The sequence below is a fragment of the Acinonyx jubatus genome, chromosome E4, assembly GCF_027475565.1.
Source record: "Acinonyx jubatus isolate Ajub_Pintada_27869175 chromosome E4, VMU_Ajub_asm_v1.0, whole genome shotgun sequence".
Classification (NCBI taxonomy): domain Eukaryota; kingdom Metazoa; phylum Chordata; class Mammalia; order Carnivora; family Felidae; genus Acinonyx; species Acinonyx jubatus.
The window spans coordinates 5,683,572-5,807,161 of NC_069395.1; the positions used below are offsets into that span (position 1 = coordinate 5,683,572).

At 47.6% G+C, this 123,590-nt stretch overlaps 2 protein-coding genes and 14 non-coding genes across 19 annotated transcripts; 8 read left to right on the forward strand and 8 right to left on the reverse strand.

Annotated features, from left to right (window-relative positions):
- Positions 1-25,202: 25,202 nt before the first annotated feature.
- Positions 25,203-25,275, reverse strand: TRNAV-CAC (transfer RNA valine (anticodon CAC)). Its single transcript has one exon. It is a non-coding gene; the product is annotated as a tRNA-Val (tRNA).
- Positions 25,276-30,898: 5,623 nt separating this feature from the next.
- Positions 30,899-30,970, forward strand: TRNAE-UUC (transfer RNA glutamic acid (anticodon UUC)). Its single transcript has one exon. It is a non-coding gene; the product is annotated as a tRNA-Glu (tRNA).
- An 814-nt stretch (positions 30,971-31,784) lies between these two features.
- TRNAE-UUC (transfer RNA glutamic acid (anticodon UUC)) lies at positions 31,785-31,856 on the reverse strand. The gene has a single exon. It is a non-coding gene; the product is annotated as a tRNA-Glu (tRNA).
- A 7,704-nt stretch (positions 31,857-39,560) lies between these two features.
- Positions 39,561-39,634, reverse strand: TRNAN-GUU (transfer RNA asparagine (anticodon GUU)). The gene has a single exon. It is a non-coding gene; the product is annotated as a tRNA-Asn (tRNA).
- Positions 39,635-46,532: 6,898 nt separating this feature from the next.
- On the reverse strand, positions 46,533-46,603 carry TRNAG-GCC (transfer RNA glycine (anticodon GCC)). The gene has a single exon. It is a non-coding gene; the product is annotated as a tRNA-Gly (tRNA).
- Positions 46,604-48,110: 1,507 nt separating this feature from the next.
- Positions 48,111-48,193, reverse strand: TRNAL-CAG (transfer RNA leucine (anticodon CAG)). The gene has a single exon. It is a non-coding gene; the product is annotated as a tRNA-Leu (tRNA).
- Positions 48,194-48,261: 68 nt separating this feature from the next.
- On the forward strand, positions 48,262-63,100 carry LOC128313107 (collagen alpha-1(I) chain-like). Its single transcript, XM_053209714.1, has 4 exons — positions 48,262-49,687; positions 49,785-50,525; positions 50,632-50,902; positions 62,929-63,100. The coding sequence occupies exons 1-4, from the start codon at positions 48,262-48,264 to the stop codon at positions 63,098-63,100; spliced, it is 2,610 nt and encodes an 869-aa protein (XP_053065689.1).
- Positions 48,791-48,862, forward strand: TRNAD-GUC (transfer RNA aspartic acid (anticodon GUC)). The gene has a single exon. It is a non-coding gene; the product is annotated as a tRNA-Asp (tRNA).
- On the forward strand, positions 49,671-49,742 carry TRNAG-UCC (transfer RNA glycine (anticodon UCC)). Its single transcript has one exon. It is a non-coding gene; the product is annotated as a tRNA-Gly (tRNA).
- On the forward strand, positions 50,055-50,126 carry TRNAE-CUC (transfer RNA glutamic acid (anticodon CUC)). The gene has a single exon. It is a non-coding gene; the product is annotated as a tRNA-Glu (tRNA).
- Positions 63,101-63,229: 129 nt separating the features above from the next.
- Positions 63,230-63,300, reverse strand: TRNAG-GCC (transfer RNA glycine (anticodon GCC)). Its single transcript has one exon. It is a non-coding gene; the product is annotated as a tRNA-Gly (tRNA).
- A 9,153-nt stretch (positions 63,301-72,453) lies between these two features.
- On the reverse strand, positions 72,454-72,536 carry TRNAL-CAG (transfer RNA leucine (anticodon CAG)). The gene has a single exon. It is a non-coding gene; the product is annotated as a tRNA-Leu (tRNA).
- Positions 72,537-73,151: 615 nt separating this feature from the next.
- Positions 73,152-73,223, forward strand: TRNAG-UCC (transfer RNA glycine (anticodon UCC)). Its single transcript has one exon. It is a non-coding gene; the product is annotated as a tRNA-Gly (tRNA).
- Positions 73,224-74,122: 899 nt separating this feature from the next.
- TRNAD-GUC (transfer RNA aspartic acid (anticodon GUC)) lies at positions 74,123-74,194 on the forward strand. Its single transcript has one exon. It is a non-coding gene; the product is annotated as a tRNA-Asp (tRNA).
- Positions 74,195-81,201: 7,007 nt separating this feature from the next.
- On the forward strand, positions 81,202-81,275 carry TRNAN-GUU (transfer RNA asparagine (anticodon GUU)). Its single transcript has one exon. It is a non-coding gene; the product is annotated as a tRNA-Asn (tRNA).
- A 1,443-nt stretch (positions 81,276-82,718) lies between these two features.
- On the reverse strand, positions 82,719-89,904 carry FCGR3A (Fc gamma receptor IIIa). Of its 4 annotated transcripts, none has more exons than XM_015084977.3 (5): positions 89,772-89,904; positions 89,056-89,076; positions 88,436-88,693; positions 84,837-85,091; positions 82,719-84,043 (listed from the first exon to the last, which is right to left on the reverse strand). In XM_015084977.3, the coding sequence occupies exons 1-5, from the start codon at positions 89,809-89,811 to the stop codon at positions 83,865-83,867; spliced, it is 753 nt and encodes a 250-aa protein (XP_014940463.1). In that variant the 5' UTR covers positions 89,812-89,904; the 3' UTR covers positions 82,719-83,864. The 4 variants fall into 4 exon arrangements, with proteins under 4 accessions (XP_014940463.1, XP_014940464.1, XP_014940466.1 ...); XM_015084978.3 differs by having other exon boundaries at positions 88,436-88,690; positions 89,772-89,899; XM_015084980.3 differs by lacking the exons at positions 89,056-89,076; positions 89,772-89,904 and adding an exon at positions 88,798-89,043 and having other exon boundaries at positions 88,436-88,690.
- Between the last annotated feature and the right edge of the window lie 33,686 nt (positions 89,905-123,590).

Consider the following 123,590-nt stretch of genomic DNA (forward strand, 5'->3'; position numbering starts at 1 on the left):
TTAAATCAGAAAAATCATTAGTAACCCCTTATGAGTAAAACTTTGGGCATCTTATCTATTACGATTTGACCTCCTGAATTACTGTCTCTGGTCCTACCATCAGCTCTCGAAGGTTTCTTCCAGATAGTTCCAAGGGTACCTTCATGCTACTTTACTGGGGCAGATGGCGGTGAGTCTTAGATGAGAAACCTGGCTTGTGGCTAATTTCCTGGGCTAACAGGATCTTATCCCACCGAGTACTGGCCCAACCTTGAACTATCTATCTCCCCTGGCTTCTGTATATTCCCTCAGAGTTCCAGACATAGTACAGTTCTAGACACAGCACAGAAGAAATGGAGGGCCCAAATACACAAGCTATTTCAAAGTTTCTCTATAGATTACAAATTGCCAATTCTGTTTTCTTCCTGCGAGGAATCTAAGGCTCCATCTATTGGAAACTATTACATCTCCCCACACACACCGGAAAAGAATATTGTTGATCAGAACCTTTCATGAGGAATCTAGAGAACAAACTGTACGCAACCAACATGAGCAGACACCGATATGTGTCACTAGTGGTGAGAGTTAAACTTACGTGTCCTTGCACCACTAAGAATAGCGACGGCTGTGATGGACACAGTGTGGCATGTGCTAAGCCATGTGCTCGGACAGCACGCGGGGTGGCCCTACCTTTGAGAACAGATACGATTATTCTCCAGCGTATTGAAATGTAATCTCCACAAACCATTAATATGTATTCTTTTATGTCAGGTTTCGTAACCCTGTAAATGTAGTACAGCCATCAGCGAGGAGAGTTCGGGGAGAACATTTAAGAAGTAGACTACGTCCTGATTGTCAGGTACAGACGTCAGCTAGGACTAGCAGGTATAAAAGTACTCAGCAAGAGATTTTTAATCTTTTTATTTTTTTATAATGTTTTAAATGTTTCCTTATTTTTGAAAGAGAGATCGGGAGCATGAGCTGGGAGGGGCAGAGGATCCAAAGCAGGCTCTGTGCTGACAGCCCCAACGCAGGGCTTGAACTCAGGAACCTCAAGATCAAGACCTAAGCCGAAGTCGGACGCCTAACTGACAGCCCCCCAGGCACCCCCTCAGCAAGACTTTTTTTTTTTTTTAAAGGAGAGACTCCTAGATGGGTTTGCTGTTTCTCCATATTAGGAGTTTTTCAAACACACTGCTACCACGTTCACACCACTGCCGACACCAGATGTGTGTGTGGGTTCCACACCAAGCAAATCTGTGGCCCCTCCAGCTGGGTGCCCTACAAGTGAACTCAGTTCTGACACTGTCCACCTAGAGATCGTATCAGGTCCCTGAGGCGAAGGGCTCAGTCCCACAAGACCGCGCCTCTCCAGCCACCCCCAGTTCAGGTGCCAGTTGCAAGGTCCAGATTGTCACCTGATAGCTCTAAGTGAGAAGTTCTCATGACGCCTTCCTTGAGTTTAATTTGGTAGAGCGGCTCACAGCACTCAGGAAAGCTGTTTACTTACTGTTTACCAGCCTCCCGTAAAAGGATATGATTAAGGACACAGAGGAACACCCAGATGAAGAGATGCTTAGGGCAAGGGATGCGGGAAGGGGTGTGGAGCTTCCCGCCCTCTCCAGGCAGGCCCCTCACCGGCACCTCCCCGTGTTCGCCAAGCTGGAGAGCCCTCCAAACCATGTACTGTTGGGATCTTGATGGAAGCTTCATCGCGTAAACATGATCAATCATTAACTCCACTTCCAGCCCTTCCTCCCTCTCTGGGAAATGGGGGTGGGCCTGAAAATTCGAGGCTTCTAATCTTGGCTCTTGTCTTTCTGGTGACCAGCCCCTCACCCAAGAGCCCACCCAGAGTCGCCTCATTAGAACAAAAGACACTCCTACTCCCCAGGAAATTCCAAGGGATTTAGGAGCCCTGTGTCCGGAACTAAGGTCAGAGACCACCTATTGGCACAAAAGATGTTCTTAGTGCCCTTATCACTTAAGAAATTACAAGGGTTTTAGGAGCCCTGTGCTGGGAACAGGGATGGGAGGGGCCGAGACCAATATATCCATTTCTTCTATATTCTCACACAGACAATAGCCAAAAAGAGAGAGAACTTACGTATTATATAAAAGTTTTAGGATCAAGGTGACCATTAGAACAAAAATATAAACTCTTCCTAAATGCCAGAAAGTATGTTAAAAAAAAAAGGTGGGTGGGGGGAGGAGGGAGAGGAGGAAACAAGTGAAAGAGATCACGTGGCATAAAACTAAAATATATAACGAATATAACATAGTAAGGCAGATCTGAAGTCAGACATATTGATCACGTTAATAAATATATTAACAAGTCCACCATGCCCATCAAAGGAAAATGATTTTCACGTCGAGTAACGAAACAAAATCCAACAGTATGCCGTGTAAACGAAACACATCTGAGATGAGGAAAATCAGGAAGGCTACAAATAAATGACAAAAACAAAAACAGGCCAGAATTTTTTTTTTTAAACATAAGCAGGGATTACAGTTGTAATTATCCAGGAAAAGAGAGTTCTGACTAAACTGTTTTAAGAGAGAAAGTTCTACCACAATTTTAAAAAAGGAGAAAGAATTAGATGTAACACAGGGAGAAACATAGGCATACCAATAATTGGAGATTTTAACAAATCTTCTCAGATGCAGCGAGCACGAAATTAGTAAGGGTGTAGAAAACCTAAATAACATAATAAGTAAGATTTAATGTACATGAAACTCTGAACCTTGATAATACAGGATACACTTTTTCCCCAAATGCATTCTCAGGCATTCACAAAATCCACAAGAATGTAGCACATTCACATCAAGAAAATCTCAGTGAATTTCAAAGGGGAAAAAAAAATAAAATCGTAGTCTCTGGCCACAGTGTAATATAACAAGGTATCAACAACAAAAAACCCAAAAGGCTCTTCTAACAGGAAATGTAAAAACATGCTGTGAAACCACTCCTGGGTCAAAGGGAAAATGCAACACAAATTGTAGAGTTTTTTTGAAAATAGTAATAATGAAAACCAGAATCTCTCGGAAATAGTTAAAACAGCTATCAGAGAAATATTTATGACATTAAATACCTATATGGATCAAAGTAAAAAGGAATGAATAAACATTACAACTCAAGAAACTAGAAAAAAAAGTAAACCAATGACAGCAGAAGGAAGAAATAAGTAAAAAGAAAGGCAGAGATTAATGGGCTCAAAAGCAACAGCAACGGAAAGTAACACTAATAAACGCAGTTTCTTGGGAACAATAAAATTAACTTCTGAGCTAAACTACTCAAGAAAAAGGTGAGACAGCACATATACATGAAATTAGAAATGATGAGACATAGAAGCGGAAATTTTAAAAATATCCTCTGTAAATATATTTGAAAATATTTTTTTAATATTTCAAAATTTAATTTCAATATTTTAATACTTTATAAAATTTTTAAAATAAAAATTTTATTTAAAATTAAAAAAAATTTTATTCATTTTTGAGAGACAGACAGAGCATGAGCGGGGAAGGGGCAGAGAGAGGGAGACCGAATCTGAAGCAGGCCCCAGGCTCTGAGCTGTCAGCACAGAGTCCGATGCAGGGCTCGAACCCACAGACTCCCACAGACCATGAGATCATGAGATCATGACCTCAGCCAAAGTCAGATGTTTTACCAACTGAGCCACCCAGGTGCCCCAAGGTTTTATTTTTAAAAGTAATCTCTACACTCAACGTGGGGCTTGAACTCATGACCCTGAGATCAAGAGTCACACGCTCCACTGACTGAGCCAGCCAGGCACCCCTGAAAATCTACATTAAGTGAACAATTTTGTAGAAAAATCCAATTTAACAAAATTGACCCCTGTGGGGACAGAAAGTCTAAACAGACTATTTAACGTTAAAAAAAAAAAAAAATTACTAGCTGGAGTTCCTACAAAACAAAACCGGTTCAGACAGTTTCACTAGGGGATTCTATCAAACTATAAAAAAATAAAACCTTCTTAAACTATTCTAGAGAATGATAAAAGAAGGAAAACTCCCAAATTGATGTTATGAAATGAGTTATGAATTCCCAAACCTGAATTTTGGAACCGTGACAAAGACTATAACAAAAAAGAACAGTATAGGTCATTTCACTTATTAATAATGATGCAAAAATCTTTTTTTAAAGTTTTGTTTAAGTAGTCTCTACACCCAACATGGGGCTTTAACTCACGACCCCAAGATCAAGAGTCTCACGCTCTTCTGACTGAGCCAGCAGGCGCCCAGATGCAAAAATCGTATATAGGGGCGCCTGGGTGTCTCAGTGGGTTGAGCTTCTAACTCTTGGTTTCCACTCAGGTCATGATCTCAGGGTCGTGGGATCGAGCCCCATGCCGCATCCGGCTCTGTGTTTATGCAGAGTCTGCTTAAGATTCTCTCACCCTCTGTCCCTCTCCCCCGCTTGCACTCTCTCTCTCTCTCAAATAAGAATAAAACAACAACAAAACCCCGAAAATCTTATATAAAACGTTGCAAACAGAATCCAACAGCACATTAAAAAAATATTTATCTATCTATCTATCTATCTATCTATCCACATATATTTATCATGACCAAATGGATAACTCCATGAATGCAAGAATGGACAATCAGGGGCACCTGAGTGGCTCAGTTGGTTAAGCGGCTGACTTCGGCTCAGGTCATGATCTCGCGGTTTGTGAGTACGAGCCCCACGTCGGGCTCTGGGCTGACAGCTCAGAGTCTGGAGCCTGCTTCGGATTCTGTGTCTCCCTCTGTCTGCCCCTCGGCCGCTTGCACTCTGTCTCTTGCATTGTCTCAAAAATAAACATTAAAAAAAAATTTTTTTTTAAGTGGACAATCAAATTAGGAAATCTAATATCTATCCTATTAATTGATCCAAAGTGAACCAAAACATATGATTATCTCCACAGATGCAGAAGGACAGATTTTAATACATAATAACAACAAAAAGCAAAGTGAAAAGTCAACTGAGAAAAATAGTATAAATTATAGACAAAGAGTTAACATCTCTGGTAAAAAGAGAAGAAAACCAGAAGAGAAAGACCCTGATAACCTAAGAGAAAACCGAGCTAGAGATACAATCAGACATCTCACAGAGAAAGAAAGAAATTGCTGTGAACCATATGAAAATGTTCAACATTGTTTACAACTGTAAAAAATGCACATTAAAACTACATGGAGATATCGTATCTCACCCGTGAGATTGGCATAAGTCCAAAATCCAAAATGTAGATAGCACGCTCTGCCGGCCAGGCTGTGAGAAAAACAGGCTCTCTGATACGGTGGGTGTGGAAATGCAAACCGGTACAACCTCCATCACAGGGAGTTGGGCGATGTCTGGCCGGCTGACCACAGCCAGCAATACCTTTTTATTAAGCAATGCCACTTCGAGAAATCTGTCCCAACGATACTCCAGCAAAAAATATGAAAAGAAGTGGGCACTATTAAACACAGCATTATTTGTAACAGCTGGAAACAACCTAAACTACCGTACTATGCAACTGTAAAAAAGCAAAGAGGGGCTGGCTCCGTTGGTAGATCATGCAACTCTTGATCTTGGGGTCTTGAGTTCAAGCCCCACCTTGAGTGTAGAGCTTACTTAAGAAAAAAAAAAAAAAAGCAATGAGGTGCGCCTCATCGGCTCACTCAGTTGAGCCTCCAACTTTGGCACAGGTCATGATCTGGCAGTTTGGGCCTGTGTGGGGTCTCTGTGCTGAGGGCTCAGAGCCTGGAGCCTGCTTTGGATTCTGTGTCTCCCTCCCTCTCTTCCCCTCCCCCACTCGCGCTGTCTCTCCCTCTCTCTCTCTCTCTGTCACTCTCTCTCAAAAATAAACATTAAAATTTTTTTTAAAAAAAGTAGGGAGGCAGAGGCTACTATGGAATGATCATCAAGAAATACTTCTAAGTGAATAAAGCAAGGTGTCGGACATGTGAATAGTATTTCTAACATAAAAATGATGGAAAATAAACGGTATAATTAAGGAGTGATGACCGGGGAGAGAGAAGAAATAAGGTGGAAAAGACAGGGACAGAAGATAAACTTTGACTATGCCTTCTTTTGCAGAGTTTGGAACCATGTAATTACATAATTATAAAATTAGTTTAAAAGCGAAAGCAACTCCTAAAATTAAAAAAAAAATGAGTTGCATTAACAAAAGAGGTTGTTTTTTTTTTTTTTAAAGAGAGGTGTCTACAGTACAAAAGCTGTATAGACGAGTTAACACCTCTGCTTCCCCTGGGTACAAAGTTCCACCTTGTCTTTCGTGAGGCGAAGTCTCCCCCTAGTGGAGGCTGGTTTTACAACTAGTCCCGGCCACCCCGCGCCACAAAGGAAGAAATCTGCCCACTTTCCCCTGCCTCCCCGTCTGTAAATTACGTCGGTAGCAGACTGTCCAGCGGGAGGACGTGGTGCAGGGTACTGAGCAAAGAGTCAGGGGCTGAGTCAAGTTTTAGAAGGAAGTAGGGGTCGGGGCGGGGGGACGAGGAACTAACTGGAGAGGCTCTAAGAGCCTTGATGACTTGGGGTGGGGAGGAACTTGAGCTTCCGGTGGGTGGAGGTTTCCCACCGCCTCGGGCCAGAAGGAGGTGATTAACATGCTGACGTCACTGTGCTCTGGGGCAATAGCTTTTCTGGGGAGAAGTGGACGGCGCGGGTAGGGATTCTCAGGAGCCAGGTTAGGCGTCATGGGGATGAATTCCCGACGTCCCCGCCGTCCCTCCGGACTCCCCCAGAGCCCCAGTGACGCGATGATCAGAGGCGTGAACGCTTTGCCTTCCCAGAGACTGATGGGGGGAAAGGCCGTGGTACGGCCTCTCCGGTTCCTGGCAGGGAGGGCAGAGCCTGGCCCACCCTGAAAGTGGCCCCTGGCGGGAGGGAGGAGGGCTGGGGAGGGGGATGGGAGGGCCCTTGCGTCCTGGCTACCCTAGCTCTCATCTGACCTCACCTACAGGAAACTACCCGGCTGGAAACTCCCTCAGCAGGGAAGCCTTTACGTGGAACTTCTTCGTCTTCCCTTCTTTTTTTTTTTTTTTTAATTTATTTCTTTGGAGAGAAGGTTCACGGGTGGGGGGAGGGGCAGAGAGCGAGGGAGAGAGAATCCCACGCAGGTTCCATGCGGTCATCGCGAGCTCCGCGTGGGGCCGGGGCAGAAGTGGGGCGCTTAGCGAACTGAGCCACCCAGGCGCCCCGCGTCTACTCTGGTCTCTAAGACTTAGGCACGCAGGCTTCCACATTCCGTCACACTGTGGCCCTCCCCTTGGTGAGGAACGTTGGGGGCTGCCACGTCAGTGCGTGTATCTCCAGTCCCCTTTGCACTTCTCAACCGCAATACTAGAAGAAAGGAAGACAGTCTGGTTTCCTAAGTTCGACTGCTGGTCCTACAAAACCTAGCTCTTCAATTCGGCTCTTTTGCTCTTTCGCATAGCTAGCTGGAGAATGCCGTCCAGGGAGCCACCCTGGAATAATTATTTCTGTCCATTCCTGCACCTCTCTTTGTCCTGCCTGCACTTCTCTTCATTTTTATTTTTATTTTTATGAGAGACAGAGAGCACGCAGCACGTGAGCAGCGGAGAAGGCCGGAGGGAGAGCGAGCCTCTTAAGCAGGCTCCAGGCTCAGCACGGAGCCTGACGTGGGTGGCCTGGGAGCAGGACCTGAGCCAAAGTCAAGAGCCAGATGCTCAGCGGCCCGAGCCACTCAGGCGCCTCCCACTTCTTCTCTTTAAAAGGTGACTTTCCAGGGGCTCCTGGGTGGCTCCTTGGTTGAGTGTCCAACTCTTGGCTTTGGTTCAGTTCATGATGTCGCTGTTGGTGAGTTCAAGCCCCTCATCGGGCTCTTCACTGACAGTGGGGAGCCTGCTTGGAGTTCTCTTTCTCCCTCTCTCCTCGCCCCTCTCCCGCTCATTCTCTCCATTTCTCTCTCAGAATAAATAAATAAACTTAAACATTTTAAGAAAAAAAAGGTGAGCTTCCAGGCACTGAAATTCTGGAGGGAAAAAAATTGGACTAACTAGCTGTGGCAATGCTTCTGGGGTGCAAAATGCAACATATTTCTCTAGGAGTCCATTGACAAGGAAGATAGCTGATGGAGAAAGGGTATTTCTTTCCCTGAGCATGTCGCTAAAGGACAGCCCCCAGATCATAATTCTCTTTAAGATGGTAGTTTTTAATATAACAAAAAGTATTAGGAACCCTATACGAAGGAGTGTTGTTCTGCCTTGAAAAGGCAGGAAACTCTGGCACATGTCACAACATGGATGAACCTTGAGGACATTATGCTAAGTGAAATAAGCCAGACACAAAAAGACAAATAGTGGATGATTGCATTTATATGAGGAACTTAGTCAAAATCGTGGACACAGGAGGTAGAATGGTGGTGGCCATTCTACTGGGAGGAGGGGGATGGACGGTGGTGTTTAATGGGTCCGGAGGGTCAGTGTTGCCAGACGACAGGACTTCTGGAGATGGAAAGACGTGACCGATATGCAGCAATATGAACGTACTTAATGCTTTTGAACTATACACTTAAAAGGGTTAAGGGGTGGCTCAGTCGGTTAAGTGTCCCGACTTCGGCTCAGGTCATGGTCTCGTGGTTCGTGGGTCCAAGCCCCGCGTCAGGCTCTGCACTGACAACTCATAGCCTGGAGCCTGCTCTGGATTCTGTGTCTCCCTCTCTCTCTGTCCCACCCCCACTTGCTCTCTGTCTCTCAAAAATGAATAACTGTTTTAAAAAAATTTTTTTTTTTAAACATTAAGATGGGGGGAGCCTGGGTGGCTCAGTCAGTTAAGCATCTGACTTAGGCTCAGGTCATGATCTCACGGTTTGTGAGTTTGAGCCCCTCTTAGGGCTCTCTGCTGTCTTCGCAGAACCCGCTTTACATCCTCTGTCTCCCTCTCTCTCTGCCCCTCTCAAAATAAAGAAACACTAAACATTTTTCTTAAGCGGTTAATATGGTAAGTTTGATGTTATGTGTATTTTAGCACAATAAAAAAATCGAAGAAAAACAAGCGGTGAGTACTGTGAGCTTCACTGCAGGCTGCCAGGGGTACCGAAGGAGGGTACCAGGGCCCGATGCTGGCAGAGGCTCTCTCGCCTCAGTTTACCCAGCACCAGCAGGAGCCCTTCTCTCCGGAGCCTCCGTATCCTTCCTTCCACGTGCATAGATCACACAGTCATCATTCAGGCCCCTTGTCTGAAACATCTGGCCTCAAACCACTCCCAAATGTTACCCTTTCCTTTTTATTTGTCAACGAACCGGGCACAGAGTCAGTCATTTCCTAAAAACTCTAGATCAGACTACTTTCCTCATTATCAATCCTCAGTTTTTGAGCAATTACAAAATGCCAGTGTTTTAACTTACTTTTCCAACAACCCCGTGCAAAATTGGTGAGGGAGAGAAGCAGAAAAATGTTCACCTTTAGCCCAGAAGACTGACCCACAGCCTGCGTCGTCCCGATAAGGATCAAGTGAGTGCCGGGTGCTGCGTTCTTCAAGGGTCTCATGACTGCCCGTGCCTCTCACCGATTGTTAACCTCGAGTTGAATGATAAGCACCACAGACATCTTGCGAAAGTGGTTTTAGGAGTAGAAATTCGGAGAAATGTTTATGATCCAATACTTCTGCATGTCTGTCGCCTCCCGCTTGAGCGTATGACCACCAGCTTCAGACAGCCAAAGCGTGGCTCTTTCAGCCCACGGCTCCTGTCCCCGTGCTACGTACTGAAATAAACTAAGTTGCGCAGTAAGGTGTCTCAAGAATTCTTTCCCGACTGCCGTGCTCAATGATCCCGCAAGAGAAAGAGAATAGCATTAGTACATTTTACATAGGAGAAAACGGAAGCATAGGAAGGTTAAATACTTTGTCCACAGCAGCACAGCTAGGAAGACGCAGAACCAGCTGTCACGTTCCTGGACTGGCCCGGCCCTGAAAGTCCAGACTCTGAAATCTGGACGCTCTAGCCCTCCTTGAATCTGATTGGGCTACTGAAGGGAAACAGGCTTCTCAGATGCTTAAAGGCACACGGACACTTCAAGGGTGGGACAGGGTTATACTATGCAGCGTCACTTCAACCTATTTGACCACTGGGCTTCTTTTTCACGAAGCATCTTAATGAACTCTCCCGGCTGCAATTTTGCAAAACTTTGCATCCGTTAAACAGTGTAATAAGCAACACTGCTTTTGAGAGAGAGGGAGACACAGAATCCAAAGCAGGTTCCAGGCTCCGAGCTGTCAGCTCAGAGACCGACACGGGGCTTGAACCCACAAACCGTGAGATCGTGACCTGAGCCAAAGTCAGATGCTTAACCGACTGAGCCACCCAGGTGCCCGAGAAATTTTTTTTTCTTGTGATAAGGATTTTAAGGTTTATTCTCTCAGCAACTTTTAAATATTACAATACAGTATTATTAACTCTACTCACTATACTGTACATCACATCCCGAGAACTTATTTATTTTATGATGATAAGTTTGTACTTTTTGATCTCCCTAACCTTTTTTGCCCATCCCTAACCCTCACCTCTGGCAACCACCAATCACTTCTCTGTATCTATGAGCTTAGTTTATTATTTTTGTTTTTTTAGATTCCACATATAAGTGATATCATATGATGTCTGCCTTTCTCTATCTGACTCATTTCACTTAGCATAATGCCCTCAATGTCCATCCATGTTGTCACAATGGCAAGATTTAATTCTTTTTATTTATTTTTAATTTTTTAATGTTTATTTTTGAGACAGAGAGAGACAGAGCATGAGTGGGGGGCGGGCAGAGAGAGAGGGAGACACAGAATCTGAAGCAGGCTCCAGGCTCTGAGCTGTCAGCACAGAGCCTGGCGTGGGGCTGGAACTCACTAACCATGAGATCATGACCTGAGCCTAGGTCGGACGCTCAACCAACTGAGCCACCCAGGCGCCCCAAGATTTAATTTGTTTTAATGGCTGAGTAATATTCCATCACACACACACACACACACACACACACACACACACACACACACACTCACCTTTATCCATTCATCCATCGATGGGGACTTAGGTTGTTTTCATGTCTTGGCTATTGAGTAATACTGCAATCAACATGAAGGCCCATATATCTTTTCAAATTAAGTGTTTTTGTTTTCTTTGGATACCCAGAAGCAAATTGCTGGATGATACGGCAGTTCTATTTTTAATTTTTTGAGGAACCTCCATACCGTTTTCCACAGTGGCTGCATCAACTTACATTCCCACTAGTAGTGCAGGGGGGTTTCCTTGTCCCCATATCCTCAGTAGTACTTGTTATCTCTGGTCTTCTTGAGGACAGCCATTCTAACAGGTGTGGCGTGGTACCTTATTGTGATTTTGATTTGCATTTCTCTGATGATGAGTGATGCTGAGCATCTTTTCAGGTACCTGTGGGCCATCTGGATGTCTTCTTTGGAAAACAATGTCTATTCTTAGATCCTCTGCCCATTTTTTAATTGGAATGTCTGGATTTTTTGCTATTGGGTTGAATGAGTTCTTTACATATTTTGGATATTAACCCCTTATCAGATGTATGATTTGCAAATATTTTCTCCCCTTTACTAGGTTGCCTTTTCATTTTGTTGATGATTTCCTTTGCAAGGATGAAGCTTTTTAGTCCGCTGTATTTCCACCTTGCTTATTTTTTACTTTTGTTGTGTTTGGTTTTGGAATCAGGTCCAAGAAGTTATCGCCAAGGTTGATGGTAAGGAGTTTACCACCTGAAGTTTTCTTTTGGGAGTTTTACGGTTTCAGGTTGGCACTAAATAATCTGAAGTGCTTGTTATGTATTCTTTCAAATTGTTATGTCTTCTTGTACTGTATACATTACTCGGCAACTTGCCTTCTTCATTTAACATATCGTTGAGATAACGGAGTCCTTAGTTGAAAGAAACACAAATGGGGTGCCTGTATGGCTCAGTCAGTTAAGCGTCCGACTTCAGTTCAGGTCGTGATCTCCTGGTCCATGAGTTCGAGCCCCGCGTCGGGCTCTGTGCTCACAGCTCAGAGCCTGGAGCCTGTTTCAGATTCTGTGTCTCTCTCTCTCTCTGACCCTCCCCCGTTCATGCTCTGTCTCTCTCTGTCTCAAAAATAAATAAAGGTTAAAAAAATTTTTTTTTAATGAAAGAAACACAAACTGGGGTGCTTGAGTGGCTCAGTCGGTTAAGCGTCTGACTCTATTTGAGCTCAGGTCATGATCTCATGGTTCGGAGATCAAGCTCCACAATGGGCTCTGTGCTGAGCGTGGAGCCTGCTTGGGATTCTCTCTCTCTCTCTCTCTCTCTCTCTCTCTCTGCCTCTCCCCCACTGGTCTCTTGCTCTCTCTCAAAATAAATAAACAAACATCTAAAAAGAAAGAAAGAAAGAAAGAAACACAAACTAAATCTGGCTAATTCAGCAGAAAAGTAGCTTATTAAAGGCCATTGTGTAGTTCGTACAATTTCTGGAAAGTAGGAGCATTAGATTTTGGATTATTAGATTTTAGGTTATTCCCAATTGTCCTGCAAAATGGCTACCCTGAACTGCCACTACCACTGGGCACAACCACCGCATCTTGCACGTGTGACTCACTGGTACTCTCTCGGCTGGCTCCGTGGACACATGACCTGTGCGATCGCCTGTGGCCCTGCACTTGGAAAGGCCATGCACTTGGTTGAATACTCTGCTGTTTCCATCTTGAAATTCCTAATAATTGTTTAACAAGGGGCCCCGCATTCTCATCTTGCACTGGGCCCTGCAAATCGTGCAGTCAGTCCTGGGTTCTGGACATTGGGTGCCTGCTATTAGAGTCACTATCCCCTCTAGAAACGGGACGAAGTTGCCCCTGTTGTCATTAACCCTCACCAGGATGCATTCACGCATTCCTTCCATGCTGCTCTCCCTGCCCTGTTTCCAGTTCAAGATGTGGGACCCCTGCTTCTAACCTGCAGGTTTTCCAGCTACAGTGGAGCTACAAGAACGAACATCTAGTCTTTTGTGGTGGGAAGAAAACGGTATCTTCTAAGGCAGAGGTGGGTGGTAGTCCCCCAAACGTAGGAAGTAGGTTCAGACGCTCAATAGTTGAATGGAACCACAGCTGCTCAGTAAGACAGAGCCACATGAGTATGTATAGATTTGTCACATCCTTTTAAATAGCTGTCTAGGGGTACCTGGATGGCTCAGTTGGTTAATCGTCCTACTCTTGGTTTTACCTCGGGTCATGATCTCCCGGTTCGTGAGTTTGAGCCCCGCATCTGGCTCTGTGCTGACTGTGCGGACCCTTCTTGAGATTCTCTCTCTCTCCCTCTCTCTGTTCCTCCTCGACTTGTTCTCTCTCTCTCTCTCACTCTCTCTCTCAAAATAAATAAATAAACTTAAAAAAAAAAATAGCCGTCAGGCACCAGGTGGCTCAGGGTTAAGCATCCGACTCTTGGTTTTGGCTCAGGTCATGATCTCATGGCTTGTGAGTTCCAGCCCTGCGTTGGGCTCTCTGCTGTCAGCACAGAGCCTGCTTCAGATCCTCTGGCCCCCTCCCTCTCTGGCCCCCTCTCTCTCTGCCCCTCCCCCACTTGCGTACACACTCTCTCTCAAAAATAAACAAACATTAAAAAAATAGCTGTCTAATATTCTGTAGTGGAGACATAGTGTAATTTATTCAGTCGTTGCCCTGTTGATGGGCATTTAAGATATTTCCACTTTCTTGCTACTAGTGTTTTCACAAACATCTTTGTACACTTGACCTTATGTACTTACGGTTTTATTTCAGTAAGCTGGATTCTTAGAAGTGGAGGATCTGGACAACTGTGAATATGTTGTGTCTATGTTTAGTATATGTTGCCAGATTTACTTTTGTAATTTAGGTTCCCACCAGCAAGATACAAAAGTGCCTTTTTCTTCCATCCTTTCAGTTTCTGAATATTATCACTCTTTTTATCAATCTGATGAGAGAAAAATGACATTATCAGTATTCTTTTGATTTCTGGTTTCTTGACTACTAGCACCTTTTCATATTGTTTATTGGCTACACGGAGTTCTTTTTTGATGGTTTGCCTATTCCCATCCTTTGCTCATTTTTCTTTTGTTCCTTTTTTTTTAATGTTTATTTTGAGAGAGAGAGTGTGAGAGAGCATGATAGCAGTCCTGCAAGGGGTGTAGGGAGGGACAGAGAGAGAGGGGGGGAGAGAGAATCCCAAACAGGGAATCCCAACATGGGGCTCGAACTCACAAACTGTGAGATCATGACCTACCTGATGCCGAAATCAAGAGACGCTTAACTGACTGAGCCACCCAGGCGACCTGTTTTGTTCCTTTTTCTTATCAAGTTGTTGGTACCCTATGTGTATTAGAGATACTCTTTATTACTCATATGTGTTGGGTTATTTCTCAGAGCATGTTTTTAATGGTTTTTTGTTTGTTTGGGTTTTTAAATTCTATTTATGATATGCTTGAACCCACGAACCCTGAGATCATGACCTGGGCCAAAGCCAGACACTTAACTGATTGAGCCACCCAGGGACCCCTGGCTTAATTTTTTTTTAAGGTAGTTAAATATGTCTTTTCCTTTGTGGCTTCTCTGTTTTTGTTATTCTTAAGAAAGTTTTGTCATTCATTTCTGTGTTGACTGGTTACAATAAGCACATGTTACTTTTGTAAAAAATTATATATGTATTTTTTTAAAGGAAAAAATGTAAAAGCCATGAAAGAATATCCTGAAGACTTGTATTCTTAGACCCAAATCTATTACCAGCTAGTTACAGCCTCAGACAACTCACCACGCCTCTCAGTATCTCCTTGTGTTAGTTTTACCAACTGAGAATAATAGCACCACCCTGCTGACTTCACAGGGTCACTATAAAGATAAAATGAGATTTAAAAAAAGTAAAGGCTTGAGGGATGCCTGGGTAGCTCAGTCGGTTAAGCGACCGACTTTGGCTCAGATCATGATTTCGCGGTCTGTGGGTTTGAGCAGCACATTGGGCTCTGTGCTGATGGCTCAGAGCCTAGAGCCTGCTCCCCATTATGTGTCTCCCCACTCTCTCTGCCCCTCCCCCTCTCATGCTCTGTCTCTCTCTAAAAAAAATTTTTTTTTAAAAATAAAGGCTTGAAAAGTGTCAATAAGGGTTATAAAAATATGATGTTATTAACATGCATTCCCTCATTACTTGAAAGGTAATGGGGTGAGTAAAAAGATCACTACATTAGGAACTCATGTTCCATCTTAGGCCAATTACTGAGCGGTACACTTCTAAGCAACTTATTTAACTTCTGTGAGATTAACTTGCCTCATCCCTGAAATGAAAGAGTTGGTCTGTACGTTCCCTTCCAGTGTTAAGGATCTGAAAATACTACAGCAAAATCCCTAACAAGAAAGTTATTTAAATTTCTTTTTGTAGTAAAGGCATATTCTTAGGATTCAGTGTTTAAATATGTATCTTAAAGATGCATCAATGGAGAATGGGTTGGAAGAGGACAGCTGTGGGTGCAGACACTCATTAGGAGGGTCTGCGGTAGTTTAAGTGAGGGATGGTGGAAGACTGAACCAGGATGAGAGCAAAGGAAATGAAGAACAAGTGAATGAGGCTTCAAAGTCTCACCTGATCTTTTGGTCCACCTTAAGGTGTTTGTTAAGTCACGGCAAGTACTGAAATGATGGATAGATGCAGGTATAAAAGCTTTAGCATCAAAACCAAAATTAATCTATTTCCCATCCTGATCCAAATTTGTTATCCAGTTTGATTTCTTAAGACCAAGACTCTTTCTAATGCATAATAGTATTTTGACATATGTAGTGGCTCACAATTTACTTAAAAAAATTTTTTTTAAATGTTTATTTTTGAGAGAGACAGAGACAAAGAGTGCAAGTGGGGGAGGGGCAGAGGGAGAGAGGGACACACAGAATCTGAAGCAGGCTCCAGGTTCTGAGCTGTCAGCACAGAACCCGATGCAGGGCTCGAATTCACAGACCGTGAGATCATGACATGAGCTGAAGTCGAACGCTTAACCAACGAGCCACCCAGGCACCCCCCCCCCCATTTACTCTTTATACTCAAATATGCAGGGGAGAAAAAGTGGCATATTTACAACTGATCTTTTTCATAAGCCTCTGTCCCACAAGATGGGGAGAAATAGGGGAAAATTTAACGCCCAATGAAATATCTCTGTTTTTTCTTGTTTTGCACAGTAGTGGTGACTGTGTTCCCAACGATGACCACATCAATATCTCCCCTCCCAAAAGCTCTTTTGCAATGGGACCTAGACAATTACCCTTCAACGGATGGAGTCTACTTCCTCTCCCTTTGCATGGGGGTTAGCCCTCTGACCTGTTCTGACCAATAGAACCGGATGGAAGCACTAACATGTAGCTTCTGGGGTGCAAGCCTTAACAGACCTGCAGCTTCTGTCTCTTTTGGTTGGAACGTTTCTTCTCGGAAGTCAGTTCCATGTCCAGTCACCTTGCCAGAGATCAAGGCCATCGTGGAGAGAGGCCAATGGCTATTTTGATCGTTCCAGCTCAAGCCAAACTCCCATCAGAACAGCCCAGCCTAAGCCCCAGCCAAACAAAAGAACCACGAGAAATGGTGAATTATTTCAAGCCACTAAACTCTGAAGTGGTTATGTAGAAAGAACCAAAACAGTGTGTGTGGAGGTTAACTCAGTCGTTCTTGGTAAAATGATCTCTCGTCATTCCTTTAAATCTTTCATGAAGACTGTAACAAGATATTCCACAATACGTGCTGTTCTTAAATGTGATGCGGACACTCCTCCCATTGAGGGCTGGAGTCTATATTCAAGTCTCCTCTTGAATTTGGGGGTGCCTATCGCTAGGAAGTGATACTAAGTTTTAAAAAAAGATGATCTCCTCTGCTGGGTTCTCTCGGGAGCCTCTCTCTTGGCATCCAGACACCCTGATGTGTGGAAGCTGGGAGACCCTATGGGGAGGCAGCCTGTAGGTGTTCCTGCTGAGATCCTAGCCCACAGCCAGCACAATGGAGGAGTGACTCCGGATGATTCCAGCACCGACCTGGCAAGTCACCTCTAAGCCTCCGTCTTCCCAGATGGAGTCCCAGAGATTTTGGACCAGACAAATGCTGTTTCTACTCCTTCCAAACTCTTGACCCTGTAGTGGGTTTGTTACACAGCAGATCATTAGAACACTCCCTAATGCCACTCAAGGTGGCACCTAGGTGAGTGTGGAACTACCATGGTAGCAGAGAAAAGGAGGCAACCTCAGGTCCCTGGGACTGCCCTCAGCTGTGTTGGCCTTGGGTACAAGGGCGGCGGATTTGGATGACCCCACCCGCGACACCCCGGCTCTGTTCCGATTCCCTTCCGCGGCGTGTTACCGGCACTGCCAGGAAACGACACCAGCCCTTCCCCACCCTCTGGTAGTGACTCAGCCTCGCAGGCGGGAAGCCTCCCGACCGACGGGGCGGACACACGAGCGGGGGCGGGGGCGTCCGCGGGCGTGACCGCGGGCGGGAGGCGGGGCTGGACGTGACCACGGACCCGGAAGCCGGGACTTTCGCGGAAGACAGGCGGGCGAAGCCGGACGTGACACGAGGACTGGGGGAGCGATGACGTCAGCCAGCGGGAGGCGGGGCCGGACGTGACCGGAGGCTAGGGAGGTGGGACATCCGCGGGCAGGAGGCGGGGCCGGGCGTGACAGGGGGCGGGGCGTGCGGGCGGAGACCTCGGTGCGCGCGGTCGTTGGGCGTTCTCGGGCTCCCGGGGAACGCTGGCTCACCTTTTCTCGGACCTCAAGCGTCTCATCTGGGATTTGGATTCCCGGGATGTTTGATGAGGCTGGCGAGGTTGGCCGATGTGCAGGGTCGATGTCCCGGAGAAGACACTTCCGTGTCCCTGGGCACGTGGGTGTGGCTGGCGCACTGCGGGCACCCGCCCTGAGCCTGGGGGAGAGGGGTCAGGGATTAGGCGCAACTCGGACGCCCCCAGAAGTAGGAAGGCGAAATCACCACGTGACGAATAAGTTTTGGGGAAATAAGCGTTAATGTGGCCCCGTTTGTCTTTGTAATGAAAAGGTACTCACAATCTCGCCTCTGCCTGACTCTTGCTGGCTCTTCCTCTTCCTGGCTCATTTGACATGATGCCGCCCGTCTTTTTACCGTACTCGCAATTCGGGTTGCACTGACCTTTCTTTTACGAACGTTTGTCATTTGGTAGATACTATGTTAACGTGATAAAAATAAGTTCATGGGAGTGCGGAACCACTTAAGAGAAAACTTGGCCTCCGTTTTCACAAAGGAAAAAATAGGATAGGCTTCCCTGGTGCGAAGGGGAAAATGGTTTTTGTTTTCGTTTTGTTTTTAAATGGAGCCCTGAGGCATCAGCTATTATACTTGGGACTCTACCTCTCACTCACTATATGCTACCTTAAAGCCATTCAACAAGGAGTCCAGTAGGTATCTGAAACTCAATACTCCACGGACTCCTCTTTTTCAGCTGTATTTTTCAGGTACTGCGTGGTGAACGCCCCCCTGGTGTCTCTTACAGGGCCACTCTGGTAGTTGTGTATCTGCTCGTGTATGTGGTTTGACAAACCAGTTTTTTAAAAAACAAATGGCTTTAAAAAAATAATAAGTTCAAACATTAAAGTACATGCAAGGAAAAGTAAATCTTTCCACCTCTGCCCTCAGTTCCCCATTCCCTTTCCCAGAAGCAACCAGTTACCAGGGTCTTGTAGGTACCGCACAGATAATCTACGCATGTGTATATTTCTCTATGCATATGATGTGGTTTGAAGGAGGGCTCAGGAGCCAACAGCCCAGAAGGAATTCTTGAGACATTGGCATAATAAAATGTCTATTATGGTTCTATTATAACAGGGGGACAGGACCCCTGAGCAGAGAGAGCTGCCCCGGGATTGTGAAGGCAATTGATTTTTATACTTTGGAGTTGGGGGTGGGGTGGGTAAAGACCAGATGAAGTTTCCAAAAGGATTTTCCGACCTTAGAGAAGATTTACAGGAATCTGGAGGCCTGACTAGGGTCAAGCTAAGATTTTTCCCTTTAGCAAGCCATTAACATAAAGACGGGGAGTTCCTCGAAGAATGTTATACTCTCCCTGTCTCAAGTATTTGTCAATGGGCTTTAAGTATAAGGAAATTTAATTTTATCTCTAGTTTCTTTTGCCTTGTTCTCCACATCACTTACATATATGTCCTCCATTTTTCCTTCCCCAAACACCACATATTACACACATGGCTCTGTACCCCAGTCTTCCAATTAACATAACTTGGAGCCCCTGAATGAGTCCAAAAGTGAGGCGCTATGCAAGATTCTATGGTTGGGCTTTAACGTGCTTTCAGCTTTTTGACAACTTAGGCAGGAGTCCCAGCTATGGGAATTATAGATGCATTTCCGGCCTCTGCCATGCACCGGCTGTTCCTAAACAAAGGGAAAAGGTTTGTTTAGTCTTCTCACTGGAGTTGGGCAGGATGGTGATGCCTGAGACTCCTGACTCAGCCACGTGGAGCCCATCCCCCCAGCAGTGTGTGCGGCTCTTACCTGAAGCACCAAAACTTGAGTAGAACGACTGGCCTGTGTAGCGTGGCCTCTTTGAAAGCCAAGGCTGCTTTTGCATCAGTGGGGGTTCCCTGGGGCCTCACCAAATAGGTAGTGGTGATGCTTGTTGCCCGGGAGGCCACGTTCAGGCAGACAGGCTAGAGCAATGGAATATGGAAAGGGCCCACAGTTAGCACTTAGCTGAATACAAACAGGCCCATCAGGCAACCCACTTCAAAATAACCCCCTCAAAGTATTCATAGGCTGTAACTAACCAATGGACGGACTATTTACAACTAGGCACTGTTACCAAAAAAGGGAAAATTAAGAAAGTCGCCATACCTCCTTACGTCCCCCCCTTATTTTTTTTTTCAACATTAAAAAAACTTTTTGGGGGCGCCTGGGTGGCTCAGTCGGTTGGGCGTCCGACTTCGGCTCAGGTCATGATCTCACGGTTTGTGAGTTCGAGCCCCACGTCGGGCTCTGTGCTGACAGCTCGGAGCCTGGAGCCTGCCTCGGAGTCTGTGTCTCCCTCTCTTTCTGCCCCTCTACCACTCATACTCTGTCTCTCAAAAAATAAATGTTTTTTAAAAATTAAAAAAAAAAGAGTCAGATGCTCAACCCAACTGAGCCACCCAGGTGCCCCTCGCTTTCCCTGCTTAAAAGAAGCCCCCCTCCCACTCTCTTTGCAGACAGAGTCTCCTCCGTTGTCCTGTCCACCACTCCCCTGTGGTGGATTCAATAAAAATCTCCTTTGTTCTGCCTCAGGTGAAATCTTTCACCTCTCATGCCACCAGCTTCGGCCCATCATTACCCCACATGTGGGGGCCCCCATCCAACCGGACAGACACCCCATTTAGGCAACGACAGAAGGTTCTTGGTTCATCATGAAAATGAAGTCAAGGACATGCACGCAGCACAGCGGATGGGTGACACAAGCTGGAAAGTTTATTAAAGTGAAAAGTACACTCTTGAGATAGGAGAGAGGCCAAGCTCAAGAGAGAGAGAGCTGCGTACCTTTGGTGGTTGTGTTGTGGAAGACGTTGGGGTTTGGAGTCAATGGCCAAGAAAGAATTCTTGAGATGTCTTCAGTGCAAAAAAAGTGGTATATTAAAGCACAAGACCAGGACCTGTGGGCAGAAAGAGTTGCCCTGGGATTGTAACGAGCAGTTGATTCTATCCTTGGGGGTTGGAGGAGGGAAAGGCAAGGGAAGTTTCCAAAAGGACTTTCATATGCTTTTTTTTTTTTTTTAATTTTTTTTTCAACGTTTATTTATTTTTGGGACAGAGAGAGACAGAGCATGAATGGGGGAGGGGCAGAGAGAGAGGGAGACACAGAATCGGAAACAGGCTCCAGGCTCTGAGCCATTAGCCCAGAGCCCGACGACGCGGGGCTCGAACTCACGGACCGCGAGATCGTGAAAGGACTTTCATATGCTAAAGAGGCCCAGCGAGGGTCCAGCTAAGGTGGTTTTTCCCTCTAGTAAAACATTAACATTAAGACGGTTTGGAGTTCCTGGAGGAATGACCTACTTTGCCAGCCTTTATAAGGAAATTTAATTTATCTGCATTTCTTTCTGCCTTTGTTCCCCACATCAGTTGTTTCATTATCTTTTTTTTTTTTTTTTTTTTTTTTTTTTTGACTGTTGTTAACTAGGGAATGGAATATTTGTTGCCTGAGGTGGGAAACAGGGTTTTGCACTTTTGCTTCGTAATTTGGTCAGGGGTTTCCTGTCTTGGCATCCGCCATCTTGGGCCTGCCTGGTTTGATCCGGCTTCCTGGGGAGTGTTTCCCGGACTGGCCTCAGACCTTCCCACAGCTGGCCACGACTTCTTTATTGCTGGCCCCCCGGGTGTCCTGTCAGAGCCTAACTAACTGTCTATGCTGACCTGCAGTCTACCCATTTCAGGCCCAAAACACACGCGACCCAGCCATTCCCTTATTTCTAAGCAAGCCTCGCAGATTCTATCCTGAAACTCCGCAGAAGGCTCATCACACTTTTCCTCGGACCTGGGGCGACAGCAGCCTGGGTTCTGCCTGACGGCAGAGAGGGGACTTGTTTGCTCCCGCAAAGAAGGTCTGTGTCCCTGCCCCCCGAATTTCCCTTCTGCATTCCACCAAGGATCAGACTTCGGAAGATGCTGACCAGTCTGGGTAGCACGGGCCTATCACCCTACTAATTCTTTGTGCTCTCCATAAAGCCCTGAAATATTCTGACCAACAGGGAGGGACTCATTTCAAGGTGCACAAAGCGCTGAGGAATTTGCCCTTCTCCCCGACTGGCCCAGGTTTCTGGCGTCTACTCAGAAAGCAGCTAGCGGAATGGGTAACCTAGGAATGCTAGGTTAGTTGGTCTGGAACAAGGGTGAAGAAGAGCAGTCGACCACTTTGGGCTCAGGATAGAGAAGAAAGCAGGGCCACTGAGGGAGCTGTAGTTATTCCTTCCGTGCTGCTGTTTGGCTGCTGTTTCGCCATGTACAGCCGCAATGGCCGTATATCCATTCTCTGCCCTATTGTGCATTGCAGGGACACGCATTTCCCAAGCTTGCAAAGCAAAAGCCAAATTTCTTAATATTTCTCACAGGGAATTCTACTGCCCCCTAGCTCACGCTGATCCAGTCACAGGGGTCTTTTTGCTATCTCCGGAACACAGTAGTGCCTGCCACAGGACCTTTGCACTTGCTGCTGCGCTTGCTGGAAGCTGGGCACCCAGATAGCTACAGGGCTAGTTTCCTCACTTCTTGTAGGTTTTAACTCAAAAGTCACATTCTCAGGACCCCTTCCTTGGCCGTGCTGTCTAAAGCTTCCCATGCTCCCCCCCCCACACACACACATATCGCTGACACTTCCTATTCTGCTGCCCTCTTTATTTCCTCTTAGTATTTGTTATCACTGAGCATACTATATATTTGATCTTGTTATTGTCTGTCTCACCCACTGGACCATAAACTCCATGCAGGCAGGGATTTGTTTTTGTCTCTCGTTGTCATTACCGAATCCCCAGGGGTTAGAACAGTACCTGGCACTTAGGCACTCTATACATATTTATTTAATAAAGAATGTATGATGGCACTGTTTGTCCTGGCAAGGAGTACGTGACAGCCTGGTATCCATCATGGGGGAAGGGGAAGTAAAATGGGTGAGTGCTCACTATAAAATTATTTACAGTAGTTAGAAACAAAGGACTAAATGTGCATACAACCACGTGGGTAGACCCTAAAGTTACAGTGCTGAGTGTTACACACCTATCAACTGCACACTTTACAAGGATACATACAAATCCAAGATACATATCAAACACATTAGAGGGGGTGGGAGTAAGGAATAGGGATAAAGGAAAGAAGATTAAGACAAAAATAAAGAGTTTTGTACCCATCCATGTGGACAGAGGGCAATGAATTGAGATTAACACTGTACCTGAGGTCCGCCCAAGAACTAATTAATGTTGTGAATATATATTTTTGTTTCATACAAACTGTTTTTTTAAGTTTATTTATTATTGAGAGACAGAGAGAGAGAGAGAGAGAGAGAGCATGAGCATTGGAGGGACAGAGAGAGGGGGAGACACAGACTCTGAAGCAGGCTCCAGGCTCCGAGCTGTCAGCACAAAGCCCGATGCGGGGCTGGAACTCAGGAACCGTGAGATCATGACCTGAGCTGAAGTTGGATGCTCAACCAACTGAGCCACCCAGGTGCCCCTTGTTTTTGTTTTGTTTATTTTAGAGAGAGAGAATGAGACCGCATGAGCAGGTGAAAGAGGCAGAGAGAGAGAGAGAGAAACAGAGAGACAGAGAGAGTATCTTAAGCAGGCCCCATACTCAGCACGGAGCTCAGGACCTGAGCCGAAATCAAGTCAGATGCTCAACCCACTGAGCCACCCAGGCACCCCAAAAGGTTTTTAATATTTAAAAAATAGTTTTTATGAAGGAAGTGGCCTACAAACGTCCAGGTGCCTATGGCCAATGAAAATCACAATATAGATCTGCTACAGTTAAGACAATGAGCATATTCATCACCCCCTTCAAATTTCTGTGGGCCCCTTTTTATTTATGTATTTAAAGTTTATTTATTTTGGAGCTCATGCGTGGCTCAATCAGTTAAGCTTTGGACTCTTGATTTCAGCTCAGGTCATGATCTCATATCGGGCTCTGTGCTGACAGTACAGAGCCTGCTTGGGATTCTCTCTTTCCCCCTCTCTCTGCCCCTCCTCTGCTCATGTGCTCCCTCTCCCTCTCTCAAAATAAATAAATAAACCTAAAAATAAAATTGAAAGAAATACATACACATTAAAAAAGTAATAAAAATACACAAAATACATTTGAGAGAGAGAGAGAGGTAGGGGCAGAGAGAGGGAGAGAGAGTGCAGGGCCTGATGCAGGGCTGAACAGTGCAGGGCCTGATGCAGGGCTGAACCCATGAACTGCGAGATCATGACCTGAGCTGAAATCAAGAGTCCGAAACTTAATCAACTGAGCCACCTAGGCACCTCTGGGCCCCCTTTTAATCCTTATCACCTGCTATCCTCCCATTTCCCAAGCAACCTCTGATCTGCTTCTGTCATTATAGTTTTCATTTTCTAGAATTTTACACAAATGGACTCCTATAACCCTCTTTTTTGGTTGGGCTTTCACTCGGCATAATTATTTTGAGGTCCATGTTGTATCACTAGTTCACTCCTTTTTGAGGAGTATTCTTTTGCATGGGGATACCACAATTTACCTTCATCTGCTCATTGGCATTTGGGTTGTTTCCAGTTTCTGGCTATTACAGATAAAGCTGCTATGAACATTTGTAGACAAGCCTTCGTATGGGCATTTATTTTCTTTTTGCTTGGTAAATACCGAGGATTGGAATGGCTCAGTCGTATTTTAGCAGTTTAACTTTCAAAGAAACTGCAAAGTGGACTTTTACATTCATACCAACATGTATGAGTGTATCGATTCCTCTGCATCCTGGACAGCCTGATACAGCAGGCGTTAATAACAGCGTCTAGTGAAATCCCAGCGTGTTTTTGATTTGCGTTTCTCTGGTTAACCACGTCGAACACCTTTTCGTGTGAGCATTTGCTACTCCTCTGTCTTCTCTGGTGAGGTGTCTGAGGGAGGGGTTGGATTGCGAGCATAACTCTTTAATGAGAAGAAAATGTCTCCTTTTCACCTGGTTGAGAACCGAGGGCCTTAGGATCCCCGTGGGGAGGGGCAGAGAAGAGGGAGGGAGGAGATCGCTGTCGTCGACTGAGAACCGGCGGGGTGGGGGCAGCGGACACGGGGGAGGGAGCCCAGTGAAGGCAGGTTGGGCTGGGGGCCCGGCTCCTGGATCCCGGCACCCGAGAGCCGGACCGTCGCCCAGCACTGGCTGGGTCCCCGCACAGCTTTGGCAGATTGTCCGCAGGAGGTGCGACCGCCGCGGCCCCAGCCGAAGGGGGCGGAACCGAGCAGAGTCTGAAGCACAGCCTGCTCATCGGGGGTCCGCAAAGGAACCGAGGGGCTTCGCTCACTGAGCAGCCAAGAACGCTCCCCCTTTCCCGGCCGGAAAAGGACCCCGCAGCGGAGCGCGCCGAAGGGCTGCGGCGGTGCCTGCCTGCCCACTCGCCTCCGGCTCCCCGGCGCCGGTGGTGTCCCCGCGGGCTCGGCGGACTCCTCCGCAGGACTCCCGACGGGGGTGGGGGTTTGTATAAAAAAAAAAAAAAAAAAAAAAGGTACGGTTGTTTCCGCCCGGTTTCGAACCGGGGACCTTTCGCGTGTGAGGCGAACGTGATAACCACTACACTACGGAAACCGGCCGGCAGCGGGTGCCTGGAAATCCGCCTTGGAGCTCTGCGGCTGGGAGCCGCTGGCCGGCCGGCCGCCGTGAACCCGAGTGCGCCTCCCCGGGGAGCCCCCGGCCCAGCGGGCCCCCGCAGGTGTCGCCGGAGTGGAGAGTCGCAGTCTGCGGGCCAGGGCCCCGCAGATGCTGGCCGCGCTGGCGACGTGCGGTAACTACAGGTGGGAAGGGACAGGTGACGGACTTGGCCAGGGTAAGGAAAGCCAGCTTCTATTCGAAACAATGCAAATACACTTGATGTTCGCCCAGCACGCAACTTAGAAGGCACTTAGGCAGGAAAACTCCGTTTTCTCTTTCCTATGTCTTTCCTCCTGTGAGTCTCATTTCTGCTCAAACACTTCCTGTCCGCTCCCCACCTGGGTGGGAGGCCTCCCCACGCCCAGCCTGGGACAGCAGCTCAATTCTGACACGATGATCGCAGAGACAGCGTCAGATCCCCCAGGTTAAGGGCTCGGTCCCACCTGACACCCCTTGCCCCCCTTCAGGTACATATCACAAGGGCACGCTGTCACCTGTGCTTCTGACCAACCAGCTATAAACCGGAGGTTCCCACCGCCTCCTTCTGGGATTTGACAATGTGCTAGAATGACTCGCTGAACTAAGGAAAACAGGTTACTTACCAGAGTGTCCCTTTATTATAAAAGGATGCAACTCAGGAATAGGCTGACAGAAGAGATGCATAGGGCGGGGTGCGGGAGAAGGGGCATAGATAGGGGCTTTGTTGCCCTTTCCGGGCCCTCCCTGTGTTCCCCAAACTCCCTGAACCCCCTACCTAAGGGATCTTTTGCAGACTTCATCAAGGAGGCATGACCCATTATTAACTCAGTCTCCAGCCTCTCTCCAGAGTGGTGGTGGTGGTGGTGGGGGGGGGGGGGGTGTCACTGAAATGTCCAAACTTTTAATCATAATGGTTTTTCTGGTGACTGGACCCCCTTCCTGAGACTATCCAGGAGCCCACCAAGAATCACCCCCTTAAAACATAACACATGCCTCTCCAGGAAATTCCAAGGGATTTAGGAGCTCTGTGACAGGAACCAGGTCAAAGAGCAAATGTTAGAACAAAAGATGCTCCTAGCACCTTTAAAAAGAATTTTTTTTAAATGTTTGTTTATTTTTGAGAGAGAGACAGAGACAGAGAGACAAAGAGTGAACAAGCAGGGGAGGGGCAGAGAGAGAGAGGGAGACACAGAATCCGAAGCAGGTTTGTTTGTTTGTTTGTTTTCCTAGCACTTTTGTTTCTTAGGAAATTACAACAGTTTTAGGAGCTCTGGCCGGGAGCCTGGGATGAAGACCAAAGTATACATTTCTCATTATGTCACAGTATCACATTGCCTACGCATCTGGGCGGGGCCTCGTTATTTTATAACACTGACTATTAAGTCAGGCAGATGCTAGCACCTTCTCTCTCTTTCACTCGGGGCCAGGAAGGAGTTGGGGCCCTCGGCAGAGACCAAAACTAAGACTCAGAAAGTTGGAGAACGAACGAAGGCAGGTTGAAACGTAGGGGGCAGGTCAACTCAGGATGAGGTTACAGGATGCTCACCTCAGAAAAGGTTGTCCAGGGACAGGATCGCACCCGCCAACCTGAGTTCAAAGCTGAAGGTGGCCACCAACGGTGCCACGTGCGGTCGCGGGCAGGGCTTCCCAGGTAGGTCTTGTCTTGTTCAGGTGCTCGCCACAGAGAGGGAAGGCTGTACTTCACACTCGGCCCTCCTGGGCCCAGCACCGGCCCTCGCCACTGCCCGGGGCCCAGCACTGTGATCCAGAGCCTGGTAGCAGGACGGACTCGGGTGATTGCAAAAGCCAGACGCGGAAATCATCACCACCACCTTCGGGAGCCCAGCACTTCGCTTCATGTCTCCCAAAGACCCGCTCCAGCTGAAAGCCACTCTTTCTTTTACCCAGAGTCGAGACCCGGGTCGAGAATTAGGCTGGACCCCGTGCTGGCTTGAAGGGACCCTTCCCTTGGACTGAGGGAGGGGGGTGCCAGGGCGGGGGAGGGAATTCCCATCCACCAGCCCTCAGCCTGATGATAACAGCTTCTCGGCAACCTCTTCTGTAAGCTAGTTTCATTACTTCTTTCTGAAATGTATCTTTTTTTTAAATTTTTTTAATGTTTATTTATTTTTGAGACAGAGAGAGACAGAGCATGAACGAGGGAGGGTCAGAGAGAGAGGGAGACACAGACACAGGATCTGAGGCAGGCTCCAGGCTCTGAGCTGTCAGCACAGAGCCTGACGCGGGGCTCAAACTCACGGACGGTGAGGACATGACCTGAGCTGAAGTCGGACGCTTAACCGACTGAGCCACCCAGGTGCCCCTGAAATATATTTTAAAGGTAGGGGTGCCTGGGTGGCTCAGTTGCTTAAACGCCCAACCCTTGGTCTCAGCTCAGGTCATGATCTTGTGCTTTGTGGGTTCAAGCCCCGCATTGGGTTCTGGGCTGGCAGCACAGAGCCGGCTTGGGATTCTTTCTCTCTCCCTCTAGCTCTGTCCCACCCTTGCTTGCGCTCACGCGCACGCTCTCTCAAAATAAGTAAATAAACAGTACAAAAACTTTTAGGGTCGCCCTGGGTGGCTTAGTTGGCTAAGTGTCTGACTCAAGCTTGGGATTCTCTCTCTCCCCCTCTCACTCTGCCCCCCTCCTCTGCTCGATCTCTCTCTCTCTCTCTCAAAAAATAAAATAAAACATAAAAAAATTTAAAGTAAAAATGCTGATCATTTACTCAAAAATGTAAATGAAGAATGGCAGTGAGCTCCTAGTCTCCCTAACTGTAATTCTCAAAAGAAACAAAGCACAGCATCCAACATCCGGCTGCTAGGTCCATTGACACCTGAGGGGCAGGGAGGCTGTGAAGATTGAAGATGTCCTTCAAGTAGTTCCAAAATGCGCCCCCGCCCCGTGGAGAATCATTGATTTGTGATTAAACTTTCACACTGACACGTGCACAGTATTTCAGAATCTGCTAAATCTAGAAAGGTTATGTCAATAGACGCACAGCATTATTAATGATAAAATCTTCTCTCACTTTGAAGTCCTAAAAATAGTTACAATTACAGTTCTAGGCAGCCCAATAATTTTACATTTTTGGTCTTTCCACTGGTGGCCATCACCAGGCGCTCAGGGTGTCGTATAGGGAAGCCCAGAGTCATGTAATGCACTTCCTGGACTTGCGAAGTCAGGAAAGTCACACTTAATCCCTTTGGATTTCTTGCAAAATAGGAATGTATTTCTCTATGGTAACTCACTGCTTGATTTTACTTGTGAGCCAGGAAATAAGATGAATAAGCCAAAGTGATGTGGTAACAGATTGGTTAAATGAACGGTGAATTAAGTCCTATTCTTCTATGACAGATGGGAATAAATCCCTTTCTTCCATGGACTCCCTCCCAACTTGTCGTGGTGTCGTTTTTACTTGCTATTTAATGTCATTCTGTGTGAAGAAAAATTAAAATGATTCGCACAAATGTGACATGTCATCTTTATATTGTACAAGGCCCATTTCTTATCCTCTACTTTATCTGGTTTTTTCTTAAAATTTTTTTAACATTTATTTATTATTGAGAGTCAGGGCATGAGCATGGGAGGGGCAGAGAGAGTTGGAGGAGACAGAATCCAAAGCGGGCTCCAGGCTCTGAGCTGTCAGCACAGAGCCCAACGCGGGACCCGAACTCACACACCAGGAGATCATGGCCTAAACTGAAGTTGGACACTTAACCGACTGAGCCACCCAGGCGCCCCTCTTCTGCTTTATCTTGAGCTCCTATAGTCAAGCTTCTCTTCTCTCCGTAGGTCCTTGGACTTTGACGTGTCCCCAAGATTGAGCAGGCACCTCTATGCAGAACATGTCCCATTTACTAGCTGATCCTGACAATCGGATGACCAAAGGGAAACACATTTCCTGGGAAACTGCAGCATCATCATGTTCTGTTCACTCTCCCTTGCTGCCTCAACTTCCCCTTAAAAGTTTCTGCTAAGCTCTGCTTACCTCACCCTATGACAGAAACGCCCTTTGCTGTTTGATTTTGAGATATTTGCAGGTTTCTGAGATTGGAGCATTCTCTCTATTGCGGTAGTCTTTTTTGAGAAGTCTCTCCTTAACTAAGTCCGGATTTGGTTTTAGTTGGCAGTGCAAATACCAAAGCATTTAACTCATAAGCAGAATCACCAGAATCACGCACATGAATTAAAAAAAAAAATTATTTCAATTCTAGTTAGTTAATATATGGTGCAATATTGGTTTCAGAAGTAGAATTTAGTGATGCATCACTTACATACAATACGCAGTGCTCATCACAAGGCCCTCCTTAGTACCCATCACCCAATTAGCTCATCCCCCCCCCCACCTTCCCTTCAGCAACCCTCAGTTTGTTCTCCGTATTTAAGATTCTCTTATGGTTTGCCTTCCTCTCTTTTTTTCCCCTCTCGTCCCTTATGTTCATCCGTTTTGTTTCTTAAATTCCACATATGAGTGAAAACCTACGGTATTTGTCTTTCTGTAACTTATTTCACTTAGCATAATACATTCTAGCTCCATCCACATCCTTGCAAATGGCAAGATTTCATTTTTTTGATGACTAATAATCCATTGTTTATATATATACACACATATATATCACATATCTCACATCTTTTTTATCCATTCATCTGTCGATGGACATTTGGGCTCTTTCCATAATTTGGAAATTTCCATAATTTCCACAGTTGTTGACAGTGCTATTAACATGGGGGTGCATGTGCCCATTCAAATCTGTATTTTTGTATCCCTTGGGTAAATACCTAGTAGTGCAATTGCTGGGTCAGGGTAGTTCTATTTTTAACTTTTTGAGGAACCTCCATACTGTTTCCCAGAGTGGCTGCCCCAGTTGGCATTCCCACCGGCAGTATAAGAGGGGTCCCCTCTCCCCGCATTCCCAGAACATGTTGCACAGACTTAACTCAACTGTTTTTATTTTACTCCTGAATATGCCCATCCTACCGCCATTTTCTGCCTTCAGCTTGCTGATAAGGAAGGAAGGACTGGAAGGAAAAGGAACTCTGGCTTGTGCTGTCTTCACCTTTCCTTCTGTGTCATCCTTTCCCCCCTAAGCAGTTGGCTAATACAGGAAGTAAGGGAAGAAAGGATATGGTAGGATTATTTGGTCTTTGGTCTTTTTGCTTAGAACGCCATCACCTTCTTTTTGCGTGTGAAGCAAATTCTGCTTGGAATGGAAAGCGTGGCCTCGGGGCTGGCAGGTCAGTTTATTCTGTCACCAAGACGACGTGCTTACTGTGCACTCGCCTTAAGTCTCTGAACTCCCATTGCGGCAGTGGGTCCATCCCGAATTTTGTGTTCATCAAAGGTAGCAAATGCTAGGTACAAATGCACCACGAGGAAGGTGGACACGAATGTTGCTGGTGTCTTCTCTGCTCATACGCAGGTGCCCTAGTTCCAATGGACTCTGTTACGAAACCCACATTTAAAGGTTATTTAAAATTTCAAGGACATTTCCCGGACATCCCCCCCGAATTCCAAGAGACCGAATCGGTCCTAAGCTCCTTTTCCAGAAGGCGCTGCTTACATTTGCTGAGCACCGCTCCCTGGTGGTCTAGTGGCTAGGATTCGGCGCTTTCACCGCCGCGGCCCGGGTTCGATTCCCGGTCAGGGAAGCCTGTTTTCTTTCTGATCACCACCGACATTCTGCTGTTGCGGCCAACTCGGTTTTAACCAAGGCTCACGTGCGCGCACCTCACATGCCATCCTGCCCCGAGGTGTGTCAATATCACGGGAATGGGGTACACGGGGTGTATGTGAAGAATGAAAACTTTCTCTAAGCCTAGCCAAACTCGCCTCTGCCTCACTCTATTGGGAACTATGGATTTGTTTTTTCCGTCTAAGAAAATTTCTACATGAAATGAGTTCTATCAAATGACTCTCACATCTGTTACGGTTTGATTGGCATAGGTACGGTTTTAGTAATGGATGTAATTTTTTCCCTGTTCATTGAAACCCTAAGGTACATGCGAGAGGTGTAGACAGCTCAGGTGATTTTACCAGATCTGGGGCCGTTTGGTCTTTTGTAAGCGCAAGAATACATTTCTATATGTTGATTAGTTCATTTTACCTGTAAGACAGGAACTATAATACAAAGATGAATAACAACTCATATGACACCAGTCTTTGGCTCCCTGGTGACTTTGTCCTGCGGTTCTCAGCACTGATTTCAGGATCACCTGGGAAAAGCTTGAGAGGCAGGCAGATTTTGCGAGGCATCGTCTTAATCCGGGGATCCGTGAGCTTGGCCTTGGCGGGCAGGAGTGGGGAGCCACGGGAACACTGGCTGGCCTGCAAGACTGCGTGCAACCGGCCTTGGGGGTAACCAGGCTCAGGAGCCGTAACAGTAGCAAAATGTCAGCGGTGGACAGAAAGGAAAAAAAAAAAAAAAAAAAAAAAGAGGGACCAAGGAAGGTGAGTGAGACCAGCTTCCCTGACCGGGAATCGAACCCGGGCCGCGGCGGTGAAAGCGCCGAATCCTAGCCACTAGACCACCAGGGAGCGGTGTTTGCTGTGCCTGAGCAGCAACTCCTAGAATAAGATCTTAAGAATGATGCAGCCACCTGTTAGAGGCCTTTAGAAACGTCTGGAGAATGTTCTGTAGGGGGGTGTGCGGTGCTGGATGCAGCGACTGCCACGTGGGTCAGAGGGTGGCAGGAAACTTTAGTGGCAGAAAAGTTGCAAAAAAGACTGTCACAAGTCAAGCCAGGGAAGAGGACACTTTTTCCTACATTTTTGTCATCGACTCCCTCTGACCACAGGGCTTGCTCGTGTTTCTTTCTTTTTTCCCCTCTTCATTCCTAAAATATTTGTGCCTCTCTCACTTCTAGTTTCCCCGTGGTTGATTGAGGAAACCCATGTCTCTCTTTTGCTCCCTCACCCCCCAAAAAGGATCCTGTTCCTGATCTTCTCTGATTATATCCCTCCCCTGTGCAGAGGGAGGAACATTCAGGGCCAAGGGGACATGCCCACCGGGAGCCGCACCCCTCTCCCCGGCCAGGCTCTGTTATTTGGGGCGTAGAATGACCTGCACAAATGGCTGACGTTTGGTTAGGGCGCCCCTCTCCCCCACCCGCGTGGTGGTAGTGGATTAGCCTCCGGTGCGTGCAAGTAAGGATCGACAGGTGGCCAAAGGAAGGCTGTTTGCAGGGGTTTGAACAGATCCTGGTGCCCATACACCTGCACAGGACCCCTCTCAGTGCAGGAAGGAGCTAGAATTGAGAGGAGAGGGTCTTTCCTGGGCCACGGTGGTCAGGCAGAACTATGAGGAGTCTCACAATTCTAAATGCAAATCTGGACCCACAGGTCCTTAAGAAAATATTTTTGTCAATGTAGATGGAAAGCTCTTGTTGTATGTCACTGCTGATGAGCTTAATTGGTCAATTTAAAACATCTCGACATATGGTATGTGGCCCTCCATTTGTACTGTTCCCCGCAATCACAAATATGAGGCACTAATACAGGGTCTTTTGGACTATTCCCTTTTGTATTCCGTTTGCACTGCTTCTCTGACCTTCCAGGCCCACCCCCAACAGAGCTCTCAGCTCTTTACCCCACCACTGGGAGGGTCTAAAGTCATGCTCTCCCAAACTAAGTCATCTTCCTCCATTCCCCCAACCAGGCACCTTTCCCACGGCCCCACCCCCACAGCACCCTTGGAAATGAGCCCAGAACCTTTTCCACCCACCATATCCGTTGAACGCACGGTCCTTTCTGTTTTAACCTCTGTGGCTCTCCCTCTGGTGAGGACACTGCCAAGTTCTTTGGGGGGTATTTTCACCTCAGCAGCTCAAGCAGCCCGCGTGTGGTTTAAGGTAGTGGGCTAGCAGGTAACAGGTATGCAGTTTCTCCTTAAAATTGTATTCAGTAGCATGTTTCCAATTAAAAAAAGAAGAAATTGTAAAGTTGTTTCTGTTTCCTGTAACGTGAGGAACCCTCAGATCTTCTGCCAGGAGTTAATGAGAGGAGGGAGAAGAAGACACCTGCTTGCGTGGTGTATCAGAGTTCTTCAGAGACACAGAACCAATCGGAGATCGACATCCACACGTATATTTGTATCTATGTCTGTGTGTATATCTATATCTATACCTGTTCCTATATGTATATCTGTATCTTTATCTATATCTATATATGTTTCTGTATCTGAAGATCACATGATCATGGAGTGTCGAGGTCTGCAAAGTGAGCAGGCAAGCTGGGGGCCCAGGAGAGTTGGTGGGTCCAGTTGGAGTCTGAAGGCCTGGGACCCAGGGAAGCTGCTGGTGTAGTTCAAGTCCAAAGACCAAGGCCAGTACGCTCGAGACCCAGGAAGAGCTGGTGTTCCAGTCCAAGTCCATAAGCAGGAAAAACTCAATATCCTAGTTCAAAGGCAGTCTGGCAGGAGGAGTTCTCTCATCTGATTGGATGAGGCCCACCCACATTAGCCAGGGCAATAAGCTTTACTCAGTCTACTGACTTAAATGTTAATTCCATCCAAAAACATCCGCACAGAAACACTCCAGGGGCACCTGGGTGGCTCAGTGGGTTAGGCCTCCGACTTCAGCTCAGGTCATGATCTCACGTTTGTGAGTTCGAGCCCCCTGTTGGGCTCGGTGCTGACCACCTGAAGCCTGCTTCCGATTCTGTGTCCCTCTGTCTGTGTCCCTCCCCATCTCTCTCTCTCTCAAAAATAAATTTAAAAAAAAAATTAAAAAAAAAAAAAAAAGAAACACTCCAAATAATGTTTGACCAAATATCTGGGCACCCCATGACCCAGTCAGGTAGACACATATAATTAAACATCCTAGAAGGTGATGCCTTATACTAAACACACAGAAGAGAGTACTGCCTTGGTTAGGCTTCAGTGTAGGACAGTTGCTTCTTCAGAGCACTTTTGCCTCTGCTCTCTCTGGATATAGTGCAAAGTTGCTTTCATCCGGTCACATAAGAGGGGTGAATTAAAAAGAAAAAGTCCGTTCTGACAGAGCAACAGCAGGGCTGGAGAATAGCAGGTTACCAACACACCTCCCCAAGGGGACTCGAACCACCAATATATTGATTTATGGTCAAACCAGCTGACCATTGGACTTCAGGGACTCTGCGGCTGAGGTTTTTTTTTGTTTTTTTTTTTTTTTAAGTGGAATGCATATAAGTTTAACTATTTTAGAGTGGAACTATTCAGTTACTGAGTACTATTCAGTTACTTAGTACATTAACAATGTACTAAGTAACTTTGTGTAACTACCTTAACTATCTAGTTCTAAAACATATTCATCATCCCAAAATAAAGCCCCACATCCATGAAGCAATTACTCCTCGATACACGCTCCTCCTGGAAGCCATCATCTTGCTTTCTGTTCCTATGGACTTATCTATTTGGGATATTTCATTTACACGAAATCATACAACAGGTGACATTCTGTCTGTGGCTTCTTTTACTTAGCTTGTGGTTGGAGTTCCTTCAAGCTGCGACGTGTATCATTTAAATGTTAATTCCATTCCTTTTTATGGCTGATTAACATTTCATTGTGTGTATATGCGACATGTTTATACATTCACCCACTGATGGAACTTTTGGTTGTTTCTCCCTCTTGGCCGCTGTGAGTAGTGGCGCTGTGAACGTTCACATGCAAGGACTAGTTTGAGTATCTAGGTTTTTTTTTTTTTTAACGTGTATTTATTTTTTGAGAGGCAGAGACAGAGCAGGGGGAAAGAACCGAGGAGGGATAGAGAGAGAGGGAGACACAGCATCTGAAGCAGGCTCCAGGCTCTGAGCTGTCAGCACAGAGCCTGACACGGGGCTCAAACCACCTGAGACACCCAGGCGTCCCTTGGTGCCCCTGGTTTTAATTACTCTGGGTATATACCTAGTAAGTAAAATCGTGGGGTCATTTACATTCTCACCAGCAATGTTTGGTGGTCCTCATTTCTCCTTCCTGCCAACACTTACTATTTTCTAGTGTTGTTGTTGTATTTAAAGTGACAGCAATCTTAGTGGGTATGGAGTTAACACCACATGTGTTCTAGAATGACTAAAATTAACAAAATTCATGATACCAAAGGAAAAAGAGGACCTTCTGTATGACTCCATTTATGTAAAATCTAGAGAATGCCAACTAATCTACAGTGGCAATAAGCAGATCCGTAATCACTCGAGATGCGCAGGTCAGTGGGGACGTGACTTAGCAAAGGGCAGAAGAGGGGAATTATCAAGGGCTATAAGGACACTTCTGGGGATGATGGGTACGCTCATTATTTTGATTGTAATCATGGCTTCAGTAGTACGTACATATGTCAAAACATCATACTGTATATTTTATTTATTTATTTTTATTTATTTATTCAACATTTATTTATTTTTGAGAGAGACAGAGAACAAGTCGGGAAGAAGCAGAGAGAGAGGGACACAGAATCGGAAGCAGGCTCCAGGCTCTGAGCTGTCAGCACAGAGCCCAATGTGGCTCGAACCCAAGAACCATGAGATCATGACCTGAGCCGAAGTTGGACACTCAACCAACTGAGCCACCCAGGTGCTCCTTTATTATATATTTTAAATATGGGCAGTTGGTTGTATGTTAAATACTAAAGTGTTAAAAAAAAAAAAAAAAGAAACAAGGTGAGGGGTGCCTGGGTGGCTCAGTCAGTTAAGCATCTGACTTTTGATTTAGGCTCAGGTCATGATCTCACGGGTTCCTGAGATGGAACCCCACGTGAGGCTTTTCACCGACAGCGCGGAGCCTGCTTGGGACTCTTTCTCTCCCCTCTTTGCCCCTCTCCCACTTGTGTGGGCTCTCTCTTTCTCTCTCTCGAGAAGAAAAAAAAACCACCAAAAAAAAGGATACAAAGCCAAACAGTTTTACATATACCTTTTGGAGGTCACTAAAGCCTCTTCATTTTAAACGGTGCCATGAATTGAAAATGTAGGGGACTGATTACACCATTCTCTTTTTTTAAGACTGTTTTAAAAGGAGACTTTTTGAGACTTTAAATTTCTCACACCTGTGACAAAGTCCTAAGTCATTAGCAATGCAGGTTCCCAGATGGCAACAGATGACCCTTCACTGCTACACAGCAGTTTTCTGGTTGTTAGAGTCCCTTTCCAGAGTATTCAAAATATCTTGCCTGCTTTCCAGCCAACAAAGCCCTTTCACCTATTTTGGATACCCATATTTTTCTGTTACTGATGTCTAAATATTAGTGGTCTTGGATAGAAAATGCATAAATAAGCTTTAGCAAATGAAGCAGAAAAGGAATTAGTTGAGAGATCACTGGGCGGTCATAGATTTATGAGAATTAACAACCAGACTCAGATAAAGGGAATACCCAAAGGGGAGCTAGGTGGCCAGAAATATAGCCAAACTCATGCCAAAGAAAGAGTCTGGGAAGGGATCTACAGAATCTGTCAAAACTACATGCTAGCTTTGACTTCCTGGATAAAGGAATTCTAAACTGTCTATGAGTCTACACATCACTGAATCAGAATCTGGGGGAGTACCTTATAGCTAAAAGAACCAAGAAGAATTTTTCCTCCTCTACACTGCCTATAATGAAACACTAGAAAGGAGACATGAAGTAAGGACTGAGTATTCAGTTTTCAGCTGGAATTTGGACAAAATGTAAGGCTTGGGACAGTTTCCATCCAGCAAATGCTTCAGGAAGAAAGGGGGAGCCAAGGAGATCAAACCCAGGTGCTGTCAGGAAACATGGTCCAGGGGAAAGAGGAACCTAAATCTGTATCTACAGAAGTCTTTATTAACACCTCAAGAAGATTGAAGGAGTGCCTCCTAGACTTTTTCAGAAAGAAAGAAGGCCTTTTATGAATCTTAAGGGCTTGCCTCAGAGACCTTCCTGTTAAGAAGGCTTTTAAGGATCTTAAGGACATTGACCCACAGCAACCTTACCAGGGGCCCAATGTAGAAAAGGGCTGATCTCAAAGAGATTTGTGAGTGTGGCTTTTGCCTAATAAGTGAAGTATATATTGATATATTTATAAGAAACTCTTCAAGCTTTTAAAGGAAGTATATCAGCTTGGACCGAAAGGGACAGAGGCAGTACAAAATTAAAAGAAGCCTTTGGACCTGCAAACTCCTATGAGCAGGAAGCAGGCTGAGCAAATGATCAGCTGTGAACACCGACTATTCCTCTGGAAAAGTAAGCAGAATTCAGGAAGCAGAAGTGAGGAATTCCCAGAGAGTAGTAATGGGGCTTAATCAAGGAACTGGCCACATGAATCTGACTGGATGTCAGAGTTGATGCGGACCAGTGGTCTTCAATTTCTCTCTTTCGAATGGGAGTGTCAACAGAGGTTGACCCATGCCTGTCTCAACACTGTATGTTGGAGATGTGGGGGCCGGATGACTTATTCTTTCACTCAAAAGTCTTTTGACCAAGAAGAAACTACTCACGGGGCCTCAGGTATAGCAGGAACAACTCAGAAAGGAGATAAGGAGCTTATGAAGAGAGGGGAAACATGGAGTTCTGCAGGCAAAGGAAGCATGTTTGTGGCTCAAAGGACAGCAGTCTCTGGGTGGACTGTGAACCACCAAGCTTTAACCTAACAGCAGAAAGTCTAACTCATTACAAAGATCAGGCAGAGTCCACGGGTTGGCATTTCCTATTGAATAACTTGTGGCCAAACACCAGACTGTACTCCTGGGTTAACTGCCAGCTCCTGGGTGCAGCACTTTGGGGAGCTCAACTCTAGGCAGTCAGAGACCCTGCCCTGCTCTCCTGAGTCTGAAAACCTGGCAGTACAACGGATTTGGATGATTCCAGAAGCCAAGTTCTTTCGGCCAATATGGGGCGAGTACATAGAATAGCCTTGGAGCCTCCATAGCTTTGTAAATGGCAGGAGAAAGATTTAGGGACCATGGTGCCCCATTTGTTCTGGAAATTACCCCAGGGGGCACAGTTGGATCACACTGATCTTGGTAGGAATTTCAGAAAGTAGGTTATGAACTGAAAACGTATGGTAACTGTATCTGTTTTCTCACTCATCATTTTATTTACAGCTCTTTACAGAGTGCCTGGCATATAAGAGTTGTCAATATATGTTTGTTGAATGAACGTATGTGTGCATGAATAAATAGATGAATAACAGGTACATATTTAGAGACTAGGGACAAGCCAGGATTTTGTGTTTTTCGAAAAGCCTTCAGGGAGAAAGTTTGATTTAGCCAACAGTTTTGTTTCCGTGGTCTTCCTGTCTGCGGACTTCTGAGCTAAGAAGGGCATCTGAGAGATGAAAAAAAAGTCAGCTTTGGCTGAGGGGAAGGTCCAGCTCACAGGAATTCCTGGCATGAGAACACTCACAGACAGGAGTCCTGACAACACATTCCTTGCACTATAACAGGACTTCTCAAGGTGACCCGGGTCCAGTCCCCGAGGGAACCTGGCAGTGGGCTAACAGGAATGGAAGGCAGAGAAGTTAAATTGGAAGAACTCGACGACGGATGGATTTGCTGGGTGAGGGAAAAAGACTTGAAGGAAGTCCCCTTCCCATCTGGCTTGTTTCCCTAATGCTGGTGGTAATGCCATTCATTAAGAGAGGAAACACTGGAAAAGACTCTCATGCCTCGGGGATGAGGAGAAGATGAACTCAGCTTGGGAGAGGATAACCCTGAGGGCAACGGGTCATGTTGGAGGCGTGGGTAGGTTTAGAACTCAGAGAGGTTCTGGAGACACAAATTTGAAAGTCAACAAGATCACCAAAAGAGAGCACAATATGAAACGAGAAGCGTTGGAGCCCCAGTCAGAGCCTTGAAGGTTTATTTCTAGGACCTTCACTGCAGCCTTATATCTAAGAGCAGTGTCAGTTCTAAGTAAGTAGCAGGATAAACGTGAGAGCACATTAATGCAGGAAATGAAACTTTAATTCCTTTTAAACGCGGCCAGAGATCATTGGGTTTCTCCAGGTGCTTGCCATCTGCTACAAGAATTAACTGAGCTCAAAAGAGCCTTAACTGTTTTCTGTACTAGCAGTGCTCATTTGCAAAGGCCCACTTGCTGTGGAATTCTGCAAAAAAAGCAGCTCGAAAAAGGTTTTGATTTTAGAGGAAAGGGAAGTACAGATACCTCTAGTTTCTCCATAGAAAGCTCCTGATCCTAAGATGTGGCACTCGGAGAATTTCTCTTAGTAGACAAGTAATTCGCGGAATTTTGGATTGGAAATGGAACTCTGGTTTTTAAAATGAAGGAAAAAAAAAAAAGCGAGGCTATCACTTCAGGCGTCCCTGGGTGGGATCGAACCACCAACCTTTCGGTTAACAGCCGAACGCGCTAACCGATTGCGCCACAGAGACTACCCACAACCCCTAGCAAAATTTCGCACATCCTATGTATGTGTAGACCATTAACCAAACACTAGCGTTCCGCCATCTGGGTTCGTTTCTTCATCTTGAGATTGCAAGTAGGTTCCAAGTTATGTGATTCTAAAAGCCAGAACATTAAACCATCCCTGTCATACGACAGTAGAATCCTTGCTTCCTTTCTTCCCAATCTCTTAGGACCAGCGGGAAGCGACGTCCTCTTTCTCCCCAAGTGGAGATCTGGACACGAGTTAAGACCAGATTCACCACCGGAGGAAATGGAGAATGGTGGGATGGAGTGGAGGACTAGGCAGGGATTAATGAGTGCTGGGGAAACAGCTTGCTGCTGATTTGAACTGACATCCCCGCTTGGGACATCAGCCTGATGTTCTTACTTCGCTAAACTTCTATGAAACCCACTTACATTACCTCTCTCTGAATTAGAAAACCCAGATGCTGAGCGTTTATTTAAAAACGTAACTTCGAAAGGGCGGTGATCTTCAAAGCTCTTCCTGAACGTAATTCTCAAGTAATAGCGAATATTCCAAGGGGGAGGGAAGACAACCTCTGGAGACCGACATACAGACCAGGTTGAACACTTCCCCCAGGACTGCTCCCTCCACTCACAATTGTGGTTCAAAAATAGCGCCAATGGGCCCTGGCTCTCGGTAGAGAATTTAGTAATTTATAATAAGTAAAACTAAATGTTTTCTTAAACATTTTTAAATTTAATAAATTTTTTAATTAATTAATTTTTAAATTTTACATCCAAATTAGTTAGCATATAGTGCCACAATGATTTCAAAGGTCGATTCCTTAATGCCCCTTACCCATTTAGCTCATCCCCCCTCCCATAATCCCTCCAGCAACCCTGTTTGTTTTCTATATTTAAGAGCCTCTTATGATTTGTCCCCCTCCCTGTTTTGGTATTATTTTTACTTTCCTTCCCTTATGCTCATCTGTTTTGTCTCTTAAAGTCCTCATATGAGTGAAGTCATATGATTTTTGTCTTCCTCTGACTGACTAATTTCACTTAGCATAATACCCTCCAGTTCCATCCACGTAGTTGCAAATGGCAAGATTTCATTCTTTCTGATTGCCGAGTAATACTCCATTGTATAGATATACCACATCTTCTTTATCCATTCATCCATCGATGGACATTTGGGCTCTTTCCATACTTTGACTATTGTCGATAGCGCTGCTATAAACATTGGGGTGCATGTGCCCCTTTGAAACAGCACACCTATATCCTTGGATAAATACCTAGTAGTGCAATGGCTGGGTCGTAGGGTAGTTCTATTTTTAATTTTTTGAGGAACCTCCGTACTGTTTTCCAGAGTGGCTGCACCAGTTTGCATTCCCACCAACAATGCAAAAGAGATCCTCTTTCTCTGCGTCCTTGGCAACGTTTGTTGTTGCCTGAGTTTTTAATGTGAGCCATTCTGACAGGTGTGAGGTGGTATCTCATTGTGGTTTTGATACAATTAAAATGTTTTACATCGAAACCAATCTGCAAGTTACTTTGAATCAAGAAAATAAGTTTTAGTAATGAACGTAATTTGACTGGTTGGATGAAATTCTAAGAACAGGTAAATTTTCAGAATTTTGTACAGCCTGTGGGCATTTGGCGAAACCCTCTGGCATTTCCAGGGGTAGATACTGTGACTCAGAAATTCCTGGCTAGAGAAACACAGATTGTTCATTGCACAGACTTAGGCTCAGAAAAACACGAGTACAGGTACACCTCATATAGTTAGTCTTCTAGATGTAAACAGGTGGAAACTTCAGCTGCTTGTAAAACCAGACCAAAGTCATCTTCATGAAGTACAAAATATTAGCATGCCATTTCTCTGCTAGACAACAAAGCAGATATGACTGAAACACACTGGTTCCTCAGGGATACATCTTCAGTTGACTCAAAAGATTTTATAAAAATTCACAGGCCAAGTTACCTAGAGGTACAGGGGTCATGGCAGATGGCTGAGTCAACAGACCTGAAGGGCTTTTTCCCACCCATATATTTTCTTACCAGGCTCTGAGGATCCACGTCCTGTACTAAGGAAGAAAGCCCAGTAGCTTCAGAGAATACATGGGTACTGAAACGAAAGCCAGCTTTCCCATATGACCAGAAGCTAAAAGCCTAGGAAGAAAATACAGAAAAAATACAGAGCACACAACTGATTTCCCAGGATCAGAAACAATATGAGGCACTATTTACAATGTAGCCAGGACGCCGGGGGGGCGGGGGAAAAAAATCAAGGGGTGTGAAAAAGATTGGCAAAAGGGAGGAGTTCTGAAAAACGAAAAAAAAATCAAAATAAAAGGTCTTCAGAGAAAGGAAAAACTACAGAAGTCAAGACAAGCTAGTATAAGGAGGATACATTAAATAGTTTTAATGTAATGCACGTCGCACTGGGATACAAGTTGCACACAACGCAGGAGTGTGCGATTCAGCTTGGAGAGCACCCATAGAAGAACGGTACGGAGCTGGTGAGAAGGAACGGGAAGATCCTGGCTAGGTGTATGGTAAGGCAGGAATGGGAAACTAGTAAACGTGAAATCTTGGTGGCGGGCAAGTGGAATGAGGGACTCGGGTGGGGAGAGGAGGAGGAGGACGGTACTTCTGGGTAACACGCTGGCCGCTGGGCCATATGACGGAGGGTATCAGTCACGCAACTGGAAAAACACGCACACGAGAAGTCCACTCCGCCCTCCCGTGTGATGCACAGGCATCCACCTGCTTGAGGTTGCATCTTCCTCACCGGCTCCACCTGTATCTGCGTGCTCTCTCACCTTCATTGCCTGATGGTCCCAATGAAGGGACTTGGCGAGAATTTGCTTTTCACATCCAGGTTCGGATTCCACGGTCGGTCTCAGTTCTCCCATTCCCCCAAACCACCTCTCCCGTGGGACACAGTAATCGCCGCAGGGAGGACTACACCTCTGCCACGGCTGGTTCCGCCGCCCCGGAACCAACACCACGGCCAACCTTCATCCACACACCGCCTCCTCCTTTCCGGCGCGATGCCCGCTTTGCAGCAAAGAGGCAGCGTGCTGGAAGTACCGAGCGCCAAACCGGTGCGTGAGTGGATCTGGGCCCCACTCCGAGTCCGGGCCAGGAATGCCGTGCGGGGGAGGGACCGAGGCCGGGGGTGTGGAGTCGGCAAGGGGGTGGACAGGGCCGGGCGCCTGTGCAGGGCAGGGCGTCCACAGGGCAGGCAGGGCAGGCAGTGGGAGGCAGCCGGAGAGGGGCGGGCGCCGGGTGGCCGAGGCCGCCGCTCGTCCTCGTTAGTTATATTGGTGAGGTATCCCCGCCTGTCACGCGGGAGACCGGGGTTCGATTCCCCGACGGGGAGGCAAGACGCCCTTTTTGGTGGCCTGCGCAGCTCTGGGTCCCACCTCTTGCTCCCGAGGGGCAGGGGCGCTTCTTCTCGGCCGTCCGTCGTCCGGCCGGCGGCGCGTGCCCGGCCTGCCCACCGTCCACCGGCCCCAGCGCTTTGCGTGGCTCGAGGCCGGACGCTGGGTCGCCGCCGCGCAGCCGGGGCCTCGTGTGGTCACCCGCGGCAGCACTGCGAAGCTCTCGGCGACGTGCGCCCAGGGCCGCAGCAGCGCCCGTGGGTGTCGCCGAGGTGGGAGGCAGAAGGGTTCGGTTCCCGTCTGGATGCGGGAGGGCAGAGGAGTGGGAGGTGGTGTGGCCTGGCGCCCGCCCCCTCTGCTCCTTCCGGCGCCGGGCTGGGCCGGGCCGGGCCGGGCCGCTAGCTGCGGGCCGCGGAGGACGCGGAAGACGCCGGGCCGGGGACGTGGCGGGGCTCCCCAGCCGGCCTCCGAGGGCCCGAGAGCGGCCAGGCGGCCAGAGCGCCCTCCAGAGGCGGGCGGCGGTGGGCCGGAGCCGGGCGCCGGGCGCGGGTGCGAAGGGGCGGGACAGTTGGGCGTGCCGGGCGGGCGGGCGTGCCCGGCGACCGCCGGCGCAGTGTGTCGGAGTGAGCGCGGCTGGGGCGCGGGCGGCCGTGAAGCCCGTGGTGGCCGGTGAGCCGTGGTGGCGGGCCGCGCGGCCGGGCGGGACGTCGGGGCAGGGCTGCGCCGGGCGGCGGCGGCGGCGGCAGCGGCGAGAGAGCGCCAAGGCGAGAAGGCGACGGAGCGCACCCTGGGCCGGCCGCGTCGGGCCGGCCCGGGCCGTGCAGCGTTGGTGGTATAGAGTGAGCATAGCGCCTTCCAAGCAGTTGATCCCGGGTTCGATTCCCGGCCCAACCGCAAGCGCCCGACCTTTTTGGCGCCGCCCGGGGCCTCCTCCTGGTCCAGGCACGCGGGCGCTGGCATTGGGGGACGGGGTGCCGGCCCACTTGGGCGCTTGGGCGCTGGGCGCTGGGCACGTGGCCCCAGGCGGCGTGCGGGTGCGAGGGCGGCCGGCGCGCAGCGTTTTGCGGGTGCCGCCAGCGGGCCGGGTGGACTGCGTGGGGCCCGCGGGCGGCTGGACGTGCAGAGGCAGGGGCCTCGGGGCCCAAGCGGAGCCGCGTGGGTGGAATGGAGGCGCTGGGTCCAGGGGGCGCAGGCCAGGCGCGCAGCTTGTCGCTCCTCTGGGTGTCTAGTGGTTAGGATTCGGCGCTCTCACCGCCGCGGCCCGGGTTCGATTCCCGGTCAGGGAAGCCTTTCTTCTTCCTCTGGCCCTCCGGGGCCTCCCCTCCCGGCCGGCCGAGCCGAGCCACCCACCGTCCCGTCCCCAGTGCACCCGCAACTCCACCCCTTTGTAGCCCACGCCAGCACGCTCAGGCCTAGAGGCTGGCTAGCTCGTCGCGGGCGCCGCCGCACGATGGAGGGGTGGCACACAAGGCCACCCTGCCACGCCCCGACGGGCAGCCCCAGCCTCGCCCTGCCACCTCGGCGGGTCCGAGCCTTTTGGCCTGGCTGGCCCACCGGAGGCCCTTGGCATCGCCTCTCTCCCCTGCCCCCCCCCCCTCCCGCCCGCGCACGCGCTCGCCTGTCACCTTCGCTTCCACAGCCCGAGACGCGAGTGGCCGGGGCGGCCTCTGTCCCCGGCCGCGGCCACCAGTGTGCGCAGGCGCCCCTGACCCCCGAGTGTGCTCGGACCCCACGCCCCCTCCGGTTGGCGCTCCTAGCTGGCCAGGCTGACGAGCCATCCTGTCCTCCCTCCTGAGGTGCCCGCTGTGGCGGTGCTGGGCGCGTGGTTCAGGTGAGCCACGCGCAGCCCCGAGTCCCGTCACTGGCCGAGCCCCCCTCGGCCTGCGACTCTCTCGGGCGGCCTTCCTGCCCCACGCGGGGCGGGAGCGCCACGACCTGGCTGGCTGCGTCTCTCCCCGGGGACGGAGAGAGCGGACCCCAGGGGCACGCCGGTCTTGGGCGCCGATGCGAGCGCAGAGTCCGACCGCCGTGCCCGGGAGGTGGAGGAGGGAAGAGGCATCCGGGCACGGCCCGGACCCCCCCCCCCCGCCCCCCCGGGGCACTGGTGGTGAGACAGCGGGGAGGTGCCGTGGGAGCCACGGGGGAAGACAACCCAGCAGCCAGGCAGGTGGGTGGCGGTCGAGGCACCCCGGGGGACTGGGCGCACTTGTCGCCAACTTGTCATTCCAATTGCAGGACACGTCGGTCCCTTCCATCCTTTGCAAAGGGGGCAGCGTGTTACCCAGGTGGTCCGTCCCTTTCGCCACCTCCGCACCCCACCCCACACCCCCGATGAGCGGCGTCCTCCACCACCCCTCCCACTCACGCACACTTTTCACAGTTGCACTTTTCAGTTTCCCATCCCGCCTCGCCCTGCGCCTCGCCATGATAGGCGCCGTCCGTCCCTCTGTCCACCCCTGTCTGAATCCGTCCTCTTCTGTGGATGCCTCCCAAGGTCCATCGCACACCTCAGTCTCCTTCCCGCCCCAACTTGGACACCCCTGTCCGCCGGGGATTTGCTCTGTGATCAGAGGTGTCCCCTCTCGAGGCCAAGCGGTCAGCCGGTGCGCCGCGCACACCTGCTGGGGCACACTCGCTTCAACCGCACAAGCCCCCTGCAGCGGTGCGGAGGAGCCGCGGCGGCGTGGGTCTCCGGGTGCTTCCCGTGCCCACGGGAAGTTTCCTCGGAGTCCTTGCTTTTGCGTGTGTGTGTGCGTGTGGGTGTGTGTGGAGGGGTGGAGGGGTGGAGGTCGGGGTGGGAGAGGGATGGAGGACGGTGGTGGACTTTGGTGCCGTGGGTGGCTCTAGCGGTGGAAGAGGAAGCCGCGTTGGCACGGTAGCGCGGCGGCGAAGCGGGACGCAGAGAATCAAGGGCCTGCGTGGCCATGACGTTGGGCACGCCGGGGTCTTGCGGGTGCGGGTGCCGGTGCCACCTGGAGTCTGTGAGCGACCCTCCCGGACGATGGGATGTATAGCGCACCTAGGCGTGGCAGCTTGGTTTCTGCCGGTTGTGCCAAAGGGGAGGATTTCTGGAGTGTGGGTAGAGTGAGCCACAGCGTGTGTGTGTGTGTGTGTGTGTGTGTGTGTGTGTGTGTGTGTGGGGGGGGGGGGCTGGCGGGAGGGGCGGCGGTGCGAGGCGGTGCCGAGGGAAGGGGAGGAGCGTGTGGGTGGCAGCGCGAGTTGGTGCGTGGATGCGTTCCTCGCGGTGAATCGGGAGACTGGAGCGAGGCGAGCGTCGTTAAAGAGAAGAAGGGCAAGGCAGGTGTGTGGGCGGGCACGGATGGGCCCTTGGCTCCCGGGCGGGCGGAGTTTTGTCCCCAGGGCGAGCGAGCCAGGGAGGAGGAAGGGAATGTGCGGCAGGGGCGGGGACGGGATGGGGCGTGGGCGGGCCCCCAGAGAGGAGCAGAGGTGGCTTTGGCCAGGTGCTCTGAAGGTGGGAGAGAGGAAGCGTAGCGCGCAGTTGGCGCTGCGGGGCCAAAAGGGGATGGCGCGTTGCATGGGCCGGGAATCGAACCCGGGCCTCCCGCGTGGCAGGCGAGAATTCTACCACTGAACCACCCATGCACCCACGGACGTGGTCCACAGAGGGCTTCCCCAGCGGCGCCGGCCGCCTCCGTTGCCGGTTCCCGCCAGTAGTGAGCGTGAGCGTGAGCGTGAGCGTGAGCGTCGGCTCCGTGGGAGCAGGAGGCGGGCGGTCTGCAAGACAGGCTCCAGGCACGGGGAGAGCCAGCCCCTGGGGCGCGGCGCGGACGTCCGGGCAGAGGAAGGCACGGAGGCGGACTGGGCTCATCCCGTGCTTTGTCCCTCGTCCAGGGCCGCCGCCACAGCCTGCCCGTGTCCCCAGAGGCAGCCAGGAGCCGGACCCAGCCCGGCCAGCGCCCGAACCCCAAAGAGCCGGGGCCATCTGTGGCAGGTGCAGGCAGGCGAGGGACCTCGCCTTCAGCTACTCCCAGCCCCGAGCCAGAGTCCGTTTGGCGGATGGTTTTCTCGCGCGTAGTGTGTGTCCCGGCGGACGGGGTGGGGAACGGACCTCTCGTGTGTGGAGCCGTGGGGCCAGGGGCCGGGGCCGGGTGGGCTGTGTGTCTTTGTGTGTGTGTGTGTGTGGGTGGGTGGGTGTGTGGGTGGGTGGGTGTGGGTGTGTGTTTGCGCTCGCGCCGGCGTCTGTCGGAGTTAGAGGCCAGGTAGCGGCGCCTGCGCCGCTGAGTGCGTCTCGGGCCAAGAGAGCAAAGGCCTGAGCGCGCTGGCCGGCGCCTCTCCCTAGGGGTCCGGCTCGGTGCCTTGACAGGTTGGGAGGCAGGAGGGCGGTCTTGGATCCGGGAGGAACGCTGGGGCGGAGTGGCCGGCCGGCGGCCTCCCCGAGCCAGGAGATGCGCAGTGGCGCCCGGCTGGATGGCCTGGGGGGTCTAGGGCTTCCGCTCACTGCTCCCTGCAGCCACCTTCCCGGCTCGGACTCGTGAGCCAGGCCCACAGAAGGGAGGGGTCCGCGCCGCCGGCTGGCCAGCAGACGGCTGGGCTGTATGGCTCCCGGGGGGCAGACAGGCAGGCAGGTAGGTGTGGCCAGGGGAGGGCCCCTAGGTGGAGAATCGTGTGGGCCGCCTCGGGAGGGTGTGGAGAGGATGGACTAGGGCCGGGGGAAAAGCACGGGGTGACGGTGGGGTGGGTGCGTGTTCCCGGTGGCGGCGGAAGCGGACGGCTGGCTGGAAGAGCCAGGCGCTGTCCAGCGGCCACAAGTGGGAGCGGGAAGCGCGGGGAGCTTTGCAGCCTGGGCTGGTTCGCGAGTGCCGGGGTGAGGAGGGCAGAGGCGGGAATAGACGAGAAGGAGGACCAAAGAGCCTCCAGAAAGCAGCAGGTGCGAAGTCAGCGAAGCCTGCGGGTGTGGGAAAGGCGCTCGAGTCGCCGGGGAGTGCGCGCGCGCGCTCAGAGCCCGAGGCGGCGAGGGTGGAGGGGCTGGAGCTCGGTCTGGTCCCGGGCAGCGTGTGCTCGGGTGCGAGGCGGGCCGCGGCCGCGCGAGAGGGTGTGGTCCAGGCCCGGGTGGCGTGGCTGCTGTGTGGGGTGGGCCAAAAGGTGGGCGTGTCAGGAGTGGGATTCGAACCCACGCCTCCAGGGGAGACTGCGACCTGAACGCAGCGCCTTAGACCGCTCGGCCATCCTGACGGCGGGTGTGGGCGCGTCGCCGCTGGCCTGGCTGGGACGCGGCGCTAACGCTGGTGTCCTTGGCCGTCATGGCGCCCGGCTGGCGGCTGTGTGGGTGCGCAAGGGGCGAGACACGCGCGGCGGCCCCGGAGGAGCACGGCCAGCCGCCTCCCCGCCGCCGCCGCCGCCGCCGCCGCCGCCGCCGCCAGCGCGGCTCCCGTCGCTGTCGCACCCGCACCCCCAGCTCCCTGCAGGCCCCGTCCAGCGTCGGCGCCCCTTGCCCTGCTCCCCACCCCGCCTTCTTCGCCCTCGCAGCCCCGCTTGCCGTCTGGGGCCTTTTCTCCCGGCGCGATGCCCGCCTGGCAGACGAGAGAGAGGCAGCGCTCGTTGGGACTACTGAGCGCCGTCCGGGTCCGTGTGTGGGCCCCGGGTCCGGGCGGACTCCGAGTCGGGGCCGGGGGCTGCCGTGCGGGAGAGGGGGCCGAAGCGGGGCTGGGGTCGGGTGGGGCGTGGCCCGTGCCGAGCGCCTGTGCGGGGCAGGGCGTCGAGGGCAGGCAGGGGCAGGCGTGGGGAGGCAGCCGGAGAGGGGTCGGGCGCCCGGGTGGCCGGCCGCCGCCGTCCTCGTTAGTATAGTGGTGAGTATCCCCGCCTGTCACGCGGGAGACCGGGGTTCGATTCCCCGACGGGGAGGCAAGACGCCCTTTTTGGTGGCCTGCGCAGCTCTGGGTCCCACCTCTTGCTCCCGAGGGGCAGGGGCGCTTCTTCTCGGCCGTCCGTCGTCCGGCCGGCGGCGCGTGCCCGGCCTGCCCACCGTCCACCGGCCCCAGCGCTTTGCGTGGCTCGAGGCCGGACGCTGGGTCGCCGCCGCGCAGCCGGGGCCTCGTGTGGTCCCCGCGGCAGCCACAGCGAGCTCCTCGGCGACGTGCCGCCCAGCCGCGCAGCCGCCGTGGGTGTCGCTCGGGTGGGAGGCAGATGGGTCCGGTCCCGTCTGGATGCGGGAGGTGGTGTGGCCTGGCGCCCGCCCCCTCTGCTCCTTCCGGCGCCGGGCTGGGCCGGGCCGGGCCGGGCCGCTAGCTGCGGGCCGCGGAGGACGCGGAAGACGCCGGGCCGGGGACGTGGCGGGGCTCCCCAGCCGGCCTCCGAGGGCCCGAGAGCGGCCAGGCGGCCAGAGCGCCCTCCAGAGGCGGGCGGCGGTGGGCGCCGGGAGCCGGGCGCCGGGCGCGGGGCGAAGGGCGGGCAGGTGGGCGTGCCGGGCGGGCGGGCGTGCCCGGCGACCGGCCGGCGCAGCTGAGTCGGAGGAGCGAGGCTGGGGCGCCGGGCGGCCGGAGCCCGTGGTGGCCGGAGCCCGTGGTGGCCGGGCAGAGCTGCGGCCGGGCGGGACGTCGGGGCAGGGCTGCGCCGGGCGGCGGCGGCGGCGGCAGCGGCGAGAGAGCGCCAAGGCGAGAAGGCGACGGAGCGCACCCTGGGCCGGCCGCGTCGGGCCGGCCCGGGCCGTGCAGCGTTGGTGGTATAGTGGTGAGCATAGCTGCCTTCCAAGCAGTTGACCCGGGTTCGATTCCCGGCCAACGCAGCCGCCCGACCTTTTGCGCCGCTCCGGGGCCCTCCTGGCCAGGCCCGCCGGGCGCTGGCAGTGGGGGACGGCGTGCCGGCCCACTGGGCGCTGGGCGCTGGGCGCTGGGCACGTGGCCCCAGGCGGCGTGCGGGTGCGAGGGCGGCCGGCGCGCAGCGTTTTGCGGGTGCCGCCAGCGGGCCGGGTGGACTGCGTGGGGCCCGCGGGCGGCTGGACGTGCAGAGGCAGGGGCCTCGGGGCCCAAGCGGAGCCGCGTGGGTGGAATGGAGGCGCTGGGTCCAGGGGGCGCAGGCCAGGCGCGCAGCCTGTCGCTCCCTGGTGGTCTAGTGGTTAGGATTCGGCGCTCTCACCGCCGCGGCCCGGGTTCGATTCCCGGTCAGGGAAGCCTTTCTTCTTCCTCTGGCCCTCCGGGGCCTCCCCTCCCGGCCGGCCGAGCCGAGCCACCCACCGTCCCGTCCCCAGTGCACCCGCACCACCCCCTTTTAGCCCACGCCAGCACGCCAGGCCAGAGCTGGCTAGCTCGTCGCGGGCGCCGCCGCCACGATGGAGGGGTGCACACAAGGCCACCTGCCACGCCCCGACGGGCAGCCCCAGCCTCGCCCTGCCACCTCGGCGGGTCCGAGCCTTTTGGCCTGGCTGGCCCACCGGAGGCCCTTGGCATCGCCTCTCCCCTCGCCCCCCCCCCCCCTCCCGCCCGCGCACGCGCTCGCCTGTCACCTTCGCTTCCACAGCCCGAGACGCGAGTGGCCGGGGCGGCCTCTGTCCCCGGCCGCGACCACCAGTGTGCGCAGGCGCCCCTGCCCCCCGAGTGTTCTCGGACCCCCACCGCCCCCTCCGGTGGCGCTCCTAGCTGGCCAGGCTGACGAGCCATCCTGTCCTCCCTCCTGAGGTGCCCGCTGTGGCGGTGCTGGGCGCGTGGTTCAGGTGAGCCACGCGCAGCCCCGAGTCCCGTCACCTGGCCGAGCCCCCCTCGGGCCTGCGACCTCTCGGGCGGCTTCCCTGCCCCACGCGGGGCGGGAGCGCCACGACCTGGCTGGCTGCGTCTCTCCCCGGGGACGGAGAGAGGACCCCAGGGGCACGCCGGTCTTGGGCGCCGATGCGAGCGCAGAGTCCGACCGCCGTGCCCGGGAGGTGGAGGAGGGAAGAGGCATCCGGGCACGGCCCGGACCCCCCCCCCCCGCCCCCCCGGGGCACTGGTGGTGAGACAGCGGGGAGGTGCCGTGGGAGCCACGGGGGAAGACAACCCAGCAGCCAGGCAGGTGGGTGGCGGTCGAGGCACGCCGGGGGACTGGGCGCACTTGTCGCCAACTTGTCATTCCAATTGCAGGACACGTCGGTCCCTTCCATCCTTGGCATAGGGGCCAGCGTGTTTCCCAGCGGTCCCTTTCTCCACCTCCGCGCCCCACCCCCCACTCACGATGAGCGGCGTCCTCTACCCTCCCCCCCCACTCACGCTCTCTTTTTCCAGTTGGACTTTTCACAGTTTTCCATCCCGCGTTGCCGTGTGCCTCGCCATGATAGGCTCCGTTCGTCCCTCTGTCCACCCCTGTACCCGTCCTCTTCTGTGGATGCCTCCCAGGTCCATCGCACACCTCAGTCTTTCTCCTGCCACATCAGTCCGCACCGCAGGCCTGGCTGAATCGCAGAGCTCGACCCTGGGCTCAGGTAGTTGGTGGAGGGAAAGGGAATTTGGGCACTGGCGGTTTGCCAGCACCCAGGCAGTGGAGGTGAGAAGGGGTGCAGATATTGGGAATGGAGGGGGAAACCCAGCGGCCACGCAGCTAGGAGGGGGGCAGAAGTACCTCGGGGACAGGGAGGTCCTCTATCCATGATGTTATTCAATTTGAGGCTCCATACTCTCCCTCCTATGGCACCGTTGCCAACGTGGTACCCAGAAATAGCTTCCTCCCCCTGTGTTGCGCTACCCCCAATCAGCAGCACACCCCCCCCCCCCAACCCCTGGTTTCACTTTTAACAGTTTCCTCTCCCCACGTTGCCTTACACCCAGCCTGGATATGTTCCAAGTCTCTCCTCAGTCATGTATATATCTTCTCCTGATGTTCAAGTTTTTTTAAAAAGAAACATTTCCACCACAATCATGCATCAGGTTGGGAAATTGATTATTGAGTCATACATAAATTAAAATTCTAACAGCCAAGGGAATCGTGGGTGATACCAAAGCTTGGTCGCTCCTAGAAATAGTTTTTTCCCAGAACATTAGAGGTAGGATGCTCCTGCTGACACGTTGATTTATGAGTGGTAGCCCTTTAAGACTGTGTGGGATGAAATTTCTGTTGTTTTAAGGTCTCACTGTGATTAATATTTTTGGAAGCCCTAGGAATTAAATATCATTTGTGTAATTGCCATCTAGGTCTTGGAATTATTATTCTACGTTATATCTTTGACCTCATGCCTTTCTATATGGCCAGTCTCTGGCTTGTCATATTTTTAGCCTTATTAGGTTTTATCGATATTTGTTGGGGCATTTGTCGGTCCCAGCCAGTAGAGCACATGACTCGATTTCAGGGTAATGAATATTAGCCTGTTGCGCATAAAGCTAAAATAAATAAAACCCTCCTGTGAAATGTGCCCTCCTTGTATGCGGAGGAAAGGAACATTTTTATCTTGCAAGGCAAAGGGACACAGAGAAGAATCTGAATATTTGCAATATTTGAGAAAGAGTGTTGGTGAGGATTCGAGGAAGTGGTCCATATCATCCAGTCTTTTGGAAGTCAAATTATAGTACAAAGGTTTTAGAGAAAAATTTGGATGTATGTAAATTTTAAATGTGTTTATCATTTATCAAACAGTTCAACTGTGGGAATTTTTCTTAATATTTGCACCGGTGGGCAAAGTTGTATGTTCATTACTTCATTATTGGTGTCCTAGAAAACTAGGCAATATTCCCCATATTCATAGCTAAGAACTTGTTTATGAAATATACAACACAATATAACTGTTTAAAAGAGTCAGTAGGTAAGTACACATATTAGTTATACTTTTGTGGTAGTCAGCTTGTAAGATAGTTTCTGATGATCACCACCTCCTGGTTTCCAAACCCGCCACAGTCCTTTCCCACATTGTAGTGGGATTTGTCTTTGTGAATGACAGAACATAGCCAAAATCTAAGTATGTCACTTCTAAGATTTGTTTAGAAAACGCTATGGTTTCCACCCTGGGCTCTCTCTCACTCTCTCTTTCTCTCTCATAACTTTCTTTGGGGAAGGCCAATGAACATTTTGCACTGATTCACAGGCAGCCTAGGAGTGGCCCAAAGGGGGAGGAACAGGGTTTAAGTGAACCACCATCCACACGAGCTCTGAATTGGGCCCCCCATTGTAGTTAAAGCTTCAGGTGACTGCAGGCCCAGGCAACGGCTTGACAGCGACTTCACGAGGACGCGGAAGCAGAAACCGTGAAGCTAAGTTGTTCCTGGATTCCTCCCTCCAGAAGCTGTGACATAATACATGTTTCTTCTTTGAAGCTGCTAAGGTTTGGAGTAATATAACATGTGCTCCATAGAGAACAAGCTAACGATATATCAGTTGTCTGCAGATAACTAATACAAATTACATGCTAAAAAAGTAAATTGTACCATAGTGAATTTATAATATGAAAGATGATAAATCATGAAAAATCATAAATCATATAATTATTTTCATAGAAACTCTCAAAATTCAAAATACAATATTATGGCAAGTAGGGGCTCGTATCATTTGTCCCCCGGTCTTATTTAAATGTGCTTAGGGGGGCCTACATGGCTCAGTCGGTTAAGGGTCCGCATCTTGATTTTAACGGGGTCATGGTTTTGTGGTTTGTGGGATCAAGTCCCATGTCCGGCTGTGTGCTGACAGCACAGAGCCTGCTTGGGATTGTCTCTCTGCCCCAACCAAGCTCATGCTCTCTCTCTTTCTCAAAATAAATGAAATTTATTTTTAAAATGTTTTTAAATGTTTTTACAATTAATTTTTTAAATTGATGTATAAATGGCATGCAATAAAATGGACACATTTAAAGTGCACTATTTTGGGGGCGCCTGGGTGGCTCAGTCGGTTAAAGCTTTCGACTTCAGCTCAGGTCATGATCTCACGGTCCGTGAGTTCGAGCCCCGCATCAGGTCATGATCTCACGGTCCGTGAGTTCGAGCCCCGCATCGGGCTCTGTGCTCACAGCTCAGAGCCTGGAGCCTGTTTCCGATGCTGTGTCTCCCTCTCTCTGACCCTCCCCCATTCATGCTCTGTCTCTCTCTGTCTCAAAAATAAACGTTAAAAAAATTTTTTTAAAAAGTGCACTATTTCGTAAGGTTTGATGTTTCCTCACATCCCTCTGTAATCTCCCCCTTCTTGTCCCCTCCAGGCAACAACTGGTTTGCTTTCTGCCACCACTGAGTACTTTTGTTTTCTAGAGCACGCTGTCTGCTAGAATTTCTGTGATTATCAAAATGTTTTATATTTGTGTTTTCCACGATGGTAGCCACTAGTCACATGTAGCTACTGAGCACTTGAAAAGAGGCTCGTCCAAATTGAGAAATCCTGTAAGTGTGAAATACACACTCAATTTCAAAGACTCAATATGAAGACAAGAGTGTAAAACATCCATATATTTTTATACCAATTATACATTGAATTAGCATTGTATGGGATATATTGGATATTATGGATTACATTGTGTCCCCTCAAAGTCCATACATTGAAATCTTAAGTCCCAGGACCTCAGAATGGGAGCTTATTTGGAAACAGGATGTCTCTCTCCTATGCAATGAGGATGAAGTGAGATTGCAGTAGAGTGGGCTGCTAATACAATGTGGATGCTACTCACCCATATTAAAAGGGGAAATTCAAATACACAGACATACTCACGGGGGAAGAACCCCAGGTAAAGTCTGGAGTCCTGCTGCAAGCAAGGAAATAGCAGCAGCTAGGAAGGAGGCCTGGAACATATCCTTCTCTAGTATCTTCAGAAGGCACATGACCCTGATGACACCTTGATCTGGCTTCCAGCCTCTGAAACTGTGAAGCAATAAATTTATGTTGGTCAAGCCAGTCAGTTCATGGTACTTTATTATGGCAGCTATTTAAAATTAATATGTTGGGGTCGACTGGGTGGCTCAGTGGGTTAAATGCCCGACTCTTGATTTGGGCTCAAGTCCTGATATCATGGTTTGGGGGTTTGAGGCCCACGTAGGGCTCTCCACTGACCTTGAGGAGCCTTCTTAGGATTCTCTCTCCTTCTCTCTCTGCCCCTCCTTAGCTTGTTTTCTCTCAAAATAAATAAAAACTTTTTAAAAAATTAATACATTGGATTCAAAAAATATGTTATTAAATTAATTTTAGGGGCCCCTGGGTGGCTCAGTCGGTTAAGTGTCCAACTTCGGCTCAGGTCATGATCTCGCAGCTTGTGAATTCGAGCCCTGTGTCAGGCTCTGTGCTGACATCTCAGAGGCCTGGAGCCTGCTTTGGATTCTGTGTCTCCCTCTCTCTCTGCCCCCTCTGCTGCTTGCTCTCTGTCTCTGTCTCTCTCTCAAAAATAAACATTAAAATTTTATAAATTAATTTTATATGTGCCTTTTTTTAAATACTCCCTTTTGGAGAAGGCCCTGAATCTGCCCTCTTCAAACACCCTACAGAACAGATGTACGAATTTCTGAAAAATCAAGCAATCCCATTTTAAACAAAACAACAAGCATATTCCTTATTTTGTGGCATGGCGGCTAAGGTGATATAGACCCCCAGAGGAAACTTTTCCACAGTTAAGGCAACAAGAATGGAATCAAGCTCCCCACACCTATGATGGAACAGATACCTATTCCTACCCTTGCCCCTCTGGAGTGTGTATTGTGACCACATAAGGAGTTGTGATGAGATCACAGTAAAGAATTATGGGGGGGTGCCTGGGTGGCGCAGTCGGTTAAGCGTCCGACTTCAGCCAGGTCACGATCTCGCGGTCCCTGAATTCGAGCCCCGCGTCAGGCTCTGGGCTGATGGCTCAGAGCCTGGAGCCTGTTTCCGATTCTGTGTCTCCCTCTCTCTCTGCCCCTCCCCCGTTCATGCTCTGTCTCTCTCTGTCCCAAAAATAAAATAAAAAACGTTGAAAAAAAATTAAAAAAAAAAAAGAATTATGGTGGAGGTGAACTGTAGCACAAGTCTGTAAGAATAAATCATTTATTTGACTTTTTCTCTGGTTTTTTTTATACGAAGAAGGAAATAGCTATCCAATCATCAAACGTATGAGGTGAGCCCTCAGCAAAATTGTCAATTAATTGCTTTTTATTTCTCTCCTTCCAACCCTTCCCTGAGCTGCCCTTTCTTCTCACTGGCCCTCTCCCTAATTGCTGGCATTCCCAGCATTCTGGATCTTTGTCTCCTCTGATGAAACCACCAGCCTGAGAAGGTGATTCTCCCTGTGGTGTTAAATGACTGTCCTCAGCTAGGGATGAAGGTTGGTTATAAGAAAACAAAACCCACTCGAACTAGATTAAATAGTGACTGTAAGCCAATGAGAGGAAACCTCAAAGCTATTTAAAGACGGGAGAAAAAGCATGACGTGAGCCGGCTGAAAGCGAGACTGGAAGTGTGTTTGGCAAGCCACAATTCGAAGACGTGACCACTCGCGTCTGCTTTTTTCTCTACTTCTCTCCAGTTTCGACCAACTCCCTCATTCTCTCTTGCTCTCTCACTCTCTCCCCTTTCCGACCTCCAATCCTTCCCGTCTCCTTCTCTCAGATGGCTTGTTTTACTTTCACATGACCTAACATGGATGATTTGAAAAGCTCTTTCAATTAAGGACTTGCCATAACCTACCTGAAGCGTTTGCAACGCAGTTCAATTTCAAAGAGCATCTGATTGGTCGTTGGTCATCACGTGAGCTCCCTCCTTCCTGGGTAATGATAGGCCCTGGCCGCCCTGAGGTGGGAGGGGAGTGAAGGAGTTAGGAGAGGGCTTTTCCAACCTGCAAGACAGAGGGCTGTCTCTTCTATCTAGGAGCGGGGCGCAGGGAGTGGAGCACGTGTGTCAGGTTTCTGCTGACGTTGCCTATTGAAAATGGATATTGGCATTACCTATTGTCCCCTGTGGGTCTGGATGTATTGTGAAAAATACTGTAAAAAGTATATACGTACAATTTCATAAATGCTAGAGAGATCATCCCCATTAGGGAAGAGATGATTTTTTTTTTACCTTCCCTTTTTTCACTTCTTACTTTTCAAAATGCTCTATTATATATGTGAATTTAAATATGCGGCTCACATTACATTTCTACTGGACAACACTGCTCTAGGGGTATACTTAGCAACAAATGGATCCCATCAGGTTTACCGGAGAGCTGTTTCTTCTGCTCCTAGTCCTTTATCTGGTGATGCCTATCTACTCCACATCCCTAGTAAATACGGAAAGTCAATCTCTGTTTGGCAAACAGCAACTGGTCCTGCCTTTGATATTTACCTAGAACACTCTCCCATTTATATGTAATTTAGCTCTCAAAATCTCAGGTCCTCTTGATGATCTATTTGGAAGAACTCTCTGACTTTGACACTTGATACTCTCTTCTGAGCACGTTTTTAAATCTACCCTTCAAATCCACAAACTTCGAGCCATAGACATTTTTGCTGGCAACATGGATGGTTATGCGCCCATCCTGATCCCATGGGAGCTATCCTATTGGGCAGGTGTGCTTGATTTTGCTTTAGGAGAACTAAACAATGCCATATTATTCAATCATGAACAATGACATTGTTCTAGGAATTATAGAGAGCATCTTACTACCATTATGTAGTTCAGCAAAAATAAGTGTTACATTAGGATCTCTGCCTTGGAGAATTCAGTCTGTTGAAGTTACTCTTGAGTTGTGGAAAGAGACAATTAGAGAAATGGACAGGATAACCTATAAGTGGTAAGTGCAGATGAGAGAATGAGACAGGGAGGTATAAGGGGACCTAGGTTTTAGCACTGAAGAGAGAGATGCCCTGGGGGCTCCTGGGTGGCTCAGTCAGTTGAGTGTCCAACTTTGGCTCAGGTCATGACCTTTCAGCTCGTGGGTTTAAGCCCCTCATTGGGCTCTGTGTCGGGCTCTGTGCTGACAGCTCAGAGCCTGGAGGCTGCTTCAGATTCTGTGTCTCCCTCTCTCTCTGCCCCAACCCACTCGCATTCTGTCTCTGTATCTCTCAAAAATAAATAAACATTAAAAAAAAGAGAGAGCGATGCCCTGGGTCAACTCACAGCCCTTGTCTGGACTATGGTTTCCTTGCTTACACAAATGAAGGGTTGGACTTTAACTCTTTAGTCTTATGATTCCTTTTTTTTTTTTTTTTTTTTTACATATATAGTAGGAAAAAAAGATACTCCTTTCCATGGACAAACAATCATGCTCAGACATTTCAACTTTCCTACCTCAGAGAGAATTCCGAATATTCGTGAACAACTTTCTGAAATGGGGGAAGATATTGTATCTCTTATTATGAGCATGAACCACACCACCTGTATTCCTGCCCTTGTTCACAGGTTGTCTTAATCCTCAAACCACTGTAGATCTTGCATAGACAGAGTGCTCTCTGATGCCTCAGAAATGCCACTCCCGACCTTGGAATGCTGAATAGAATTTTCTATAAGTTCTGATAAATGTGTTGGGGTAGGTGGCCAGGAAATCTTATAGGAGGCATTATTAAAAATTCAAGCCCAGGATACACACAGTTCTGTCTAATCTGAGGCAACAGAGCAAGGCTCTAGGAGATATGTGCACATAAAGGCTCTGGATCTTCTGGAAGGGATAGATCTCTCTTCCTCTGCTCATCACACACTTACACATTGAATTTAGCACATATACCTTTAAAGTTCTACCGGAGGCCGAAGAGCAAGTTCCTTTACTTTCTACACTGTCATGTCAAGAGTCTGTCCCAGAAGGCTGCAAAAACAACCAATCTTCATAGGTTCTTTATCAATTCCATTGACTTCATTTCCTAATAGCAAAACAAAACACCCCAAAGCCCAAACCCAACCCCCCCCCCAAAAAAAAACCAAAAAAGACCAACCAACCAACAAAAAACCCTGGGCTCTCTTAGTATATGGGAGGAGTCATTGGTGGGGTGGGGATGGGCGTTCTTTTATTGACACTTGTTAACTAGAGAGTGGAATATTCATTACTTGGGGCAGGAATTTCTTGGATGCAGTGTTTCTGCCTCTCTTTCCTTATTTGGTCAGGTGTTGCCTACCGTGGTATCCGCCATCTTGGGCCTGTTTTCATCCCGCTTCATGTGGAATGCTGCCAGGACAGGCCTCTGACTTTCCCCCTAGCTGGCCACGACTTCCTTGTTGCAGACGTCCAGGCATCCTGTTAGAACCTAACTGCCTACTCTAACACGGTGACTGGCTTTGTTTCCCACAGTCGTTTGGCCTGATTAAAATTTTAGGTGCTTTCCCTTGACAGGAGGGAGTCCATCTTGTTTGTTAGCTGTTGCTGTCTAATCATTGGGGTCTTTTTTTCTCACCAGTGTTAGCCAGTGAGTACCACCCAGTCCTGAGCTCAGAGGACGTGGCAAGTGAATATCTGTAGATTTGGCCTGGATTCCCTAGTTCAGTGTTTTCCAAAAGCTGTTCCCCAGCCACATAACTCCTTGAGAGAGGTTTTTCAGAATGAAGGGCTCTGTGGTCAAAATAATGCAGACATTCTGCATACACTGTTCCTCTCCTTGTATATTCATAATGCCCATTAAACGCTCCAAGAAGCCTTATTGCAAAGAGAACTTTCAAACTAAATTTTATAAGGCATTTGCCAAACCTCAATAACCACAAATCTTTTTTCCTCTGTAACTTTTATCAGTGTCATTCAGACCAGATGTGGCCCACTGTCACCCTTTGGGAAATGCTGACCCAGTGCTTTATTTGGGAAGTCAGAGAGAAGAAGAGAACCTCTGAAGACATCCTGGGCTCCCTGACTGCCATTGGCCTTGGCCTTAGCCCCTGGCTTGAGTGACTTCACAAAGGTTCCCCCACAGGGGACCTGTTTATTCCAAATCTCTGACTTAACAACTCATTTTCCCCATCCCTCCCCTGTGAGGTCTAGCAATTGTATTCATTTTTCCACCTTGGTGTCAAATCACTTTCTGCTTGCTGATGGGACTCCTGCAGTGGCAGTGGACGTGGAACCATCTTTTTCTGTGCAGAGAGACTTTCAAAGCTCAAAGGGAAACTGGAGAAATTGTAAAGTCAAATGGAGCCAGGGCCCTCAGGGCAAACGGCCTCTCATCTCAAGGTGTAACAGCACTGGTCGTGATGGGGTTTTAGGGTGAGGGTGGAATTTGGAGCTGAGGGCCAAGAAAGGTTTCTTGAAGACATCTTTGGTGCAAAAAGGTGATTTTATTAAAGCACGGGGACAGGACCCATAGGCAGAAAGAGCTGCTCTGGAGTTATGAGGAGTGACTGGCCCTACACTCTGGACTTGGGGGAGGCAAAGCCAGAACGTAAGTTTCCAAAGGGGTCCCCACACGTCAAAGACCCACAGATCACTGGAGGCCCAGCCACTGCCAAGTCATGGCTGCCCTTCCCTCCCACAAAGCATCAACATCAAGACAGTAGGGGTTCCTGGAGAAATGTTCTACTCTGCCAGCCTCAAGTATTTGTCAATGAACTGCAAGTTATAAGGAAATTTAATTTTACCTGCCATTTCCTTCTGCTTTGGTTTCCCACACCACCTGGAGGGGAGGGTGATGTTAGGGCTCCAGGAAACTGAGTCTATAGGTTTCTGGAGATTAGGCCATTGATAAGATTGCCCCTCTCTCGCAATTCACCAAGATCCCCGTAAACTGATGGAGACTCTATCATCCAACCATATGTTCTCCATCCCCTCCCCTGTCCTGGGGCAGCCAGGAGTGCCCGCAGAACGTCACAAACATCCCACCTGGAGGGGGGTGCGTGCCAGCCTGTACTTTGCCCCCAGCCTGCCCCATCGTCCCTCATCAGTAGAAGCATCTGTTCAGGACATAGATTTCCTCCTCCTCTAGCCCCTCTTCTGACAGCAACCTGGCTAAGGAGCCTTCCACCACCCATTAGCCTCCAGAGGAAAAAAAAAGAGCCTGTGATCTCCAGACCTAACCGGTAACAGACCCCACCTTCACTGGGTTTCTGAAGATCAAGGCATGGTCTCAGCCCACCCGGTTCTGTAAGGACTCACGGCAAATGTATTTTCACAGATTTTAGACAGAGGCTCCTCAAATAGATGAAAATTCAGTACATTCTGCTTCTACTTTCAAAATAAGTCCAGCAAACTTACCACCAGCAAGTGGGTCCAAGCCACTGTCGTCCCTCGCTCAGATTACTGCACAGGCTTCCGACCGGTCTCCCTACACTCACCCTTGACACCCTACAGTCTGCTGTCACCACGACAGCCAAAGCGGTCCTTCTAAGATGTGCGTTGTATTTGCCGCTTCCTTGCTTAAACTAAGCAAGAGCTTGTCCCTGCACTTGAGAACAAATGCTAAAGCTTTGCAGGGCTCCACGACGTGATCCATGATCTTGACCTCACTGTCTGACCTCATCTACTGCTCTTCCTTGAACACACCAATTAGACCTCTGCTCAGGGCTTATGTTAACTTCTGTTTCTGGAATGTTCTTCCTTACAGATATCCACATCATGCCTCATCATGGCCTTGATTCAAATGTCACCTTATCAGGGAGGCCTCCCTGATCATTCACTAGAACTCCAACCCACCCCTTCACCATCTCCTAATCCCTGTCTCCTGCCTTATTTTCCCTCATTGTACTTCCTGCCAATCGACGTACCCTATGTTCCCTTGTTTAGCTGTGTATTGCCTGACTACCCTGCCTCCCATCAGAACGACAGCTCCAGGAGAGCAGGGCCTTTGAATTTGCTCACTGCCTTATGCCTTAGAGTGTCTGGCACATGATAAAGCACTCAATAAAAATTCTTCAGCGTTTGACATCAGAAATGTAAACCTAGAAAGTCCTGTATAAACGATATAGTCCACACTCCTCGCCGACGCAAGGCTCAAACCATGAGATCCTGACCTGAGCTGAAGTCGGACACTCAACAGGCCGAGCCACCTAGGCACCCCAACAACTTGCTTTTTGCGCTCAGTATTGATGGTGCGCTCAGTATCACAAGCATCCCTCCACTTCATGCTGTCCAGGTAAGTTATCGCTTAAAAAATCTGTTCTACGTCTAAAGACACTCAAGCTAAGTTACGAAACGTAAGTGGATATATTTCAGTGCGTGGGAGAAGACGGCCCTGCAACATACGCTCCTCTATATTGGAAACTTTCTGAATTAAAAAGTAAAAACGTGAAATGACTTTGGAAGAGTACCTGTGATGTACTGTGTGGGTCATGTCCAGGTACAGAGGTGCTTACTTTAGGCCTACACCTGGAACTCTGGGGGGTGGGTGGGTGGGGTTTTGAGTTGCTGAGGGCTGGGAGAGAGTGCTGGAGGAACTTGGACAAGACAGTCCCTGAACAGGCCAGGACACAGATCCCAAGCCAGGCCACCTTCCCTTCTAAGGTGAGGACCCTTCTCTTGCAGACCCTTGGCTACAAGTGTCCAGAGTGTGACAGCCAGGCCGGACTGGCCTAGACTCTAAGAGGGAATGAACTTAAAGCTGACGGCTTCTTTCTTCCGGGGCTATAGACTAGCTTTCTCCTTTTTGAGGATGGTTTGATTTTTCCACTATGGGAGGCATTCACTGCACACTTCTTCTCACATTCCCTTTTTTTCCTGGACCGATCACCTGGACTGATCCCAGTATAGCTGATCTCTCCAGCAGCAAACCTTGCTCCTTCGCACCACTGCACCGGGAGAAGGTTGACTAAGAAACCCCGTCCAGAAGCTGGACTGACCTCTGCATCCTGACTCCCACCTCCTTCCAAGGGCCCCCTGAGCTTTCCACAGGGTTCTCGGGCCTGAGGAGAAAATAGCCACTTATGGGACACAGGTTTTCAGTTTCTCTTTTTTAAAAAACTGGTTTCCTTTGAGTTAGGCAAATAACAATATGTTACCAAACAGCCAACTTTACTGAAGCTTAAAGCCCTGAGACGCTGCGCCTGTTTAGTGTAGCCGTTAGTGTTTCTGCCTGCCACCTGGGACAGTCAGGTTCCATTCGCCGTCGGGCAAATGACAAGGACATTTTGTTTTCTTTCCTCCATTTCTACCCTCACGTCTCGAAAAGTCTCCTTTTGTCATGCAGAGCCTTTCCAGCAGGCCTCTGGGACGTTGCCCCTCGGGACGCCAGCTACAAGGACGTGGCTCAAGAGGAGGGCGTTCCCACGGTTCAGGCACATCCTCCTTCCGGCGCGCCCCTCCCCCTCACCGGCCCCGCCCCTGCCCTCGCCCTCGCCCGTCAGAGAAAAGGGACTTGATAAAGGAGGGGATTCAAATCCAATCAATGCAGGCTTCAGCTAGCTGGTTTCGGTTATTTCAGTGTTGCAAATCCTAGAATAGAAAAAGACTGAACTAAAACGACTGGATCAGAAAACAAAAGGCTGCGTTGCATTGGCCGGGAATCGAACCCGGGCCTCCCGCGTGGCAGGCGAGAATTCTACCACTGAACCACCAATGCTCTTGGCTAACGCTTCGTGGTGGCATCCCTTAGCTTCATCTCTGTCCCGAGCTCCGTTCCACGATGTGAATCAGGCTCCCGCTTGAGTCACCGCTGACTCACCAGTTTGAAAATATTGTCTTTATGTTCCAAGACAGAGAACCTTAGGACTCAAAAAAGAACAACAACAACATAAGCTATTTAAAGTCCTGACTCTGAGGCTCTATTGGCATGACGATGACACGCTTTCGGCTCTCCCGGCTCATCAACCATCCAGGGGGCGCATTTGTCCTCGTGGGGAGTTGGCGACCTGAAGTGGTTTCGGATCTCGCTTCGGGCCGGCGGGGAGGAGCTGGAACTTTCCCCTCCACGCCGAGCCTGGAGCGGGTAACCCGCAGGCGGCGCAACGGCGCGGGATGAAGGGCTCCTGGAGGCCGAGCCAAGCAGCCCGGAGTCCCAAGGGCTCAGGCGTCCGACGCGGCCCGCGAGAAACCACCAGCGAAGTGGCCGTGGGCACCGACCCTAGCCCCACGTGCTCGTGGGTCGGCGTGCTGCAGGGAGGCGGGGTGGCGGCTGCCAGTCACCCACGACCAGGGCACGCGCCCAGCGCCCGGCTAGGTGGCCTTCAGGACCGCGCGCGGCTGGTGCGCGCGTAGCTAAGAGGCCGGCGCACCACCTGCTTGGACGCCACGCGCGCAGGTTCGCGGTCCCCGCGGTGCTGGCGGACCTGAAGCACTGACCCTTGCAGGGGGCCGAGGGAGGGCGGCAAGGCCTGGGTGCGCGTGTCCCCCCCGGGGGGCAGGAGACGTCCTCCTACCCCCAGGAGGTCTCTTCCATGGTGCTGGGCCAGGTGCAGGAGATTGGTCACGGTGCCCGCCTACCTCAACGACCCGCAGCGCCAGGCCACCAAGGACACCGGTGCCATCGTGGGGCGCCACGGGCTGCGGATCATCAACAAGGCCACGGCGGCCACCATTTCAGACGGGCTGATCAGTGCGGCGCGGGGGAGCAAAATGCGCTCATTTTCGACCTGGGTGGGAGCACCTTCGACCGTATGCATTCTCGCTGTCGACGCGGGTGTCTTCGAGGCTCCTGAGGCTGGGTGGGGAGGGCTCGACGACAGGTTGGTGAGCCGCCTCGGGAAGGAGTTCCGACGGAAGCACGGGAAGATTTCCCAAGAGGACAGGCACAGAGTACAAGTGTCGGGAAGTCCTTGCCTGGCCGGAGCACAACCAGCTGGCAGAGAAGGAGGACTATGAGAATCAGAAGAGGGAGCTGGAGCAAAGTCTGTCACCCCACCTTCCCCAGGCCCTACGTGTCCCTGGGGGTAGCCGCTGTGGAACTGACACTGGCCAGGGAGCCCCCCACCCCTCCCCGGTAGTGGCCTCCTCACTGAGCAGGTTGATTGAATGGTCCCTCCTGGCAGGTCATCTGTGATGGTAAGGCCTGGGCTTGTGGGCCCTCTGTCTTCTGTGATCCTGCCCTGAACTTGAAGAATGGGAGTGCAGAGGAATCTTCCAATCAGGGAGCTTTCTTCTCGCCGTGCTGTACCACTGAGGTCTGTGCCCGTGTCGCTTGTGAAAATCCTTTTCTCTCCCATTTCAGACGGGCAGAAGTCATCATTATTAACATTTGTGTGGCACTTCAACATCGCTTTTGCCTACTTTGGTGCTGTTGTTACCTGCATGTATGGATTTTGTTAATATATGGGTTTTGTGAAACATACATGGAAATAAACATTTAAAACTCCTCCTTAGTTTTCAGTCCAGTTAAATGCATAAAGAGGCAAGGCTTTCAGAAGCAGAAACTGTCAGGGTGGGTGCTGAAGGAAGTGAAGAAAACTCACAAGCCTGTGCGTGTAATTTCCACAGGGGAAAACAGGCTAAGGGAGAGTTTGAGGCAGACATGTCCAGTGGGTACTGAAGTCTGAGAGCTGATAGAAGCGAGCTGTGAGTTACCTGCTGCAAGAGGAAAGGAGATGAGAGTTGGAAAAGTAGAGAATGGAGAGAAACTTTAAGTCCCAGCAAGGTTCCCATGTGTGACCCTAAGATTAAAAAAAAATCCTGTATTGGGATTCTAGTTTAGTTTGTCTGTCTATATGTCCTAATACACTGACAAGATAGTTTATATGATAATTAGCTGGCTCTAATCGAGTTACTTTATCCATCGTTCCTTTTTTAAGCTTGTTCATTTATTTTGAGAGAGAAAGAGAGAGCGTGCGCATGTGGGGGAGGGATAGAGAGCGAGGGAGAGAGAATCCCAAGTAGGCTCCACACTGCCATTGCTGAGCCCCATGCTGGGGCTTGAACGCACCATCCATGAGAACCATGAGAACTGTGAGATCATGACCCCAGCTGAAATCAAGAGTCTGAGGCTTAACTGACTGAGACCCTTAGGCGCCCCTATCCATGTCGTGTTAGGGAATAAACCCCACGTCCTGGACTCTGGAATGTAGAGTATCCTGTCTCTGGAGAGTACATCTAGGGGTGTAATTAAAGTTACTATTGATCTTGTGTGTGAGAGGTTTCTGGTTTCTGCTGATGGGCCCTAAGGGTGATGATTAATAATAATAATAATGATGCCAGCCCTGTATCATAATAGCAATACTGAAACCAGATTGCTTAGGTTTTCAGCTCTGTTCCTTTATATCTGGTGGAAGTTAAACTTCCCAAGGTTTGGGGGCACCTGGGTGGCTCAGTCAGTTAAGTGTCTGACTTCGGCTCAGGTCATGACCTCATGGTTCATAGGCTCGAGTTCTGCATTAGGCTCTGCGCTGACAGCTCAGAGCCTGGAGCCTGCTTCGGATTCTGTGTCTCCCTCTCTTCTCCTCCCCCCCACCCCCAAATAAAAAAACATAAAAAAAAAAAAAACAACACTTCTCCGAGGTTCAGTCTCTCCTTCTATATAGAGGGGATGATGATGAAATAGGACCTATTTCAGGATTGGTAAGACGGTTCAGTTAATTAGTACATGTAAGAAACGATAAAGAAAGTTATGCATACAGCATATGAGCCACAAATATTAGCTATTACTAATTATTTTAGTTGAGCGTCAACTATGTAGCAGGTACTTGACATACACAATCTAATTGAATCCTCACGGCAACATCACAGGGTTTTATTTCTTTGGGGAGATGAGGATTCTGAGGTTCACCGAGGTTAAGCAATTTACTCAAGGTCGCATAGCTGTTAACTGTGGGGGAGGGGCAGGTTAGAACTGAGAATCCCGTCCTGCCTGATTCCAGAGCCTGTGCCTTGTCACCTCACAAACAGGCCATGACTCTACTTGTTATCAAAACTTCCCAGTATGTCGTGAAATTGGCTATGTTATTCCTTTAGAACACAGTTGGAGAGAAAAGGTGTATATTTTACTTATTAGTTATATTATTCACTGATACATGTTTTTTTACAGCACGTGGCTGAAGCTGGGAAGTATCTTCGGGCTCAATTTTACTGCCAGTTGAGCAAATGCCGACATAAGAGCAAGGATAAACTTGCATCAGCTAGTTCCCAATTAACCCAGTCCACACTGGGTCTCTCCTGTGAGCAACGGGAAGATAGACTTTTATCTCAGAACTGCAGGCGGGTTTGGCCAGAGCAAGGCTGCATTACAGTTGGTTCAGGGGCGCCTCTTGCGGGTGACGAGGAGATTGCAGAACAACCCACTTGACCCCATACTTGTCACTTCCCATTTTTAACTGCTCTCTTTTCCTGCACCTGGGCTTAGTGCTGGCCATGCTGGTTTCACAGTGAGAGAACTTGCCCAGAAAAGATGACATCACATACACATTCTATATTACACTTTCCCTTCCCAGAATTTCCTCCCAACTTCCAACTTGGACTTCCCAAGAGGAATGATACTCATGTTGCTGGGTGAATCGGGGAGACCCTGGGCCCTGGGGCCTTGACCCAGTCAGACCTGAAGGAGTCACCAAAATTTCTTGGTCTGGTCACAAGAATGAATCCAAGGACAGACATGCAACACAGAGGTCGAGTGACACAAGTGGGAAAGTTTATTAAAGCGAAAAGTACACTCTTGAGATTTGAGAGCAGGCTAGCAAGGGGGGGGGGGGGTGTGGAGAGAGAGACAGAGAGAGGGAGAGAGTGCCTTCTAGAGGTGAGGTTTGGGTTTCTATCTTTTATTTACAGTTGTGAACTAGGGGGCAGAATATTTATCACTTGGGGCAGGAAGCAGGGTTTCCCGCTTTTTCTTCCTAATTTGGTCAGGGATTTCCTGTTATGGTATCTGCCCTCTTGGGCCTGTTGCTTTGATGGGGCTTCCTGTGGAGTGCTGCCTGGACAGGCCTCTGACCTTCGCATAGCCGGCCACAGCTTCTTGGTTGCTGGCCTCCAGGTATCCTGTCAGAGGTTAAGTAACTTCCTATTCTAACACTCACAGGGTTAAGATAGTTTGTTAGCATTTCAACAACATATTCTCTCTCTCTCTCCTTAAAAACATATACAGGGTGTAAGAAGGAAAATCGTCTTGTGTTGTGAAAACATTTCAGATCCTCTCATTTGTATGGGATCTATTTTTCCATAGAGGGATTTAAACACACTACTTCATCTACTTTTGAATGAGTCTGTTGTTAATGGTTTAGTTTCTTTGGGGACTATTTCTTGTAAGCCTGATAAGGCATCTTTTTTTTTTTTAATTTTTAAAGAATTTATTCTTGAGAGAGAGAGAGAGAGAGAGAGAGGGACAGAGCACGAGCGGTGGAGGGGCAGAGCAAGAGAGGGACACAGAAGCCTAAGCAGGCTCCAGGATCTCAGCTGTCACCGGATCCCGATGAGGGGCTCGAACTCACAAGCCGTGAGATCATGACGTGAGCCAAAGTCAGGCGCCCAAACGACTGAGCCGCTCAGGTGTCCTTGATAAGACATCTTTATATTGTATATAGTTGTCAAAGGACAGAATTTTAACTGAGTAAATCTGAAGCTCTAATTGGCTTTTGTAAGTGATTCAAGAATTGGGCAATGTCCATTCTAGCAAGTCAAGGGGAACTCTGAGGCCTTTTACAAAAAAAAAAAAAAAAAAAATCTCTCTCTCTCTCTCTCTCTCTCTCTCTCTCTCTCTCTCTCTCTCTCTCTCTCTCTCTCTCGAAGGTTTTTATAGGCAGGAGGGTGGGGCGACAAGTTATTAGCAAAAGAAAAGAAAGGATTGCTCCAGATAAGGTCACGCTCCCTTAGGGGCAAGGGCGGGGTTTCTTACCCTAATTGGTGCAGACTGGAAAATTCCTGACTGACTGGTTAAGACTAAATTTCAGGGAGAGGTTTAAACTGCAATTAGGATTTAAGCCCCAGTTTGGTGACTTGGCCCAGCATAAGTGACTCCACCTTGGACCTGTCCTTTCTTTCTTTCTTTCTTTCTTTCTTTCTTTCTTTCTTTCTTTCTTCTTTTGATGTATGTTGATTTTTTCTTTTTTTTCTTTTTCTCTTTTTTTTTTTTTGAAATTTTACATCCAAATTAGTTAGCATATAGTGCAGTAATGATTTCAGGAGTAGAATTCAGTGATTCATCCCCCACATATAACAAGTGTCCTCCTTAATGTCCCTTGCCCATATAGCCCATCCCCCACCCACAACCCCTCCAGCAATCCTCAGTTTGTTCTCTATATTTAAGAGTCTCTTATGTTTTGTCCCCCTCCCTGTTTTTATATTATTTTTGCTTACCTTCCCTACTGTTCATCTGTTTTGTATCTTAAAGTCCTCATATGAGTGAGGTCACATATTTGTCTTTCTCTGACCAATTTCGCTTAGCATAATACCCTCCAGTTCCATCCATGTAGTTGCAAATGGCAAGACTGTTCTTTTTGATTGCCGAGTAATACTCCATTGTATATACATGCCACATCTTCTTTATTCATTCATCCGTGGATGCATTTGGGCTCTTTCCATACTTTGGCTATTGTTGATAGTGCTGCTATAAACATTGGAGTGCATGTGCCCCTTCAAAATAGCAAACCTGTATCCCTTGGATAAATACCTAGTAGTGTAATTGCTGGGTCTTAGGGTAGTTCTATTTTTAATTTTTTGAGGAACCTCCATACTGTTTTCCAGAGTGGCTGCACTGGTTTGCATTCCCACCAGCAGTGCAAAAATGTTCCTCTTTCTCCTCATCCTCCCCAGCATCTGTCCTTGCCCGAGTTGTTAATTTTAGCCATTCTGAAAGGCATGGTGTGATAGCTCATTGTGGTTTTGATTTGTATTTCCCTGGTGATGAGTGATGTTAAGCATCTTTTCATGCGTCTGTTAGCCATCTGGATGTCTTCTTTAGAAAAGTGTCTATTCATGTCTTTTGCCCATTTCTTCACTGGATTATTTGCTTTTGGGTCTGTCGTTTTCTTTTTAACATAGTTTGATTAGTGTAATAACAACCATGTCACCCAGTTCCTCCCCCAAAATATTACAACAAATTAAATCAAACTACATGCCCATTACTTGGAAATGAAATCTTGCTACAATCCCTCTAATGTAAAAACCAGCATTTTCTTGCCCTACTCTCAATTCCTCACAGGCAGCCACTTTCAAGTGTCTTTTGTTTCGGGTTTGTTTGTTTGTTTGTCTGTTTGTTTTTTAGGGCCTTTTCATTGCGCAATAACTTTTGATTGACAGAGAGTTGGGAAGATACTACAGAAAGTTACTATATATCCAGGGGTGCCTGGATGGCTCAGCCGGTTAAGAAAGTTACTATATATCCTTCACCCAGCTTCCCCTAATGTTAAGATTTTTACATAACCATGGTGCACTTATCAAACCCAAGAAGCTGACATTGGTACAATACAGTTAAGTGAACTATAGAGTTTATTCAGATTTCATGTTTTTCCACTAATTTTTTTTTTCCAGAAGCCAATCCAGGATACCATGTTGCATTTGGTTATCATATCTTCCCTGATGTGGAAAATGTTGGGGTTCAGAGCCAATGGTCAAGAAAAAAATCCTTGAACCATCTTTGGCGCAAAAAGGTGGTTTTATTACAGTATGGGGACAGGACCCGTGGGCAGAAAGCTGTCCTGGGGTAGTGACAGGTGACTGATTATGTAAGTTCAAGTTGGGAGGGGATTAGGGATAGCAGAAGTCTCTAAGGAATGTTGGAAACAAGGTTTCTAGGACCTTGAGGGGGCTAGCTATTTTTAGGAAAAGGTCATTTATTACTGTTTAGTAAAAAAAAAACCTCAGTCGTGAGACCCTTCGGATGCATATCTGGGGGCCATATGCCTGGAGGATGATTGCCAACATGTATCTTGGGGGGCAGCGAAAATGAAGTTTCCAAAAGAATTTTTGTATGTTAAACAGGATCCTGTGGGGTTGGGCTAAGGTCGCCTTTTGCCCCTAGCAAAGTGTCAACTTCAAGGCAGCTGAACTCCCAGAGGAAGGTCACTCTGCCGGTCTCAAGGCCTTATCAATGGGCTGTAGGTAGTAAGGACATTTAATTTTTTTCTTTTGCCTTTGTTTTGTACATCATTCCCGACAATCTGTGACAGTTTCCCAACCTTGTGTTTCATGACCTTGACATTTCCAAGAGCACTGGTCAGTATTCGGCAGATTGTCCCTCGATTTGGGTTTATGTGATGTTCTTTCATGATTAGACTGAGGTTTTTAAGAAGTGCCCATCTCCATGAATTCGATCTGTGGGACTGTGACCTTGATCACATGGTTAAGGTTACACTTTGTTTTTTTACATGTCTCTCTTGTGAATGCATTGCCATCGGCTTTAGCGTAGACTCCTTCTGTTCTAAGCGCGGTGTCTGACATAGTGTGAGTGCTCATCTGAAACTGCCTTGGTGAGAAGCAAGGGAAAGGGTAGTCCAAGTTCAAGATCAGCCTGTGCAAAGGCACCTAAATTGGATCGGTGCTGCTCAAGCTTTTGGATGCATGTGCATCACCTGGAGACCTTACGAACTTTGGATTTGGTGGGTCTGAGGTGGTGGCCTGCGACCTGCATTTTCTAATAAGCCCCTAGGTATTCACCTAAGCCTCCCACCAGCTCAGTGTACTTACTATACTGCTGGCAGCTTCCTGAGGTCACGGTCTGGTCTAGTAAATAACAAAAAATGCAGTTTGTCTGGCAAAGTTTCACCAATTTCACCAATTGACCTAAAGATCCTTCCAATCTCACACCTGTGAACCTCACACATTCAGCTTGACAGCTCGTCCCTCTTCCCCAAAGGGCAACAAGGTTTTTTTTCATAGCCACTTCCTCCTCCATCAGAAAGCATCTTATCTGTGACCTTCAGGAAAAAGGAGCTCTCGAAACACCCAACTCCACAAGTTTACCTTTCCTCTGTATTACTTTCCCAGATTTTTTCTGTTGATTTATTTTCCTGGGTTTTGGTGACACAGCAAACCTACTGAATTAGAGTTGGTGGTGGTTTTAGCGCAAGCAGGTAGTCGGGTTTCAACCCCATGTCTGGACGCCAGCAAGGGAGGAGTCAGGGTCAGCTATGGGGAAAGTCAGATACCTGTCCTGGCAACATTCCAAAACTAAAGCCGAAGAAAGCCGGATCAAATCAGACAGGCGCAAGGCAAAGAAGGCCTGCAACCCTGCTCCCAAAGAAATCCCCTCCCCAAATAATATTCCACCGCCTGGTAAACAACTGTCGATGAAACATAGAGACCCAAACCCTGGGCCCTGCTCTTCCTTGAGCGGGCTGCTCTCACATCTGGAGAGTGCACTCTCTCTCCCTTTAATGATCTCTTTTCTAGCACTACTCAACTAGTGTCTGGTCTGTTCTTGAATTTTTCTCTTGGGAGGAGCCTAAGAGCCTGCGATGACATCCCAGGGCGGGGCTGCGTGGAGGCCTCAGGGCCAAGGGGTCTCCCCAGTCCACCCTGCGACAGATGAACTGCCTGCCCTAATATGCTTGGCACATAGGAAGGGCTCAATATATTGTTGTTAGATAAAGGAGTGGATAAATAGGTACCAAGAGGACGGAGTCTAAGGCAGAAACACTTTTTTTTTCAGTTAGGGATAGATCTTAGTGTCAATTGTTTCCTGATTTGCTAGACCAGTCTCCTGCCTGTAACAGAAAAAAATTCATTGTTTCATATTTACAATGAAGCATAATATTCATATGTAGACATTCAGGACAAAGAGGTGTGGATTAATCAATACTCCCTTCTCCATGAATTCAATTCTATTTGTTGGTGGGAAAAAAAAGTAAAAGCAACACTCTGTCAGAAGTGGGATTCGAACCCACGCCTCCAGGGGAGACTGCGACCTGAACGCAGCGCCTTAGACCGCTCGGCCATCCTGACTTCGTGCTCGGTGCTGTCTTATTTTCCTTTAGTAGTATTCTACAGTACTGTATCATGACGTTAACATACATCAAAGCTGTATTTATTGTTTTATATAAAATTAGAACTCTCCATGGGATCCTTGTCAAAGCACGGAAAATAAAACTGTCTCCGACTCCTCTTTCCTACTTCACCATCCTAAACGGTAAGGATCCATTTTAACTTTCGCCCTTTTGAGCCCTCCAATCATTCCTCTAGCGCGGCGGAATCTCGCCAGGGTGGGCCCCTTGCCGGCCGGTCTCCTTCAGACCCTCCGTCCCAAATCGTCGGTACCGAATCCCACGCCCCGCGGATCCAGCGCTGGGACGAGCCCAGTGGCAGAGCTGGGAGCGCGGACGAGAGCAGGGCGCGGGAAAAATCCCTGGGCCGAGCGAGGCGTCTACTTTCCTGCTGGGCTCCGCGCTGCCCCGGCCTCCAGTCCCTGTCCGTAGCCGGAGGATCGGCTAGGAGTAAGGCCGAGGTCCATTCTCGTTAAGGGAAAGCTCCACGCACTTCAAAATCGTGGAACACCGTGGTCCGAGAAGCCACGGCCTCCATTTGCCTTATATAGAAAATTCCCAGATCTTATGTCCGTCAGCGTTGGTGGTATAGTGGTGAGCATAGCTGCCTTCCAAGCAGTTGACCCGGGTTCGATTCCCGGCCAACGCAACTCTTTTTTTCCCTCTTCCCGAGGAAAGCCACACGGGATGCTTGCTTTTTTTTTTTTTTTTTTTTTAAAAAAAGCCTAAACCCAAACTAGGAACCGCGGGCACTGCCTTCTCTCCCGGACTCATCTGTCGCTGCGGAGCCCCTTCTCCTCCCAGCCGCGTTTGGGTCCAGTGTCCGACTCGGAAGGCTTTCTTTCCTGTCTGCCGCTCCTTCCCCGCCTTTCTTTCCCCGCTGCCACCTCTGGAGGAACCTGCGCGACGCCGGGTGCCAGGTACCGAGTGCCGAGCACCGGGAGCCGGGTCTCCGGAGGGCCCTGCGTGCAGGTGCGCGAGGTCCGTGCGGCTGCCCTGCGAGTGCGTCGGAAGAAGTGCGCTTGCAGGTACGACAGTAAACTAAATAATTCGCAGAAGTCAATAAATGGACACCCAGCTCAGCCACTGAAGAAAGTCTAAGTACGCTGGGAGCAACTTGGGCATATGAATCCCCTTTTTCAACTGTAAACGTTATGAAATCTAAGTACGCATCCAGTTTTTCCGATGAAAATTTAACGCCCGAGTGTGCAACCTGCTGTCTGTTGAGTGTCCAATACATACTGGTTTGAAGACAAAGTATGAAAAAATTCTAATATCTTCATATTGGTTACACGTCCAAACAATATTTTGGAGATCTTGGGCTAAATGAGATGTGGTATTAAAAGCCACCCGTTTCTTAATTTTTAATGTGGCTGCAAGAAAATGTAGATTACATGTAGGGCATTCGGCATGCGTCGCTTGCGACGCGCCAGTCGAGGCAGGAAAAAAGGCACAGCGTGGCCAGCAGCCAGTAACGTTTCACGGAATTGTCCTGGCAAGTTAGAAGTAAGTTTGTAAACAATGACTTGGGCGCCCACTTCGCGGCTTTCCTCGTTAGTATAGTGGTGAGTATCCCCGCCTGTCACGCGGGAGACCGGGGTTCGATTCCCCGACGGGGAGGCTATGGAACTTTTTTTTTTTTTTTTTCTCCCTCCCATCCCACTTCCTTGTTTCTACACTCTCTCTTACTGGAGAAATAGAAGTTATTCCTAAATGATTTCAGATTCTCTCCAAAAGTATGCTCGTCACATGCGAATTTCGTGGATGATGGGCAAGAGTACGGGTCCTGCGTTTATTTTGACCCTGGTTCTTCCCTCTGCAAGCGAGTTTCCACCTGATCGACCACTGAAAGAGGCTTGCCACTGGGTGCAACTTTCTCCCATCCGCGTAATTTCGGGCTGCCCGCTGGAGGAGAATCCCGGGATCCAGGCTGTGCCTTGAGCTCTGTATTCCAAATGTCCACTCTCCTCCACCTTGCGGTCTCCCGCACCCAGGACTCAGGAGGCGCTCCTGCTTTCTTCCTCCCGGGCTTGTTGCTAGTCTGCGGTGGCCGGCCAGCGTTCTCAAGTGCACACTCTTTGCGCCGCCTTACTACGACCAACTTGTGCCCACAGAAGGGAGCACTGGCCTCAGAATCAGAACACCTGCTCTTTTGTCACTAAGAAGCTGTGTGCTTCTGCGCAAGTCATTTATCTCGGGGCTTCGGTTTCTTCATCCGTAACGTGAAGGAGCCAAGCTACAGTTTCTGAGACCCTTTGCGGCTCTACAGTCCTTTGATGTAGTGCCCTGCGGAGCACCTGGGGCACAGTATGTGTTCATTGTTAGAAAAGACAACATTTTGCCTGCATATAAGAGTAATATATAGTCCTTCTAGAAAATATGGGAAATAAGCAAACCGCAAAAGAATAAGGGGCACCCATATTTCCATCACCCAGGAAATCCCCATTGTTAATGTTTTGCTGTGTGCTTAGCTCTTTGGCATTTTTTAAATGCCAAGTTGGAATCACGGTGTGCGTACTGGTTTTTAACCTACTTGAGTGTTACTTACAAACCTGAGTATTTCTATAGTCATTGAATGTTAGTCTAAAGCGTTACTTTAATGGCTTCGTTGTGCTATATTAAATGGCCACATTATAGCTTCTTCAACGAATCTCCTAATTTTGAACATTTCTTTTCGGCAGTTTTTCTCTCTTCTGCTGGAGGAGCTCTTGGAATCTCTGCCTCATACTCTTTTCACCCTCCAGCTATTATTTTCACCATGGCCTCCCTGAAATCTGTGCTGGGTAGATACTTGGTTGGAGGGTAAGCCAGAGATAGGAGAGATTTATTCGCAGATTTGGTTTTCCGGAATCAGGCTATGTCTTCTCTGAGATTTGCTCCTTCAATATCCAGCCAGTCTAGCAGCCTTCAACTTTGCCTCAATGCATGAGGTATAAGACTGGTTTTCTGCCTGAATTTATGTGCCCGAGTCTCATTTCCTGGAGAGTGCCCTCAGAACGAGGATCCTGCCCTTATGATTCCTCCTTCCATAGCTTGAATCCTCTTTTCTTTTTTTTTTTATTTTTAAATTTTATTTATATCCAAGTTAGTTAACATATACAATGTTCTTTATTTTCTATCTCCTTTGATCGCTTTCCAGTGCCTTATAGATTTTTTTTTTAGTTTGTCTAGCGTTTATAATTATTATGGGCACAGTGGTTAGTACCACACAAACTCCCCCACCAGTATGGAAAGGAATTACTTTTTAATTGTATTCATAGCGTTTTTGAACAGAAGTTTCTAATTTTTATGGAGACAAACACTTTCCCTGGTAGTTTCTTAACTTTTTTCATAAGTAGAAAACTCTTACCCACCCCAATATCAGATCAGTTTTCAGCTTTATTTTCTTAAGTGTTTCCTTTTGCTTTTTTGGTATTATCCCTTTAATTCTTTTTGAAACCATTTTGAGCTGTAACATGGGTAAGCATAACTCTATTCCCATCCCTCCACCTGGTGGTTCTCCATTCAATTCATTGCATAGCCCGCCCCTCAACCACGGATTTGAAATGGCATCATTGATGGGTACTACCTCGTCCATCCCTCTCAAAGAAGACAACACAAAAACTCTGGGACACACTTGACTCCAGTACCAGCGTGGGTCCATGAGCTAAACGTGAAACCAGAAGATATCCAGCTTCCTCCCGGACACTGTGAATGACTGGGTGCCAATGGCTTACAGTCCCTTAGGCTGCTGTCCCTTGTTGTCTCTTCTTGCTCATGTTTTTGATACTTGGCTATGTGAGTGGTGCCCCGGTCTGATTTCCAAGACAGTTTTGACTCCATCTTGGATTATGAGCTGTTTATCCCCGTACCATTCTGGTTTGCTTTCCTGTGCTATTGAGGCTGGGAAGCTAAAAACTACATTTCCTAGATTCCTTTGCAGCAGGGGTTCTGGTTATGATTTACATTCCACCAACCAGATGTACTTTAGTGAGATCTGATTTGTAACTGAGTTACATGGGAGAGACACGGGGATACAATTTGGGTGGTGTAAATAGTGGCCAATGCAGCCCGTGTTCTGGAGCCAGAGACCGGAGACTGGGGAAGCTTTTTAATTTGTTTTATAGCAGGTTTTGCTGGGTAGTGTGGTAGCCCGATACACAGAATAGTTTGGGGAGCTATTCCTGGAAGTTAGCCCAGAGTCTGTTTCTTCAGGACTCTGTATTTCAGGAGGATTCTGTATTTCAACTATTCCCTACTAGTCCTTAACTGCACGTATAGATCTGTGTGTTTACGCGTCTCATAAAACCGATTTCCAGGCAACGTAAGTTGTCGTGCAAATCCTATTTAACCTTTCAAATCGTCTCCAGATTGTTTGATTTTTAATAATTGTTGGTTTTGTTTGATACAGCTGTCACTGGCTAAATGATGCCTCTATCTGAACCCTGCTTTACCTGCATCAAATTCCCCCACTTTCTGTCCAATACATTGATAGTCATGCAGTGACTTGTGTAAGCTGAAAATTTTTTCCTAAAATTAGGATACTGAATCCTTTGACATCTTCTGTTAAATTAACAGCAATCGTGATAAGTTTTTTTTTCCGGCCTTTGAAATACTATTTGAGGGTTGTTTAGATCTGTTTTCTCTATCACACAATAGTCACTTATTGGAATATGTGTCATCAGGCTGGATGAGGCAACTAACGGGATTGTGAGGTACATGGGCTCTGTTGTGCTTCCCGTGTTTGAACTTGGCTCCCCTTCTCTCAGTTTCCTCATATGTAAAAGGGGGTAATGATGACGATTATAATTCTCAGATGAGTTAATAAGCGTTTAGAATGGTGTCTGGCAATGAGCAAGCATTAATTATCTTCTTTATTTCTAAAACAATTACCCGCGGTGGGAGGATGTTTGGGGTTTGAAAAACAAACAAACCTGTTCCATGAAATGAAGGTGAACCACAATACAGATGGGGGAAAGGGGCACCTGCCCCTCCGTCACCTCTTAGCCCCCAATTTCCCCTATGTTCCAGTCTGCGTCCCAGTCTCCATCCTATCACAGGACGGCCAGCAGAGGCCACAACACGTGGCTGATACTTTGTGTGACGCGTTACCGCCTGCCTGTTCTCTCTGTTATTTCCTGACTCTCGGTACCAAGTTTGGGTGGAGGCTGTGGTTCCCACAAGTGGCCACAGGCAAGGGTGACTACTGAGTAGTAATGAGTGGTAGCAGACAGCCACAGTGTCGGGGAGCCAAACTGACACTGGGCCTTTGTTAACTGGACCAGGGTTCGGGTGGCCCTGTCCTGGGACAGGACAGTCCTATCACCAGGACTTGCAGTAGGCTGGCTTAAATTGGACCCGTAGGTTGGGAGGCATTGAGCTGCCTCTTGACAGTGCTCATGTAGAATTCTTTAGAGTTGGCCAGCAGTGACATGGGGACTGGCTTTCTGGTGTCTAGGGACAGCCAAAGCAGAACCCAGACGACGATTCTTTCTGAGGGGGAGTTAAGGGGTATGGCACTGACCGATCAGAATGTTACCGTCTATACATTTCCCTCCTTGTCACAGGATTAACTGTCTTCCAAAAGTTTTCTGTTGTCGTCGTCGTTGTTGTTTTTCTAGCAGATTTATTGACCCGCAGATCCCGTGCAATACGTATGCTAAGCATTGAAGGTCGGTATAGCGTTCCTTTTCCCTGGTGCACATGTAAAACCCTGAACAATCAACAGTTTGGGTATGTTATATATTTGTTACTACTCCATCTAAGCATTTTTCTTTTCTTTAATTTTTTTTTAGTGTTTATTTATTTCTGAGACAGAGAGAGACAGAACATGAATGGGGGAGGGGAGAGAGAGAGGGAGACACAGAATCCGAAGCAGGCTCCAGGATCCGAGCTGTCGGCACAGAGCCGGATGCAGGGCTTGAACTCATAAACCATGAGGTCATGACCTGAGCCGAAGTCAGTGGTTCAACGGACTGAGCCACCCAGGCGACCAGATCTAAGCATTTTTCAATTTCCACTCAATTTCTCTTTGATCCATGAATTATTTTAAAAGCATACGTTTGAAAATTTTCCACATATATGAGGGTTTGAAAAGGTTTTTTTTTTGTAGTTGCTTTCTAAGTTAAATCGCGTTATGTTCAAAGAATGTGTTCTAGATAGTGCCAATTCCATGAAGCCATGTTTTATGACTTCATAAAGTGAATTTTTGCAAATGTTTGAGAAGACTATGTAGCCAAAAATTATTGGTTACAGAGTTCTAATTATATATATTTAAATTTTTTTTAATGTTTACTGATTTTTGAGAGAGAGAGACAGCACGAGTGGGAGAAGGGCAGAGAGAGAGGGAGACACAGAATCCAAAGCAGGCTCCAGGCTCTGAACTGTCAGCACAGAGCCCAATGCAGGGCTCGGGCCCACGGGCAGCGAGATCATGACCTGAGCGGAAGCCGGAGGCCCAACTAACTGAGCCACTCAGGCGCCCCTAAATATATATATTTTAAACCAAGCTTATTAATTGTGTTCATATGCTTAATTTTTTTTTTCTCTGCTTGACCTATTGAATGCCGAGAATAGTAAGTTGAATTCTCTCACTGTAGAATTTGAAGAATCAACTATAGATGAATTTGTCAGTTTTCTCTCAGAGGTCTAATAATTCTTGCTTCTATGTTTTAACATCATCTTATTAGATACACATGTATTTAGAATTGTTATATGTTTATCATAGTTTAATCTTGAATCATCATGTGGCGACATCTTTATCCCTTATGATGCATTATTTCTTAAACTTTATTTTGTCTGGTATTACTTAGCTATGTGCCAACTTTCTTTTAGACTGTTCCTGTCATATCTTTTTCCATTCTTTTCCATTCAGTCTTTCTGTGTTTTTTCTTTCTGTTTTAATGTCATTCTTCTAAAACAGAATAAAATATATTTTTAAAAAATCCACTCTCACTGGCAAATTTTCTCCATTTATATTTATTGTGATTACTGATATATTTGGATTTATTTCATCATCCCATTTTGTACATTCTTTTTATTATTATTTTTTTAACGTTTATTTACTTTTGAGAGAGACAGAGACAGAATGCGAGTGGGGTGGGGCAGAGAGAGAGGGAGGCACATAGTCTGAGGCAGGCTCCAGGCTCTGAGCTGTCAGCACAGAGCCTGATGCGGGGCTCGAACTCACGAGGTGTGAGATCACGACCTGATCCGAAGTCAGTCACTCAACCGACTGAGCCACCCAGACACCCCTGTACTTTCTTTTTTAATAACTCAGTTTTTCTTGTTTTTTTTTTTTTTTTGCCTTCTTTTAGATTGTTGTCTTGTACTTGCAAAGCGAAACATGGGAAATGTGTGTTTAGAATAAACTGGAAAGTAATTTTTACTTTCTTCTGCCAATCCAATAAATAGGTGAAGGTGAGAGTAGCGGTTCCCAAACTTGGACTTTGCAGATAAGTAGAATTTCCCCTAAAATGTTGGTGACCAATATAGAGTTGCCAACTTTTTATTTTGCTGAATTAGGAAATTAATAAAACAACCGCAGACACTGCTTTGTATAAAACAAAGAACATTGTAAAACAAACTTAAAAGTGTAAAAAAAGGTAATCTCAATACAGAGTTCTTTTGGCAAACTTCTCTGAGATACACACACACACACACACACACACACACACACAATTTGGGCCTATATGGGTATTGTGTATTCTCATTCTCTGAAGATCATTGGACACCGACCTGCAACCACACTGGAATCCACTGAGTAGGGCGCAGAGGTGTAGAAGGAAGAGAAGGTTCTGGGCGGAGGGTGGGGACTTGGCACCACAGAGAAGGGCTGCCTGTGGGTGCCTGGGTGCGTCAGAGGTGTGGCTTGGTAGAGGGGTTGGGGGGGGGGGGGCCAGGGGCGGAGGTGATGTGACTCAGGAAGCCTGCGGCTGCGAAATGACCCAAGAACAAGAGAGAAGCTTCCCTCCAGGCTGCAGAGAAGAGGCCAGGCACTGACCAGGATCCCTGTACTGGTGATGTTGGATGAGGGGTCTCTGCCCTCAGATATTTAGATCTGGATTTGCCAGTGTGAGAATCTTTAAATTACAGGCAGTTACAAACTCTGTGTTCTGTCCCGGTGCCTAATGCACGAGTAGAAACCTTTCAAAAACAGCTGGGCTTGGAGATTAGTCTTGTTCTACTGGGCTTCCTTGCTTAGACGTTACATTTCGCGGGGCGTGATTGGACACGTGATACGGTATTTTAAACATTCACAATAGCAAGCTGATTGTGAGTTACCACTCGCCCAGGCACGAGCGCATAAATCGTCTAGATCAGCAGGAAAGTCGACTGTACCTCCCGGAGCAAAGCCGAGTGAACTCGCGAGCGCACAGAGAGACTTCGTTCTGGACTCCCCAAGGAGCTGGGCTGCTGCGGCTTCTCAGCATCATCTGGGTGCACACCGAGGCCTGTCCCAGGTCTAGGCAGGTGCCTCCGCAGCGCGGGGGAAAGGCCTGCTTGGCTGGGGCCACCCGGCGCGCCGGAAGGGGACCGCCCCGCGGGTTCCCACACCAGCCCTGAGCACCACTTCGGGGCGAAGCAGAAAGCGCGGCCGAGTTTTTTCCTTCGGTGAACTGGGTTGGCAGAGGCCCTGGCTTCCGCCTGTCTCTGTGGCGCAATCGGTTAGCGCGTTCGGCTGTTAACCGAAAGGTTGGTGGTTCGAGCCCACCCAGGGACGGGGCTTGACCGTTTTGAACCGCGGGCGTGGGTGTTCTTCCCGGAAGCCGCGGGGCATCCTCCGCGTGGCCAGGTTCTCGCTCGCCCCTCGTCCCTCGCCCCCGTGGCCTGGGTTTCCTAGCAGGAGGCCCGCCTGGGTAGGGTTATGGTCAGGAGTGAGAATTTTAGCCGCTTGACTTCAGTTCTGCGAAAACTGCCTCGTGAAATTGTTCTAAAAATGTTTGGCGACCAAAGGAAGCCAGCACTGGTAATCCGAAGGTGAGTTCGTTACCAAACCTGTGCCTGCCTCGCCTTTGACCTTGTGTTGCCTAACTCATCAAACGGGCTTGTCCGGAGCCTGGGCCCCTAGTCATGCCGCGTCCGACTGGTTGCCAGTTTTTGGAGAGTCTGCTTTCTAAATATCTTTCAAATAGGCACCTGCGTCCCCAGCCTCGCTGCCACTTACTTCCTCACTATGTAGTCCCCCACCCGCCACCCCCACCGCCCCTTGAGTTACTGCAACAACTACCTAGGTTTCTAGGCGGTTTCCTGTCTTCAACTCCCCTCTCCCTTCCTTGCACGGAGCTGCCTGAGAGGCTTCCTAAAACTCGTTCTGCCTGAAATCCCTCCACGGCTGGCTGGGGGCCCGGAGGCGCTCTCCTCTGCTTGGAAGGCCGTGCCTTTGATGATCTGGCCCCTGAACTCCCTCTTCTCCCTCACTGGCTCTTTACACTGGAAAAGAGCCGAACCACCTTCGTGAACCCTAATCTGGCTTTGGAATCTTTGCCCACGGATCTTCAGCGAACTCCTCCTTCACCACCACAAGAACACTGCAGCCTTTTCTCCACTCTCTCCTCAAGGCTTTTCTCCCTAGAATGGAGACTCCTCCCGGGACTGACCCTGTGCTCTACATCTCTGTCTTCAGCACTGGGACTCAAGCTGGGCATATTGTAGGCCCTAAATAGATGTGAGGTGGATGTCCAGGGTTTCCCAGTGCACCTGCCTTATGTCTGAATCTCATCCGATATTCATACATCAAGCTTGAATCGTCTTGACCTATAGCTCATAACTTGACCTATAGCTCATAACTCAGTTATGAGCTATGGCATATGGCTCATAACAATTAGGCTGCCCCTATACCTCTGTCCAGGCCCCTGGCTCCTTCCCAGGAGTGCCTTCTCCTGCCCAGCACCTGCTCTGGAACTACTTCTAACTTTCCCCCCTCCCCTACTCCCATCCCACACCACCTGTAAAAGTCTCCTGTGCCCGTTGCCTCAGCAGGACTGGTGAATTTGCCACTGGCTGATTCACATGAGCTGCGGTGACATGATTTAGTTTAGACACATGATTAGTTTAGACACTAATCCCTGGTAGAATGTCGGACAACAGGAGGGAAAATGGGTTTTTATTATCAGGTCTTCTTACCACGGTTTTTCCATCTCCTGGCTGAGAGTAGCACGCAAAATCTTGCAAAATGCTTTATTGGAATCAAGAAATGTGCTTAAAGCTTGTACAAAGAAATAAGATCGCTAAGCTTTCTTCCACAAGCAATGCTGGTGACCCCACCCTTACTCATTGTCACTGACAGGCGGAGGGATTTCCAACTGTCCTAGCTTAACTCAGCAGACCTGAGTGCATAGAGTCACTTAGCCAAGGTTTGTTTGGTGAGTGATGTAAACAAAACTGCACCTGAATTAGATACTGAAGCAGAAAGCTGGTTCGCTGTTCCCTGCCTCTCCTCTCTCTGACTGTGGCTTATCCTGGCCAAGTGTCCTGCCTCCTGAGCAGCTATAGTGGACTCTTTCCTGCCATGTTTTCTCCGTTCAGACCCGAGATAGCTCTGTTCACTGAGCTCAATCTGGGACAGTCATGCTGCCCTCCTTCCTGCGGACGTAGGGATTGTTCTGTGCTTTCTTTTCCAACACCCTCCAATCCCCAACCTCCTTCCAGGACCATCTTCGACTCATGACATCAAGAGGGTCCATCATTATATACCCACAGACCATCCCAATTCTGGCATGGGCCCCCCTGAAAAACTCAATTCTATACCACCCCTGTGATCTTTCTGCCACCCACACCATGGCTCATATCCTAGGAAGACAGGGGTCTTCTCTGATCTGTCCTGGACTGCCGTGCTCTTTCTCCGTCACCCGCTTCACTGGTTCTGCCGTCTCCCCTAGACCCTCCACAGCCCCCACGATCTGTCTGGAAGGAGTTTTAGTGTGCCTCACAACAAATGTAGACCATCAGCCAGCTGGCCCTCGGCCATAATTCTCTTACCTACCTATTCGGTTATTTAAGAGCAACGTTTGCATGTTGGGTCACCATCCAGATTCTGCATTGTCGCATTGCTGTGACAGGGCAGTCGTGCAGAGAGAGCATCTGTGTGGCTCTGAGACTTCAGTTCTGAGGGATGCAGCTACTCACTGGGGCATCACTGTGGGCACCTGAAGGTCGCCAGCCCTGCCTTCCCAGCGGAGACCGAGAGAAAATGGAGTAGGGTGAGGGACCCTCAGCCTGGACGCTGCCCCCAGAGCTGCCTGTTGAGGACGATGAGGTTGTGAATCCAGAGAGAGGTTCGGGGGTGCCGATTTTATTGCCCCGGTTTGTCCTATGGGCCCTGGCTCCACGTGACTTTGCCGTCCTTCCACTCCTTCACGGAGCTCTGAAGGTCTCTCTGCACAGCCACATGCAGACCTGTGTCCACTACGAATAGGAGTGCTGTCACCAGGAAGAAAGCGATTTGGTACCAATGTGGAAGGAACGTTGAGGTGGAAGGAACTGGCGGACCTAACGGGAGAAGCACAGGGATAAGAAAGATGACAGTTGTTAAGGCAGAAGTTTGGTGTCTTTCCAATTATTTCATTTCGTCCAGTGGTTAACTGCATAGGCTTTGAATCTTGGGAATGATCCTAGAGAAAAGTTCATTATTCCCGCTCCCTGCACCACCACCACCACCACCCCCCCCCCCCGGCTCCTTTTCCCCTCAGTCTCTGCATCTGTCAAGCAGACTCCAAACTAGCTAGTGATCTCCTAACGTTGTTGTCAAGAGTCACTGGGTGCTTGTGAGGAAGCACCTGGCACAGTGTCCAACACACCGGAAGTTGCCCAATCAATGTCAACTCGTCCTTGTTACAGAAGGGGAACTTGACATTCAGCGAGACTAAGTGGCTTGCCCACTGTCACACGATGAATGAGCCACAAAACCAGAACCCCGTCTCTAGGCCCTCTCCGTGAGGGGGTGAGAGGCTCCCACCAGGTGGGCTCGTGGCTAAGCCTTGGGCTTGGAGAGGACAGGAAGGCAGGTCAAGATGGCAGCATCATGTGCACACATACCCTTGCGGGCATGGTTTGACTGGCGTCAGTGAGGACAGGTGCATTTACGGGGAAGGAAACGCGGTTTCTGTTCCTGCCGTCACATTGCAGAGTGAATGACACCCCTCAGCACCCCTCGGAAAGAAGCCTCGGCAATAATCAGGACGCAAAGCAAAAAGCGTAGGATCCTCTGAACTCGTCTTCCCAGGGTGAACGCAGACCCCACGCACAGGGGGCTCTGGGCCCTCTTAGGGCTGTACAGCCTCACCTTGAACCGTGATGTTCACAGCCTCTGATGACTCATTTTTATTCCCGATAAGCCCCCTGCAGAAGTAGGAGCCACTGTGTTTGCTCGTTGCTTTTGGAATGTAGAAGTCGGAATTCTTATGAAAAAACATCTTGCCCCTTCCGTCCTGGAAATATTGAACCTTCTGTACCATCCTGTTCTTCCAGCTGTGGCACCTCAGCTGGATGGTGTCTCCCTCCTGGAACACCCAGCGAGGGGCTTGAAGCAGCAGCCAGCCTGAAAGACACGGAGACCACAGGCCCCAGAGGCCTCAGCGATGAGAGCAAACACCTTCCCAAGGAGACACCACCCAGATCCTGGGACGTCATGGAGAGCCAGACTGGGAGCCATCCCTGCAGAGCTCCCTTTGGGAAAAAGGCCACTGGGCCCCGCAGGAGAACCCAAGTCGCACCAAGACGTTTTGTCCAATGGGAAAGACAGACGCACACGTCAAACCATAAGGTTAGAGCTGAGGGACTTAAGTGATGAGGTAGGTGAGGAGCTATCCACAGGGTCCTTAAGGCCTGTGCTGGGGTTTGCTACGGCAGCTGATAAGCAGCCACCGCAGGTTCTAGATCAAAGAGTAAACGTTGCACTTGAACGTGATGATTTGCCCCATCCAAGGAAAGGTAGATTTCAGAAAGGATAGATAATTATAGGAATATTCGAAGACTCCTGCCAGTCAGGAGTGAGGTCACTGGATGGCCACGGGAGTTGCTACAGAAATCGTGAAGGAGAACTCAAAATAAAAGTCAAGGAAGGGAGGGGCGCCTGGGTGGCTCAGTTGGTTAAGTGTCCAACTCTCTCTCTCTTTTTTTTTTTTTAATGTTTATTTATTTTTGAGAGAGAGAGAGAGCATGAACAGGGGAGGGGCAGAAAGAGAGGGAGACAAAGACTCTGAAGCAGGCTCCAGGCCTCAACACAGAGCCCGATGAGGGGCTCGAACTCATGAACTGTGAGATCATGACCTGGGCTGAAGTAGGACGTTGAACCGACTGAGCCACCCAGGCGCCCCGTTAAGTGCCCAACTCTTGACTTCGGCTCGGATCATGGCTCAGGATTTGTGGGATCGAGCCCTACCTATATCAGGCTCTGCACTGACAGCATGGACCCCACTTAGGATTCGTTCTCTCCCTCTCTCTCTCTGCCCCTCCCCCACTCACACGCGCACCTGCATACACGTGACTTCTCTCTCTCTCTCAAAATAAATAAATAAACTTAAAAAAATTAAAATAAAAGCTCAAATAGCTTTAAAAAAAAGTCAAGGAGGGGAAAGAGGGGCATGAATGGTAGTGCTCATGGTAACTGCTACTTTCTGAAGGGCCCCAGGGCCCTCATCACTGAGCACAGCCTGCTCGAGAGAAAATTCGCATATCACCAGGATGCTTGTTCTCACAACTCTGTCACCAAGTAACCAGATTTCACACAGAGAGAACACGACAGTCACCGCCAGGCGGTTGACCTGAATAATGAAAAATGACATTGCAGATAAATTTTAAAATGACAGAAGAAAACAGTCACGAGAGAATGCTAAGTGAAAAAGACAGACTACAAAAAGCACAGAAGCACAGAAAAAAGGAAAAGAAAGAAAATGTGCTGAAATATTAACAGGGGTTTCCTCTGAGGGATGGGACTACGGTTATTTTCGTTTCTTTTACATAGTTTTGAGATTGAACCCAAACGACTTTTGTAATAAGAACGGGACAATAAAACTGCCTATGATTAAAAAAAAAAAGAGTCTGCTGCCTTACGCTACCCAAAATTGGTAGAACACAAAAATTCTCTGCTTGGGAGATTTGCCAAACAGAAAGTAACCTTAATTACTTATCAAGAGATATTTATCAAAAGACGATGTACCCATATATCCATTTACTTTTTCAGTGAAGAGATACATCATTATTATCATAAGATTATGGTTATAAGAATATGTACGTATATATGTGTGTATATCTAATTGTGTGCAGAGAGAGAGAGAGAGAGAGAGAGAGAGAGAGTGGTGATCTCCAAAAAAGTAAAGAGGACTTATCAGAGGAGGAGGTAAGTGGAGTGATAACAATCAATGATAATCAAGAGTTGGCCTGGTGAAGTTAATGCTCATAGTCTCATTTTCATATGGTCCTCATTGACAGGCCTTTTTTTTATGTTTATTTATCTTTGAGAGAGACACAGAGTGTGAGTGGGGGAGGGGCAGAGAGAGAGGGAGAGAGAGAGAGGGGCAGAGAGAGAGCTGAAGCAGCTCCAGACTCTGAGCTGTCAGCACAGAGGCCGACACAGGGCTCGAACTCACAAACTCTGTGTGGGATCATGACCTGAGCTGAGGTCAGACGCCCAACCAACTGAGCCACCCAGGTGCCCCTCGTTGACGGGCCTTCTAAAGCCAGTTTCTAGATCAAGGTTCAAGGCAAATTTATAATTCTCAGACTTGATTTTTCTCTTACGTCCTGTTGATAATTCCCCCTTTTTATTTGGTCTATGGAGGCCATCTCTCACCTCATTAGTAAGAGACATGCCTCCTTGTAATTCTGTAGTGTGACGACCATGTCAGCTGCGTGACAGGCAGGGGCTAAGGAACCACAAAGATCAGCTCCAGGGGCACCTGGGTGGTTCAGTCGGTTGAGTGTCTGACTTTGACTCAGGTCATGATCTCACGGTTCGTGGGTTTGAGCCCCACATCGGGCTCTGTGCCGACAGCTCAGAGCCTGGAACCTGCCTCAGATTCTATGTCTCCCTCTCTCTGCCCCTCCCCAGCTCGTGCTCTGTCTCTGTCTCAAAAGTAAATAACCATTAAAAAATTAAAAACAAAATCAGTTCCAGAGGCCCAGTTCCGTGAAACTCTTTGCGAGCCCACCTCCGTCAGGCCCTCCTTCCCCCCTCCAGCCTTGTTCCATCCACACACGGTGGGCAACTGAGCCTCGGAAGTAGTCAGGCTTGCGAGGCGACACTGCAGGCACCAGGCTAGGTAGTGTGATTCCAGGGCCACCAGGACAGATCCCTGGGAAATACCTCCCCTCACCTGCTTCCGATGCCTGGATTCTGTAAACAACACACAAAGACTTTCATGCCATGCTCAGTGTACATGTATCTCCACTAGGTGATTTGCACTGAAGAGTGAGTGAGAGAGGGGGCCCTGATGGGGGGTGGGGGGGGGGGCTAGATATGACCCTAGGCGGTTAGGAAGGTTAGGAGGAGAGCTTAGGGCGCGGTGTGTCTGAGAGTCAGAAGGAAATGGAGCTCACAGAAAAACAGATTCGTCACTTTATTCAGTAAATATTATCGAGCGCCGGTGTCAGGTGCCGACCTTCGGAGGACACCGTGGGTACCGGGCGCGTCCTACGTGAGCCGGAGCGGCTGGGACTGCGCCCCGCAGCGGTCCCGTACCCATGACCCCCCAGGTTTTGACATTTTGCCGGAGGCCCGCTTATGGTTAGAACCACAACTCTGATATCATTCAGGGGGACCACAGATGCTCTCATCTCAGTTGTAACCCTCAAGAATGACATCTTCTGGCTCTCCCCGAGTCGTTCAGCGTCTCGCCTTTCACCCTTTGTTGGAGATTCCCTCCTTTCCCTTCCCCTACTCACCAGTGTGCACTTCAAGCTGCACCGGGTCGCTGGCTTCGGAGAGGCCCGTCTGGCACTTATACTCGCCACTGTCTTCACTTCTGGCAGCTTCGATGGAGTAGCTGGGGGCCCGATGGGGGATGACGCTCTCGTTGTGCCACCACTGTGCGGAATTGTCCCCAGGGGGGTAGGCCCCCTGGCACCTCAGAATCACACTGTCCGAAACGAGTACCCTGTTCCATTCAGGTTCTAGGACCACCATGGCCTTCGAGAGGTCTGCTGAGGAGCCAGGAGAGGAGAAGGTGGGTCAGGGCAAGGAGCAGGCCCTACGCTGGCACTCCCCGGGGACGCTCGGAGCCAGAGCGAGCCCATTGCAAACCCACCGTTGGCGACTCAGCCTTGGCCTGTGACTCAGACTTGGAGCATCTTGGCTTCAGGGCGCTTAGTCCCATTTCTGGCCTCTCCTTATCTTGAGGAAGAGTAGCCACAGAAGCCTAGCGCCAAGCCCCACTGTGCGGGGGAAGTGCCCCTGACAACCCTCAACAGCTTCCCAGGCAGAAGGCATTTCCCAACACCCTGTGGCCATTACACGCCATATATGTGCCTCGCTTGATCAATCCAAGGGCACAAAGCCAACTCACCAGCTCGCGTGCCAGCAGAAACTGCAAGACAAAAGAGGGAAACAAATACTGATCAGGGGCAGAGAGCAGGGCGGCCGGAGCGGGTGTAGATTCCCTAGCCCATCCCTTTCCTGAGAGTCCAGCGTTGCCAGGAATCAAGGCGTATACGTGGCCAGCTGTCCCGCTGCCCGCCCTCTGTTCTCCCGTGTCTGTGCCCCCTGCTCTCCTCTCCAGCCAAGTCCCTGTCCTCAACACCATGTCCTTACTCCTTAGTCCCTAGTCAAACTCCCAAAATAAGGGCACAGCCTGAATTTCCCTGAATCAAGCCATAGAAACAACCTCAACCCGTGTCCCCCTCAAAAGGGTGGAAATTAAAAGTCTTAGCGGGCAAGCCCAGAATGTCAGAATGGAAGAGACAGAAATTAAAGAGCATCTATCTGGTCCACAGTCTTCATCTTACGGATAGGGAAGCTGAGACCCCGCAGGGTGAGGGCACAGGGACCTCACAGTCCCCCTCTACTTCCTGGTTATGCCCACCTCAGAGGGCTCCCATGTCTAGCCCCCAAATGTTTGTCCTGGGAACTAAATCTAGTGCTAGAGATGGGGTAAGGGGTCCTATTCCTTGGGAGGGCTCCCTTCCCCGGCCTGAGAAGTGGGATCTGCTGAACCCAGGGCGTCCTGAGCTTCTCCATCAGCCAGAGTGGCCCTGACTTACCCAGAAGGTGACTCTGACTTACCCAGAAGGAGCAGGGCTGTCGGGGACAGCAGCCGCCACATGCTGCCACGGTAGAATGAACAAGTCACTGCAGATGCACTGAGCTCTGAAGGGACGGAGCTGACTCAAAGAGAGGAAGTAAACAGTCTTTCCCTCACCCCCCTCCCCCACACCCCCAGTTCATTACTCTCTAGGTTCCTTTTCCCGGAAAGTCATCTGATTTCTGAATCTGAATTCTGACCAGTGAGCCCCAAGATAGGGCAGGAAGAGGAGGAGAAGAGCCTGGAAGAGGACCTGAGGGAGGCTCCCCCTTTGGTCCACATAGGTCTACAGCTAAGCGTCTAGTGACACAGGGTCTGTCCGAACGCACCCCGGTAAATCTCAAGGTTTTTCCCCCACCTGGTAGCTTTGGATCTACTCCGTGCCAAGAACAAGATATCGTGACCCTGGGGATGAGACTCCAGAGGGAGGGCATTCATTGAGGGACCTGGTGCTCTACTTCAGACCTTGTCACTCTCCTGCCTGGCCCAGACCTGCCTCCAGCCAGCCTGGACCTGCCTGCATACGGGAAGCAGGCATTTAAACCGTCAGACCCCTAGAAGTGTGTCCGTCCGTCCCCCCAGCGATCTCTCCACTGACGTATTTTTCAAAATTCAAAAAGCATGTGCCTTGGGGTCTGTAATGCGCTTCTTAGGGTGAATTTGACCATGAGATTCACACCTTCTGTTAAAGGAGACCCGGGCAGTGAGACAGAAACGGGGCCCTGGGATGCCGCTGATTGGTTGAAGGGAAGGCAGGAAAGGGGGACCGGTCGGGAAGGCAGCGAGGAGAGGAGGCCGGGGGAGCTGTTTACCTTCAATCCACCGTTACCATACCAGGGGTGGGCTGAGTCACAGCAGCTCAGGTGAGCTTAGCCCGTCAGGGACCCTCTGGGCTGCTCTGTGAGCCTGTAGCCACTGTCCCAGGGCTCCTGAGTGGAAAAGGTGGAGGCGCTGCGGCCAGGAAGTCGTGAGATTGCTAACCTGTTCTGCTTTCCCGAGCGCGCCCCACCCCCAACACCCGCGCCTACCTCTGTGCCCTCCCCCTCCCACCCCCGCTTCGCTTAAATCCTGGTCCCAGACACAGCCTCAGATGGCTCTGCTTAGCAGTGCCAAGGCCCCAGGGACAGGGCTCGCTTCTAAAAGCCGCGGGAAAGCCTGGGAGGTGAACAGCAGACAGATGCCATGTTTGACAGGGGTAGCGTGGAGGCGGGGCCGGCACAGGAGCCTGTGACCTCTGCTTTGGACCAGTGCCCCTCTCCGCTCCAAAGTCTCATTAAAAACCACTTCTCAGGACTTGATTTTCGTTTCCTGTTGCTCCCAGGTAGAGTTTACTGGTGCCGCCCTCCCATCCACCCGCCCCCTTCACGCATTCTGCAGCAACCTCTCCGCCACAGGCCCCGGGATTCGATGCGTGCTTAGCATCAACAGTGAAAACGCACCAGGCGGCGGGTCTGGTGCTCCCTTTCAGGTGCCGCATTTACACCTCGCAAAATCCAGATTAGCGTCCAGCTAGCTACCTCTCCGGGCACTTCAGGTCCTTATCTGGGAAACCCACGCGCAGAGAGTGCCTTCAGGGCCGTGGAAGGCTTCCCAGGCCGAAGGGGACCCCCTCCACGCGCGCGCTCCGTTCCTCATAGTTGTCGGAGTGGCTTTCGGGCACGTGAGTCGTGGCGCACGGCATTCCCTGTAGCTTTCCTTCTTTGCGGTTGCATTTTCGCCTCTGACTCAGCTTCTGTCCGTGGTCTTCCAACGGAGGGAGGAATGAATTGCTAGCTGCAGAAAATGGGCTGGACAGGAAGGAGCGAGCACAGGAGGACCGGAAGAGTGGGGAGCGGTCTGCAGGTTTGCGTGAAGCCCTCGCTGAACAAGCCTCAGCTCCAGCCTGAGGTTGTAAGGGCTACTTTTAAGGTGTGGGTAGAATGCACATTTCTTTTCTTTTCTTTTCTTTTCTTTTCTTTTCTTTTCTTTTTTTGAAGCACAGATAGTCTTGGGATCTCTTATACTCGAGTGTTTGTTCTCATCCTTTTGCCTTTTCTTTTCTCCCTTCGTTGTTCTTTCCTCTCCGGCTTCTTCTCTTCCCTTACTTTGCCTTCAACGCTGAAACGCCAGCCACAGCACAAGGTCCTGAGATTACCGAGGTCAATCAGTTATCATCACTCCACCCCGACCCCGGGACTCACACTTTCTCCGGGGGAGACCACCAGATGCGCCACGGGGACTATGAGACAATTGACACGGTTCTGTTTATGCCCACACAAGGCATCTGTGGGAGGAGGGAACACTTTAAGGGGATCACAGAAGGTAACTGCGTGTTCAGCGGGCAGGTTTGGAGGGAAATAGGCATTTCAGGCAAACAGAGAAGCGTGACCACAGATGGAGGGAACTAGGCTGGCGTGTCCGCAGAGCTGGGTACGTACAGTTCCACGAGGTTAGTGAGCCCCATAAACCAGAAGTGCAACCGGAAGGGCGCTGGGTTTCAGATGGGTCTGGGATAGAATCTCAACTCCATCCCTTACTTAACCCTTCTAGGGCCTCGGTTTTCATATCTGTAAAATGGGGCTAACAATAGCGGTGGTAATTCCGAGGTGAAGCCTAAATGAAACAATGTCTTCAAAGGCACTGGTTCCATATCCGGACGCGTATCTGCTGATTGCTATTAGAAGTGGAGGTTGGGGCCGTCCCTGGTGATCTGAATTAGGATGACACCCTCCTCCCTTCTCCTTTAAAAGCCCGTGCTTCTCCTTTGTGGTACTCATAATACCTGGGAACCGTAAGGACTCTGAGGGCAGGGAAACTGTTCCTCTTTGTTTGTATTGTATCCTCAGCATTTAGTGCAGTGACTGAAACATACTAGGCACTCAGCATTCATTGGGTGATCATGGAGGACTTCGTCACGGTGAACAGTCTGTACCTTCTTAGATTGCTGCCGGAATAATGTTCATAAAATGCAAAGCCAGTCATCAACACTCAAAGCTGGGGAATGACATGATCAGTTTCACGTATTGTAACAATTGCTCTGGGGGCACCTGGGGGGGGGCTCAGTCAGTTAAGCTTCCGATTCCTGGTTTCCGCGCAGGTCATGATCTCTCAGTTCCTGAGTTCGAGCCCCGCGTCGGGCTCTGTGCTGACAGCTGGGAGCCTGGAGCCTGCTTCGGATTCTGTGTCTCCCTCTCTCTCTGCCCCTCCCCTGCTAGCACTCTCTCTCTCTCTCTCTCTCTCTCTCTCTCTCTCTCTCAAACAAATAAACAGCAAAAAAAATTTTTAAAACCATTTAAAAAATATCCTGATAATAGTCCAATGAATAGATTGGAGAGGAGAGAGATTGAAGGTGGAAGGAAAGGTTGGGAAGTTATTTGAACAGTGTAGCTGAGAGGAGATTCGCCATTAACGTAGTGGAAATGCAAGGGAAGCATGTAAGACAGGTGTGAAGAAGGTAGGATGGACAGGATTTGGACAAGGGATCGGCTGTGAGGGTAATAGACAAGGAGGGGTCTGGGGGTGATGCTCAGTCAGCTTTTTGATCTGCCTGATGAGGAGGAGGGTGGTACATTTCATAGACCTAAGAAATAGAGGAAGAGGAGCAGGCTTTGGGTGGGGAGATAATGACCTCAGCTTTTGACATTGTTGAGCTGGAAATAGCTGTGAGTTTAGGTGGAGATTCCCAGCAGGCCGTTGGACACACGACCTTGGAACTCAGGAGGCAGGTCTGGACAAAACACAAGGTTTATGAGGCACCAGCATGGTGTTTTACACTTTTAATAAGAGCTTCAGTCCTTTTCCTAAGAAAAAAATGCAAATAAGTATACACATAAATTTCCTTGTGATTTAAGAAGTCCCACGTGAAGCCCATGCAGAGATCCTAGGTTAAGATAAAGTAGGGGTAAGATTTCTCTGATTATCAGAGAGAGAAAAAAGGGGAGCTTCAGGGAGGCAAGGAAGGAGATGGGAGAGGAGGGGCAGGGGATAAGGGGAAACAATGAGAGAAACTTGGCACAGCAACTTTCACAGGATGAAAAGGAAGAAAAGCTGACAAAGGAGATTGGGTAGGAGGGGCTAAAGAAGAGAGGAGAACAGGGAAGCGGGGGCTTCCGTATTAAGGGAGAAGTCAACCATATTAAGTGCCGTAGAAAGTTCAAGAAGCTCTTTCAATGAGGCAATCCAGGAACTATTCATGACCCCTCCCTGAATAATTTCAGGGGCTGGGGTGGGGGGACAGACACTTGATAACTTTTGGTTGAAGATTGAGTAGAAGTGAAAAAGTGTGTGTGTGTGTGTGTGTGTGTGTGTGTGTGTGTTTATTTTGAGAGAAGTGGGGGGAGGGGCAGAGAGAGAGAGAGAGAAAGAGAGAAAATCCCAAGCAGGCTCTGCATTGTTAGTTCTGCATTGTTAGTGCAGAGCCTGACTCGGGGCTTGATCTCATGAACTGTGAGAGCATGGCCTGAGCTGAAACAGAGTCGGATGCTTAACCTGCTTAACCTACTGAGTCACCCAGTTGCCCCTGAAAAAGGGTTTTAATGAATTGCTACTCCCTTTAAGAATCTCTGCTATGAGGGCACTTGGGTGGCTCAGTCGGTTGGGCCTCTAACTTAGGCTCGGGTCATGATCTCACACCCCGTGAGTTCGAGCCCTGTGTTGGGCTCTGTGCTGACAGCTCAGAGCCTGGAGCTTCCTTCTGATTCTGTCTCCCTCTCTCTCTGACCGTCTCCTGCTTGCGCTCTGCCTCTCTCTCATATAAATAAACATTAAATTTTTTTTTTAAAAGAATCTCTGTTATAAAGGCATCATGGACCTTTGTCCTGACTGTCCAGGGTCCATATCAGCATCTCATCCCCCCCTTGAGGAAGCTCCCACTTCGAGTAGTCTTAGTAGAAAGTGGAGACTGGTTTCTACTGCAGAAACCAAACAGGCCACATCCCCCTTTTCCCTACTTGGACCAGTGTTATGTGCTAAACTGTGTCTCCCAGAGATTTATATTTTGAAGTCCTAATCCCCCAGTACCCAAGAAAGTGACGGTATTTGAAGATAGAAACTTTGAAAGGTGATTAAGTTAAAAGGAAGTCATTAAGATGCATCCTAATCCAACATGACTGGTGCCCCTATGAGAAAAGGAGATTACTGGGGTGCCTGGGAGATGCCGTCAGTTGAGTGTCTGACGTTTAATTTTGGCTCAGGTCATGATGCCAGGGTGGTGGGATCCAGCCCCGAGTCAGGGTCCACGTTGAACGTGGAGCCTGCTTAAGATTCTCAATCTCTCTCTTCCTCTGCCCCTCTCCCGTCTCCCTGCTCATGCTCTCTCTCTCTCTCTCTCTCTCAAATAAAATAAAATAAAATAAAATAAAATAAAATAAAATAGGGGCCCCTGGGTGGCTCAGTCGGTTGAGCATCCGACTTTGGCTCAGGTCATGATCTCTCGGTATACGAGTTCGAGCCCCATGTTGGGCTCTGTGCTGACAGCCTGGAGCTTGCTTCGGATTCTGTGTCTCCCTCTCTCTGCCCCTCCCCCGCTCATGCTCTGTCTCTCTCTGTCTCAAAAAACAAATAAACATTAAAAAAATTTTTTTTAATAAAATAAAATGAAGAGGAAATTAGGACACAGACATGCACAGAGGGAAGACCATGTGAAGACATAAGGAGACGATGGTCACCTACAAGCCAAGGAAAGAGGACTTGGAAAAAAACCAATCCTGTCTACACCTTGATCTCAGACCGCTGAACTCCAGAGCTATGAGAAAATAGATTTCTGTTGTTTAAACCACCCAGTCTGTGGTATTTTTACAGACCATATATGTATTATAGCAGCCTGAGCTGACTAATACAGGAAGTCAAAGAGCAGACCTGTGACGTAGGCTTCGCCAACCTGTCTCTTCTGGGATGCTGAATCCCGAATACGTGACATTATTCACGTGTCAGGAAGATGCATTCTTAAGGGAAGGAGATGGTTGGGTCCTAATCATCACAGCGGTGGGACAGGCTGACCTGCCTCCAGTTGCCATCCAATAAATTCCTTTCCTTTACTTAGTATGTCTAGATTCTGATGCAGTTGCTTACAGTCAAGAGTCCTGAGTGATACAGTAGGAAAGGAGGACCAGAAGATGGTAACTAGAGGGGATCAAAGAAAGGAAAGACAAGGAGTTTTGTTTTTGTTCGTTTGTTTTGTTGCCTGAAGTGAAAGACTTGAACTTGTGCTGGGGTACAGCTCCAGCGGGTCCAGGGGTTCCCAAACGATGAACGGCGTCGGCGGAAAACTGAAAATAAAATAAAACAAAAATAAAATGGACACAGACCACAGCAGTGGGTTAGAGTGGCTGCTTTATTGTGGCAAACGTGGCATTATAGTTGTTAGCAATTTCCTTGTAGCGTGCGTCATCTATGTTTTCTGGCGTTACCTAATTCTAAAAATGTTCCTATGTGTAATCACCCCTTAAGGAATAACGTGGTTATTTTCTCATAAGGTTCCCTCCTGCCCTTTGCTTATTGATTAATTTCTTACATTATTTTCATTATGTATCTACGTTTATCCATAATCTATAGAGCATTTGCTTTGCTGTTTTCATGAAAGGTCATCTATCTCCCAACACCTCAAGTGGAACAGTTACGGGGCCATGACCTCTTAGCTGTTTCCCCAAACCATTGGTGGTTTGGGGAACAAAAGTGTTCGCCTCGGTCCAAGGTGCTAGAAGGGGGCCAAGAGGGCCTTAGGAACCCACGCCTTACACATTCTCAGAGAGACAATGCACCTAGGAACTAATGTACCATTCTGTACTGACTAGGTTCAGTCATCATCTGGAATGCCTCCTGGGGGCCAAGTGGGCCTAGGGGTTGGAGTAATTTGTGCCCATAGATACACTCCTTTGTTGTGGGAGTGGGGCTTTCAAATCCATTTATTTGTTCCTTCCTTGGCTGGGAAATGTAGGAGGCTATCCTTCCTTTAGGTAGAGGAGTCTTTATAGGGGGTGGCAAGGGCTAAATGTAGGGCCGCGCAATTTCCTTGCAGAACTTTATTTTCTTTCCCCAATGGTTCTTTTCCCAGGGGGCCTGTGGAGGGCAATCCTCCAACAGACAATTCCCCAGGTACTTTTATTAAGGCCAAATTACAGAAAAGCGGGAATATAAGAAGCTTCGCTGTCGGTGGGCGGCCTACAGTCCCGATCCGTCCACCGCCCGGGCCCCGCCATCAGGCTGGTTGGATAGCTCGGCTTCCGGCAAACGTGTATACAGGCCACTTAAGTTTCTTAATGGCCGTTATGATGAATGGTTGGGGGGAAAGTCAGAGGCTCGAAGCACTCCCCAGGAAGCCGGATCACACCAGACAAGCCCCAGATAGCGGGTGCCACGGCAGAAAACCCCTGACCAAATAAGGAAATAGTCAAACCTTGCACCACACCAAGAAATGAATAGTCTAGCCCCTAGTTAACAACTAGCAATAAAAGATAGAAACTCAACCCCAGGGGGAGCAGCTCTCTCTTTCTCGAGCTCTCCGGCTCTCACATCTTGAGAGTGTACTTTTTCACTTTAATAAACTGTCCCCATTTTGTCACTCATTCACTGGTGTGTCTGTCCTTGAATTTTTTTTCTCATGAAGAGACCAAAAACCTTCAGTGACATCTTTGGGACAGGCTGGGGTGAGCCCCGGAGCCTGGAGTCTCCCCAGTTCACCTGTCAACAAAACCAGTTAAAAGCCCATCCTGAATCAAGGGTAGGGGATACAGATCCCACCTCTCAATGGAAAGAGTGTCAAAGAATTTGTAGCGATGTTTCAATACTGTCGCAACCAGCCGCTTTAGTAACTTTTTGGGGATTTCCTGATCCTTTGAGGGTCTGGTGATTAAAGTGGAAATATTTAAAACAGAGAGGGTTGGGTGGCTCAGTCGGTTGAGTGTCCGACTCTTGATTTCAGCTCAGGTCATGATCCCTAGGGCTCAAGTCAAGCCTTGAGTCGGCTCCATGGAGCCCGCTTAAGATTCTCCCAGGGTGCCTGGGTAGCTTCGTTGGTTCAGCATCCGATTTCATGATTCCGCTCAGGTCGTGATCTTGCAGTTTGTGGGATGGAGCCCTGCGTCGGGCTCTGTGCTGACAGCTTGGAGCCTGGAGCCTGCTTTGGATTCCGTCTCCCTCTCTCTCTGCCCCTTCCCCACTCACGCTCTGTCTCTCGCTGCCTCTCAAAAATGAATAAATGTAAAAAAAAATTTTTTTTTGGAAACAAAATAATAAAAAAATTTAAAAGAAAGAATAATCACAGGAAGAAGGGAGGTAGTCGATGTTAACTGGAAAGAAGAAAGCCAGACAGACATTATCCATGACTTTCGTCCCAGACTCAAAAGTTTGGGTAAGATTATAGCAGCAAAGAAATAGTGTGTGTCATAGCACTGTCTTAGCTCAGGGCTACAGTACAATGCTGAGATATCTAGGGAACAAGGACGTCTTGAACTTGAATCCACGGTAACCCCTGAGTTCTTTGCAACTCAAAAATTGCTCTGACTCAGTTGACTTCACAAGTCTAATACAATGTACACTGAGGGGGTAGAACTACCCAATATCTATACTTCCTCCTTCCCGACACAGTGCTGATTTTATTCAGGAACTGGCATCACCCCATACGCAGAGGTGTCTCCGATTGGTCTAAGCCACTGAGGGTGTAGCATTCTCCCGGCTTTTATTGGTTAAGTGGGGGCAGAGGGGACACTGTCCAAAAGATCCATTCAGGCAGAAAGGAATGGCTTTTATACGTCATATTTGGGAGAGAGGATGTCTCTCTTCCACTGGCTGTGAACAAGGACCCATTATGTCTCAAGTTTTGCTGGCAGCTGTTGTTAAGACTGTGAGGAGAGCGAGCATGAGGCCAAAGCCAAAATACCAAGGAGGGCAGAGAGGAGGGAGGGGAGGGATAGAATGTGGCCTTGATGACATCGCTGAATTTCTGAAGCAACCAATTTAGACTTGTCATAATTTGAGATACATTTCCTTGTTGTTTAAGCCTGTTTAAGTCAGGGCTTGTTGCTTGCAGAGGAAGCCATCCTAATGAATACGCAGGTATTTGCCGAGTACCAATTAAAAGAATAAAAAACTCTCTTGGGGTGCCTGGATGACTCAGTCCGTTAAGCTTCTGACTCTTGATTTCGGCTCAGGTCATGATCCACAGTTGATGGGATCGAGCCCCACATTGGGCTCTGTGCTGACAGCGTGGAGCCTGCTTGAGATTGGGATTCTCTCTCTCCTTCCCTCTCTCTCTCTGCCCCTCCCCCGATTTGTTCTCTCTCTCTCTCTCTCTCTCAAAGTAAATAAACATTTAAAAAGAAGAGGGGCATCTGGGTGGCTCAGTTGGTTAAGCACCCGACTTCTACTCAGGTCGTGATCTCACAGTTTGTGAGTTCGAGCCCCATATTGGACTCCCTACTGTTAGCCTGGAGTCCACTTGGGATCCTCTGTCCCCCTGTCTCTGCCCCTCCCCTGCTTGCATATGCATGTGCGTGTTCTCTCTCTCTCTCTCTCTCTCAAAAATAAGGGTTAAAAAACCCCTCTTTTTCTGGAAAGACCTCCTAATTAATAAGGGAGAAAACTTGGCATTTAAGGAAGAAGAGAAACTATTCACAGGGAAGCCAGGAGTTGTAGACCTTATTTATGTGACCTGGAACAAGGCACTGAATCTTACCAGATCTCAGTCTCTGAGGTCCATGAGCTAAGAACATAGATTATGTGTTTGCCAAGAGCCCCTCTGGTTAAAGAATTCCGTCTCAGGGGCGCCTGGGTGGCGCAGTCAGTTAAGCGTCCGACTTCAGCCAGGTCACAATCTCGCGGTCCGTGAGTTCGAGCCCCGCGTCAGGCTCTGGGCTGATGGCTCAGAGCCTGGAGCCTGTTTCCGATTCTGTGTCTCCCTCTCTCTCTGCCCCTCCCCCGTTCATGCTCTGTCTCTCTCTGTCCCAAAAATAAATAAACGTTGAAAAAAAAAATTAAAAAAAAAAAGAATTCCGTCTTAATGAACGTCAACTAGAGGAAAGATGACTCCTTCACTTTTTTGTTAAGCATCCCTGGTCTGCCAAGAAATGAACAATGAAAGCCCACAGAGAGGCAAAAGGAAATTTAATGGCCTTTTAAGGAAATATTCTACCGGTTAATTTTAATAGCAAAATATAGTAATCTCTGAACTACGACTGCAATAGACATCAAAGTCATTTAATGAAAATATTCACCGTTACACGTCCCATAAAGTTAGGAAAAGAAACAGGAAAGGAAACTGGCAGACTCAGAGAAGGGAGGGGAAAGGCAGAGAGTGTGGTGGGAAGACATGTAATGGGAACAGAGGTAACGAAACAGCCTGGAGAAGTAAAAGGTGGCAGGAAAGTTACCTGGGTTCACAGACCCTGAGTCTCAAATGTAGACGGAAAACACACACATAATAGGACAGGCACGCAGAGGCCTGGAATCGGACACACCTACAGAGACACATACAAGAAGTCATGGGAAAGGTAAGGGTCACCTCTAAACAACAGGAAGTCATTGATGCAAGGGCGGGGGGGGGGGGGAAGCCACAAGGAAATAAAACTGACTTTGTGGCGCGACCTTAGGCTACAGCCTGTTACTTTGGCTGTGCGTGTTAAAATAATATAGCCTATTGGGGCGCCTGGGTGGCTCCGTCGGTTACGCATCCGACTCTTGGCTTTGGCTCAGGTCATGATCACACGGTTCGTGGGATCGAACCCCGCATTGGGCTTTGCGCTGACAGTGTGGAGCCTGCTTGGGATTCTCTCTCTCTCTCCCTCTCTCTCTCTGCCCCCTCCCAAGGTAAATAAACTAAAAAAAAAATTTTTTTTAATAATATAGCTTATTGACATAAAAGAGTGTCCCAGAAATTCGATGTTATCTGCTAGAGTGACTTATAAATGCCCTACCTTCTCATCCGATGTCAGAACATGCTTAGAATCCCCCTGGACTTGCAAACATTTAAAGTTTCAAAAGAAGGCGTTGCCGTGTTATGGGGAGGACATTAGCCAAGGAGGAAGGAAATCCAGTTTTCGGTTTCAGCATGACCACTGCTGGCTGTCAAGCTACTTCTCTTCCCTAAACCTCTGTTTCCTCAAATGAGGTAATGATTATGTCTAGCCCCCTTCTATCTTAAATATGCTGGCTTCCCATGTGATTTCCAGACACCGCAGAACGCAGGAGGCTTTGGCTTCTAAAAACCCTAATGAAGGGCCGCCTGGGTGGCTCAGTGGGTTGAGCCTCTGGACTTTGGCTCAGGTCAAGATTTCATGATCCCTGTGTCGGGCTCGGTGCTGACACCTCGGAACCTGGAGCTGCTTCGGCTTCAGTGTCTCCCTCTCTCTCTGCCCCTTCCCTGCTCACGCTGTTCTGTCTCTCTCTCAAAATAAACGTTAAAAAAAAAATCATAACAAAGGCCACTGGACAACTTTTAGGAGCTAAGGGAATTTTCTAGCAAAGCTAACAGATTAATACCTCTAAGATTTAAAAATCAGTTACAAAAACTGAACTCATGCTTTTGCTCACCCACGCACTAGTCACTACCTAGGAAAACAAAAGGCGACACCAAAAAAGAAACGTTTCGGAAAAAGAAATGGAAATGGTTTCATTTGGTTACTGGGTGCCATCCCTTTGGAGATGAGGGGGGGTTGGAGGCATCCACAGGAGTGTGAGCAGAGCCCAGAACCATCCCCAGGGATTCAGTCCCTGTCCCTCTCCACGATATGTCAGGTCGTTGTTTGCTTTAAACATTTTCTGCTGGAAAATATGCACGCGAAGCTATAATATATTCTTGCTGCAGAATAAGCAAAACAATTCAGAAGGTAAGAAAGCAAAAGTGAAAGTGACTTCTAATGACCTGTACCCCGTTCCTCAGGGGTAACCACTCAGAAGTCTATTGTGTTCTTCCAGAACTTTCCCTGTGCATTCAGATTCATGGAGGCGCAGACCTACCTACATATATTTATATTTTGTTCATTTTTGCCAACGTTGTTTACATATTGTATTACATGCTAGATTTTTTTTTACAGTAATTCCACATATACATAGGTACACCCTACTAGGTAGTGGGAGGGGGAAAATGCTACAAAAATATTTTTGAGGGATGTGTGGAAAGGAAGAGGCAGTGTCACTACTTCGGCCTGTTATTTCTAAGAGACTCAGTTCATCATGGGCCCCAGAATGGGATTTCTCTGGTAAGAAGTCGGCCAGCCCCACCGCTGTTTCTCCCTTGCTAACAGAACATGATTTTGTTCAGAAATACGAAGGCCAGGAGCTTTAGGGGAAGCTCAACCTCTTACCAGCCTCAGGAGGTGACTTTTCATCCGTCCAAGTCGTACTTCTCCAATTTGATCTACGTCGGAATCATCTGGCTGTCCTGTTAAATTACAAACTAGTGGGCCTGACTCTCAGATTTTCTGATTGAGGTGGGGCCTGGGAATTTGCATTTCTTTCTCTTTTTTTCATACTTATTTATTTAAAAATTTTTTTCTTAATGTTTATTTTTGACAGAGAGAGAAAGAGAGAGATGGAGAGAGAGAGCGGGGGAGGGGCAGAGAGAGAGGGAGACACAGAATCTGAAGCAGGGTCCAGGCTCCGAGCTGTCAGCCCAGAGCCCGACGCGAGACTTGAACTAGAGAACTGTGAGATCATGACCTGAGCTGAAACTGGATGCTTAATCGACTGAGCCCCCCAGGTGCCTCTGCTTATTATTTTTTTTAAAAAATCTCTACACCAACCTAGGGCTTGAACACACGACCCTGAGATCAGGAGTTGCATGCTCTATGAACTGAGCTGGCCAGGCGCCCTGAATTTGCCTTCTTTTTCCTTTTCTTTTCTAAATGTAATTTTCTGTCAAATTAGCTAACATACAGTGGATACAGTGTGCTCTTGGTTTCAGGAGTAGATTCCCATGATTCGTTGCTTACGTACAACACCCAGTGCTCATCCCAACAAGTGCCCTCCTCAATGCCCATCACCCATTTTCCCCTCCCCTCTGCCTCCCCCATCACCCCTCAGTTTGTTTTCTGTATTTAACTTGCATTTTTTAAAATGTTTTAATTTTATTTTTGAAAGACAGAGCACAAGTGGGGAAGGGGCAGAGAGAGAGAGAGAGAGAAACACAGAATCTGAAGCAGGCTCCAGGCTCTGAGCTGTCAGCACAGAGCCAGATGCAGGGCTCAAACTCACAGACTGTGAGATCATGACCTGAGCCGAAGTCGGACACTTAACCGACCGAGCCACCCAGGCGCCCCTTAGCTTGAATTTCTAATAAGTTTCTAGGCAATGCTGACCCTGCAGATTCAAGAACTACACTTTGAGAACCACTCCCCCTGCCGGTGATGGACGTAGGACAGAACATGTGATGCAGTTCTGGACAATGAACCCTCCGGAGGCAACCTGCTGGGGGGCTGTGGAACACAAGAAGCAATGAATTCTCCGTCAGTCTTTGGATATGATGATGTTTGCGGGTGTGATGCTGGGTGCACCTGCTGCTGTTTTGCTCCCATGAGGGAGGGAAGTGGCTGACAGGCTAACGATAACAAAGCAAAGAGGGAAGAATCTGGGTTACTGGTGACATTACTGAGTTATAGCGTAACCAACGCTGGAAATGCCCCATCTTCCTACAACTTTGACATGTGAGATCATAAAAGATTTCTTTCTTGCTTAAGCCATTTGAGTGGAACTTTCTAGCACTTGCAGAGAGACACCTCTCTCTCAGTGTTTAGGGAGACTCCAGCTAATGTAATTGTACAGCAGTTAACCTAAAGCTAGAATTTGTACATTTTTAGGTTGTTTCTAGTTTTCGGTATTCTCAAGAGTTCTGCAAAGAGCAGGAAGATTTCATTTTATTTTATTTTTTGGCATATTTCCAAAGGCCATGTTTGTAGTGTCGTAGCTCTGCACATTTCCAAGCTTTCTGATAGTGCTTCCATGTTTCTTTCCAAAACAATTCCTTTGTTAAAAAATTTGTTGATATTTTTTTTCATTTCTGAGAGATAGGGGCAGAGCATGAGTGGAGGAGGGGCGGGAGCGAGGGAGACACAGAATCCGAAGCAGCCTCCAGGCTCCGAGCTGTCAGCACAGAGCCCGACAGCTTGAACCTACGTAGGTTCGGGGCTTGAACCTACGAACCGCGAGATCATGACCTGAGACAAAGTCGGAGGCCTAACCAACTGAGCCCCCACCCCGGTGCCCCCAAAACAATTCTGTACATTTGTACTCCATTCAGAAATCTATGAGAATCCATTCAATCACTTTCTTTTTTAAATTAAGTTCTTCATTTTAATTCCAGTATAGTTAACATACAGCGTTATGTTAGTTTTAGGTCTACAACATAGCGATTCAACAATTGTCTACATCACTCAGTGCTCATAAGGTAAATGTGCTGCTCATTTCGACCGCCTGTTTCCCCAGTTCCCCCACCTCCCCTCTGGTGACCAGCAGTGTGTTCTGTATCGTCCGTTTCTGGGTTTCTCTCTCTCTCTCTCTCTCTCTCTCTCTCTCTCGCTTTCATTTGTTTTCACATTCTTTTTCGTAATCTTTGGTAACTTCATAGACAAGAAATGGGATCTCATCATTTTAACTTTCTGTGATGACTAGTAGGAGTGAACATTTCCCGTGTATTTTATTGGCTGTGTTTCCTCTTTTATATTTCCATTAGGTGGGAAGCACTTAAGCCAGTGTCTGGCACATTTAGGCATTTAATGTCTGTGTAATCAAATGTCCTTGGATGTCTGTTGGCTCCCCCATCCCACCTAGTTCTCAAAACTCTATGTTTTTCTCTTTAATTACTTATAGAACAAAAATACCTCTTTGGGGTATTAATTAAAATGTTTTTTTTTTCCAGATTGCAATTGGTAGTTTACTTAGAGCTGGTTTTAGTTTTGTATTACTGAGAAGTTTAAAAAGTTTTAGGAGGGGCTCCTGGGTGGCTCAGTGGGTTAAGCATCTGACTTTGGCTCAAGTCGATTTCATAGTTCAAGAATTGGATCCCCGCTTCTGGCGAGCCCTGCCTCTATCTCTGCCCCTCACTCACTTGCTCCTTCTCTCTCTCTCTCTCAAAAAAAAGTTTTATGAGGATCTTTTCCTCTCCCCCCGCCCCCAGGCTTAGAAATCTTTCTTCCTTCAGAGAATTTGATCACTGTTCAGTTCTATTGTATTCTGGGTTGCCTATAGTTTGGTTCTTTTTTCTTTTTTTGAAATGTTTTCCTTATTTATTTTTGAGAGAGAGAGTGTGTGCATGAGTAGGAGAGGGGCAGAGATAGAGACACAGACAGAGCCCGACACAGGGCCTGAACTCATGAACCACGCAAGATCATGACTTGAGCAGAAGTTGGACGCTTAACCGACTGAACCACCCAAGGGCCCTTCCTATAGCTTGGTTCTTGTGACTCACTCTGTGATCCTTCTGAAACGCATTTGTGAGTTTTGACAGTGGTCTAACAACTTACCTTATTATGCTCCCAATTTTAAGAAAAACATGTGGTAAGAAACACATAGCATTAAATTTACCACCTTAACCACTTTGCAGTATAGAGTTCAGTAGTATTAAATCTATTCACACTGTTGTATACCGGATCTCTCGAATTTTCGCATTTTGCAAAACTGAAATTCTTTACCCATGAAACACTAATTCTCCCTCTCCCCTCTTCCAAGCCCTTAGCAGCCACCTTTGTGCTTTCTGCTTCTATGGTTTTAGCCACTTTAGATACTCCTTATGAGTGGAATCATACGGTGTTTGTCCTTTTGTGACTCGCTTACTTGCTTAGTTTAATGTCCTTGAAGTTCATCCATGATGTCGTATGCGAGGAGATTTCCCTCTTTTTTCAGACTGCCTAAGATTCCATTGAATGCATATGCCACGTTTTCGTTATCTGCCTCTCTGCTGATGGGCATTTGCATTGGGCTATTGTGAATAATGTTGCAATGAACATGGGGTGCAGATATCACTTGAAAATCCTGCTTTGAATTCCTTTGCTAAGGTAATGGTGGTGGGGTTGAGCTAGTCAGCAAGGAGAACTGGTAAGACTGGATGCGAGTTCTGAAAGAAAGGAAGGAAGCCACGATGATACCCAGATTTCTGGCTTAGCAGGTGCTATTCCCTGAGGTAGGAAATATGAAGGGAAGAAATTTAGCCAGGATGGAGCTGGAGGGACATGATAAGTCCAGATGTGGAGACTCTGGGCTTGGGATGCCTGCGGGACATACCAGTGAGTGGTTGGAATCGGCTAGAAGGAGAGGGCTGGGCTAGAACCAGAGACAGAGACTTGAGCTGAGTTGTACTTTAGGAAATTAACTGGGAGCCATAGAAGTGATTCCCTTGTTTGCTGAGGCCTTGAGGTAGATGGATTTCCAGGGATGAGAAGATAATTTTGAACCGCTTAGAAACTTGTTTACAGTGCTTCGAATGTTCTGGGCAAGTATTTACTTGCTACTGAGTGGGGCAGATTCACTCTCTGCAGAAGTAGCCCGCAGCATGCTTGGCTTAGGACGGTGTTCCTACCTCCCTGAATCTTCACCCTCGCTGGAGACCTGTGCACTTGATACAGTTAAGTCTGTATCAAGCTGGTCTGAGCAGGAGGTCAAAGCTTATCTGAGTTGCAGACCTTAAATATTGGGCTCTACCTCCTAGCTTCCTGCTACAATTTCAAATCCTACCCTCACTACTAAAGCCAGAGTGCCGATGAATGAAAGCAAGACCATTTCTGAATGTCATTGTCAAGAGTCACTCAAGAAGGGCAGAGCAGGTGGCTTAAAGCAAGAGCGTCCTCCGGTTGGTTCTTCTTGCTTCTGAACCCGACTCACTCTTGCTTCCCTGGCCCCTTGGCTGGCTGTCACTGGTGTCAAACCATTCACTCAGATCTTTAGTCTTCTTGAAAACTGGGGATCTTTGTCCGGCAGAAGAGACTCACATTGTCTACTTTGCTTCAACAGAGGGCAGTATAGAGCCGCTGACAGATTACATTTCTCAGCTCAGAGAAAAAAAGTCAGTTTCCATGACCCCAGTGGTCCCAAAATACAACACACCACGCTTCATGTATTCATGAACGGGACGGGAGAGATCTTTGTGAAGGGAGGGAAGCCCCTGGAGAGTCTGCAACTCTTAGATGACTCCTCCTCTGGCAAACAAGAATTTAGCTGTGTGCCACTCGTGGAGTGGCCTCAAAGAAGGAGTATGAGTTGGCAAAATAGCTTTGCTCACAGAAAACGGGATGGGCAAAAACGTGGCAACACATGGCAGATTTAGGGAACAACAAGACATTTGGTATTCGTGGAGCACAGGCTTGGGGTGGGGACACCAGTGATAGATAAGCTGTCTCACACTATGTGTGCTACCCTGAAGGGTATGGGTGCCATAGAGAAGGGTCCATCTTGGGGGCGATTGGGTGGCTCAGTCGGTTGAGCGTCTGACTTTGGCTCAGGTCATGATCTCGTGGTGCATGAGTTTGATTTGTGGGTTCAAGCCTTGCATCAGGCTCTGTGCTGACAGCTCAGAGCCTGGAGCCTGCTTGGTGGATTCTGTGTCTCCCTTTCTCTCCCTCCCCTACTTGTGCTCTGTCTCTCTCTTTCAAAAATAAATTAACATTAAAAAAAAAAAAAAGAAGGGTCCGTCTTGAAGGACTCCCATCCTGAAGGCAATGGGAAGTCATTGGAGGATTTTGAGCAGGGGTAACCCAAACTGTTAGCCAATTTTGGTTTTGTTTTGTTTTTAATTGAAGTATATACGGGTATTGCCAATCTTTTTAATTTTAGCCCATCAGCTGTGCATATAGTGATATCTCATTGTGTTTTGAAAGAGAGAGAGAGAGACTGTGAACAGGAGAGGGACAGAGAGAGAGGGAGAGAGAATCCCAAGCATTCTCCAAACTTGGGCCTCAAGCTCACAAAACCATGAGATATTGACCTGAGCCAAAATCAAGAGTCAGATGTTTAACCCAGTGAGCCACCCAGGCGCTCCTCTCTCTAAGATTTTTAAAAAGAAAAGTCTATTGGTATTTTAATGATTTTCTCTTTATTTTTGGTTTGTAGGAGTTTGGATCAGATATGTTGGGGTGTGTGTGTATGTGTGTGCATGTGTGTGTGCACATGCGTATGTGTGTATATGCTTAGTCTGTCTATGGTTCTCTCAGCTTCTTAGATCTCTGGTTTGATCTGTTATTTCTTCAAATGTTTCGTCAGCTCCATTCTTTCTCTCTTCTTTGGAATTTCAATGACACGTATATTAGACCATTTTATATTGTTCCACATTTCTTGGACGTTCTGTTCTACCTCTTTTTTTTTCTACTTTCTTTTCCTGTTGAATTTCAGTTTGGATTTCACTTTGGTTAGTATTTATGAACCCATCTTCAAGGCACTGATTATTTCTCAGCTGTATGGAGTCCATGAAGGAGCCTGTGGAATATATTCCTTCCTCTCTCCTGTTGTGTTCACAATATTCTTACGTTGCCATTTGACTGTTCTTACAGTTTCTATCTCTCTGTTGAAAGTCCTTCTCTGTCCATGCAAGTTGTTGTGTTTTCCACCAGAGCATGTAACAGAAGCATTTAACATATTACTTATAGCTGTTTTATTTTATTTACAGTTTATTTATTTATTTATTTAGAGAGCAATAGAGAGCGTGAGTGCGGGAGAGGGAGGGAGAGAGGGAGAATCCCAAGTAGACTCCAGGCGCTCAGTGTGCAGAGCCCATCGCAGGGCTTGAACCCACGAAACTGTGAGATCATGACCTTAGCTGAAATCAGGATTCAGTCACCTAACCCACTGAGCCACCCAGGCACCCCACGTATAGTTATTTTAAATTTCTTGTTTGATAGTATCACATGTGGATCATCTCTAAGATGGTTTCTCTTGCCTGCATTGTCTTTTGACAGGGCTGTATTTTTGTGTAGTTTCATAATTTTTTTAAAGTTTTTATTTGTTTAAGGAATCTCTACAGCCAACATGGGGCTTGAACTCAGAACCCCAAGATCAAGGGTTGCATGCTTTTCCAACTGAGCCAACCAGGCGCAAATATAGTTTCATAATTTTTATTTTATTTATTAAAAATTTTATGTTTTTATTTTATTTTTGACAGAGAGAGAGAAAGGGAGAATCCGAAGCAGTCTCCAAGCTCCGAGCGGTCAGCACAGAGCCCAATGCGGGGCTTGAATCCACAAACCGTGAGATCATGACCTCAGCTGAAGTCGGACGCTTAACGGGCTGAGCCACCCAGGCGCCCCATTTTATTTTATTTCTTAATGTTTATTTGTTTTTGAGAGAGAAAGAAAGTGTAAGCAGGGGAGGGGCAGCGAGAGAGGGGGACAGCATGGAGCCCCGTGCCAGGTTCGAGCTCACGAACCCTTGAGATCATGACCTGAGCTGAAGTCTGTCGCTTAACCGACTGAGCCACACGGGCATCCCATAGTTTCATAATTTTTCATTGAATTCTGCACATCACATATAGGACCCTAGAGACTGGAGTAAATGCTATTGATGCTTGGAAATGAGCACCCCTTCTCCTGTTAAGTGTGGAGGACTGAGGCAATTGTCAGGAGTAGACCGGGGCTTGGATTTTCTGGTTGCTATGGTTGGTGTCTATTCTAGTGTCATCTTTGCTTGAGGTACGGGGCTGGTTTTCCTGGAGGGTTTTTCTCAATGTTTCTGCCCCCCCTTCCACTTTAGGCTTTCCTACGTGTCTGCACCTCAGGTGGCCTCTCCACAGGGTAGGGTGTGTCTGCTTCTTATTCAGGACTTGTTAGCCTGGGAGGTGGGGACAGGGATTTCTCTGTCATGCCAGACTTGCCTCAGTCTTAGGCCAGCTCTCTGTCCCTAGATCTTGCGAATAGGACCCTGTCAATAATCCTGCACCCCTTCCAATGATAGAAGCCTTCTCATGGTCTGGGCCTGGGATGGTTTGGAGGCCCTCCCCCAGGGGTAGAAGTTTTCTTTTTGTTCCCCTCCTCAGGTGTAATGGTTTTTCACCTATGCCCTGGGCCCTTCTTCTAGTGATGGAAGGGTATCTGTCATCCGTTAGGGAGAAGGGGTCAGGGAGAAGGGCTTCACGCCCTTCCCACAGTGCTCCTGTTATCTAGGTGTGTGTCACCAGAGAGGCTTTCTCTGATTTCCCTCCTGTTCTCTTCATGAGCATCGGGTGAAGATCCACAGAGAAGACCCTGGAAGCGGGTGTGAATGGCGCTTGCATCAGCAGCTCTCACTTCTTGGCCACACCTGGGTTTTAGCAATTTGTTTAAACTTTTAGTTGAATTTTTCTAACCCATTTGTATGGCAGCCCCTTCTTCCCCCTACACTCTGTTGCTGGTGAGCACTTCTGTCCTAGCTCTGTTTGGAAGAAACTCTTGCCTCAGATCTCTGAAGGGTTCAAGAAAGAGTCTCAATCTTATCTGGCATTGTGTGTGTGTGTGTGTGTGTGTGTGTGTGTGTGTGTTTCTAATTAAAGTAATTTAAGGTGGCTGGTTTTTGAAGCTGTTTTTATACCACTGAACCAAAATGACCAAGTCCAAAATGAAAAATCACCACAAGGGCCAGGCATGATGCCTGCAGGCACAGGAATTAGGTGAGGATATCTGTTCCTCACAGGACTTGATAATCTAAAAAGCTAAGAGAGGTGCCCGGGTGGTTCAGTCGGTTAAGCGTCCGACTCTTGATTTCAGCTCAGGTCATGATCTCATGGTTTGTGAGTCTGAGCCCTGCATCAGGCTCTGTGCTGATGGCCCGAAGCTTGCTTGGGATTCTCCCTCTCTGCCCTTCCCCCAGTCTCTCAAAACAAATAAATAAATATTTAAAAATTTGAAATATATTTGACATATAGCATTGTATAAATTAAAGGTATACAACATGTTCGTTTCATACATTTATATATTGTAATATGGTTGCCATTATAGTGGTGATCGTCACCTCTAGCACATTACATAATTATCCTTTCCTTAGCAGTTGGAATAATTAAGTTCTAGTCTCTTATCAAGTTTGATGATTATAATACAATATTTCTGTCTAGTTTGTACCCTTAAATAACATCTGCTCCAACCTCCAACTCCTGTGACTGCCATTTTACTGTCTGTCTTTATAAATTTGGCTTTTTAAAATTCCACATATAAATGATGTCATACAGTACTTGTCTTTCTCTATGTCACTTAGCATACATAATGTGCTCAATCAAGGTCCATCAATGTTGTCACAAATGGCAGGATGTCCTCTTTCTCATGGTTAAATATTACTCCATTGTGCGTGAGCACACACATTTACACACACGCACACGCATGTCTATGTGTGTTTGCACTACATCGTCTTTATCCATTCATCCAGTGATGGGCACTTAGGTTGTTCCCATGTCTTGGCTATTGTGAATAATGCTGCAGTAAATATGGAAGTGCGTATATTTCTTCAAAATTCTTTCTTCATTTCCTTTGGTATTTAGCCAGAAGTGGCATTGCTCAATCATATGGTAAATCTATTTTTAACTTTTTGAGGAACCTCCATATTGTTTTCCATAATGGTTGAATCAGTTTACATTCCCACCAACAATGTATAAGTATTCCCTTTTCTCCATATCCTTGCAGTACTTTTTATCTGTCTTCCTTTTTTTTTTTAATTAATTTACTTTTTTTAGAGAGAGAGAGCACATGAGGGAGGGATGGACAAAGTGGGAGAATCTCAGGCAGGCTCCACACCATCAACATGGAGCCCAATGCGGAACTCAAATTCAGGAATCATGAGATCATGACCTAAGCTGAGATCAAGAGTCATATACTTAACCAATTAAGCCACCCAAGGCACCCTTATCTCTTGTCTTTTTGATGAAAGCCATTCTAACAGGTGTGAGGTGACAGCTCATTGTGGTTTTGATTTGAATTTGCCTGGTGATTAGTGATGGTAAGCATCTTTTCATGTCCCTGTTAGCCATTTGGATATCTTCTTTGGAAAAATGTCTCCTTAGTTCTTCTGCTCATTTTGTAATCAGGTTGTTGTTTGTTTTGTTTGTTTGCTTGTTTGTTTTGTTTTTGCTGTTGAGTTGTATGAGTTACTTATATATTTTGGGTATTAATTCCTTACTTAATATATGGTTTGCAAAATTTTTCTCCCATTTTGTGGGTTGCCTTTTTATTTTGTTCATTGTTTCTTTTGCTGTGCAAAAGTTTTTGTTTGATATAGTCCCATCCATTGAATTTTGCTTTTGTTATTTGCTTTTGGTGTCATATCCAAAAAATCATTGCCAAGACCAATGTTGAGGAATTTCTACAGTTTTTTCTAGGAGTTTTATATTATCGGGTCTTATGTTTAAGCCATTTTGAGTTGATTTTTGGGAGCGTGCAAGATAGGGGTTCAATTTCATCACTTTGCATGTGTTCATCCAGTTTTCCCAGCATCATTTGGTGAAGACACTACCCTTTCTCCATTGTGTGCTCTTGACTGCCTTGTTGAATATTAGTTGACCATACAAACATAATTCTGGACTCTCTTGGTCTATGTATCTATTTTTTTGTGCCAGCACTGTACTGTTTTTATTACCGTAGCTTTGTAGTATAGTTTGAAGTCAGGAGGTATAATACTTCCAGTTTTGTTTTCCTCAGGATTGCTTTAGCTGTTTAGGGACTCTTGAGGTTTCATACAAATTTTAGAATTTTTTTTTCCTTTTCTAATTCCTCTAAAGAATGCCATTGGTATTTTGATGGGGATTGTATTGAATCTGTAGATGGCTCTGGATAGTATGGACATTTTAACAATATTAATTCTCCCAATCCATGAATATGGGATGTCTTTCCATATGTTTATGTCTTCTTTGATTTCTTTCAGGAAAGTCTTGTAATTTTAGTTGAATAATGTTTTATTTCATTTGTTAAATTTATTCCTAAGTATTTGTTGTTTTGGATACTAACATGAACTGGATATTTTTCTTTATTTCTTTTTCACATGTGTCATCATTGGTGTATAAAAATGCAACTAATTTCTGTGTGTTGATTTTGTATACTGAAACTTTACTGAAATCATTGATTAGTTCAAATAGTTTTATGGTTGAGTCTTTGGCACTTTCTAATACAAAACATATCATCTGCAAATAGCAACAGTTTTAATTCTTCCTTCTTGGTGTGGATGCCTTTCAGTTCTTTGTCTTGACTAGTTGATATAGCTGGGACTTCCAGTACTATATTGAATAGGAGTGGAAAGAGTGGGAATCCTTATCTTCCTCTTCATCTTAGAGGAAAATCTTCCATTTTTTTCTCCATTGAGTAGAATGTTAACTCTCGGTTTGTCATGTATGGCCTTTATTATGTTGAGGTATGTTACTCAATCTGCTGAGGGGTTTTATGATGGAAGAATGCTATCTTTCGTGAGATGTCTTTTCTGCATCTATTGAGATGATCATGTGATTTCTATCTTACATTTTATTAATGCAATATATTACGTTTGTTGATTTGCATGTGTTAGACCATCCTTGCATCCAAGGGATAAATCCCACTTGGTCATGATGTATAATCCTTTTTATGTGTTCTTGAATTTGGTATGCTAATATTTTGTTGAGAATTTTTGTATCTATATTCATTAGGGATATTGGTCAATAGTTTTCTTGTGTCTTTATCTGGCTCTGGTATAGGGCAATGCTGACCTCATAGAATGACTTTAGAAGTATCTCCTTCTCCTCAACTTTTTGAAAGAGTTTAAGAAGGACTGCTGTTAATTGTTCTTTGAATGTTTGGTAAAATTCTCCAGTGAAGTCATATGGTTCTAGGATTTTCTGTGGGAGGTTTTTTTGTGGGTTTTTGTGTGTGTGTTTTCTTTGTTTTTTAATTTTTTTAAGTTTATTTATTTATTTTTGAGAGAGAGACAGAGCGAGCGGGGGAGGGGGACAGAGAGAGTGAGAGAGAGAATCCCAAGCAGGCTCCACACTGTTAGCATGGAGCCCATTGTGGGGCTGGAACTCACAAACCGTGAGATCATGACCTGAGCCAAAACCAAGAATCAAACTCTTAACCAACTGAGCCACCCAGGTGCCCTGGGAGGTTTTTGATTATGGATTCAATCTCTTTATTTGTTATTGATCTGTTCAGATTTACTATTTCTTCCTAATTTAGTCTTAGTAGGTTGTATGTTTCTAGAAATGTATCCATTTCTTCTAGGTTATCTAATTTGTTGGCATATAATTGTTCATAACAGTCTCTTATGATCTTAGGTATGTCTGCAGTATCAGTTGTAATGTCTCTTTTTTATTTCTAATTTTATTTATTTGAATCTTCTCTCTTTTTTGTTGGTTAGTCTAGATAAAGGATTGTAAATTTTGTTTATCTTTTTGAAGAATCAGCTGTTAGTTTCATTGATCCTTTCTACTGTATTTCTGATCTCCATTTCATTTATTTCCACTCCGATCTTTATTATTTCCTTCCTTCTGCTAACTTTGGGATTAATTTGTCCTTTTTATATTTCCTTGAGGTGTAACGTTAGGTCATTTATTTGAGATGTTTCTGACTTTTTAATATATGCATTTATTGTTATAAACTTTCTTTTTAGAACCGCTTTTGCCATATCCCATAAGTTTGGTATGGTGTATTTGCATTTTCATTTGTTTTGAGATAAGTTTTATTTCTTTTTGATTTCTTCTTTGACCCATTGATTGTTTAGAAGTATGTTGTTTAATTTGTACACATTTGTAACTTTCCATTTTTTTTCAGTTGTTGATTTCTAGTTTCATTCCATTGTGCTCAGAAAAGATAGTATGTTTTCAGTCTTCTTAGATTTGCTATAATTGTCTTGTGTCTTATCATATGATCTATCCTGGAGAATATTCCATGTGCACTGGAGAAGAATATATTCTGCTCCTATTGGATGGAATGCTCTGTATACACTTGTTAAGTTCATTTGTTCTAGAATATGGTTCAATTCCAAGGTTTCATTGTTGATATTCTGTCTGGATGACCTATTTATTGCTGACTGGGAGTATTAAAGTCCCCTAGGATTATTGTACGGTTGTCTATTTCTTTCCTTAGATCTGTTGGTATTTACTTAATATATTTTGGTGCTCTAATGTTGACTGCATATATATTTATGACTTATATATTCTTGTATTGACCCTTTCATCCTTATGTAATGGCCTTCTCTGTCTCTTGTTACTGTCTTTGGCTTGAAGTCTGTTTTGTCTGATTTAAGAATGGCTATGCTCAGTTTCTTTTGGTTTCCTCTTGCATGGAATATCCTCTTCCATTTCTTCATTTTGAGCCTATATGTGTCTTAAGAGCTGAAATGAGTCTCCTGTAGGCAGCATACAGTTGGGTCTTGTTTTGTTTGTTTGTTTGTTTTTAGATTTTATTTTTTTTAAGTTACCTCTACATCCAATGTGGGGCTTGAATTTACAACCCTGAGATCAAGAGTCACATAGTCTATTGACTGAGCCAGGTCTTGTTCTGTTTTGTTGTTTTTTTTACATCTATCCAGCCACTCTGTACCTTTTGATTGGTGAATTCAACCTATTTGTGTTTAGAGTAATTATTGACATGTAAAAACTTACTACTGCCATCTATTGCTTGCCTTCTGGTTGTTTTGAATCTCCATTGTTCTTTTCTTCATGTTTCTATCTAGAAAGCGTGTGTTTTCAAAGTCCTCATCCAAAGTGACTAAGAGTTATTCCCCATCTATGACTAGGGAGTTAGGCAAGCAGGAGCCATGCTATGGTGGCAGGCTTTTCTATATGTTCTTTTCACCACTATACATTCAGTTTGAAATCTCTCCTGTGCTAAGTACTCACCACATGGGATATTGATATTTGTTTTCCCTGAGGCTATGTTGTTTGTAATATAAGCATCATGTTAATTTTATGACTCCTTCCCCCCACCAACCCTTTATGGCACAAGCCATTCTCTTAGCTACCATGTTCTTCAGTGTTACTCACATTTATGTTATTACTGCTTGATACTCAGACCTACCTTGCAGCTAACCTGCAGATGTGTCCAAAATCAAAACCCTTTGGATGAAATTCTTTGGCTGTACAATCAATAATCATGTTTTTTTTCTAATTACTCATATTTTTCCTCAATTTTTGATTTCGTCATAAACTCAAAGTTCCCTTGTATTCTGCTAATACGGGTAAAAGAGAGGATGTATTTTTGCTGTTTTTATATCTGTCTCTGGCATGTATTAGCTCTTCCCCATTATACTGAGAATTCCTCAGGACAGAGACTCTTGTCTTTTTTTATTCCTTCATTTTCCCCTCCCACCCTTCCCGTACCTCTTTTATGAGCATAGAATCATAGGGCTTGAGTACTGGGTATTAACTGAGTCACTCAGTTTCTAGTTAACCCCTTCCCCTTGGGCAAGTTATCCCTTGCTCAGCATTTGGTGTTATTGCTAGCCTCAGTATCACTTCTCTCCAGTGGTTCCAGAAGACCAGCTTCACTTCTGCAATTCTGCCAGGGCACAAGTTCCCTCTACCCTTTCCACCTGCTCTGTACCTTTACCAGGGTAAACTCTTCTTCTGGGGCTTCTGCTGAGACTAGGGGCCACAGGAAAGCACAGGTGCTAAGCAGGCAACTCCCACTATCTTTTTGTACAAAATGACTTTTCTCGGTTTCTAGACTAATAAACTGAGATTCCCTAGAGGGACTTTTTCTTAAGTGTCTCCAATGAGCAACAATGTACGTTTTATTTTATTTTATTTGCTTTAGAGAGCACACACAAGTTGGGGAAAGGAGCAGAGGGAGAGAGAGAGAATATTAAGCAGGCTTCACACTCAGCATGGAGCCCCATGTGGGGCTTGATCCCATGACCCTAGGATCATGACCTGAGCCAAAATCAACAGATGTTCAGCCGACTGAGCCACCCAGGTGCCCCCAACATACGTTGTATATTTGCAACTTCCCTCAACTGCTATAGTCAGGAGAGATCTCTTTCATTTACATTCCTGTCCTTTGAAGATTTGTCCTTTCCTAGCAATCTTCTAGTCAATGCACAAGAAAAATGAATGGTGGGGCCTTAGTGTTGATAAGATTTGTTCCAAACGGAGTCTAGACCCACCACACCTCCATCTGTCTCTGATTCTTCATGCTCCAGTACTTCTGCTCTAGAAACCTCATGAGTGGGCCTCTCTAGCTACTGACTTTTCTGCTTTCTGTCCAGGTGGTGGTATACATCTTCCCTCCTGGCACAGCACCCTATTTAGCACTTAGAGTATACTATATCTTAGTTTCCATCCTTCTGTTTGTTGCCCCAGAAGGCAGCCTGCCTGGGTGTGATCTAGGATCCCAGCTCTCTCTTGTTCCTGACAGGTTATGGAAAATTGGGAATCAACGTTAAAGAGAAAGTTGAGTCTGGAATCTGTACTGGGTAAAATTGGAAATAATCATAGGAGAATGAAATTTGTATCCTAAAATGTGCCTCTTTGGCATGTGGATTATGCTAGCAAATCTTAAGAAACAGAAGGCTCAGGGTGCCCTGGGTGGCTCAGTTGGTTGAGCACCCAACTCTTGTTTTTGGCTCAGGTCATGATCTCATGGTTCATGGGATCTCAGCTCCACACTGACCATGTGGAGCTTGCTTGTGATTCTCTCTTTCCCTCTCTCTCTCTCTCTGCCCCTTCCCCACTTGCATGCTCTCTCTCTCTCTCTCTCAAAATAAATAAGTAAGCTTGAAAGAAAATAAACAGAATGCTCAGGAAGAACCTTTGATCTCACACTAACTGCCTAAAAGGGATTTAGACGGAGGATTTTCTTGGAGAAGGGAGCTATCACCCTATCACCATAAAGAGCTACAATATAATATGAACTAGAGGTGGTAGACTGGGAGGAAATTAGCAAAGCTTGTTTTTTAAAATTCCTATGTCTCATTGTTTCTGTGTGGTCCAGCAGACACTTGTCTACAAAACATTTACTTTTTTTCATCTTGCTATGAATTGACTTCCTTCTCTTTGAAGTCCCAGGCCCTTACCCCCTTCTCCTTAGCTCTGGATAGCCTCAATTTCTTGACTGCCTGGGGTCCACCTATTCTGATGAAGCCCCTGTATTAATGTAATTACATTGATTTTCTCCTGTTAATCGGTCGCATATCAATGTAACTCTGAGGCCAATCAAAAGACTACCGTAGAGTAGGGGACTATTTTTCCTTACCCCAGAGTTAGTGTAGTTGCCAGGATAAACTTTGACTAGACACTGCCCCAGGATTCCTACAGCTGAGAGATCCTGGGACTTCTGATAAAACCTGCTCAGGTGAGACTTCTTACCAAGGCCCTCTTCTGAAAATTTGCCTGCAGAGTCTAATCGAAGTGACAGTGGTAGGAGTACATTTTTTAAAATCTAAATTTAGATTAGGAAGAGAAAATATTTCTGAAACTGGTTCCTTGGGCACAGCAACTTTGGTAAAAATTTGTTGTAAATATTTTCTATTGATCTTTCTCCCAAGTTGGTCATTGGTTTCTTTAGTCTACTTTATGATTAGTGAGAATCTTCTCTGGTCTCCATCAGCTGGCAGGCAGCGGAATAGGCTGTGGACCCAAGTTTAGAGAATCAAAAAAAGGGAGGGGGGAGTGGTGAACTTTTGACTTGGTTAGTCACTCTATTCTGTTCAAAAGGAGGGAAAACACATGATTTCCTGTGTTTTGAAACAGTTGTTTAGAATAGGGCCTTTCATAGTTACTGTCTGTACTTTCTTAGACTATCTTTGGGTGTGAACTTTCTGGATCTTGTGAAGTCGGCATTTTTGCCTTCTCTTGGAGGATACCTTTGGTTAAGCCATAAAAAGGCTTGTTGAGATTGATATAAGATCCTACTCACCAATGGCCAGATGATGGATCCTTTAAATTAGCTGTATTTGAAAGAAAAAAATTTTTTTTGGAGAGCTCTCGTTCTAAACAATTGTCTTATTTGTGTAACAGCTAGGCTTAGGGACTCCCTTAACAAGATGGAAAACAGAAATTAGGCATAGAACAAAAATTGAAGTCCACTCAGACCCCTTCCTCTTGGCTTTCAGACATTTGCAGATATTATAAAAAAAAAAAAAAATCAGGGCATTGGAACTACAATTGCCCTGCACTAAAGAAGAAAAGAAAATTTGAGAGCACCTGTCCTGATCTTACAAAGCTGTGCAAAACTAAAAAAACAAAAACAAAAACAAAACAAAAAACAAAGGCAGCCCTAGAGGCAGTCCAACATCTGGCAGGCTGAGGGGCAAAGCGAAGGTAGCCGCCCACCCCCACCCCGCCGCCCCACCAGGAGGGCCATGCATGATACTCCTTGGACACTCCCGACTAAGTGTCCAAAGGGGAAAGGACAAAAAAAAACAAATGGTCAAACTGATAAAAGTCTCCACCAGGTTATCCCCTCAGAGCCTAAAGTCCAGGAACTCCCTACTGTCTTAATGTTAATGCTTTGCTAGAGGGAAAAACAACCTTAGCTTGACCTTAGCCAAGGCCTCCAGTAAGTCTTTAGCATGTGAAAGTCTTTTTGGAAACTCCCTTTTGACTTTATCTCCCTGGACTCCATAAATTGGTTACCCCCCACACTTACAGTGAAGCTCTTCCTGCCCTTGGGTGCTGTCCCCATGCTTTAATAAAATCAACTTTTTTGCACCAAAGATGTCTTCAAGAATTCTTTCTTGGCCTTTGGCTCTGGACCCCACGAACCACACCATCACCCAAAACTTCATCACTAGGTGACCTTAGGAAACCAAAGTACTTCTTGGAGGGACTTATGTTCTTTTTCTGTCCTTGAACATATAAATGTTACCATACCTTTGAAATGTAAACACTCCAGAAGTTGAAACCACTTATATTATACCAAATACTCGGCGCCCACGAAGAGACAAGCGACAAGCACTCAGGGAATCAGAAAAGACTATTTTGCACTGGTCCCGGCCCAGCGGAGTCACCTCCAAAGGCTGAGCATCTGGCTTGGGTTTTACTGACCTTTTATACATATGTGTTTCCACGTTGGGTGGGACTAGTATAGTCAAGCTTCTGGTTCCTGGCTGCTGGCTATGCAAGAGACAAACAAGATTGCAGAAACCTCCGACATCTGGCTGGTCCTTTTTATTTGCATTTACCAGCTTTCCTTCTCACTTAAAACACAAAGCTGAACAAAAATCAAAATTGCTGCATGAATCCTTTAGTGAAGCACGGTTTTAGTGTAAACTTTACCCTCTCTTCCGCAGGCCTCCCCTCCTCCTCTCTTACCTTTTGTCTCAGGAACCCAGTACCACCCTGAAAAGGACCGAGGAGGTTAGCAGCACACACACAATTCCTGTTGAAACCAGCTAGATCCTGTATTTCCCTCTAAACCTCCCAACCCCAGTCCGTCCCTCCAGCAGTCTTAGCCTGCTGCAAACTCCTTTGCCCAGCAAAGCAATCTACTATCTTCCTTCTTTATTATTATGTTTTAAAATCTTTATTTACTTTTGAGAGAGAGAGACAGACAGAGCATGAGTAGGGGAGGAGCAGAGAGAGAGGGAGACACAGACTCCGAAGCAGGCTCCAGGCTCTGAGCTGTCAGCACAGAGCCCCACACGGGGCTCAAACCCACGAAAGTGAGTTCATCACCTGAGCCGAAGTCAGACGCCCAACCGACTAAGCCACCCAGGCGCCCCTCTTCTTTCTTTATTTTTTTATTTCTTTCAAGTTTATTTATTTTTTCAAGAGAGAGAAAGAGAGAATGACGGAGGAGGTGCCGAGAGAGGGGGGTGCAGGGGATCCGAAGCAGGCTCTGTGCTGATAGCAGAGAAACTGATGTGGGAAACTCACAAACTGTGAGATCATGACCTGAGCCAAAGTTGGACGCTTAACCGGCTGAGCCACCCAGACATCCCTATCTCCCTTCTTTATACCCATTCTCTGTCTTTGCGTTATATTTTGGCTCCAAAGCATAAAGGTTAGATTTTGATGACAGAAGTATCTAAAACAATGCCCATACTCACCTAAGACTAAATTTAAAAAAAGGAAAGGAAAGGAAAAAATTTCTTTTCAAAACTACAAACTGTATAAAGGGTTGTTGTGCCCAAACTTTACACCAAAGCCTCCTTAAGATTAATTACACAGACAAATATAAATCTTAAAAGTCTTCTCTACAAAAAGTAAAAGACCAGCCATCTGAGTGAGTAAAATTATGTTTATTCCAACTAGTACTTATAAGCTAGTGTGTTTTATATTGTTTTGAAACAGAAGCTATAAGAACTCTGTATGTGTCTATATGTATGTACATTATAGATATGGGTTGTTTTTTTTTTTAATGTTTTTAAATGTTTATTTTTGAGAGAGAGAGAGAGAGTATGTAGCATGTGTGTGCACGTTAGTGGAGGAGGGAGACAGAGGAGCCAAAGCAGGATCCCTGCTGACAGCAGAGACATATGGGACTTGAACTCACCAGCTACGAGATCATGACCTGAGCTTAGCCAACTGCTAAGTTGGCAACCCCAGGTGCCACAAGGTTTTTGCTGTTTTTATAAACCACTGGATGGTATTGCTAAAATTAATTCTAAAAGAGTTCTATTTAATTGACCTTATAAATTAGGCATTTCTAAATCTTAACAATACTTAGAAACTAACCCAGATGCATTCAAGTTCTAGGATCTAGGATTATTTTAAGGCACACGGGGGAACCTTATGACAAAAGCTTCTTATCTAAATATTCATCCTAACTTCAAACAAAGGAATCCATTCACCCTCTCTCAAGGTCACAGCTTTGGAAACCATTCCCTGTGATCTCCTTAGTTGTGGCAAATGAAAGTTTTCTTTGTGGGACACCTCAACTTGCAGTTTCTAACTCACCAAGGAGTGAACTCACATTGCTTCAGTTACAAGTTTACATTATCTCTGTTACAAAATTGTCGGCCAAAAATAAAGCAAAAAACAATGGCTGATTTTGTCTAATGTTTCATGAAGTTTTCATGGGTAAGTTATTTAAAACAAATTTTAAGTCTATTTATTTATTTTTGAGAGAAAGGGAGAGAGCACAAGCAGGGAGGGACAGAGAGAGAGGGAGAGAGAATCCCAAGCAGGCTCTGCACTGTGAGAGTGGAGCCCAACACAGGACTTGAACTCATGAGCCACCGAGATCATAACCTGATCCGAAACCAAGAGTCTGGACGCTTTACTAACTCAGCCACTCAGGTGCCCCTTCATGGGTAATTTAGGGATAATTATTGATAACCAGTACATTGAATAGATGTAAGGAGAACAAGATTTTAGATGAACATTTCTAGCAATAATTATATGTTATGGCATATGATGTAAAATCTTGGAGTTTGGGAGGGAACGGTCAAGAAAGAATTCTTGAGAACTCTTTAGCACAAAAAAGTGGTTTTATTAAAGCACGGGATGAGAATACAAACTGGTGCAGCCACTTTGGAAAACAGTATGGAGATTCCTCAAAAAATTTGAAATAGAACTACCCTACGACCCAGCCATTGCACTACTAGGTATTTATCCAAGGGATACAGGCGTGCTGTTTCGAAGGGACACAGGTGTGCTGTTTCGAAGGGACACATGCACCCCCATGTTTATAGCAGCCCTTTCAATAATAGCCAAAGTATGGAAAGAGCCCAAATGTCCATCAATGGATGAATGGAAAAGAAGATGTGGTATGTATATATATATATATATATATATATATATATATATACACACACACAATGGAGTATTGCTCGGCAATCAAAAAGAACGAAATCTTGCCATTTGCAACTACATGGATGGAACTAGAGGGTATCATGCTAAGCGAAAGTAGTCAGTCAGAGAAAGACAAATATCATATGACTTCATTCATATGAGGACTTTAAGATACCAAACATGAACATAAGGGAAGGGAAGCAAACATAATTAAAAACAAGGAGGGGGATGAGACATAAGAGACTCTTAAATATGGAGAACCAACAGAGGGTTGATGGGAGGGGTTGTAGGAGGGGGACGGGCTGTATGGGTAAGAGGCATTAAGGAATCTACTCCTGAGATCATTGTTGCACTATATGATAACTAACTTGGATGTAAATTAAAAAAATAAATTAAAAAAAAACTATAATGAGATATCACTACACACTTACCAGAATGACTAAAACAAAATATAATGACAAGACCAAACGGTTGTAGAGATATGAAAAGACTGGATCGCTCATCTGTGGCTGGTCGAAAGACAAAATAGTACAGCCAAATCTAGTTTCTGATAAAACTAAACACGCAACTATATGATAAGCCAGCAATCGCACCTTGGACAATTATGCCAGAGAAATGAAGACGTATCTTCACATGAAAACTTGTACACAAATGTTCGCAGAAGCTTTGTTTATAATAGCCAAAAACCGGAATCAGCCCAGAGATCCTTCAACAAGTGAATACATACCATGGAATACTACCACAGGAAAAACTATCCGTATAGGCCACGGCTTGGATGAATCTCCAAGAATCCTGCTGAATGAAAAAAGCCAATCCCAAAAAGTTACATGCTGTATGATTCCATTTATATAACATTCTTGAAATGAAAAAATTCTGGAAAAAGGACAGAGTAAGAGTTGCTGGGGTTTATGGCTTGCAGAACAGAGGAGGAAAATGAGTGTGGTCGCAAAAGGGGAACACGAGAGATTCGATTAATGTTGGAACTGTTTAATACTTTGATGGCAGTGGTGGATGCATGAAACTAGACTGGTTATACAATTTTATAGAACTTAATATACACACAACAAATGAGTACGATGAAAACTGAGTACAATTAAAAATCATATTTCTTTGGGGAAAAAAAATTCACGGGAACAGGATCCAGAGCAGAAAGAGAGGTACTGAGGTTGTGAGGAGTGGCTGATTATATACCTTCACGTTGGGAGGAGGTTAGGGATGCTTGAGTCTCAGAGGAATTTGGAAGCCAGGTTTCCCC

What these genes read in the sequence shown, in the direction of transcription:
- LOC128313107 (XM_053209714.1), top strand. Translation starts at nt 48,262, where the DNA reads ATGGCGCCCGGCTGGCGGCTGTGTGGGTGCGCAAGGGGCGAGACACGC. An exon ending in CCCCGGCCGCGACCACCAGT is followed by an intron (nt 50,526 to 50,631) that starts GTGCGCAGGCGC and finishes CTCCCTCCTGAG; the next exon opens with GTGCCCGCTGTGGCGGTGCT. An exon ending in GGAAGAGGCATCCGGGCACG is followed by an intron (nt 50,903 to 62,928) that starts GCCCGGACCCCC and finishes TTTGTCATGCAG; the next exon opens with AGCCTTTCCAGCAGGCCTCT.
- FCGR3A (XM_015084977.3), bottom strand. Translation starts at nt 89,811, where the DNA reads ATGTGGCGGCTGCTGTCCCCGACAGCCCTGCTCCTTCTGG. An exon ending in TTCTGCTGGCACGCGAGCTG is followed by an intron (nt 88,694 to 89,055) that starts GTGAGTTGGCTT and finishes CTGGCTCCTCAG; the next exon opens with CAGACCTCTCGAAGGCCATG. An exon ending in GCAGCTTGAAGTGCACACTG is followed by an intron (nt 85,092 to 88,435) that starts GTGAGTAGGGGA and finishes CGTGTCTTTCAG; the next exon opens with GCTGGCTGCTGCTTCAAGCC.